This window comes from Procambarus clarkii, chromosome 1 (assembly GCF_040958095.1).
Source record: "Procambarus clarkii isolate CNS0578487 chromosome 1, FALCON_Pclarkii_2.0, whole genome shotgun sequence".
In the NCBI taxonomy this organism is placed as follows: domain Eukaryota; kingdom Metazoa; phylum Arthropoda; class Malacostraca; order Decapoda; family Cambaridae; genus Procambarus; species Procambarus clarkii.
Genome location: NC_091150.1, coordinates 44,861,030 through 44,973,736, shown reverse-complemented (window position 1 = coordinate 44,973,736; position 112,707 = coordinate 44,861,030). Strand labels below are relative to the sequence as shown.

At 44.3% G+C, this 112,707-nt stretch overlaps 2 protein-coding genes across 4 annotated transcripts; one reads left to right on the top strand and one right to left on the bottom strand.

The window, feature by feature from the left end:
- The first annotated feature begins 15,949 nt into the window (after positions 1 to 15,949).
- LOC123754447 (heavyweight) lies at positions 15,950 to 94,571 on the top strand. 3 transcript variants are annotated; one of them, XM_069303238.1, is made up of 10 exons: positions 15,950 to 16,059; positions 30,718 to 30,945; positions 40,205 to 40,315; positions 53,622 to 53,813; positions 54,587 to 55,921; positions 56,614 to 56,661; positions 60,269 to 60,377; positions 78,442 to 78,544; positions 90,610 to 90,729; positions 91,415 to 94,571. In XM_069303238.1, exons 2-10 carry the CDS (start codon positions 30,913 to 30,915, stop codon positions 91,602 to 91,604), a joined length of 2,241 nt encoding a protein of 746 aa, XP_069159339.1. In that variant the 5' UTR covers positions 15,950 to 16,059; positions 30,718 to 30,912; the 3' UTR covers positions 91,605 to 94,571. The 3 variants fall into 3 exon arrangements, with proteins under 3 accessions (XP_069159339.1, XP_069159280.1, XP_069159397.1); XM_069303179.1 differs by having other exon boundaries at positions 53,601 to 53,813; XM_069303296.1 differs by lacking the exon at positions 56,614 to 56,661 and having other exon boundaries at positions 53,601 to 53,813.
- LOC138363164 (piggyBac transposable element-derived protein 4-like) lies at positions 28,432 to 29,211 on the bottom strand. The gene has a single exon (XM_069322157.1). The coding sequence runs from the start codon at positions 29,209 to 29,211 to the stop codon at positions 28,432 to 28,434; it is 780 nt and encodes a 259-aa protein (XP_069178258.1).
- Positions 94,572 to 112,707: the final 18,136 nt, after the last annotated feature.

Below are 112,707 nucleotides of genomic sequence, written 5' to 3'. Positions count from 1 at the left end.
CATTTGGTCACGTCTACATCGGCAGGCACTGCAACTTCCCAGAGATACTTATAGCCGAGACTAAGCCAAGTATGGTGGTAACATCTTGGAGTCTGTTGATTTTATAGGATGTTCCATAGATGTGTGGATCATTTTACATGATAGTGTGATGATAGATGGAATTAATAGTATACTTTCACTTTGCCTCAGATTTACAAGGTATCGTTTCAGTTCTTCGTGCATTATTGTTCTCAGACTACCACGACTCTTGATCACATCTGGATTAACATAACCTCTCCGTTTATCTCAGGGATAATCATTGATAGGACCTCAGACCATTACCCCTCATTTCTCCTAACTAACATTAACAAACCACCTATAGATACAAGGAAGATAAGCTTTAGGCTGCACAATGAAACTTCTATAGGCAATTATATAACTGCTGCTGCTAATATCAACTGGGAGTCTGAATTAGGTAACATAGGGACATCAACCTAGCAGTGCAATCTTTTCTTCAAAAAACTCTCAGCCTTTAAAATACCCACTGTCCTATGCTAACGAAACAAGTCTAAAAGGCTAAACAATCCATGGCTAACAAAGGGGATACTTAAATCTATTAATAAAAAACATGACCTTGAGAAGAAGTATAGGTTAGGAATCGTCTCCAAAGAATTTTCAAAGAATTACTCATCAGTGCTATCTAAAATAATTAGGAGAAGCAAAATTAAATACTACGAAAATAAATTTACCCAAATAAAGGGTAACATGAACAAAACATGGAGCACTATTTCACAAATATTGAGATCAAAAAATATTTTAAATAAAAAAACAATACTCCAGTCCAATAATGATGGTTTGCTTTCAGCCTCTGATACTGCTATTGAATTCAATAGGTTCTTCTCATCCATTGGGTCATCTCTTGCTAATGATATTGCATCCTCCCGTACTAATGTTCAGGACTACCTTACAGGTAACTATCCACAGTCTCTGTACCTAACGCCTGCTAATTCCACTGATGTTAAAGATAATCATTTCCTTTAAAACTAAATTTAGTGCTCTTGCGGAGATACCAACTCTAATTTAAAAAAAAAACTCCAGATTTGTAGCTCCTGCCATTGCATTGCTCTACAACAAGTCACTTGAACTCCAAACCTTTCCAGATATTTCTGAAAAAAAAGCGAGAGTAACCCCAGTCCATAAATGTGGTGATTTCACTAGAGGAGCCACACATCTATGCTTCATCCAATAAAATCAGCAGACTTCTAGATGTTACTACTGACTCTTAGGCTTAGACTCGGTTACAAGTATCTCTGGGAATTCTCATTATCTGCCGATGTAGATCTGACCAAATGTAAACTGTGTCAACAAAATTATTCGCACACCCTCCATCACTATGTGATGGAGTGCGAAAAGATACGTGAATTCAGAGACAATTCTATAACCAATGTAGCAACGATGTGTGAATATTTCATTCAAAATGATCTGCTACCAGAAATTTTAGCCAAATATCCCCAGTTTGCTAACTGTAGGTAGTAACTAAGTGATTGTAACCTATCCACCGCTGCCCACTGGATGGGGGGCGGTGTGCAGGACAAACATATCAATTGTGACACTAGCTCTCCACATATGTCAGTTGCTTAATTTAGAAACTGTACTTGTGGTCGATCTCGAACCCATTGTTGATGTGACGACTTATACTGAATTTTGTAACTAGTTCATCAAGATTGTAACTTGCTTAGCTAAATGAATTGTGGGGTTCAGTCCCTGAGCCCATTATGTGCCTCTGTAACCCTTTCCACTACCGCCCACAAGCTGGGTATGCTGTGCATAATAAATGAACTAAACTAACTCCGTGGTGCGGTGTAGGGAACCACCAGTGTATATGGTTTGAGAGAGAGAATGCTCTGTGGAGAGAGCATCAATATGGCTTAAGGCGTTGATGCTTTGCCTCAAGACGAAGCTTGGGCTGATCTCTAATTTGCTTTTTGGGTGGAAAGAAAGGGATTAAAACTGGAAAGGGTGTAACCTCCCACGGTGCAGGAAAGTGCCGTTGTTGTCTCTCTTGGTACAAATTGTAAATCTGATACATTCTGAGTTCAGTTCCAGTTTTAGTTAGAGAGAGAGAGAGAGAGAGAGAGAGAGAGAGAGAGAGAGAGAGAGAGAGAGAGAGAGAGAGAAGGGTTGGAGGGTGTAGGTGCTGATGTGGGTGCTTAGTCTGGGTTAGTATTCATAAAGCACTTGCATGATTGCAAGGAGCATACGCCAGGCTGCGAGCAGCCGCGTCCAACAGCCTGGTTGATCAGTCCAGCAACCAGGAGGCCTGGTCGACGACCGGGCCGCGGGGACGCTAAGCCCTGGAAGCACCTCAAGGTAACCTCAAGGTATGACTTACGAAACGCTTTTTACCTCAATCATGGCGATTTACTCTGCTTTACTAAACAGTTTACGAATTCCAAGGAGGTACGATGTCCTCCACAGTCCAAAAATCCTTGAAGACAACCTCGTTGCGCATCGAGAAAAAAGAAGCAGTGAACTCGTAAATCCTTGATGAATCATGATCCAAGGTACACAAGGAACTTTCGCTTATCTCTTAACCAATATTAACAAAAGAATTTGTTTTATGTAAAGACTTTTTCAACCGCCGTTCTCCGTAATTTGTCTCTCATTTTTCCCGCCTCACATCCAGCATGGAGATAAGTCCCCGTGATGGAGCTCGGCTGGCTCCGTGACGTCCCGCGGGGCCCGCCACGCTTGCCTGGTGCCTGCCTATTACCAACTCCGGGATTGATTGATTGATAGAGATTAAATCACCCAAGAGGTGGCAAGGGCATGAATAGCCCGCAAGACTCCGGGAAGTAAAATCTAGCGCCTTATTTTATTTATTTATTTATTTATTTTATTTTATTTATATATATACAAGAAGGTACATTGGGTTTGTGAGAATACATTGGATAGTACAGTATATACATTCTTGTAAAGCCACTAGTACGCACAGCGTTTCGGGCAGGTCCTTAATCTAGCAGATAATTTTAAGTAGGTAATTTCAATCAGAATTGATAAATGATAAAGATACATTACAAGAGAAAAATGAGATGAGAGAGATAAGTAGGTATATTAAAGCATATTGTTATATTAAAGCTCTGATTGATTACATTGACAGCTTGATTAGTAATTTAAACAAGATTAATAGACACCATACAGCAGATTGACAGGACATATAAGACAGCAATGATCACAATGGTAAAGATGTTCAGATTGGGTACATAAAGATTGGGAGACTGGGTAGCAAAAGATACAGATAAACAAGATTTATAAACACCATACAACAGATTAGCAGCACATATAAGAAAACAGCAATGATCACAATGGTAAAGATGTACAAATTGGGAACATAAAGATTGGGAGATTGGGTAGCAATTGATACAGTGCAATTTTAAGGCAAAAAGTGAAAACTATGAAGATGAAATTAGGTACTTTTTAGTATTGATTTTGAATGATGTAAAAGTTGGACAGCTTTTCAATTCAGTAGGGAGTGAGTTCCATAAACTGGGTCCCTTTATTTGCATAATGTGTTTACACAGATTAAGTTTAACTCTGGGGATATCAAAGAGATATTTATTTCTGGTGTGGTGATAATGGGTCCTATTACATCTGTCCAAGAAGAGTTTCAGACAAGGATTTGCATTTAAGAACAGGGTTTTGTAAATGTAGTTGACACAAGAGAATTTGTGGAGTGAGATTATGTTTAGCATGTTTAGGGAATTAAACAAGGGGGCTGAGTGTTGTCTGAAAGCAGAATTTGATATTATTCTGATAGCAGATTTTTGCTGGGTGATGATGCTCTTTGCTCAGCCTTATGCTCGGCCTCCTAGCCGTTTATACCTGGTCCGCTAATTACGTCTCTCAGAATTAAAGTTTTCAACATTTGTTTTCATTAAATTATGGATGAAAGTGACTTCGACAATCTCTTCATCAATGCATTGAAGTTGCTGAACAGCCGTACAAGTTAGTTAGGTTATTTATTAGGTCATTTATTTATATTTATATTTATATTTTATATTTATATTTATATTTTATATTTATATTTTATATTTATATTTATATTTTATATTTATATTTATATTTATTTATATTTATTTTTTTATAGGTTAGTTAGGTCATTTATTATGCACCTCATACCCATCATGTGGGTGGTAGTGGAAAGGGTTACAGAGGCACATAATGGGCTCAGGGACTGAACCCCACAATTCATTTAGCTAAGCAAGTTACAATCTTGATGAGCTAGTTACAAAATTCAGTATAAGTCGTCACATCAACAATGGGTTCGAGATCGACCTCAAGTACAGGTTCTAAATTAAGCAACTGACATATGTGGAGAGCTAGTGACAAAATTTATGTTTGTCCTGCACACCGCCCCCCATCCAGTGGGCAGCGGTGGATAGGTTACAATCACTTAGTAACTACCTACAGTTTGCAAACTGGGGATATTTGGCTAAAATTTCTGGTAGCAGATCATTTTAAATGAAATATTTACACATTGCTGGAACATTGGTTATAGAATTGTCTCTAAATTCACGTATCTTTTCGCACTCCATCACATAGTGACGGAGGGTGTGCGAATAATTTTGTTGACACAGTTTACATTTGGTCAGGTCTACATCAGCAGATAATGAGAATTCCCAGAGATACTTGTAACCGAGTCTAAGCCGAGCAGTAGTAACATCTAGAAGTCTGCTGATTTTATTGGATAATCCATAGATATGTGGCTCCTCTTGCATGATAGTATGATGATAGATGGAATTACGGGTGTCAATTTCACTTTGCCTCAGATCTCCACTTTCTCATCTACATTAATGACCTTCCAAATGCCTCCCAACACCTGAAACCAATTCTTTTTGCTGACGACACAATCTTCATTTACTCCAGTCCTGACCCCCTTGCTCTAAATGTCACAGTGAATACTGAACTAAATAAAGTCCATCTCTGGCTAACTGCCAACAAACTCACCATCAATATTGACAAAACTTTCTATATTTTGTTTGGCAATAAATCCTCAAATCAAATAAATCTCAGAAAAAAATACCCAAATTTGTAACAAAGTAGATGGCAAATTCCTTGGCGTTCTCATTGACAACAAGCTGAATTTTCCAGGGACACATTCTAAATATAGCAAAAAAAGTTTTTAAAACTGTTGACATTCTTTCTAAGATCAGATATTATGTACCTCGCCCTGCCCTGGTGACGCTCTATTACTCCCTCATCTATCCTTATCTCAACTATGATATTTGTGCTTGGGGTTCTACTACCCAAAATCATTTACGTCCTCTAATTACTCAACACAAAGCTGCTATTAGGACAATATCCAACTCTTGCCCCAGACATCACTCGGTACCTCTACTCCTACTTAATAATTATCACTCTTCCTTCTACTTGGTCTTGAAGGAGGCCGGCCTCGGGTGAAAAGGGGCTGTGACGATCCTTGTCTGGAACCCGTAGGTGCGGGACCTGGACGTCCACCTCCCTAGGGTCGTGCGGCCCAGACTCTTGGGGTGGTTCTTCTCCGGCCCCGACCACGGCGGTATCCGGGGTTGGAGGTCCCTGTGCCCTTCTTCACCACCTTCGAGGTCATCCCCGGAACTCACAGTTCCTGCGACGGCGCTGGAACCAATCATATTGGTGTATGCCTTTCCATTGGAGACTTTCAGCGCCTTGGAGAGGAGGGACCTGCTGCCTGGGTAACAGCTTCTCCCCCGAATCAACCTACCCTGGCTTTGCGCACTGGTGAGGCCACTCCAGACCGACAACCAGAGCGCAACTCCATAGTCTCCTAAGACTGATGGATGCCTACTAAGTCACTGCACATCCTCTCATGTGTAATATATATATATATTATTTATATATATATATATATATATATATATATATATATATATATATATATATATATATATATATATATATATATATATATATATATATATATAACTGAAAACTCACACCCACAGTTGCATATTGTCCTGGGGACCATTCAGGCTTGTTCGCATATATATATATATATATATATATATATATATATATATATATATATGAGTGTGTCAGACCAGACTCCTTCTGAAGATGTATTAATATACGAAAGTACTTAAGGAAATTCCTGTTTCAATTTTCCTCCGTGGTCTGACACTGTCACATTTTTAATCACGTGTATATTTTCGTGATATATATATATATATATATATATATATATATATATATATATATATATATATATATATATATATATATATATATATTTATATGTGTGAGAAAGCTGCATGAACGCGCAAGCCATATATCACTAAGAACTCTTTGACCCGGCCAGGATTCGAACCCATGCCGTCCAGGATCACCCCTAAACGTACACAGTACCGTGACCACCGCACCAATGATCGCCATTGGTGCGGTGGTCACCACCGCACCAATATATATATATATATATATATATATATATATATATATATATATATATATATATATATATATATAAAACGCTGAACTGTAATGTCAATCCTGACCTTAAAAGCTTCCTTGAAGGTTGTAACAGAACCCATGAGCACCACACCAGAAACAAATACCTATTTGATATTCCAAGAGTACGATTTAATCAATCTAGAAATGCTCTACAAATCAAGGGACCCAGAATGTGGAATGACTTTCCCAATCATGTCAAAGGCTGTACCTCTCAAAACCAGTTTAAGATAAAAACTAAATACTACCTAATTAACTCTATGTAACATACCTTACCCCTTAATGTCAACCCATGTCTACGATTTTAAACAATGCTGTTTGTTGACCAAATTGTATTTTTTTTCTGCCATGTTCCCCCCCCCCCTTTTTCAATATTTTTCTTATTTTTTCTCAACACAATTTATACTTTAATCTCAGTTAGTATTAAGTTTTAGTCTTAGTGTTTTTCCTGCCCGAAACGCTTTGCGTAATAGTGGCTTTAGGCATTGTATGTACTACCTCTATCTATAAATCCATCAACTTTTGAATCTTACCCTGTATGTATGTAAATTAAATTAAAATTTAATTTAACAAACTGTAACAAAGAGACTTGGGATACCTAGCCCGCACTAGGTGACAAGGGGGGTTAATTATGTTGACTCAATGAGAGGGATACTAAGGTGAGACAAACCACATTGGGAGAGGAAAGTGTTGAGGTTATCCTCATTAGCAATTGTAAACATTTTACCTTCTGAGGTCTTTCTCGCTTTAATCACGCCATCTCTAACGAAGCACTGATGAATCGCAGCCGGGTTTTGATTACGGATTTGACGCAGGAGGTGGAGTAGTTGCTGTCTTTCTAGTCAAGCACTCGTTGATGTAGATTCCCTTTCGTTGGGATGCAGCTGTCAGGATGAGTATGGGGTGCATAATACACTACATGTCAGGATGAGTATGGGGTGCATAATACACTACATGTCAGGATGAGTATGGGGTGCACAATAAACTACATCACAAGATGAGTATGGGGTGCACAATAAACTGCATCACAAGATGAGTATGGGGTGCACAATACACTACATCACAAGATGAGTATGGGGTGCACAATAAACTACATCACAAGATGAGTATGGGGTGCACAATAAACTACATCACAAGATGAGTATGGGGTGCACAATACACTACATCACAAGATGAGTATGGGGTGCACAATAAACTGCATCACAAGATGAGTATGGGGTGCACAATACACTACATCACAAGATGAGTATGGGGTGCACAATAAACTACATCACAAGATGAGTATGGGGTGCACAATACACTACATGTCAGGATGAGTATGGGTGGGGGGGTGAACAATACACCACGTCTCGTAGGATGAGTATGGGGTGAACAATAAACTTCCTCTCACAGGGTGAGTATGTGCTGAACAAATAAACTTCCGCTCACAGGGTGAGTATGGGGTGAACAATAAACCATGTCTCGCAGAATGAGTAAGGAGTACTCGATCAACTACCGCTCACAGGATAAGTACAAATACTCAAGAAGTTGGAAAAATGAACCATATACATGGATGAACAGTGCCTATAGTTTCAGAAATGGACAACAAAGGTGTGCATTTATAGTTCACCGTAGATCACAATGTTTCGTGTTATGATCACACTTAAGTGCCTTAAGTGTCACCCTAATAAGTTCTTTTCAAAGTATTCCCCAGAAAAGTAATTTCTATTCAATTAAAATTGTATTGAAAACAGCTAATAATTCCGTTGTCAGGGACAAGGAGCCTACATTTAAGCTTACCGAGGTCTCTCTAGGTCATCACAACTGACCTTTCCCGTGGTGGAACCCACGACCTCTCCCGGGTTGTGGGTTCCAAGTGGTTCTTTGCCCAATCACTTAGGCTGGACGGCAGAGCGTCTCTTCATACAGGTCGGCGTTCAATCCCCCACCTCCCAAGTGGCTGGGCACTATTGCTTTCCCCCCGTCCCATCCCAAATCCTTATCATGATCCATTCCCAGTGCTATATAGTCCTAGTTGCTTGGCACTTTCTCCTGACAATACCGTTCCCTTCCCTTCCTGGGTACCTAGTGAACTAGGTGAACATGCATATCAAGTGAAAAGGAAACGTGGCTAACCGTCTCTATCTCCATGGGATTGAACCCATGTCCCTCGATCGTGAGCCGAGGATGTAGACCACTGTGCTACAGGACTCACATGAACCTAGTAGGTTAGGGTGAGTTTGGTTAGGTTGAGATAGGCTAGGGTGGGTTAGATTCGGTTAGGCTTGGTTGTGTTAGGCTAGGTTAGGTTAAACTTGGTTGCGTTAGTCTAGGTTAGGTTACATTGGAATGGGTTAGGTTATCTATGGCTAGGCTAGGTTAAGCTAGACTAGGTTGAGTTAGGATAGGTTAGATTAGATCAAGTTAGGTTAGGTTTGTGTATAGAGATGACGTGAAAGGAGCATAATAGTTTTATCAGGAAATACCCCCTCGTTACCTTGATGGTTGGGGGTGGGGGGGGGGGGAGCATACAATGAAAAAAATTACCAGGAAATATATATATATAGCAAACTTGACCAGTTACCGTACACAATATATAGTTTCCTCCTACTGCACAAGACCACAGATATATAGAGTTTGTTGCAGCAAAAAAATCAGGAGAGACCTTTTTGGTCCAATATAAATGCAAATTGTGGATGTTAGGGGAATGGGAGAAGAGGATTGGAATGAAAGTGCGTCTTTGTATGCATCATTCATTGTGTGGGTGGGCCAAACTCCAGTTTACAGACAAATAAAACAAATCAACAGATACATATATACTGTATATCTCTCATCTCATTTTATTCTTGCAATGTATTTATTATCATTTTATTAATTCTGCTAGAATTTACCTACTTAAAATTATCTGTTAGATTAAGGACCTGCCCGAAACGCTGCGCGTACTAGTGGCTTTACAAGATTGTAAATACTATGCTATGTATTCTCACAAACCCAATGTACCTTCTTGTATATAAATAATAAAAAAATAAATATAATAAATAAGTATATATATATATATATATATATATATATATATATATATATATATATATATATATATATATATAAATATATATATGTCGTACCTAGTAGCTAGAACGCACTTTTCAGCCTACTATGCAGGGCCCGATTTGCCTAATAAGCCAAGTTTTCCTGAATTAATATATTTTCTCAAATTTTTTTCTTATGAAATGATAAAGCTACCCATTTCATTATGTATGAGGTCAATTTTTTTTTATTGGAGTTAAAATTAACGTAGATATATGACCGAACCTAACCAACCCTACCTAACCTAACCTAACCTATCTTTATAGGTTAGGTTAGGTTAGGTAGCCGAAAAAGCTAGGTTAGGTTAGGTTAGGTAGGTTAGGTAGTCGAAAAAACATTAATTCATGAAAATTTGGCTTATTATGCAAATCGGGCCTTGCATAGTAGGATGAGAAGTGCGTTCTGGCTACTAGGTACGACATATATATATATATATATATATATATATATATGTCGTACCTAGTAGCCAGAACTCACTTTTTGGCCTACTATGCAAGGCCCGATTTGCCTAATAAGCCAAGTTTTCCTGAATTAATATATTTTTTCTAATTTTTTTCTTATGAAATGATAAAGCTACCAATTTCATTATGTATGAGGTAAATTTTTTTTTATTGGAGTTAAAATTAACGTAGATATATGACCGAACCTAACCAACCCTACCTAACCTAACCTAACCTATCTTTATAGGTTAGGTTTGGTTAGGTAGCCAAAAAAGTTAGGTTAGGTTAGGTTAGGTAGGTTAGGTAGTCGAAAAATAATTAATTCATGAAAACTTGGCTTATTAGGCAAATCGGGCCTTGCATAGTAGGCTGAGAAGTGAGTTCTGGCTACTAGGTACGACATATATATATATATATATATATATATATATATATATATATATATATATATATATATATATATATATATTTATATATATATATATATATATATATTTATATATATATATATATATATATATATATATATATATATGTCGTACCTAGTAGCCAGAACTCACTTCTCAGCCTACTATGCAAGGCCCGATTTGCCTAATAAGCCAAGTTTTCATGAATTAATTGTTTTTCGACTACCTAACCTACCTAACCTAACCTAACCTAACATTTTCGGCTACCTAACCTAACCTAACCTATAAAGATAGGTTAGGTTAGGTTAGGTAGGGTTGGTTAGGTTCTGTCATATATCTACGTTAATTTTAACTCCAATAAAAAAAAATTGACCTCAAACATAATGAAATGGGTAGCTTTATCATTTCATAAGAAAAAAATTAGAGAAAATATATTAATTCAGGAAAACTTGGCTTATTAGGCAAATCGGGCTTTGCATAGTAGGCTCTGAAGTGCGTTCTGGCTACTAGGTACGACATATGTCTATATATATATATATATATATATATATATATATATATATATATATATATATGTATATATATATATATATATATATATATATATATATATATATATATATATGTATATATATATATATATATATATATATATATATATATATATATATATATATATATATATATATGTCGTACCTAGTAGCCAGAACTCACTTCTCAGCCTACTATTCAAGGCCCGATTTGCCTAATAAGCCAAGTTTTCCTGAATTAATATATTTACTATAATTTTTTTCTTATGAAATGATAAAGCAACCCTTTTCTCTATGTATGAGGTCAATTTTTTTTATTGGAGTTAAAATTAACGTAGATATATGACCGAACCTAACCAACCCTACCTAACCTAACCTAACCTATATTTATAGGTAAGGTTAGGTTAGGTTGCCAAAAAAAGCTAGGTTAGGTTAGGTTAGGTAGGTTAGGTAGACGAAAAAACATTAATTCATGAAAACTTGGCTTATTAGGCAAATCGGGCCTTGAATAGTAGGCTGAGAAGCGCGTTCTGGCTATTAGGTACGACATATATATATATATATATATATATATATATATATATATATATATATATATATATGTCGTACCTAGTAGCCAGAACGCACTTCTCAGCCTACTATGTAAGGCCCGATTTGCCTAATAAGCCAAGTTTTCATGAATTAATTGTTTTTCGACTACCTAACCTACCTAACCTAACCTAACCTAACTTTTTCGGCTACCTAACCTAACCTAACCTATAAAGATAGGTTAAGTTAGGTTAGGTAGGGTTGGTTAGGTTCGGTCATATATCTACGTTAATTTTATCTCCAATAACAAAAAATTGACCTCATACATAATGAAATGGGTAGCTTTATCATTTCATAAGAAAAAAATTCGAGAAAATATATTAATTCAGGAAAACTTGGCTTATTAAGCAAATCGGGCCTTGCATAGTAGGCTGAGAAGTGCGTTCTGGCTACTAGGTACGACATATATATATATATATATATATATATATATATATATATATATATATATATATATGTCGTACCTAATAGCCAGAACGCACTTCTCAGCCTACTATTCAAGGCCCGATTTGCCTAATAAGCCAAGTTTTCATGAATTAATGTTTTTTCGTCTACCTAACCTACCTAACCTAACCTAACGTAGCATTTTTTGGCTACCTAACCTAACCTTACCTATAAATATTGGTTAGGTTAGGTTAGGTAGGGTTGGTTAGGTTCGGTCATATATCTGCGTTAATTTTAACTCCAATAAAAAAAATTGACCTCATACATAATGAAATGGGTAGCTTTATCATTTCATAAGAAAAAAATTATAGTAAATATATTAATTCAGGAAAACTTGGCTTATTAGGCAAATCGGGCCTTGAATAGTAGGCTGAGAAGTGAGTTCTGGCTACTAGGTACGACATATATATATATATATATATATATATATATATATATATATATATATATATATATATATATATATATATATATATATATATATATGTGTGTGTGTGTGTGTGTGTGTACTCACCTATTTGTGCTTGCAGGATCGAGCATTGACTCTTGGATCCCGCCTTTCCAGCTATCGGTTGTTTACAGCAATGACTCCTGTCCCATTTCCCTATCATACCTAGCTTTAAAAGTATGAATAGTATTTGCTTCCACAACCTGTTCCCCAAGTGCATTCCATTTTTCCACTACTCTCACGCTAAAAGAAAACTTCCTAACATCTCTGTGACTCATCTGAGTTTCCAGTTTCCACCCATGTCCCCTCGTTCTGTTATTATTACGTGTGAACATTTCTTCTATTTCCACTTTGTCAATTCCCCTGAGTATTTTATATGTCCCTATCATATCTCCTCTCTCCCTTCTTTTCTCTAGTGTCGTAAGGTTCAGTTCCTGCAGACGCTCTTCATATCCCATCCCTCGTAACTCTGGGACAAGCCTCGTCGCAAACCTCTGAACCTTCTCCAGTTTCTTTATGTGTTTCTTTAGGTGGGGGCTCCATGATGGCGCGGCATACTCTAAGACGGGTCTCACGTAGGCAGTGTAAAGCGCCCTAAAAGCCTCCTCATTTAGGTTTCTGAATGAAGTTCTAATTTTCGCCAGTGTAGAGTATACGCTGCTATCGTTATCCTATTTATATGTGCCTCAGGAGTTAGATTAGGTGTCACATCCACTCCCAGGTCTCTTTCTCGAATCGTTACAGGTAGGCTGTTCCCCTTCATTGTGTACTGTCCCTTTGGTCTCCTATCACCTGATCCCATTTCCATAGCTTTACATTTACTGGTGTTAAACTCCAGTAGCCATTTCCCTGACCATCTCTGCAACCTGTTTAAGTCCTCTTGGAGGATCCTACAATCCTCGCCTGTCACAACTCTTCTCCTTAATTTTGCGTCATCCGCGAACATTGACATGTACGATTCCACTCCTGTAAACATATCATTTGCGTAAATTAGAAAGAGGATTGGTCCCAGCACCGATCCTTGAGGTACTCCACTTGTTACTGTTCGCCAGTCCGACTTCTCGCCCCTTACCATTACCCTCTGGCTCCTTCCTGTTAGGTAGTTCTTCACCCATACTAGGGACTTTCCGCTTACTCCTGCCTGCCTCTCAAGTTTGTATAGCAGTCTCAGTGTGTGTGTGTGTGTGTACTCACCTAGTTGTGTCTGCAGGATCGAGCATTGACTCTTGGATCCCGCCTTTCGAGCATCGGTTGTTTACAGCAATGACTCCTGTCCCATTTCCCTATCATACCTGGTTTTAAAATTATGAATAGTATATGCTTCCACAACCTGTTCCTGAAGTGCATTCCATTTTCCCACTACTTTCACGCTAAAAGAAAACTTCCTAACATCTCTGTGACTCATCTGAGTTTCAAGCTTCCATCCATGTCCCCTCGTTCTGTTACTATTCCGTGTGAACATTTCGTCTATGTCTACTCTGTCAATCCCTGTGAGTATTTTATACGTTCCTATCATGTCTCCCCTCTCCCTTCTTCTTTCCAGTGTCATAAGGCACAGTTCCCTCAGGCGCTCCTCATACCCCATCCCTCGTAGCTCTGGGACGAGTCTCGTTGCACACCTCTGAACCTTTTCCAGTTTCATTATATGCTTCTTCAGATGGGGACTCCATGATGAGGCGGCATACTCTAAGACTGGCCTCACGTAGGCAGTGTAAAGCGCCCTAAATGCCTCCTTACTTAGGTTTCTGAATGATGTTCTAACTTTTGCCAGTGTAGAGTACGCTGCTGTTGTTATTCTATTTATATGTGCCTCAGGAGATAGATTTGGTGTTACGTCCACACCCAGGTCTCTTTCGCGCGTCGTCACAGGTAGGCTGTCCCCCTTCATTGTGTACTGTCCCTTTGGTCTCCTATCTCCTAGTCCCATTTCCATAACTTTACATTTGCTCGTGTTGAATTCCAGTAGCCATTTCTCTGACCATCTCTGCAACCTGTTCAGGTCCTCTTGGAGGATCCTGCAATCCTCATCTGTCACTCGTGGCTATACAAGAATGTAAGAACTCTTGTATATATAAATAAATAAATAAATAAAACCAAACTAATAATGACATCACTTCATTTGAAAATTCAGCTGAAAAAATCTTCAAGAACAATGGGTGGGACCTTAGACAACCCGCCGGCTTCCTGTCCCTGGCAAGGTCACCGCAGGGTTATAGTGGATCTCGGGTAAATTCAAGTAAATATAATTAATATGATAATACATCAGTGTATATATATTTTGTAAAATACAAAATGTGTATTTTGTATGTGTATGTTTATTTATTTATTTATATACAAGAAGGTACATTGGGTTTGTGAGACTACATAGCATAGTATTTACAATCTTATAAAGCCACTAGTACGCGCAGACGTGTTTCGGGCAGGTCCTTAATCTAACAGATAATTTTAAGTAGGTAAATTCAAGCAGAATTAATAAAATGATAACAAATACATTGCAAGAAAAAAATGAGATGAGAGAGATTAGTAAGTATATTAAAGCATATTGGTATATTAAAGCTCTGATTGATTACATTGACAGCTTGAATGGTAATTTAAACAAGATTAATACACACCATACAGCAGATTGACAGCACATATAAGAAGACAGCAATGATCACAATGGTAAAGATGTTCAGATTGGGTACATAAAGATTGGGAGATTGGGTAGCAATAGATACAGTGCAATTTTAAAGCAAAATGTAAAAAACTATGAAGATGAAATTAGGTACTTTTTAGTATTGTTTTTGAATGACGCAAAAGTTAGACAGCTTTTCAATTCAATAGGGAGTGAGTTCCGTAGACTAGGTCCCTTTATTTGCATAGAATGTTTACACAGATTAAGTTTGACTCTGGGGATATCCAAGAGATATTTATTTCTAGGTGTGGTGATAATGGGTCCTATTACATCTGTCCAGGGAGAGTTTCAGAGCAGGATTTGATTTAAGGACAGGGTTTTGTAAATGTAGTTGACATAAGAGAATTTGTGGAGTGAGATTATGTTTAGCATGTTTAGGGAGTTAAACAAGGGGGGCTGAGTGTTGTCTGAAAGCAGAATTTGTTATTATTGTGATAGCAGATTATATGTAAAATTTTCGAATGAAGAAATTAATTACATATAATGATTATTTACAGACTTGTTCGGACACATGTACTTTTTTGCCAGCATTTTTTGAAGATGTGATGCAAACATTAGTTAGACAAAATTAAATTTATGTTGCTATAAAAGTTAACTTCCGATTACGAAGTTTCTCGTCAAAAGTTATCCATTTTCTTTTCTCACTGCATTCGTATGCGTTTAACATAAATATGAAATTCATGAAACTAAACTGAAATTTTAGAATAAACTAATATCTACAATATAATTACCTACTAAACATACACAAAAACGTTTATATTAGTAAAGATATACACAGGTGTGCGAATAGGAGAAGGAAAGAGAATAAAATATGGAGGCGAAGACAAGAGAAAAGGAACGGGACACGTGGTATCAATGCGTAAACAAGCAGACGACGCACATGCGCGCTGGATTTGTCAGTGTGTAGTGAAGAGAAGATGACGCACACGGGATTTTCCTGACGGAGACCAAGGATCTGCAGGCCTCAGTGGAGCACCAGGCAAGTATTACACGTGCAGGGAGAAGCCAACTCCACCTGGACGCCAGTTAACATCACTGATAATTTCAGAGTAACTGCAGACGGGAGGTTTAGTGCAGGTGATAGTTCCTAGTCCTGCTCACATTAGCCTGCTGAACACGGTGGGACAACATTAGCCTGTATTGTCCTCTTGTTCCGAGTCCGTGTTCATATTCTCATCGTGCGTTGTTGAGTTACACATCATTTGACCTTACAGTGACTGTTGGAGAGGTGTACAAGCAGTTGGTGATCAATAACAAGTGTTGGCCAGACAGGACACGTCTGACGGCAGTATTACTTTGTTACTTGCGGTCTCGCTCATGTAATGAAGATAAGGAGAATGTTTATTTAGAGAAAAGTACATACAAAATGAGTTACAAGATTGAACTATGAGGTACCCGTGGTATTGTTATAGTTGAGTCTGTGATGTGCAAATAGCAGTGTGTGTGGAAAGAGGTTTAGTGGTAATGTCTTGATGACTCAAGTATTTTGATGACAATTGATGACTCTTAATATTTACCAGAAACTGTTGTAGAGTTTGTTTGCAACTGATCAATTCTTAAAATTCTCCACAGTGTTAAGAAAATATTACAAATGTTGAATTTGTTGTATTTTTTAGTTAGATGGCAAAGTTTGGCAGTGATGTTTGTAAAACGTCTTGAATTGCAACTTTACCAAGTTTTGAAATTGGTAAATGTGACATTATGCATGTATTAACCTGAATCAAGTGAGGTGAAGTCTAATTTAATGGAGTATATCCTTGTACCAATGTTAATATCTAAAACTTTATTTGCCTTATACACAGTATATAAGAAAAAAAATCTTTAATATTTGGAGTTAAATCATTAATGCAGGCGATGAGTCACAGTAACGTGGCTGAAGTATGTTGACCAGACCACACACTTGAAGGTGAAGGGACAAAGACGTTTCAGTCCATCCTGGACCATTCTCAAGTCAATTGTGATGAGGGAAGTCATTGTTGTTGTTACAGATTCAGCTACCCGGAATAAGTTTCAAGTAGCACGGGCTATGGTGAGCCCGTAGTGGACTTATCTGGTACAGGAGCGGTGCTTTGTTGATAAGGGAAAATGATGAAGGCTATAAATAGGCAAAAGAGAGGTGAGGAGCAAGGCAAAAGGTATGAAAGGTAAGGTGTAGTAGAGGGGATAGTAGTAGGAATAAGAACTGCAGAAGGCCCATGAGCCCATACGAGGCAGCTCCTATTTATAACTACCGAATGAGAAGGGGATAGTAATAGGAATAAGAGGAGGATAGCAAGGGAACGTAAGAGAAAACAATGAACAGAAAAAGAAAAGGAAAGAGAAAGAAAGATAAATGGAAAGGTAAGCTTATGTTAGGTCACGTTAGAAAGATTAGAGCATATGAATATATACTGTGAAAGGGAAGAGTCAACAGCAACAAAGCCAGGACTCAAGTTCATGTTGGGTACGTTATGTATTAGAACCGATTCAACAAGATGGCGTCTGTGTAGAGTAGAGGCAGGAAAGATTATTTTGGAGGAAGACCAATCAATAGGATGATTAGAATCCCTCACATGACAGAAGAGAGCATTGTTTGTGTCTGTAGACTTGTAACAAACTAGGCTGTTGTAAGAATTATCCAGAGTGGTTTATCGACAAAAGAGAATGGGAAGCTGAGCCGCATGGTGACCTGACCCCCAGGGGGATTCGCGGTGGAAATAACCGACGCGTTGTTCATAACTGCGTATAATGAACCATCCTATAGTATTCAGTAAATTAGAGAAAATTAGCCTTTATTCATTTTGCATTAAAATTGTATTGTATAATAGTACTGGATACAATATCAAGAGTATTCTAATTATTGAGTTTAAGTCACCATCAGTGACGTCACGAATCGGATCTAACTTTTAAGGCGGAGTGACCGGCGGTCATAGGTCAGCAGGGTTGACATGTCTAATATTTCTCAAAGTTTTATTAACCATTTTGGGGATCGGGAACAGCTCTGCCGTTAGACGTTTGTAATTTAATTCAGTAAAATAATTCAACCAGTCTGGATCAATTAAGTACAACAGAGTTTAATTGTTATAACTTAAACCTGGCTAGTAACTTGGTAAAACTTTGACTAGGCGGAAGGATACAAGGTTCTAGTCTGGGCTAGGCCAGACGAGGACAAATCAGTGTGAATACGGGAGCAGCTGGGAGAGGTCAACCATCTTACCTCTCCCCAAACCAGCACAACATCTTAGCTGGAAAACATAGAGGTATAGTTGCTATGGTTATGTATAGAAATAGTCTTCTCATTTGCCATTCAGGTCAAGTAGGGAGTGTTAAAGTGATAGGGAGTGAACACATTTAGATTTTGTTTTAGTTTTCTTTTAATAAATTAAATTTGTTATTAATTTGCATTTTATTGTTTCCATGTGTTTTATGTGTATACTTGTCCTGGTCACGTGGTCCACACGAGGCAGAGTTGCATTGGGCGCCGATTCTAACATCGAATCGGAATTATCATTACCGTGTAATTTATTCCACACTCAAGGTCATCGTTTATAGGGGGGATCAAGCCCCTAGGTTGATTAATTAGCGTGATCGATCCAGACCTCGATCATTGCTCTTGTATTACTGGTCTGGTGGTGGCAGCAGAGGTGACTCTAGGGTTTTGTTCAGAGCTTAGGTCACGTCATACTGGGTGTAGAATCCTAAGTCGGTCAATCGTCTTAGGACCACGTGGCGTGGAGTTGGCTTTGAGACTTAGCACTTCTTTTCTGTTCTTCAAGTCTTGTCATTAAGTGTACGGCCAGTTTCGCCAAATTATTGGAGAGGATAAGACGAACAGGAAATAGAGTAGACACCACAGCATTAGAAGCAGGAGCAGCAGTGTGAACTAAATTGCTACAAAGTGTGTTAGTTTGTTGAAAGGCGAGCTTTTGTCAAGAGGACGAAAGGTATTAGTAAAAGTTTTGAGTTCAGATATGAAGGGAAGGCATAGTACAGTGCTACTAGTGTTGGAAGTAGGTTTAGGATGAAAGGAATTTCGTTTAGCTTGAGAGTAGGCACAGTTGATAAAATGCAAAGGGTAACCAAGGTGAGAGAATGATTTGTAGATAAAGGCAATTTCAGAATCAAGAAACTGAGGGTTTAGTTTAATAATCTTTCAGGAAATGATCTTTCCTGCCTCTACTCTACACAGACGCCGTCTTGTTGAATCTGCTCTAATACACAACGTACCCAACATGAATATGAGTCCTGGCTTTGTTGCTGTTGACTCTTCCCTTTCACAGTATATACTCGAATGCTCTAATCTTTCTAACAAAAGTGACCTAACATAAGCTTACCCTTCCATTTATCTTTCTTTCTCTTTCCTTTTCCTTTTCCTTTTCTTTTTCTTTTTCTGTTCATTGTTTTCTCTTACATTTCCTTGCTATCCTCTTCTTATTCCTATTACTATCCCCCTTCTCATTCGGTGGTTATAAATAGGAGCTGTCTCGTATGGGCCAATGGGCCTTCTGCAGTTCTTATCCCTACTATTATCCCCTCTACTACACCCTACCTTTCAACACCTTTTGCCTTGCTCCTCACCTCTCTTGCCTATTTATTACCTTCATCACCTTCCCTCATCACAATCGACTTGAAAATGGTCCAAGACGGACTGAAACGTCGTCGTCCCTTCACCTTCTAGTGTGCGATCTGGTCAACTTAAATCATTATTCATCTCCATTAAGTTAGGTTATGCTAGGAAATGTTTTAAAGTGTTAGCAGTTGATTCACCATCACCAATTTTATCTGCATTACAACTGATAGCAAGATTTTCTGTATATAAATAGGAGTGATGAATGAAACATTTATCCTCAGGATTACTGCCTTAGTAGTTTTTGTATAATGAACCTTAACTCGTCATGTTTCATTTCAAAAGTACAGTATCTCTAATTTTACCCCATGTCTTAACCCTTAGACCGCGCAGTACATTCTTATATGATTTGACATAAAATAAATTGTTTTTAAAACTTGCACAAGCACTTTCCAATTTTTTTGGCATAATCAACTAGGCAAATGCTCCAACTTTGTCTAAATGATCTCAGCATAACTTGAAAAATAAGAGGATCAAAATTAATTTTAAAATTGAATATTGAAAACTTCAGATTTTCAATTCAGAATAAAAAATATGAACTATCACCAATTCTTCATTTAATGTTGCTATTCTCTCATAATAGCATATGACCTTCATTTTTATCAAATTAGAATATAGGTTTTCAGTATAGTTTAGTGTAAAAAAATCGTCAATATGGCATTTGAAATATACGGCAAATTTAGACCAAAAAAAGTTGTAACTCTAAATGTATAAAGTTTATGAAAAATCCATTCTGATGGGATTGCAGAACAGACTGCTGAGCACACAATGTCAAAATAGTGAGAATCGGTCAAAAACTGGAATTTTAGAAGCCACTCAATGTTGAAACTCTAGTTTCAGAGATAATTGAAGTTATCAACAATGAATAAAGGTAGTTTTAATTCGTTAATTTAATTATATGTTTTAATTAAAATTTTTTGGCATTTGTACTTGAATATGTGAAAGTTGTAGGTCAATATGTTTTGAAATGAAGTCAAGAAAAAATAACCCCCCAAAAACACAAAATATATGGATAATTATACAGTAATGATTTAGGGGATATATTAAGGGTATACTTTAAGTGAAAAAGCCCTAATATGGTCCCTAATCATCAAAACAACCTAAAGAGACAAAGAAAATAGAGTTAAAAATCAGAGAGAAAAAATCAGCCCCCAAAAATTAAAAGTCCCAAGTTTTGCGAGTTGTGGCTGATTTATTTGTTGACCAATTTCATTCTATCTTCACATAGTTGGAAAACATATGCATTCTCCAGGATGTAAAGGTTACAACAAGATCAGTTGTGACGGTAAAAATAGTTATTGCAGTCTTCTCTAGGCAGATGGAATGCCTGTCTCAAAATTAAAAATAAAAGTAAAAAAAAAAAAGTTAAACTGCAAGTTGTTTTCTCTGTGAGGTTAACTGTAGGAGAAAACATACAGAGCAAAAATTTAAAAATACTTTACTTTAATAGAAATCTTACTTTAAACAAATTACAAAATAAAAATGTTATTAAACTTGGCTTTATACAGAGTGTAAATTAAACAAGATAAACAGAAAATCAAATTTACGTTACTTTAATGTGCAGAATAAAATATGGTGCAGGAATACCTGAGAGCTAGGCTGACTAAATCCGTTACCACACCAAGATGTGTTAACGGGTCTATTCAGTTGAGCATGCATGAGTAATCTAACTGGTAGTGGGCTAGGCAGCCCTATATATACACGATGACGGCCGGGCAGAGGGCATTGGTGACTTCTTTAACTATTAACCGGCTCTTAAACTGCTTGTTTGGCCGATGGCGTGAGCTCCCAGTGACCCAGGTGCGAGGTGGGGTGACGGGCAATGGGGTAGGTAGACTGGTGGTATTGTCTTGACGTCTGGAAAGTAGTTGTTGTTGTTGCTGCAGTTCTTGATATATAGATGTGATATGGGTAGAATAAGTGTTAATGGAGCAGGCCGAATCTCTTCCTAGAGATTTTACCGTGACAGCTCTCCCCCGAAGCCTACTCCTATTGCCTATTCGACTGCAGCAGAGTGTAGAATAGTAGGAGTGAACGAGTCCAACTTGTGGACTCTGGAAAGTGCGTCGGCGACGACGTTGTCCGAGCCCTTGATGAAGTAGATGGTAAGGTTGAAGTTCTGCAGATACAGTGCCCGTCGTAGCAGACGTTGGTTGGAGAACTAGGCCTGTTGCAGAAATCGGAGAGGGTTGTGGTCCTGAATAGATGGTGAGAGACCGGTAACCTTGTTGATAAGGTTCATTGCGTTGGATGCTCAGTATGATTGCCAGCAACTCCTTCTCGATGGTGCTATAATTCCTTTGGTGAGGTTTCAGTTTGTTGCTGTAGTAGCTGACAGGAAGAACCTCTTCACCATGCTGTTGCATAAGGACACTTCCGATGCCGGTACTGCTGGCGTCGACATTGAGAACGAAGGGCTTTGTAACATCTGGCGAGGCGAGAATGGGATTGGTGCACAATAAAGACTTCTGTTGTTCGAAAGCAACCGCCTGTGAAGTTGTCCAATGATATCGTTGTTTAGGGCTAGTCAGGTTAATGAGAGGTGTCGCTACTGTACTGAAATTTTTCACGAATCTACGATAGTACGAAGCTAGACCTAGGAAGTGCATGAGCTGCTTCCTGGTGGTAGGTCATGGGTAATGCTGAATGGCTTGTTGATGAACTGTTAAAGGAGCAAGGCTGCCACTGCCTATCACATGACCAAGGTAGCGTACTTTATCTTTAGAGAATGTAGACTTGCCCAAGTTAATGGTGAGGCCGGCTTTCAGGAGCTCGTTGAACAATCGCTGTAGCTGGAGCAGATGGTCGTCTCAGCTGGTGGTTGCCACAACAATGTCATCCAAGTAGGCATAGGTGTTATCCAGGCCCTGGATGACTATGTTGATGGCTCTCTCCAAGGTGGCAGGGGCATTACACAATCCAAAGGGAAGCCGCTCATACCTAAACAGGCCAAAGGGAGTGGTGAAGGCAGATATTTCCTTAGCCTGCTCCGTCAGGCTGATCTGGTAGTATTCTTTCAACAAGTCAATCTGTGAAAGATAAGTTGCATTACCGATAGCGTCAAGGATATCGCCGATTCGTGGCAAAGGGTAGGAATCCTTGATGGTGACGGCAATTAATTTGCGAAAGTCAGTACAGAGGCACACCTTACCATGAGGTTTCGGCACCAAGATGCAGGGTGAGGCTCAAGGGGACTCGCAAGGTGCTGCCAGCCCATGATCAAGGAGGTACTGTACTTCAGCAAGCATTGCTTCCTTCTTCTGTTGACTGATGCGATAGAAGGGTTGGCGGATCGGCGTCGTACCAGGAAGCAACTTAATGTCGTGCTGAACCACAGTACACTCCTGGGGATCATCTTTGAACAACTCCAGGTGTTGGTTGAAGACTTTGACGAGAGGAGCACTGTGGGGGTCCTGAAAGTAGGGTGGAAGGTCTGTTAGGATTTCCGAATTGGAAGGCACTAACTTAAAGTCAGTGCATTCGGGAGGAGAAGCAGGGAAGGTCTCACTGTGAAGGTAGGGATCCTTGAAGGTGGAGAGGGATACTAACACAGTGGGAGGTGTACCTTTATACTGCTTCAGGAGGTTGATGTGGCACAACTGGGTCTTCCGCCGCCTATCTGGAATCTCTAGAACGTAGTTATAGTTGTTCCTGCATTCCTTAATGCGATAGGGACCTGAAAATTTGCTTTGGAACGGAGAACCTGGGATAGGAAAATATGCTAGGACGAAGTCTCCCACATTAAACTTTCTGATTTTAGTTGCTTATCAAAATGAATTTTCATACTAGCTTGAGATCTTATTAAATTGCTACTAGCAAATTTATGTACTCTTTCAAGAGTGTACCTCAAGTTTTGAAGAAACTGGGGCACATGAAGAGAATCACTGAAGGTGTTTGAAGGAAGTGAATCTTTAAAAGCTTTAAGGGGGGTACAGCACTTACGGCCATAGAGTATCTCATAAGGAGATACTCCAAGGGACTCATTTGGAAGACTTCTGAAAATACACATTATAAGGTCAAGTTGTTTATCCCAGTCTTTCTCCGTCTCAGCGCAAAATTTCTTTAAGAGTGACTTTATAGTTGATGACTACGCTCAAGAGAACTCTGTGAAGCAGGGTGATAGGGGCTGGACAGTACCTGTGTTATGTGGAATTCCTCCAGTGTCTTCTTGAAGAGATCACTGGTGAAGTTGGTGCCACAATCACTCTGTATCTCCTTCGAAAATCCATACTGGGTAAAGATCTTCAGAAGCTGTTTCACAACGGTAGCAGCCGTAATGTTCCTTACTGGGAACTGCTATGGGGAACCTGGTAGTTGGGCATAGGACAGTGATTATGTAAATGTTGCCAGAACTGGTCCTGGGTAATGGACCAACACAGTCTATTATTAACTTACTAAAGGGTTCGGAAGGCACTGAAATAGGTAATAAGAGGTGCCTATGAATAGACATGTTAGGCTTTCCTGCCATCTGACATGTATGACAATCTTGTACGAAGGTTTTGACATCTCTTACCATACCTGGCCAGTAGTAGTCCTGTCTAAGGGCATGGTAGGTCTTGTTAAAGCCGTAATGTGAGAGTGGTCCATGGGCCAGATGCAAGATGTCGGGCCGTACGCTAGAGGGAACTACCAGTTGATTAACAGTGGCCCAATCGTCGTCTTCCTTCAATTTGCTGGGTCTATATTTACGATAGAGTAGTTGGTTCTCTACAAAGAACCCTGGGATACTGTCCGATTGTGTCTCAGCCTGAAAGAATAAGGATGCTAACTAGGGATCCTCTCTCTGCAACTTATGGAACTCCAGTACGGTGAGATTCGGTGGGAGAGTCTGAGAATCTTGAGAGACAGCTAAAGTAGATGAAGCAGCTGGTTGCGGGAGTGCTGCTTGAGCACACGTCACCAAAACAGGAGGAGAGGCTTCATCAGGATCATCTATAGATGGGACCTCTTCCTTAACAAACTGCAAAACAGGATTTTCCACTGTTGAGTCACATACCTGGGGTTTGTCGATGATAATTAGATTCGTAGGTTGTTGTCCTTCGGCCAAGTCCTTGCCCAGGAGAAGTTGAACTCCTGACATGGAAAAAGACTTTTCCTGGATGGCGACTTGGACTTCACCTTATATAAAGGGACAATCCAGGCGGACTCGGGCAAGGGGATATGGTGTAGTAGCAGTTAGGTCCGTGATGAGAACAGTTTCTCCTGTGTAGGTGACATTGGGTACAGCTGACTTCAGAAGAATGGATTGTAGAGCAGCCATGTCTCTCAAGATCTTGAATTTGAACCTTTCCTCCGAATCCCCACAACTGGCAGAGACAGTTCTAGGATACAGGTGTCTATTGAAGAGAGAAAGATCATTGGAGTTAACATGAATATTCATAACAAGCTTACTGGGTTTAGGAGTTGATGATTTGGGTTTAGGAGTCTCACTGATGCCCTTGTTTTTAGGACACTTTTCTATGGCATGTCCATAGGTTCTGCAATATTTGCAACATGGCAAGTTTATATTGCTGGTACTTGCTTTAGTAGGACTAGACCAGGTTGACTTACTAGAAGGTGCATCAGATGGTACTTGGTGAATATAAGACTGTATGAGTCAGCCAATTGAGCACATCTGGTAAGATCTTTTTCTTCTTTGTCGGCTAGGTAGAGACGTATTGGATTAGGTACACGCCTAAAGAATTCTTCCACCAGGATGAGGTTGACGAGATCTGTAAAGGTGGAGACTTTTGCCGCTTCCAGCCACTTCATAAAATATCTCTTTGTTATTTGTAAACTCTAGATAAGTGGTAGCACTTGCTTTAACCCTCAAACCACTAGGGGTCCAAATGGCTTTAACACCCACAGGTGCAACAAAAAAAAAAAAACAATTTTTTTTTCTTTTTAATCTCTTTATTTGTGTTTCCTGAGCACGGGAAAAATAATAAAAAAAATTAATTGTACAGTACTTACCAACGCTGTAAATGAGCCGAGAAGATGAGTGATGACGTCATGCCTCATCTTCGCTGGACCGCTGTGCGCCCGGGGTGAGTCAGGTGCGACAGAGGAAGAGCCCGAGTTGCAGCGAATTTATTTTCGCATTATTATTTACAGTATCTATGACGTATTTTACACCCATTTTTTCACTGGTGTGGTTCAATATGTTCTCACATGAATATTTATAAACATAAAACTGTTGTCAATGTATATTGTATCCACATATTAGTGTCACAAGTATTTGCATAAAAATGTCATATTTCTCAATAAAATATACAATTTCTTATGATTTATTTTCACTATATACATCCACTTATTCTGTATTTACATGTTTTGGCACCAGTCTTGGACATTTAGAAGTCATCAAGACTGTGATACTCGTTGAAACATTGGACATGGCACAGAGGGACCTGACACGCTATGCACCAAGTCATCACCATTTTTCTTTTCTGTTCCCTCTTGGTTGTTGACCAGCATACAATACACGCACGCTGGCCCACTGCACGCTTTCCAGTTGGTGGTAAAAACCTGAGATTGTGTGTCATAAAGGCATCCCTGTAAGCGAGCCTGGGAGTTGGAGCATGGTGCAATACCAGGTTCAGAATGGGCCTCTATATGCCAGGAATTACTTTGCCAAACTTCTGTAGTAATTGTGTTACTACAGTAAAATTTAATGCACATAAATTACATTTACCACCTGTTTTGACAAGATACATATTGTAACTATTCAGCATTGTTACGTCAACAAGGTGGAAAAACATTTTCTTGGTCCACTTCACTGTTTTCCGTACACACACTACTGCCCCCACCATCATATCACATTTATCCACCAAATGCATGTTGATGTTATAGTCCAAGACACAATCTGGCTTATAGATTATTTCTCTTGTGGTTCTGTTCACCTTGCCACTGTCCAGCATTGTTCCAGCGTGAATGGTGGTCAACATGTTCACTTCATGCCTGTCTTTCCACCAGCACTGAAAGTATTCCACCTGTTTTTCTGAGCTCACAATCACCAACCTGCATAGCACCTGGAAACACTGGCATTTCCCTTCGTTTTGCCTTCACTGTGCCACACACTCCAGTTCTATTATCAAGCAAGAACCTAGTTAGCAAAGGACTGGTATAATAGTTATGTGTATAATATGTGGTCCTTGTTCAGACATGGTGCAAGTAGTGCCTTCACAACACTACCCGAGAAGCCATGTTGGTCATTAGCAGGAATGTCTACATTTGTACCTGTATACATTATCATGTGTATCACCATTCCTGTTTCACAGGAATGGTCTGTAGGGGTCTGTAGGGTCTGTAGGGGCCTCGTAGCCTGGTGGATAGCGCGCAGGACTCGTAATTCTGTGGCGCGGGTTCGATTCCCGCACGAAGCAGAAACAAATGGGCAAAGTTTCTTTCACCCTAAGTGCCCCTGTTACCTAGCAGTAAATAGGTACCTGGGAGTTAGTCAGCTGTCACGGGCTGCTTCCTGGGGTGTGTGTGTGTGTGGTGTGGGGAAAAAAAAAAAAAGTAGTTAGTAAACAGTTGATTGACAGTTGAGAGGCGGGCCGAAAGAGCAAAGCTCAACCCCCGCAAAAACACAACTAGTAAACACAGTCACAGAGTACAAAGAATTTCAATCCAAATTGGTGGTGTTTAGAGGGAATATAATGCTTGAAGGCAAGACGTCCTTTGAAAAGCACAAGGAATTCGTCAATCACCAGCTTCTGAGCTGGCATGTAGAAATCCCTGTTGAGCGGGTTCGGTTGTTGGAACTTGATGCGCTCGCCATGGTGTCTGCCGGGTAACTGAGGCCTGTACACAAAGGGGACCCACGCTGGATTTTTTCCCCAGGCGGGGTTTGTTTATGGTCGGTTGAGGCTCACCGATGACTACCCCTATCCCACGCGGGACGTTTAAATTATAGCGCTAGACACAAAAGCATATATAAATGCTGTGTGCGGTTTCGGTTTTGTCACTGATATCATTTATATATGATGTGCGCGGTTTAAGGGTTAAGGTAATCCCTGAACCTGAATCTATCTCCTCTCCACCGTCGTCTGTAGGTCTCGGTGGAGAGGAGGTAGGCATCGAGCACCGCTTGCTTCAATACCTTGTAGTCTGTTTCAGATGCTATAGTACTGAGAGTCACTGCAGCTCTACCTGTTAAATGAGACCTGAGAAGCACAGACCATTGATCCTGAGGTCAGCTAAGTTGGGTAGCCAGAGCCTCAAATGAAGTAAAAAAGACATCTACTTCTGGCTCAACAAAAGATGGCATTAACTTAATTGCATGCGAAAGGTTAAAATGTACCAGAAGTACATTTTACAAAAGCGTAGATGCATCAGCACTCCACGGACCAGGTGCTGATGCATCTACGCTTTTGTGGTCTGCATGTGGTGTTCCTGCAGACTATGCATGCACGTTTACCCTTCTCCCGTGATGCTGTGCCTGGCATATACTCCAGCATGTGTACCCCGAAGTTCTCATTACCCCGCAGTCTGTCTTGGGCTGAGTGTGGCATTGTTGCTTGCACCCCTCAGGGTACTACGGAGCCCTCCTTGCTATACTTTACCAGCAGCTGTGACACCACACTGGCACTGAAGGTACGTATAGACGGTTTCCTGCCGGACTTCACCAGGTACGTATTGTAGCAGTTGAGCACTGCAACATCCATGAGGTGGAAGAACTACTTTTTCGTCCACTTCACTGACCTGCATACGCACTCCACACCACCAAGCATCATGTCACACTTATCGACGAGGCGCATGTTCACGTTATAGTCTATGACACAGTCCGGCTTGTATATGGGGTTGTGTGTCTGAAAATGGACCTTGCCAGTGTCCAACATGGCACCGGTGTGAATCGGTCAGCATATTCACTTCGCATCTGTCCTTCCACCGCACTGACAACATCTTGTCACACTTGCGCAGCTGGCACTCACCCACACCTATACCTATACCTATACCGAACACGGGCATTTCCTTCCTGATGAGCTTCACAGTGCCACATACGCCAGTGTTGTGGGCGAGGAGGTATCTGGTCAACAGGGGGCTGGTGTAATAGTTGTTGGTGAACAGTATATGGCCCTTGTTCAGCAACGGCTCCATCAGGGTTTTTACGACACTGCCGGAGAACCCGTGTTCATCTTGAGCTGGTATGTCGACGTCTGTACCGGAATACAAGATCATGTCCAGGACGATACCAGTCTCACAATCGCACAGCACAAAAAACTTGAGGCCAAAACGGTGCCGCTTGGAAGGGATGTACTGTTTGAATGCCAGTCTGCCCTTGAACAATACAAGCGACTCGTCGATAACGACATTCTGTCCAGGTACAAAATAATCCCTGAACTTCCCTCTCAGGTCGCTGAAAACCTTGCGTACCTTCCACAGTCTGTCTTGCCTGTCTTCGTTTGCATTGTTTTCGAAATGCAGGCACCTCAGAATCAACAGAAACCTATCCCGCAACATATAACGGTTGAAGATGGGCGATGGAACAAGGCTGTCTTTGTTCCAATTGTCCTGGACGACAGCTTTCTCGGAGTGTTTCATCATCATACATATAGCGAGAAACACGTACATCTTGTCAATTGTCGTATCCTTCCATCGCGTGAGGCAGGTAATATGCCGCCGTCTATGAGGGTGTGGGCGTATGTGTTTGTCACCTTCACAAGATGGTCCATGAAGACATTGTCGAAATATGCCTGGAAATATTCCATGTCCGCCATATCATCACCGGTATACGGGAATAAAGCTGTAACACCAACATCGGTATCAACAAACGTTGGTATTTGGGGCACAAATGTGGCGCAATCCTCCCACACAAGTACACCAGGGGGTTTGGTGTTGGCGCCAACACCACAGCCAACACCACCATGGGCACCAAATCCACTGCTACGTCGTCTGCTGCTGCTCCTGGAGCTGCATGAGAGTATGCTTGACGCTGAGGCAGATTTCCGAACTGTAGGCCTACCATGAACGCCCGATGTTGAGGGCCCACTGTCGTCATGCTGGGAGACACGCCGCCGCCTGCCTGCATGTGTTGCTGAGGCAGCAAAACCCCGCCTGGTACCACCCCCACTGCTAGTACTGGGGTCGTCCACACTACTTGTATCAGAGCCAATGTTGCTGAACCCCGAGAAAGATTCGTCACATGTACTGTCACTGAATAATGAACTAGCATCTGGGGACATAAATGATGGTGGTGATGATAACGGTGTTGACCCAGGGCGGCGAGACAGGCCGGGCGAGGAGCGTGTACCGTACACGCTCGCCACATCATCCACTTCTGTTTCCCCCTCACTCGTATCGGACCTCTGTGTCAGATCTTTCTCTGGATCATAGTCCAGGTCATCATCCATAGCACCGTCGTCGTACCATATATCGCGAATTTCCTCCTCAGAGAGTCTTTTTCCATGACCGTGGGTCGCCGTGGAACGGGAGCTCATTGACGATGCGTCGGACATGGTTGCTGCTTGGGAACTGGGGCTCCCCACGGCCGCTGGGCATACTGGGATTTTTTTTCAAGATGGCGGACAATCTCTGGGGCCCCCGGTTACCCATTCCATACCCACGTCACCTCGCGCCACTTTTAAATTGGACATGAAAAATAAAAACACCGGGAGGCGCGTTGCGCACCCGAAGCCTGGGCCTGCAGGCGCGTTGCGCAGTTAAAGGGTTAATACTGTATATGGACCGATGCTTATAGAATGCATTTGACAGAAAAAAAAACCTTCCAAATACTTATCCGATCCGCTAAGAAATCCCCCATTCCCATTTACACCTTCACACTCCAATTTCCAACAAGTGCCAAGAACACCATCAAGAAATAGAATGATGGAGATCAGTCTGCATACATTTTGTCATCATGTGGGCAGTCAAAATGCTGTAGATTAATGTCACAGTAGAAGAATATTTCTCATAAAATGCTTGTCTTTAGAGATAAAAAAAATTTAGTTACACTGAAAGGTTTAAATGTAATTCATTCATTAAAGGCATTTTTCTTTTATATGATAGTTTACCTTACATAAGTTAAACTAAGACTTCTCTTTATTTTTGCAGGCACAAGTGTAGTGCTCCTCAAGGCCTGTGACCTGTAAAGGCAAAGCTGTGCTCTCTCCATGTGCCAAGAGTTTGTATGAGATCATGCCTGCTGGTCCTTAAAAGGTTCATGTCAAGGTTTGAGACAAAGTTTGCTGACCTGAAGCTGCCTGGTTGTGTCCAGGGTTTGTGGTCAACAGTAGCGATGTTCCCATTATGACCAGACAAATTGTGGCAGCAAGTTCTTTGGTAAGTGATAATTTGATTTGTATCTTACAGGGCTAGACTTAACCCCTAAGCTGCTCTGGGCTATTTGGCCTTCAACACCCACAGGCGCATAAAAAAACACATAACATAAACACATAACATTTCTTATAAACCTGTTAACTTGTGTTCCCTGACCACGAGAAAAAACAAATTAATTGTACTTACCAATGACGTAAATGAGCCGACAATATGAGCGATGACATCACACCCAGCACGATTGCTCATGCAATGTGCATCCCGGAGGTGCCGTGCTTGGTCTTCAAGCAGCCAGAGTTGCCACGAATTTATTTTAGAGGCATTATTTACAGTGGGTGTATTTTACCACAATTGTTTTCACTAATTGTGTTGCATATAATGTTACTTGATGTTACATTATAATACAACTTGCATCCATTCAATATACACCTGTACATTAGTGTCACAATTATGTGCACACTAATGTTTTATATTACACCATATATAATATGTATTCAGATTTTTCATTAATACACACACACACACACACACACACACTGAAGAAAATGGGGACATTGAAACAGTTGATAAACTCGATTTAAAGAGAGGCAACTATGGGGAACTTCGAAATTTTTTTAATGAGTGTAATTGGACAGAATTGTTGCTAGGCAGGGAAGTAAATGAAATGTATGCCAAATTTTTAAAACTATACGAGGAAGGCACACAAACATTCATACCAAAACAGAGATGCAGGATCAGAAAACAGGATTGGTTCGACAGAAATTGTGAGAGGGCAAGAGACCAAAAGACACAAAAATGGAATCAGTATAGGAAGAGGCCAAACCCCCAAACATACCAGCGATACAAAGATGTGAGAAACAATTATACAGCAGTAAGGAGAGAGGCAGAAAGAAATTTTGAAAAAGGGATAGCAGATAAATGTAAAACAGAACCGGGCCTATTCTACAAATTCATAAACAACAAATTGCAGGTAAAGGATAATATCCAGAGGTTGAAAATGGGAAACAGATTCACGGAAAATGAAAAGGAAATGTGTGAAACATTAAATGAAAAGTTCCAAAGTGTGTTTGTACAAAATGAAATCTACAGAGAACCAGACACAATAAGAATTCCAGAGAACAACATAGAGCGGATAGAGGTGTCTAGAGATGAAGTGGAAAATATGCTAAAGGAGCTCGGGAGGAACAAAGCAGCTGGCCCAGATGGCGTTTCACCATGGGTTCTGAGAGAATGTGCATCTGAGCTCAGCATTCCACTTCACCTGATCTTTCAGGCATCACTGTGTACAGGAATCGTAGCAGACATGTGGAAACAGGCTAACATAGTTCCAATCTACAAAAGTGGCAGCAGGGAAGACCCCCTCAATTATAGACCTGTATCATTGACAAGTGTAATAGTGAAAGTATTGGAAAAGCTAATAAAAACTAAATGGGTAGAACACCTGGAGAGAAATGATATAATATCAGACAGACAGTATGGTTTTCGATCTGGAAGATCTTGTGTATCGAATTTACTCAGTTTGTATGATCGGGCCACAGAGATATTACAGGAAAGAGATGGTTGGGTTGACTGCATCTATCTGGACCTAAAAAAGGCTTTCGACAGAGTTCCACATAAGAGGTTGTTCTGGAAACTGGAAAATATTGGAGGGGTGACAGGTAAGCTTCTATCATGGATGAAAAATTTTCTGACTGATAGAAAAATGAGGGCAGTAATCAGAGGCAATGTATCGGAATGGAGAAATGTCACAAGTGGAGTACCACAGGGTTCAGTTCTTGCACCAGTGATGTTTATTGTGTACATAAATGATCTACCAGTTGGTATACAGAATTATATGAACATGTTTGCTGATGATGCTAAGATAATAGGAAGGATAAGAAATTTAGATGACTGTCATGCCCTTCAAGAAGACCTGGACAAAATAAGTATATGGAGCACCACTTGGCAAATGGAATTTAATGTTAATAAATGTCATGTTATGGAATGTGGAATAGGAGAACATAGACCCCACACAACCTATATATTATGTGAGAAATCTTTAAAGAATTCTGATAAAGAAAGAGATCTAGGAGTGGTTCTAGATAGAAAACTATCACCTGAGGACCACATAAAGAATATTGTGCAAGGAGCCTATGCTATGCTTTCTAACTTCAGAATTGCATTTAAATACATGGATGGCGATATACTAAAGAAATTGTTCATGACTTTTGTTAGGCCAAAGCTAGAATATACAGCTGTTGTGTGGTGCCCATATCTTAAGAAGCACATCAACAAACTGGAAAAGGTGCAAAGACATGCTACTAAGTGGCTCCCAGAACTGAAGGGCAAGAGCTACGAGGAGAGGTTAGAAGCATTAAATATGCCAAAACTAGAAGACAGAAGAAAAAGAGGTGATATGATCACTACGTACAAAATAGTAACAGGAATTGATAAAATCGACAGGGAAGACTTCCTGAGACCTGGAATTTCAAGAACAAGAGGTCATAGATTTAAACTAGCTAAACACAGATGCCGAAGAAATATAAGAAAATTCACCTTCGCAAATAGAGTGGTAGACGGTTGGAACAAGTTAAGTGAGAAGGTGGTGGAGGCCAAGACCGTCAGTAGTTTCAAAGCGTTATATGACAAAGAGTGCTGGGAAGACGGGACACCACGAGCTTAGCTCTCATCCTGTAACTACACTTAGGTAATTACACTTAGGTAATTACACACTTGTGTTGTGTGTACACAAGTGTTGTGTACACTTTTTTGTACACTTTTACATTGGGGGGTTGTGGACACACTCTGGAGTCAGGAGGCACACTGCAGCAAGCTCCTGGAAATATTGTATTACCTAAGTATTGAGAGCAGGTTGAGGGCTACAGTGGTGTCTCAGGTTACATAAAGGTTCAGGGAAGTGTGAAAGCAAATAAAATACAGTAAACAAGTAAAGGTGAGGGAAAATAGCTGAGTTGGAAAAGTTTGTTTTGGTTCTGGAACAAAAACAAAGATGGCCGCTGCCGCTGCGACCACGTACCTCATTGAAAGGTTCTGAAAATGAACCTCATTGAAGCGAAACGTCTAAATGGGGACAGAAATGAAGGAGAGGAATTCTTTTTTCTACAAAGTGTCAGGGACTGGAAAGCTTGTGAAATGGTACATAAAGACAAAGCAACAAAATCATTAAAAGAAGGGGATGTAAAGAACAAAGGTAAGGGGAACATATTCTTGAAAATAGTATATACCAATATAGATGGAATGAGATCGAAAATATCGGAGTTGAAGGATATAATTCAGCTCAGTCTCAGATATTGTCCCATTAACAGAGACTAAACTTGAAGAAAATATTTTAAATGAGGTCGTGTTCCCAAGGGTATACTCAGTTTGGAGACGTGACAGGAAAACTAGGAAGGGGGGGAGGAGTGGCTGTGTTAGTGAAAGAACACCTGAAGGTAAGATAATTAATGTTTGAAAACCCTCGAGATATTGACATAATGGCATTGCAGCTCTGTAATCAAGATAATAAGCTGATAATTTTAAATGCCTACAGCCCGCCAGCAAGCAACACATAGACAAATGAAGAACTGGATGACAAACGAGAAGGTCTCATAATGGTCATGAGAGAGATTATGGTAAGAGCTGACAAAGATAAATCCCGATTGTTGGTACTGGGGGACTTTAACTTTAAGGCAATAGACTGGGAGGCCTACGAGGCAAGAACAGAGGACATTTGGACAGGCAGATTTGTAAACCTCATCTTGGAGACATTCATGTATCAACACGTCAAGCAGGCCACAAGAATGAAGGAAGGGGATGTTCCGTCAGTACTGGATCTAGTATTCACCAGGAAAGAAGAGGAGGTATTTGACATCCAGTATCTTCCTCCCTTGGGAAAGAGTGATCTCGTCCTCTTGGACATTAATTAAATACGCTATGCGATATAATCTAGCAGAGAATGGGGACAGTGAAACAGTTGTTAAACTCGATTTCAAGAGAAGACACTATGGGGAACTTAGAAAGTTTTTCTTGGGAATAATTGGACAGACTTGTTGCTAGGCAAGGAAGTAAATGAGGTAGTAAAGTAAACTAAGTAACAAGAAGTAAAGAAGGCAAGAAGTTAATAGGCAATTTTATAGCTGCTGCTGCTAATATCAACTGGGAGTCCGAATTAGGTAACACAGGGAACATCAACCTAGCAGTGCAATCTTTTCTTCAAAAAACTCTCAGCCCTTATAACACTCACTGTCCTATGCTAATGAAACAAGTCACAACTAAAAGGCTCAACAATCCTTGGCTTACAAAGGGGATACTTAAATCCATTAATAAAAAACATGACCTTGAGAAGAAGTATAGGTTAGGAATCGTCTCCAAAGAATTTTCAAAGAATTACTCATCATTACTATCTAAAATAATTAGGAGAGCCAAAATTAAATACTACGAAGATAAATTTACCCACACAAAGGGCAACATTAAGAAAACATGGTGCACAATTTCACAAATATTGGGATCAAAGAAGATTTTAAATAACACACCAATACTCCTGTCAAATAATGATGGTCTGCTTTCAGCCTCTGACACTACTTTTGAGTTCAATAGGTTCTCCTCTTCCATTGGGTCATCCCTTGCAAATGATATTTCATCTTCCAGTACTAATATTCAGGACTATCTTACAGGTAACTATCCACAGTCTCTGTACCTAATGCCTACTAATGCCACTGATGTTACTGACATAATCCTTTCCCTTAAAACCAAGTCTAGTGCCCTTGAGGAGATACCAACTTATTTACAAAAAAGCCTCCAGATTATTAGCTCCTGCCATTGCATTGCTCTTCAACAAGTCACTTGAACTCCAAATCTTTCCAGATATTCTAAAAAAAAGCGAGAGTAACCCCTGTCCACAAATGTGGTGATCCCACTGATGTTAAGAACTTCAGACCTATATCAATTCTGCCAAACTTGTCTAAAATATTTGAAAAACTTATCTACAAGCAGCTTTACTCTTATCTAGCCAAACACAATATACTTAGCTCTTGTCAATATGGCTTCAGACCCCAAAAAAGCACTAACGATGCACTTATTTGTATGATTAACTTGCTACATGCAGCTCTTGATAAAAATGAGTTCCCTATTGGGTTATTTGTGGACCTGCGTAAAGCTTTTGACACTGTCAACCACCAAAACCTTCTTCTTAAATTACAACATTATGGAGTCAGAGGTCACTCCCTGTAGTACCTTAAGTCTTACCTTACTGACAGGCTCCAATATGTTTGTGAATAATTCAATTTCTCACACCCTACCCATCAACATTGGTGTTCCCCAGGGCAGCATACTTGGCCCTCTCCTCTTTCTCATCTACATTAATGACCTCCCAAATGCCTCTGAACATCTCAAACCAATTCTATTTGCTGACGACGGGACCTTCATTTACTCCAGTCCTGACCCCCTTGCTCTAAATGTCACAGTGAATACTGAGCTAAATAAAGTCCATCACAGGCTCTCTGCCAACAAACTCGCCCTCAATATTGACAACTTTCTATATTTTGTTTGGCAGTAAATCCTCAAATCAAATAAATCTCAGGATTAACAATACCCAAATTTGTAACAAAGTAGATGGCAAATGCCTTGGTTCTCATTGACCCAAAGCTGAATTTCCAGGGACACATTCTAAATATATATAAAAAAAGTTTCAAAAACTATTGGCATTCTTTCTAAGATCAGATATTATGTACCTTGCCCTGCCCTGGTGACACACTATTACTCCCTCATCTATCCATATCTCAATTATGGTATTTGTGCTTGGGGTTCTACTACCCAAAATCATTTATGTCCTCTAATTACCCAACACAAAGCTGCTATTAGGACAATCTCTAACTCTGGCCCCAGACATCACTTGGTACTCCTTACTCAAATCACTGAATATGTTAGATATTAAGTCACTGCACATCCTCTCATGTGTATTCTATATATATAAAATGCTGAACTGTAATGTAAATCCTGACCTTAAAAGCTTCCTAGAAGGTTGTAACAGATCCCATGAGCACCACACCAGAAACAAATACCTATTTGATATTCCAAGAGTATGACTTAGTCAAACTAGAAGTGCTTTACAAATCAAGGGACCTCGAATGTGGAATGACCTTCCCAATTATGTTAAAGACTGTACTTCTCCCAACCAGTTTAAGATAAAAACTAAGTACCACCTAATTAACTCAATGTAACCTACCTCACCCCTAAATGTCAACCCATGTCTACGATTTTTAACAATACTGTTTGTTGACCAAATTGTATTTTTGTTTTTTTCTGCCATGTTTCCCCCCCCCTTTTTTTCATTTTTTCTGATTTTTTCACAACACAATTTATACTTTAATCTAAGTTTGTACAGTGGCACCTCGACTTACGATTGCCCCTACTTACGATAATTTCGAGTTACGATGTAAATTTCATCGAAAAATGCGACTCGACGTCCGATGGTGTCGTCGACTTCCGATATTTGTTGGTACACATTCGGGTCGATCGAGCGCGTGGTTCCCGGTCACGCGGCCTACCTGCCTCAGTTTACTACAGCTGCCCGCTTAGTGACGATCGCGCCTATAAGAAATTCCGCTTTTGTGGTGGTTTTTTGCATTTTGAACATTAAAGTAATTATTATATATCATGCCATGAGTCCCAGAAAAGTCAGTGGTAAGGCTCAACATATGAAAACCCATGTAAGGATGACCATAGAGCAGAAACAAGAGTACAGAATGTCTCTTCCTCAATTAAGAAAATGTTTGCAGCATGGGAAGAATTGCAAACCTTTGCTGAAACGACTCACCCAAATCAAGCTGCAGTAGGTCGTTGCCTTAACCTATTCAATGACACTGATGCATCATTACAGACAAATGTTAAAACGAAGGGAAAAACAAATGTCTCTTGACAAATTTGTAGTGAGACAAACAAGCACTGAACCACAACCAGGTCCTAGTGGTATTCGGGCAAAACGTTGGTGAGAAAGTACCCCAGAGAAAACATCACTGCCTGATGTTATAATGGAAGGGGACTCCCCTTCCAAACAGTAACACCTCCTCCTCCTCACCATCTTCCATATGCATCATGGGTCCTTCATAAAGGTAAGATAAGCATATGTACTGTATTGTAATTAGAAAAAAGCATTGTATTCAGTATAAAATGTATTTGTATGTTAATATTTTGGAGGGTGGGGAACGGATTAATTCAATTCCCTATATTTCTTATGGGAAAAATCGCTTCGACTTACGATCCGTCTGGGAACGGATTAGCATCGTAAGTTGAGGCCCCATTTTATTAAATTTTAGTCTTAGTGTTTTTCCTGCCTGAAATGCTTTGCGTAATAGTGACTTTAGGCATTGTATGTACTAGCTCTATCTATGAATCCATCAACTTTTGTATTTCACCTTGTATGTATGTACTTTATCTGAATAAATATTTGTATTTGTATTTTTGTATTTGTAGATGTATGCCAAATTTTGCACAATATATGATGAAGGCACACAAACATTCATACCAAAACAGACATGCAGACCTAGGAAACTGGGTTGGTTCAACAGAAATTGCGAGAGGGCCAGAGATCAAAAGACACAAGCATGGAATCATTATAGAAAGAGGCCAAACCCCCAAACATACCAGCGATACAAAGATGCAAGAAACAACTACATGTCAGTAAGAAAAGAGGCAGAGAGGAACTTTGAGAACGATATAGCAGACAAATGTAAATCGGATCCAGGCCTTTTCTATAAATTCATTAAAAGTAAGCTGCAGGTAAAGGATAATATTCAGAGGTTAAAAATGGGGGACAGATACACGGAAAATGAAAAGGAAATGTGTGAAACATTAAACGAAAAGTTTCAAAGTGTGTTTGTACAAAATGAGATCTACAGAGAACCTGACACAATAAGAATTCCACAGAACAACATAAAACGTATAGAGGTGTCTAGAGATGAAGTGGAAAATATGCTAAAGGAGCTAAGTAAGAATAAAGCATTTGGCCCAGATGGAGTTTCACCATGGGTTCTGAGAGAATGTGCATCTGAGCTCAGCATTCCACTTCAGCTGATCCTTTAGGTATCCCTGTGTACAGGAGTCGTAGCAGACGTGTGGAAACAGGCTAACATAGTTCCAATCTACAAAAGTGGCAGCAGGGAAGACCCCCCCTCAATTATAGACCTGTATCATTGACTAGTGTAATAGTGAAAGTATTGGAAAAACTAATCAAAACTAAATGGGTAGAACACCTGGAGAGAAATTATATAATATCAGACAGACAGTATGGTTTTCGATCTGGAAGATCCTGTGTATCGAATCTACTCAGTTTCTATGATCGAGCCACAGAGATTTTACAGGAAAGAGATGGTTGGGTTGACTGCATCTATCTGGACCTAAAAAAGGCTTTCGACAGAGTTCCACACAAGAGGTTGTTCTGGAAACTGGAACATATTGGAGGGGTGACAGGTACGCTTCTAATATGGATGAAAAATTTTCTGACAGATAGAAAAATGAGGGCAGTAATCAGAGGCAATGTATCAGATTGGAGGAATGTCACAAGTGGAGTACCACAGGGTTCAGTTCTTGCACCAGTGATGTTTATTGTCTACATAAATGATCTACCAGTTGGTATACAGAATTATATGAACATGTTTGCTGATGATGCTAAGATAATAGGAGGGATAAGAAACTTAGATGATTGTCATGCCCTTCAACAAGACTTGGACAAAATAAGCATATGGAGCACCACTTGGCAAATGGAATTTAATGTTAATAAATGCCATGTTATGGAGTGTGGAATAGGAGAACATAGACCCCACACAACCTATAAATTATGTGAGAAATCTTTAAAGAATTCTGATAAAGAAAGAGATCTAAGTGTGGTTCTAGATAGAAAATTATCACCTGAGGACCACATAAAGAATGTTGTGCGAGGAGCCTATGCCATGCTTTCTAACTTCAGAATTGCTTTTAAATACATGGATGGCGAAATACTAAAGAAATTGTTCACGACCTTCGTTAGGCCAAAGCTAGAATATGCAGCGGTTGTGTGGTGCCCATATCTTAAAAAGCACAGTTTTTGAATGGAACCTGAAAAATACAAATACCCGGAGGTACGTTGCGCAAACCAAACGAGGGCCTGCAGGTGCGTTGCGCAGTTTATGGGTTAACTTTGAATGACTTTATCATAAATGTGTTGGGAAATATTCATGGCCATGTATTTCTTGTAAACTTCTTATATTTGTACTTGGAACTCTATAGTGCAATAAACATTGAACGTTTCCAGGTTTTTGCTGTGTTGCCATACCGTCCAGTTCCCAGCCTTAGTCTTGGAGCCCAGTATGCCATGGCGCAGAGGAGTCGTCGCCAGATATATGAAACTGCCTTTGACAGCAAGGTAAGTTGTAGTTAGTACTGTTTGTTGAGTACAGATGTTGTGTTTTGAACTGTACAAATGTCATTGCTGATGATGCAAAGAATTTTGTTCTAATATAGCTTTCATATTTGGATACAATACCTTATTGGTATTACAAAGTATTAACTTTGTAAAGCTAACAAAGTCACAGCTCAATAGGTTGCGGGGCTCTCTTTCCGCTGGACACTGGGCAGAGGCAAGGCTTCTTTTAATGATGTCATTGACTTCGTCGTGTCTAGTGTGCCAACTACCAGATTTTCCACAGTGCAGACCATGCAATCCATATTCGTCGGCATCTGCCTCGCCTCAAATACACCTATGAACAGTGTGGATAGGGGCAGCAAGGCGGAGAGCGACTGCAATACGGAGCTCCTGCAGATCAAGACGTGTGCCTGTCGCAGACATAGGGACTGCCAAAAGAAAGTCTCCTGCATGGGGAGCCTGCACAGCTGTGAGGCGTGCACAATCACTGGGGGTTGTTGCTGTCTCCAGCAAAGCTGTGGCTTCTTTGTCTACAATGGGGCTGTCCCAGCTGGATTGTTTCTTGGCTTTCGGTATGGTTGGTCTGAATGCTGGGTCTGTCATGGCACCCCATTTTATGTCACATTCCTTGTAGTGAGGGTCCTGTATCCCCGCTACATCACTCAGCGTGTCAGGTAGAATTTCCTTAACCAGGTCATCTGATGTTGAGGAGGATGACAGGAAGGCTGGGACAGCAATTTGGGTGGCGGTGCGGACACCCAAGCCACCGAGCCTGACAGGAAGAGTGGCTTGTTTCCACTGGCATTCGTTGAGGGAGAGGTTAACAACTTTTTCTAGCATGGTGTGACAGGTTGTGATATCACAGCTATACTGAACCAAGATGGTATGGCTTTCCTGCACATAATGAAAAAAAAAATGCTGCTATTGGCCCTGCAGTGTGTAAGTCACAGGTGGAAACAAATAAAAATCATCAAATAAATAATTTAAAAATTTACTGAAATATTAATGAACATAAATACCCCTGAAAATACTTGGCTATCATGTATTGCAAAACTGAACAAGTTAGTATGATCTTAAATGTAAAAATAAGCTACAGTATAAGCAATGAAGAAAAGCATAAAAATATACTGGTGTACTGAAGACAGCTACCATACCACCATGGCATCAATCACATGACGTTGGCTGAAGGCGGACGACGGGTGAGACACGAAGGTGATCCTAGGGAGAGACTGGCTCTCCAGGGAGGCAGCGCCCTTTATATAGTCTTGCAGTGATTACTCGTCCAGTGTCAACGCGAGGTGGACATCTGGTCAACTAGCAAACTGCTCGTTGTGGCTGGCGGTGCCTTTGTGTTGAGCTGCACCACTGTCAGTTGAAGGTGGCTAACTGCTTGTTTGTGGGGGCAAACTACTGGTTAGCAGAGGCACCCAGCTTGCCTCTGAGTCGTACCAGGCCGTGCCAGGCCCTAAGGGGTATGGAGAGGTGGCAGGACTGATGACTTATCTGGGCTGGTGTAGATGTATACTTCCAGTGCAGAGGCATTGAAGGTGAAGGGAAAAGGCAGTTCCACTGCTATGCAGGGGATTCACGTGACAATGGTCTTCAGTAAGAGGTCATACTCTTCAAGCATTCGGCTGTCGTAAGATGGGGGTGCACCTCGGAAAGTAGGTTAGCCTCGGAAGGGATAGGCATTTAGTGAGGAGATATAAAGCAGTGTGGGCATCGATGTCACCTATTCTGTCTTCCATCCTCCTGAGGTCTGTGATTTTCTTATCAAGGATCTCCTCACTGGCGTTAGATCCAAGGGGGGGGGGGGGCTCCAAGAAGGGTGCTGTGCTCGGCCCTAATGACATGGGCTCAAGGCAAGGCAGACCTAATTCTAGCTACAATGTCTGGGATGGAGGAGACTACTTCACACTTGGAAGGGTTCAGGAAGAGACCCAGGCTTACTTCTTGCTCCCTTATTTTCCAGATATCTTCCAAGAGGTGGTCTATGATGCCAGCTATTGTGCCATCATCCAAAAACCAGATGTTGAACTCGCTGGACAAGCTTTCAGTGATTTCCTCTAAGACTAAGCAGAAAAGAAGGGGAGCAAGAGGATCACCTTGCTGAACACCTTCACGTGATTTGATTTTGTGTTCACTAAAGAGCAGTTTTGACTCACCACTGTAGCAGACAGTATTTTTATGTATTTTGTCAGCAGAATGTCAACAAACATGGCCGCCATCACTGGAGAGGACAGTACCCCCATCAAAGGAATATTTTGCAGGTTTCTCTCAACAAGATGCAATGAAAGGTGGTTTTCTTGGCAGGTTAATGATTATTGAATACATGCTAAAGAATTATGAAAAAAAAGGTAATTAAATTGGAACAAGAAAATGAAGGTCTCAAGATTGAGTTTTGTAATTTAAAAGGAAGTATTTTCCAGCAAGGTAAGAAAATTAACAGCTTGACTGATAAGGTAAGGATGCAGGAGACACACATCAAGGAACTGGTAAAGGATAATGAGGCATGGAAAGTGAAGAGTAGGGAATTTGAAGAAATAAACAAGAAAATAGACTCGTATGGTGAACAACTCGAAGGGAGCCTGAGGGCTAACATGGAGTTAGGCAAGGAGATGCAACGAGAAACATCATTGGCAACTCAAATAGAGGAGGCTAATAAAGAACTAGAAAAGTATAAAGAAGAAATAAAAGATATATGTGCAAGTTTGTTACACACCCACAAGAAGCAGTCCATAGCAGCTGTCTAACTCCCAGGTACCTATTTATTGCTAGGTGAATTGGGACTGGTCATCATCAGGGTGAAAGAAACTTTTCCCATTTGTTTCCGCCTCCATCGGGGATCGAACCCGGAACCCCAGGACTATGAATGCGAAGCGCTGTCCTCTTGGCTGTCAGGCTCCTTTGTATACCATTGTTGTATACATAATTTTTTTTCCAGTAATGCCATATATTTGTAGTTTCTAGGCAAGTCTTTTATGATCTGTATAAGAAAACTTAGAGAAGTCCATGTACACCACATTGACTGGAAATCCTTGATCTTTGCAATTAATGTAAGCAGATTTGCTAGGCAGGATTTGTTTTTAACAATACCATGTCGTGATATTTTACAAGATGGTCCAATTTGAGACTGCAGACGATTTCATACTTCATGAAAGTCTCGAAGCTTTCAATAGTGCAAAGTTTGGCAGATTGGTTTGTAGTTTTCTGCTACACTTCTGCTTTTTTTTTTTTTTTTTAAGAGGAGTAATGTTTGCACATTGACAGTTTGATGCACTTTTTGTAATTTCTTATAACAGGAATGCTGTCAAACGCTGCAGTAGTAATGTTCACTGTACATAGTTGCTTAACACTGAAGATTGTTATAAAATGCACTACCGTACTGTATTGTGCTAAAAATTATGGAAAGTTATTTATATTAAATTACAATACAACCTGGATTCTGCATACCCCCGATTCGGCAAATCTCTGGCTGGGTTGCACATTTTTCAGGCTGGATTTACTCACCCGTTTCGACGAACTCTGATTTGCCGAAGCTGGGGATGTGCAGATTTGCACATCCCCAGAATTTTCTTAAAGAGGGCTGCCTCTCACTGGAGGTCCCAAGAGTCCATATTGTATCCAACGTATCATATCGTACCCAACATATCGGCGAATGGCATTTGTCATTTGGCGCAGTGTATTGGTTAAGCAGCTGAAACCAACACAAAAGCTGGTGCCAACATCAAGAACTTTGTGTGTGGAGTATACAGTTAGAACAAGCGTTAAATTTAAGTACACAGTGTTAGTGTTAAAATTATAGTTGCAGTAATATTAGTGTACAATAGTTTTCATAAACTGTTGTAATACTCAACTTACAGCAGAACCACATAATCAGTATAGTGTTAACTGCATAATACAGTACTGTATGTATTTACTGTACTGTATTCATAACTCCATGAAAATTCAAGATGGACATACTCTAACAATTAGGTAAATAAAACAATAACACGATATTTTCTGGGGGGGGGGGGGAACTCTTACGGCTCCTTGGAATTATCCAGGCTATTATTGCTATATTAGACTTTGGCATGTCATGTGAATGGAGTTCTTAGGCCTACCAGGGACCATGAGCCAAAACCTGGGCCCCCCTCAGAGAAGCATGAGGAGCAATGGCTTATAGAAACGTAATAGAAGTAATTATAGAAGTAATTACCTAAGTGTAGTTACAGGATGAGAGCTACACTCGTGGTGTCCCGTCTTCCCAGCATTCTTTGTCATATAACGCTTTGAAACTACTGATGGATTTGGCCTCCACCACCTTCTCACCTAACTTATTCTAACCGTCTAGCACTCTGTTTACAAAAGTGAATTTTCTTATATTTCTCTGGCAGCTATGTTTCGTTAGTTTAAATCTATGACCTCTTGTACTTGAAGTTCCAGGATCTCAGGAATTCTTCCCAATCAATTTTATCGATTCCTGTTACTATTTTGTACGTAATGATCATATCACCTCTTTTTCTTCTATCTTCTAGTTTTTGCATATTTAATGCCTCTAACCTCTCCTCGTAGCTCTAGTCCTTCAGTTCTGGGAGCCACTTGGTAGCATGTTTTTGCACCTTTTCCAGTTTGTTGATGTGCTTTTTAAGGTATGGGCACCACACAACCACTGCATATTCCAGCTTGGGTATAACAAAAGTTGTGAACAATTTCTTTAGTACTTCTCCATCCATGTATTTAAAAGCAATTCTGAAGTTAGAAAGTGTAGCTTAGGTTCCCCGCACAATAGTTCTTAACCCTTAAACTGCGCAACGCGCCTGCAGGCTCGCGTCTGGTTTGTGCAACGCGCCTCCAGGTACAGGTATTTTGATTTTTCACGTTTCATTCAAAACTGGCGCGCGGTGACGCGGGTATGGTATGGGTGGGTGGGGGCCCCAGTGATCGTCCGTCCATCTTAAAAAAAAATCCCAGCATGCCCTGCGGCCGTGGGGAGCCTCAGTTTCACGGCAGCAACCATGTCTGACGCATCCTCTACGAGCTCCCGCTCCACGGTGACCCGCGGTCATGGAAAACGACTCTCTGAGGAGGAAATACGCGATATTTTGTATGATGACGGTGCTCTGGATGATGACCTGGACTATGATCCAGATAAAGACCTAACTCAGAGATCTGATACGAGTGAGGAAGAGACAGAATTGGAAGATGTGGCGAGTGTGTGGGGTACTCGTGCCTCGCCCGGCCTGCCTCGCCGCCCTGGGTCAACACCGTTATCATCACCACCATCATGTATGTCCCCAGACGCTAGTAGTTTATTCAGTGATAGTACATGTGACGAATCTTTCTCGGGCTTCAGTGACATTGGCTCCGATACGAGTAGTGTGGACGACCCGAGTACGAGCAGTGGTGGTGTTACCAGGCGGGGATTTGCTACCTCAGCAACACGCCGCGGCAGGCGGCAGCGTGCCTCACAGCATGTGGACAACGACAGTGGCCCCTCAACATCATTTATTCGTGGTAGGTCTACAGTACGTAAATCTGCCTCAGCGCCTAGCATACCCTCACGCAGCTCCAGCAGAAGCAGCGGACGACGTAGCCGTAGTTTTGGTGCTCGTGGTGGTGTTGGCCGTGGTGTTGGCGCCAACACCAAACCCCCTGGTGTACTTGTGTGGGAGGATTGCACCACATATGTCCCTCAAATACCAACATTTGATGATAGCGATTTTGGTGTTACACCATTATTCCCATATACTGGTGATGATATGGCAGACATGGAATATTTTCAGGCATATTTTGACAATGTATTCATGAAGCATCTTGTGACTGAGACAAACAGGTTCGCTCACAGCCTCATAGACGAAGGCATTTTACCTGCCTCACGGCTCACAAAAGGAAGGACACGACAATCGACGAAATGTACGTGTTTCTGGCACTCTGTATGATGATGAAGCACTCTGAGAAAGCTGTCATCCAGGATTATTGGAGCAAAGACAGCCTTGTTCCATCGCCTGTGTTCAACCGGTACATGTCGCGTGATAGGTATCTCTTGATTCTCAGGTGCCTGCATTTCGAGAATAATGCAAATGAGGACAGACACGACAGACTGTGGAAAGTACGGAAGATGTTCAGTGACATGAGGGAAGTTCAGGGATTATTTTGTACCTGGACAGAATGTGGATATTGACGAGTCGCTTGTACTGTTCAAGGGGCGACTGGCATTCAAGCAGTACATTCCATCAAAGCGGCACCGATTTGGACTGAAGTTTTTTGTGCTATGCGACTGTGAGACTGGTATTGCCTTGGACATGATATTATATTCTGGTACAGACGTCGACATACCGGCTCAAGATGAGCACGGGTTCTTTGGCAGTGTTGTAAAAACCCTGATGGAACCGTTGCTGAACAAGGGGCATGTACTGTACACCGACAACTATTACACCAGCCCCTTATTGACCAGATACCTCCTTGCCCACAACACCGGCGTATGTGGCACTGTGAAGAGCCACAGGAAGGAAATGCCAGTGTTCGGTATAGCTATAGCCGTGGGTGAGTGCCAGCTGCGCAAGTGTGACAATACGCTGTCAATGCGGTGGAAGGACAGACGCGAGGTGAATATGCTGACTACGATTCACACCGGTGCCATGTTGGACAGTGGGAAAGTCCACTTTCAGACACGCAACACCGTGTATAAGCCAGACTGTGTCATAGACTATAACGTGAACATGCGCCTCGTCGATAAGTGTGACATGATGCCTGGTGGAGTGGAGTGCGTGTGCAAATCTGTGAAGTGGACTAAAAAGTTCTTCTTCCACCTCATGGATGTTGCAGTGCTCAACTGCTTCAATATGTACTTAGTAAAATCTGGCAGGAGACCGTCTATATGTACATTCAGTGCTGGTGTTGTGTCACAGCTGCTAGTAAAAAGGAGGGTTCTGTTGTACCGCGTGGAGTGCAAGCAACAATGCCACATGCAGCTCCAGACAGATTGAGGGGTAATGAGAACTTCGGAGTACATATGCTCGAGTATATGCCAGGCACAGCAACACGGGAGAAGGGTAAACGTGCGTGTATAGTATGCAGGAACACTACCCGCAGAGAACAGAAACGAAGATGTATCAGCACCTGGTGCGTGGAGTGCAAGGTGCCACTCTGCCCCGTTGGCTGTTTCGCAGCATATCACACACTCGCGGAGTACTGAGTGTGTTTATGGTGTGTGTATATAGTGTGTGATACTGTACAGTGTGTATATAAAGTGTAAATATAAATTTATTTGGCATGATACATTGGAAATTGTGCAGGATAAGTGAACTTGTTTGCGATGCACGTAACACAGTGTCTACGGACAGTACGGATGTTGTACTGCGATATTATAGTGTACGTGTTCATTATACATTGGATTGGCACATAAAAACAATGAAAATCTATTTGGAAATGTGCGCAATAAATGAACGAAAATATATTCGCGGCAACTCGCGCGCCCCGCCCCGAGCGCCCCACCGCCTCCGAGAGCTTACGCCACGGGCGCACGGGGAATGATGATGTCACGCCCCAACTTCCGGACCCCATAGCAGCCAAAGTAAGTACAATTTCGAATTTTTTTTACATACCCATACTCAGGGAAGGGTTTTTGACACTTTAAAAAGAAAAAAGAATTTTTTCCAGAGAATTTATTTCCTGCGCACTGCGGGGGTGTCACATTTGGAGGCAACACAGTTAGGGGGTTAATGTGGTCCTCATGTGACAGTTCTCTATCTAGAACCACCCCTAGATCCCTTTCTTTGTCAGAATTCTTTAAAGATTTCTCACATAATTTATAGGTCGTGTGGGGTATATGTTCTCCAATTCCACATTCCATAACATGGCATTTATTCACATTAAATTCCATTTGCCAAGTGTTGCTCCATATACTTATTTTGTCCAGGTCCTCTTGAAGGGCATGACAATCATCTAGGTTTCTTATCTTCCCTATTATCTTAGCATCATCAACAAACATGTCCATATAATTCTGTATTTCAACTGGTAGATCATTTATGTAGACAATAAACATCACTGGTGTAAGAACTGAACCCTGTGGTACTCCACTCATGACATTCCTCCAATCCGATGCATTGCCTCTGATTACGGCCCTCATTTTTCCATCAGTCAGAAAATTTTTAATCCATGTTAGAAGCTTACCTGTCACCCCTCCAATATTTTCAAGTTTCCAGAACAACCTCTTATGTGGAACTCTGTCGAAAGCCTTTTTTTAGGTCCAGATAGATGCAGTCAACCCAACCATCTCTTTCCTGTAAAATCTCTATGGCTCGATCATAGAAACTGAGTAAATTCGATACACAGGATCTTCCAGATCGAAAACCATACTGTCTGTGTGATATTATGTCGTTTTTCTCCATGTGTTCTACCCATTTAGTTTTAATTATTTTTTCCAATATTTTGACTATTACACTTGTCAGTGATACAGGTCTATAATTAAGGGGGTCTTCCCTGCTGCCACTTTTGTAGATCGGAACTATGTTAGCCTTTTTCCACACATCAGCTACAACTTCTATAAACAGGGATGCCTGAAAAATCAGTTGAAGTGGAATGCTGAGCTCAGGTGCACTTTCTCTCAGAACCCATAATGAAACTCCATTTGGACCAACTGCTTTGTTCTTACTTAGCTCCTTGAGCATTTTTTCCACTTGGTGGAAAGTGGAAAGGAGTGGGTGCACTTGGGCGTGGTTGAAACGATGATGTGCTCATCGTTTCGTCTCTCAGACGGATTTCCCGTCTGTCCCCAGTCACGAAACGGAACTGTGCGGACCTGAGATTCATTCTGGTCTTGTCCCGTCTGAACCCCTGGGTTCTTTGCTCCTCCTTTTGGATGCCTACTCTGTCCCAGGTCCAGCTTCTGTTAGCACTGGGCTGGGATGGTGCCCCTGGACCTCCAGGACGCGTATTGGCATGTCCTGATTCATCTGGTGTTCAGGGATTGGCTTGCTTTTTGTTGTGGGGTGTATTGGTTACCGCTTTCGTTGTCTCCCGTTTGGGTTGAATCTGGCACTTCGCATTTTCACACGCCTTACCCGGGTCTTGGTGGCCTGTCTGCATCTCTTAGGTGTTCGGGTGCTGGCCTACCTTGACGACTGGCTGGTATGGGCTCCCAATCAGTCTGTGTCTGCTTGCCAGGGATTTGGTTCTTTCCCAGCTCGCCATGTTTGGGTTCTTCGTGAACTGGAGGAAGTCCCATCTGGTCTCCCTCCCAGGTTTGGACTTGGCTGGGTCTTGTGTGGGACTCTCGGACCGCTTCCTTGTCTCTCTCTCCAGAGTCTCCGTGTGGTCCCGCCCTTGCCTGTTTCTGGGGGGGCTCCCGGGTCACCCGGCGGTTGCTTGAGGGTTTGTGCCGGAGCCTGAACTTTGCCATGACGTTCTATCCGCCGGGTCGGGTTTGGCTTCGTCGGCTGTTCTGGTTCCTTCAAGGACATCCCTTCTGCCTCTCTCGCGATCGCCGGGTTTGGCCTCGGGGGACCTGGCATTGGTTGCTGCGTCGCTGACTTCCTCTTCGGGTTTTTCGAGGTTCATTGCCTTGGCGCCTTCCCAAGCCCTCGCTTGATGCGTTTACAGACGTGTCATCTCTTGGCTGGGGCTTTGTGACCAGTGCTCAGCAAGCCAGCCAGGGGAGATGGGGTCTGTCCTTCTGTCGGGTTCACAGCATGGTGTGGGAGTTCGCGGAGGTGTGGTATTCGCTTAGTATGGTTCAGGTCACCCGCAGATCGATGATCCGGCTCCATTCGAACTGCTCCCCAGTGGTTCATTGCCTGAACCGAGGGGGCTTTAATGCGGTCCTTGGCTGTTTGGGGCTGGTCGAGGTGTCCAGCATCCTGGCGGACAGTCTGTCTCGGTTCACTCCCCTGTCCACAAAATGGACAGTCGACGTCGACTCGTTCAGTTGTCTCTGCCAGACGTATGGGCTCCTGGAGGTGGCCCTCTTTCATCTTAGCATGGTTGAGGCATCTCCCGTTAAACGTGGCGCCCTTCCACGATTGCGAGGCCATCGGGATCGACGCTTTCAGGCAGGACTGGTCGAGGTGGGGGTTCATGTATCTCTTCCCCCGGTTCAGATGTTGCTCCAGGTCCTAGCTCGCTTGCAGATGTTCCAGGGAAGACTTGTCCTTTTGGCTCCTTGGTGGCCGGCCTAGCCTTGGTTCAGGCGCTGCTTGCTCAGTGTCCGAACCTGGGAGTTTTCCCGCGACTCTGCCTCATTCAGCATATCAGTCCGGTGTGGTACGTGGCTGGTTCGATCTTCTTGAGTCTTTGCATCTGGTTTTTCTGACTTGAGCCCAACATCACTTGTATGGTGACCAGGTGGCTTCATTGATGGTGTCCCACCTGCGTGCTTCGTCTCAGCGGCAGTATGAAGTTTCCTGGTGGTCCTTCCATTTCTTTTGTCCCTTCGAAGGTGCACTTTGGTTTCTGATAGGGTTATCTTGTCTTTCTTTCGTGGTTGTTTCAGGACCGTCATCATATGTTGAATACTGTCGCCTCATATCGTGCTGCGCTGGCAGAGCCGCTGCAGCTTGCTTTCAGTATTGATGTTATTTCTCTGCCATTTCGCAAGCTGTCTCGTGCATTGTTTCACCTGTGAGCCGTCCTGATCATTGGATCGGGTGCTCTCTTATCCTCTCTTTGTTGTGGCCCCTTCGGTTCAGGATTGTTTCTCCAAGGCTATTTTCTTGTTGGCCTTAGCGTCTTGGAGGTAGGTCAGGGAACTTCGTGCTCTCCTCCGGCGCAGGGGTTTCTGCTCTTTTGGTCCTGGTGATAGGTTTGTTCAGTTGCAGCAATCTCCTCCTTTTCTGGCGAAGAATGAGATGGCTGCTTTCTGGAGGGGTCTTTGGGTTGTTGGTTAAGCGGGGGATGCATCATGTGTTGTGTCCGGTTGCGGCTCTCCGCCGTTATTTGCGCGCAACGACCTCTGTGATCGGGGACTCGCTTTGGGTTGATCCGGCTTCCGTTCTTCCCTGTTCCAGGGTTCAGGTCTCCCTGGTTGTCCACAGGGTTATTCGGTCCAGCCAGCCTGCAGTGTATCCGCATGCCCACTATGTTCGTAAGTTTGTTGCGCTTGCTGCCGTTTTCGGTAGCATGGTGTCAGTGTTGGGCTGACATTTGGGAGCAGGGTTTATGGTGGTTGAACAGGGTCCTAGCTGCGTGTTACCTGGTTGATGTTCCTGGGCCTTGTCGGGCCTGTGTGGCCTTGGATTGGCAGATGCAGTCTTTTGTCTCCGCTTCGCATTGGGGAGTGAGCTACTTCCGCTTCCCGGGTTAGGTCCCTTGTTTTCGTCTTTGGGTGGGTAGCTCCGGGAAGCCGATGGGGCTCCCCCCACAAAACCACCGTTGAATGTAATGAAACGCCATTTTCTGGGTTAGAACCAGAGGCTCCCTGGCAACCCTCCCTCCCTCCGATTGTCAGTTTTTTTTGCGTGTTTTTGACATCCAGCCTCAAAACTGGGGTTTGGGTAGCCGGTACGAGGGGTCTGGGGCTCCCCCTTACCCCTCCCGGGGACAGGGTAGCTGCGCAGACGGCGGCGCGGCGACGTGGTGACGTCATGCTCGTTTGCTCGTTTTTGTTTGGGGAGTTCTGTCCACTAGTTCGGCTTTCAGTAGCAATTTCTTAACCAGAATAGGGGTTTGTTTTGGGGTGCTTACCTTTCTGGGTGCCTGACCCGGTCAATTGCAGACATAGAACGCTTCCAATCACATGGGGGTTTCCATGGGCCATTGCTCCTCGTGCCTCTCTGAGGGGGCCAGGTTCTGGCTCGTGGTCCATGGTAGGCCTAAGAACTCATTTCACATGACTGATGCCAAAGTCTAATATAACAATATCAGCCTGGATAGCTCCAGGGAACCTTTGGGTCTCACCCAGAAAATGGCGTTTCATAACATTCAACGCTGGTTTTTTAGTAGTAATAATATAGGTGCAGTATATAATATGATAATACAGTTTTATTGTATTTAAGAAAAAAGGACACTGACGCAAAGGCCTCCTGAAGGTCATCTGTTGCAACGAATCCACCCCCACAACGAACTGGGGTTGGTCCCATATAATGTGCCGAATCGAGGTTGTACTGTATTGTGGTACAGTATCACACTGATGTGTTCTAAATACAGTACTGTAGTTTAATGTATAATATTCCTTAATATTTGTATGCACCTTGCATTCATTAAGAGGCATTGCAATACAGTTGATAGAGAATAGTTCAAGGGTGTTAGTTGCTTTGGCATGCCATGAAATGCTGTATATAATCAGAGCTTCACAGGTGATCATTTAAAATATTGGCTTTAAGGGGCTAGGTGGGAGTTTAATACAATAAATGAAAACTCGTTTGATTTCAATCAAACTTTTTTGACGAGTTGTATATGAAAAGAGTTTCTTTTAGGTCCAAGTCTCAGCATTGTAGCATAAATTGGAAGGGAGAAAAAAATATTGAATTATGTGTCAAAAATTTTCCAAAATGGTCAAAAACGATTATCAAACACAAGTGTCAACTGAAATCATGTTTATGACTCTCGGCTATCACAATAGCATATATTAAAATCAAATTATAATTAGTGTTATTAAAAAAATTTGTTAAAAATCCTTATTTGTTTATCAAACGATTTGCATGAAACTTATAGACCTGACTGCATGTAAGCCTATCTGTAAGAGTGCCAATTTTGGAGGAAATTGGTTGATGTCAACCTCAACCACAGATGGCAGCACCTTAGACTTAATATTTTAATTATTTATTTTTCAAGTAACATAAATGATTTGGAACTCATTTTTATTCAATTTACATGAAACTTACACCTTATATGTAAAGTTTGTCTTTAAAATCTGGAGCCGTTTTGTTTCCATAAGTTCATTTATTGATTTTATAATAGCAAATAAACACGATATATTTGCATAATTTTGGGGGGAACTTTGACTATTGTTATTAGGAAAACTAAAGATGTTTTAGAAAATCCCTGGCTACAGATCCTTTATTATATGCTAATGTGTCAGAAAAGTGTTATAGAATGATTATATCTGAAAGGTGTGGTTGTTTCAAGTTGTGTTGAAATGTGTAATATTCGTTGAAGAAAAAAATTATATCTCTCTCTATTTAGGTTGCAGTACTGAAACTTGAACAATTGCAGGCCTTTTCATATACAACTAGTCAAAAAATATTGGTTGACATGAACAACTTTTCATTTTCCAAACTAACATGGCCCCTTAAGTAATGTATGTTTTCTAAGGTTCTAACCAGCTGAAAATCCAGATACAGTACGAACATAACTAACGCTGCTTCAGCCTTCGCCGTGCTTCCGGCAGGTGGAGAAGAAAAGCGAGGATGGAGGGGACCTGATAGATCGCATCGCCAACCACCCTATCCTTCAGCTCTTAAATCTACGTCGACGTTCTCGACAAGGTGGACAAAGCAATGGTGGGCATGGCTGTCACAGGACCAGAACTTTTCCAGGCAATACTGTTGTTGCTTCTACCTCTTCTGATCCTAAGTTTCAGGTAAAAGTCTTGTTGTCTTTTGATTTAGCAATAGAAAACTGAATAGTTTATGGATGAACAACAGTAGAATTTACTAATGATTTGATTTAGTTATTCAGTAATGATGATATCAAATCAGCTGCCTAATTGTATTAGCAACTGCCTAAGGTGAGATTAAATTACCTTAGGCAGTTGCTAATACAATTTTGTTAAATACATTTAGAAATTGTATATTGGTTGGATTTAAGAAAAAGTGTTAAAAATTTAATCATTATAGTAGACAGTATGGCATTTAAATTTGTTAGGTTATGCTGTTACAGTATTTTGATTATAACTTTGCTCAATTCTTTTTATGGGTGATTACACATTCCCAAGTTCTTCATAATGTTAGTTATTGTTAGTTTTTCTCTTAGTGATCTGTTAGGTGTTACTGAAACTTTCCACAGCAGAAAGATATAACTTTTTTTGTTCTGTATACTTTTCTTAATCAGACTTTTTCTTTTTACAAACTTAATAGCTTATATCTACTGAGGCAGTCACTCATTTTAAAATTTATGCTTAACAATTAACCAGTTATGACTGCTTAACTTTACATTTATAATAGAATAGTAAATTATACATGCAGTATAACATTACAGTATGTTTTTTAGTCTTTTATTTGAATAAACTAGCTAAAATATAGTATTCATATTTTTTAACCATGGTCTACAATTCTCCCATTAACTTTTGAATGTTGCTTGTACAGTATCTAGGTTTTGGTAAGGTTTTCCACTTATTCTTTATATATCTTGCAGGTTGGTGTGTATACTCCCAGAGGTGGTCGTCGTGATCGAGGACGTGGCTTAGCACCTCGTCCTGCTCGCAGTGTATCCACTCACTATATAACCGAGCATCGTGTCCGCCCCATAGGATTGTCAAAGAGTGATGATGAAATTCTTAATCGTGGGTCTGATTCCTTGGACGAAGATGACTACATTGAGGATTACATTGAAGGTCAGAATGCTAAGGAGCTCTCTGCAGACTTGAAAACTCTTCATATGCAGAGTGATGACTATTTCAAAGAATCACAAAAGGAGAAAAAGAGTTCAAAAAAGAAGAATAAGAAGTTAAAAGAAAGAGCAGAGCTTAGTAAATCTCAGGCCATCCCTGCTAGACTTCCTTTACGACCATTAGAACTGCGAAGTCCTCCTGGCACTGCCCCATTGCCCATTAAATTCTGCAAAAGAACTCCCATTGCAGATAAAAGTCCCTCCAGTTGGTTTAGTCCCCCAAGACAAAAGGATCTAAACCTTCCAATAAAGAAAAGTTTAAGTAAAGAACTATTGGGATTGAGTAGAAATACACCGCCTTGTGAGAGTCACACCAGTCTCAATGCCTCCATGGAGGTACTTCTTGATAGTTCTTCCCAGAGGGATATCAAATCATGTTTTATGCCTCCTGGAGTAAATGTAAAGTACTCCAGCATTGAGAGTGTTGTAACAGGAAGCACCATGTCGAGTCTTGAGAGTCTACGTAGCTCCATGAGTGATGGTAGCAAGAGCACAGCGAGCAATGAGTCGGCAATGAGTAGTTATAAGAGTTCGTCCTTAGGAAGTGATTCATCCCTCCTATCCCGTCCTGCCCTTAACCTCAGTGCTCCCCACAGGTCACTTATCCAGTCCGCAAAGTTTCAGATCCTCTCTCCTATTTCGGATAAGTCCCAGGAACCATCATCTGAATATGGCTGCCTTTCTCAGAAAACCTCTCCGCAAGATTTGGCAGAATTACATTCAGCCATGTCACGCCAGAAGACTCCTTTGCAACCCAGGAATATTCAAGAAGACTTCCGTAACTTTCACCACATTCTTCCTGGTCCTCCAAGAGAAGGAGATGTCCAAGGGTCAGACAGTGGTATTAGTATCGAATATGGTCTTCATATGAGCAGAAAACATGAAGCTCCCTACAGTGACTTACCCTTTGACATGCCCAAACTCCGTCGACGATTGGCTGCAGCAAAGATTGGAAAAACTAGTTTATCAAGCAGCAATTCTTCAATCTCTTCCAGTGGTGCCACAAGTGAAGGAAACCCACGACTAAGTCTTCCTCCAAACTTCCAACCCACAGTCAACCCTGCTGTATCCAGATTACAAGTAAGTGTGCCATGGAAGTTGTTGGTGCAGTGAAATCCCTGTCTAGAAAAGGCAAGATAAGAAGAGATGCAACCAGAGGTCTGCATGTAAAAATGGTTGTACTATGTATGATTGCAAAATAATTGTTTAGCATGACATGAACATAAAAAAGCAAGAGTTAGCATACTAGAAATTGAGATGGTAATTTGAAAATCATGTGTGGTGTGACAGAGTAGTTATTAAAATTTCAAAGGAGAGATGTAGAATGCAATAGTCGGTAAACTGCAAGATTGAGAAGATCTTAAACCTAAACCAGAGAGGTTTAGGCATATTGAGTTAATTGATGATGGTAGACTGGTAAAGAGAGTGTATTCTAGTGAATTTGGAGAGTATGAGGAAAAGAGGAATACTAGGAAGAATGTAGGCAGACATTGTGAGTGAGTGATGGATAAAGGAAATATGTAGTGAGTGTAAACAACTCTTAGTAAGTGGTAAAGAGAAGACTGGATAGGAGTGGTTTGTATGGAGTGAATATATTTATATATAATTAACAATCAATGAAGAACACTATATACCTGATATTATGTAGTGATGGATTACTGTTATGAATGACTTCTGGAGTGTGGTCATGATGTAATTAATGGATGAGTGATATTTGTAATGTTTTGTTATTTTTATATAAAATCTTTGTATTACTCAACATTTTCCTGCAGGTTGATGCCTCTTCACCCATTGAAAGTGGGAAACTGGGTAATAATAATGTACGTATGTATATTATTCCTTCACTTTCAAGGTCATGTGAAGGTAGTGTAATTTGTTTGGGGTAGTGCATGGCATTTCTTATTCCTTATATTCCCCCAAATATTGATAACTTCTTGTAACTTCTAAATACTCAGTAGGGTAATTAAATTTTCTTTCATTTATCAGGCTGATTTTGGCTAAAGAAGCTACAATTTATTCATATTTCAGAATATTCCTACTTACAAGATCGGTGCAGTAAGTAATATTAATTGGCTAAAAACCATATCTTGATCCCTGCACCGAGCATTACGAGATATCTCGGTTGATGGGTGGTGTGCCAACTAAGGAAACTTGTTTTTTGGGTATAGGGAACAATTCAAAACTCCCTCAGGTACGGGGCTCGCATCCTGTTCCTCAGGACTCCAGTAAACAGACATCCCCTTGACAAAAATATTACATCTCTCCAGGCTGTGAGAGTCTCGGTACTGTCAGACCTACCTGGGCTGGCACGTACAGCAGGAGCTCTCAGCACAGCTGTGCAGGTTGGGGCCATAGCACCACTTAACACTTTCGCGTACTCGGCATGTGTGCCTCAGTCTACCTCAATGTACACCGGGCGTTTCGCATCAGTGTGCGACCAGACTAAAATATGTATACAGTGGTACCTCGGAATGCGATTGTCCCTGTATGCGAGGTTTTCGGAAGGCGAGGTGTATTTACTCCAAAAATTTGTCTCGGAAGGCGATGGTTACTTCGGGAGGCGAGCTTGGACGCGAGTTTGTTGATACGCGTACAGCCGACCTAGCGCGTGGTGGTTCGGCGATCGTCGCCCCTCCGCCCCGCCGCCCCTCAGTTTACCATTGTCTCGCGCTCAGTGACTACCCCCACATCAATTCTTCTCGCGGATTTTCAGTGTTTTGTTGGATTTTTGGTGATTTGTCTATACAATTTGTTATTATATATCTCACCATGGGTCCCAAGAAAGCCAGTGGTAAGGATAAAGGCCAGAAAGCTCATGTGAGGATGACAATAGAGGAGAAACAAGAGATCATTCGGAAGCATGAGAACGGTACACGTGTTGTTGAACTTTGTAGGCAGTACAACAAAGCCACATCAACAATATGCACTATACTTAAGAAGAAAAATAAGATTATGGGTGCTAAAGTGGCAAAAGGAGTAAGAACATTAACGGCACAAAGACCACAAATACTTGAAGTGGAAAAGTTGTTATTAATTTGGATACACGACAAGGAGTTGAGGGGTGATAGTGTTTCGTAGGCCATTATTTGTGAGAAAGCCAGGGTGTTGCACGAAGACCTTCTAAAGAATACCCCTGCAACGAGTGATGCAGATAAGAAAGAGTTTAAGGCAAGCAGGGGCTGGTTTGAAAAATTTAGAAAGAGAAGTGGTATCCATAGTGTTACAAGGCATGGGGTTATGTGATGTGATTATGGAAGGGGACTCCCCTTCCAAACAGTAACTCCTCTCCTCCTCCCCCCTCCTCACCATCTTCCATACGCCTACAGCACTCGACAGCAAGGTAAGTAATAACTGGAACACAGTTTTGTAGGTTTATTTAGATGAATTAGGTAAATTAGGTATAAAAATTTAGTTTTACTCTTTTCAGTTTTCTCACCTCAATTTTTGTGTTGTCATTCATTTTGGTATCAATGTGTTTGCATTAGAATTCCCTACAGGGGTATATGCATATAAAGTCCAAAAACCCGGCATGCCACCCGCACAAAACCCCAAAATTGGCCGAGTGTTACCCATGAGCACACAAGAGCATTAAAATGTGTACACACTTTTAAGTTTTCTCACCTCAATTCTTGTGCTACATCGTTCATTTCTATATCAACACACAATATGTTCACAATAGAATTCCCTACAGAGGTATATGCATATAATGTCCAAAAGATTGCCCCCTCCCCCTGCAGCAAAGCCGAAAGTCGGCTAAGCATTACTCCGTGAGCGAGCACCCATTGGCAAACCCACAACACTGGCCCACAAATGTGTTTTCTCACGTCAATTTTTGTTACAGCGTTCATTTTCGTTCACAATAGAATTCACTAAAGGAATACTGTACTGTATATGCATAAAAGGTAAAAATGCCTGGCATGCCACCTGTAGCAAACCTGAAATTCGGCCGAGCGTAGCCTGTCAATTTTCGTGTTACATCGTTCATTTTAGGATTAAGTGGCCGTCCTTGTCACACATCCGCAGAATTAATTGTGGACATTGCAGACATCCAGGGGGGGGGGGACGAAAGTGTTAATTATAAAGAATAAATATAAGTACATGTATAATAACTGCAATTATTTTAGGACGATAGTTTCATAGATGATCCTGATGGTAATACAAACTCTTTACAAGGTTCAGATATCAGTGAACACAATGCTATTTATGATGTTCACAGTGGGAGGCAGACATTTACAGTATACAGCCGAGAGTTCATGCATCTATGCATCATGAAATGTGACCTAGTGTTCCTTTTGAAAATAAGCTTTTGGAAAATTATTCATATTCATAATTTAGTGACAAATCTGATAATAATTGCAGTGTTGTGGCTAGACTTAGCAATGTGTGCAGTATACTGAAGGCATTTTGCTGCATCAGGTGATGTCATCTGCTCGTAGTATCTGTGAGAAAATCAACTGGAGTCCTTGAGGTGAATCGAAACCCGCGACCAGAGCTCCACTGGATTTTCTCATTGATATATATTGTGTCAACTTTAGTGTGATTTCTCTGTGCATTTGGTTCTACAGATATTATTCTTGGATTTCATTATCATACCCAGTAGAATTACTTAATGGTTCATTATGGTGTATAAAATTGAAGATAGATATGACATGTGTATAGTGTAGTAATAACTAAATCTGAATGTGTTATTGCTCAAAGAATATAATATTGTGTGCATATTAATGATGCAAATCAATCTGTGTGTACCTAAGATCTGTTTGTTCTGTGACACAAATAATATTATTGATAACCCAATGCATAATTGCACTTGAAAAACAAGCCAATGTCAATAAAAATATGAAGAAAATGAAATAGGATCATTGTGTGTACTTGAAACTTGGTGGAAGATGTGTGTAATTACCTAAGTGTAGTTACAGGTTGAGAGCTACGCTCGTGGTGTCCCGTCTTCCCAACACTGTCATATAACGCTTTGAAACTACTGACGGTCTTGGCCTCCACCACCTTCTCACCTAACTTGTTCGAACCGTCTACCACTTTGTTTGCGAAAGTGAATTTTCTTATATTTCTTCGGCATCTGTGTTTAGCTAGTTTAAATCTATGACCTCTTGTTCTTGAAGTTCAAGGTCTCAGGAAATCTTCCCTATCGATTTTATCAATTCCTGTTACTATTTTGTACGTAGTGATCATAATCACCTCTTTTTCTTCTGTCTTCTAGTTTTGGCATATTTATCTGGTTTTAAAGTTTCCCGTGATCAGTGAATGCATTTTAACAATATTAAAAGCAAAAATAAATTTGTTTAATAATTTTTTTATGAACACCATGGGTTAAAGTCCTGTCTTTGAATTAAGCAGACTTCTACATCAGTAAATTGCCACCATGTGGAACTTGGAGGTAGTAGTGATAGCTTCAAAAATACACTTCAACAGATTTTGGAGGTTCGCAGTGGCACTTCCTCATCCAACTCGAGCGACTGGGACACTCGGTCGTCTGCAGAGAGCAGTGATGATCAGGGCACACCAAAATTCAGAAATAAAGGTAAGATGGAAGATTTGTAAAACATCAAGTACTGGGTAGACATTTTAATTTTACTATTTATCCCATCTCTCCTTTTTTTTCTGGGCTAAACCCTTCTCAATTACTCCGCGAACCAGCAGCCAGGGTCAACCCAGGATACTGTTCCCATGTCAGCCTGTAGTCAACTTCACCCAGCCATGACAAGGAACTTTTCTTTTATCTTGGCATATGAGTGTATGTTTTGTGCCTACATTCAGGGTGCTGTTCTTAGTCATAGCAATGTTAAAGAGCTTTGTATGCTGCTAGCTTTATTTTGGTCAGTTGAGCAGGGTTTTCAGCCTTCCTGTCTCGCTGCCCTCCGCTACTGCCATTCTTGAACATTTCACTTCAGATGATTGGACTTATAGAGGCCCTTTCTGTGGGGGAGCCACAGAAAGGGCGACAACATGAACACGAAAGGGCGAACGGGAGACAACATGGTTTCAGAACAGGGCGCTCTTGCCTGTCGCAGTTGCTGGACCACTATGATATGGCATTAGATGCTATGGAAGACAAACAAAACGCTTATGTAATTTACACAGATTTCGCAAAAGCTTTTGATAAATGTGACCATGGTGTTATATCTCATAAAATGTGTTCAGAAGGAATTACCGGAAAAATAGGCAGATGGATCTACAATTTCCTGACTAACAGAACCCAATGTATAATAGTCAACAAAATAAAATCCTGCCCATCAACCGTGAAGAGCTCAGTCCCCCAGGGCACTGTGCTTGCTCCAGTACTTTTTCTCATCCTCATATTGGACATAGACAAGAACACAACCTATAGCACTGTATCATCCTTTGCAGATGTCACTAGGATCTTCATGAGAGTAGGCAACATAGAGGACACGGCAAACCTCCAATCAGATGTAGATCAGGTCTTTCTATGGGCTACAGAAAATAATATGGTGTTTAACGAAGATAAGTTCCAGCTCATGCGCTACGGAAAAAATGAAAATATAAAAACGGAAACCATGTACAAAACTCAGGCAAATCATAACATAGAACAAAAAGGGAATGTAAAGGATCTGGGTGTACTCGTGTCGGAAGACCTTACCTTTAAAGAACACAATAAAGTAGCTGTCACAACTGCAAGGAAAATGACAGGTTGGATAACAAGAACTTTTCACACTAGAGATGCTATACCGATGATGATACTTTTCAAAACGCTTGTGCTCTCTAGAGTGGAGTACTGCTGCACAATGACAGTCCCTTTCAAAGCTGGAGAAATTGCTGACCTGGAGAGTGTGCAGAGATCCTTTACTGCTAGAATCCACTCAGTAAAACATCTAAATTACTGGGACCGACTAAAGAGCCTAAATCTGTACTCCCTTGAGCGCAGGCGGGAAAGATACATAATAATTTACACGTGGAAAATAATTGAGGGAAATTGTGGAAAATAATATGGGGCCCCGTTTGACCCCGACTATGTTTTTGTACCCTTGGAGCGGGGCTTGGTGTTTCAAGGAGTGGGGTTCTCTTTCTCTTTGTCCTTGTACGAATTGGATTTGGTGTCTACCCCTCCCCAGGTTCGGTTCCGTGATTCCGTGGGTTCTTCGATTCCGTCTTTCTGAAGGTTTTCGTCTTCCCGCGTCCCGCCCCATATGATGTGGGAAACACTTGCAGCTTACCTCCTGAGCGACCCAGATTATGCCTTTGTAATGGATCCTCATTCCTTCGTGTATGGATGATCTTGTCCTTTTTAGTTCGTTATGAAGTTCCTGAGTCATCCTGGTTAACAGACTGCCTTCTTTTCTTGTTGGAGGCATGGCATATGTTTTGTCGGTATTGCACACCTGAGTGGAGGGAGGCTCAGATGGTGTTGCAAGTTTTCGTGGGGGGCGACTTCGAGCATCTCAATGCATGCTTGTTCGCCCCTGCCCTTCCGCGGGATGTTGGTGTGGTGCAGCTCCATGTGCAAATTCCCTCCCTTTTGGCTGCATTGGTCGTGGAGGACTTGCATACACGTGGTACACGTCAAGGTTCTTTCTGTCATGGTCGGCTAGTGGTGCCAGATTCGGCCCCTTCGCGTTTCATCCCATTGACAGGGTGATAGGGAGAAGGGTCGCTCTGTTTGCTCGTGCCTGGTCCCACGATTTCTGGGTTTTTCGGGTCGTTTCGTGCAGCCTGCAGTGGTGTTGGGTGGCTCCTCCTCCTTTGGGGATATCGGGGCTGGTGGGGCAAGCCTTTTCTCCTGCGCTCTGTCGGGTCATCTTGGAGTGGGTTCACTTGGGCGTAGTTGAAACGACCTTGTTCCTCCGGTGGGTTTCCTGCCTGTTTCTGGTCCCAAAATGGGACTGCGCGGACCTCCGGCTCATTCTAGACTTGTCCCGTTTGAACCCGTCGATTTATTGCCCCTCTTTTCGGATGACTACTCTGTCTTCTGTTGGAACCGGATGCTTGGATGGTGTCCCTGGACCTCAAGGACATGTATTGGCACGTCTCAATTCATCCAAAGTTCAGGGACTGGCTCAGTTTTGTTGTGGGGCGTCAGGGTTACAGTTTTTGTTGTTTGTCATTCGGTTTGAATCTGGCGCCTTGTGTTTTCGCACACCTTACTCGAGTTGTGGTGGCCGGCCCAGCCTTGGTTTCAGGCACTGCTTGCTCGGTGTCTGAACTCGAGGATCTTCCCGCGGCTCCGCCTTTTTCAGCAGATTGGTTGAGCTCGTTACAATGCTGGGTCGTTCTTCTCCTCGAGTCTTCACGTATGGAGTTTCTGATTTGAGTCCATCACCACATGTATGGGAAGCAGGTGGCTTCATTGTTGGTCTCCCACCTATGTGCTTCGTCTCTGCAGCAGTATGAAGTTTCCTGGCAGTCCTTCCGGTTTTTCCTATCACTGCGTAGGTGTACTTCAGTTTCTGATATGGTTGTTTTGTCCTTCCTTTAGTGGTTGTTTTAGGACCGTCATCTTATGCCGAATACTGTTGCCTTGTATCGTGCGGCGCTGGTATAGCCGCTCCAGCTTGCGTTCGTTATTGATGTTAAGTCTGTTCCATTCCGCAAGTTGTCTCGTGCATTGTTTCACCTCTGTCCTGGTCATGCGCTGCCTAAGCCATCCTGGTCTTTGGACCGGGTGCTCTTTTTTCTCTTCTCCTCGGTTTGTTGTGGCTCCATCGGTTAAGGATTGTTTTTTTTAAGCCTGTTTTCCTGTTGGCATTGACCTCTTGGGGGTCAGGTCAGACAGCTTCATGCTCTCCTCCGGCACAGGGGTTTCTGCCCTTTTGGTCCTGGTAGTAGGTTTGTTCGGTTGCAGCCATCTCCTTCTTTTCTGGTGAAGAATGAGTGCTACTTTCCAGAGAGGTCCTTGAGTTGTTGATGCTTGGTTGGTCAAGCTGGGGGTGCCTCATGTGTTTTGTCTGGTTGCGGCTCTCCTCCATTATTTACGTGCCACGGCGGCTGGGGATGCGCTTTGGGTTGACCCAGTTTACCTTCTTCCCTGTTCCCAGGCTCGGGTCTCCCAGGTCATCCGCAGGGTTATTAAGTCTAGCCAGCCTGAGATCTATCCTCATGTCCACAATATTTTTAAGTTTGTTGCCTTGGCTGCTGTCTTGGGCAACATGTCTTGAGTTGACATTTGGGCACAGAGTTTTTGGAGATCGACCAGGGTCCTGTCCGCTCGCTACTTGGTTAATGTTCCTTTACCTAGTAGGGCCTGCTTTGCATTGGGTCAGTTGTTGCAGCCAGTTATCTTGACTTCGCGTTGAGGAGTGAGGACTGACTGCCACCCGGGTTAGTTCCTGTTTTTCCTTGTCTTTGGGTAGTTTGCTCTGGGAAGCTGATAGGGCTTCCCCCAGAAAACCAGTGTTGAATGTAATGAAATGCCATTTTCTGGGCAAGTCCCGGATACTCCCCCGGCATCCCTCCCTCCCTCCGGTCGGCTTCGATTCCAGGTTCCTTTGGGTTCTTTGGTTTCGTTCCAGAGGTTTCTTCCTCTTGAGCCCCCTTTGTGGGTTCTGGGGACTTTGTTTCCTCGTGTGTGATCCGGTTCTGCCTTCTGGGGTTCCGGGGTCTTCCTGGCTTGCAGGATGATCTTTTTGGGTCTTGGCACATGTTGTAGTCGTGCCGGGGCCTTGGGTTTTGTTGTCGAGGTGGGCCTTTTGATTCAGTTTTGTGCTTTCTTTGTGCCTTCTTCGCCTGGCTGGCGTGGTGCTCTCTGCCCACTGGTCGGCTGCTTGTATTTTTCTTTTCTTTATTTAATTTTCTTTTCTTTTCATGTGTATGTGTGTGTGTGTACACACATATACATGTACATGTAATTACCTAAGTGTAGTTACAGGATGAGAGCTACGCTCGTGGTGTCCTGTCTTCCCAGCACTCTTTGTCATATAACGCTTTGAAACTACTGACGGTCTTGGCCTCCACCACCTTCTCACCTAACTTGTTCCAACCGTTTACCACTCTGTTTGCGAAAGTGAATTTTCTTATATTTCTTCGGCATCTGTGTTTAGCTAGTTTAAATCTGTGACCTCTTGTTCTTAAAGTTCCAGGTCTCAGAAAATCTTCCCTATCGATTTTATCAATTCCTGTTACTATTTTGTATGTAGTGATCAATACACCTGCCAATACACGTGGCAATACACCCACCTGCCTGCTCGCCCACCTGCCTGCTCGCCCGTCCGCCTGCCTGCATGCCCACCGGCCAACCCACCTCACCTGCTCGCCCACCCATTTGCCTGCTTACCCCCCCACCCACCTGTTCACCCACCTGAATGCCCACCCACCTACCTGTACACCCACCTGTTCACCCACCTACCTGCACACCCACCTGCCTGCTCACCCACCCACCCACCTGTTCACCCACCCACCCACCTGTTCACCCACCCACCCACCCACCTGTTCACCCACCCACCCACCCACCTGTTCACCCACCCACCTGCCTGCTCGCCCACCCACCTGTTCATCCACCTGCCTGATAGCCCACCAACCCACCTGTTCACCCACCTGCCTGCTCGCCTATCCACCCTACTGGCCTGCTCGAACCTGTTCGCCCACCAAGTCCATCTGCCTGCCATCCACCCACCCAAAACACACCTGCCTGAACCCACTTATCCCTGCCTGCCCACCTACCCACCCACCCACCCTGCCTGCCCACCCACCCTGCCTGCCCACCCACTTTCCCTGCCCACCTACTGGCTAGGCAGCTAACCACCCACCCAGCCCCACACACTAATTAGTGTATGTCAATTCAAATCATGTGTGGTATAAAAATTGTTGGAAATCGTCCCTTTTGGACTTTTGGAGGTGAAAAAGTACAGTATTGTTATAAAACCCTCTCGTTTATTATCTAGATCCTCCTTTGTCCATGTAATTACCTAAGTGTAATTACCTAGGTGTAGTTACAGGATGAGAGCTACCCTCGTGGTGTCCCGTCTTCACAGCACTCTTTGTCATATAATGCTTTGAAACTACTGGCGGTTTTGGCCTCCACCACCTTCTCACCTAACTTGTTCCAACCATCTACCACTCTGTTTACAAAAGTGAATTTTCTTATATTTCTCCGGCAGCTTTGTTTCGTTAGTTTAAATTTATGACCTCTTGTTCTTGAAGTTCCGGGTCTCGGGAATTCTTCCCTTTTAATTATATCGATTCCAGTTACTATTTTGTACGTAGTGATCATATCGCCTCTTTTTCTTCTATCTTCTAGTTTTTGCATATTTAATGCCTCTAACCTCTCCTCCTAGCTCTAGTCCTTCAGTTCTGGGAGCCACTTAGTGGCGTGTCGTTGCACCTTTTCCAGTTTGTTGATGTGCTTCTTAAGATATGGGCACCATACAACCGCTGCATATTCCAGCTTTGGTCTAACAAAAGTCGTGAACAATTTCTTTAGTATTTCTCCATCCATGTATTTAAAAGCAATTCTGAAGTTAGAAAGTGTAGCATAGGCTCCTCGCACAATGTTCTTAATGTGGTCCTCAGATGACAGTTTTGTATCTAGAACCACCCCTAGATCCCTTTCTTTGTCAGAATTTTTTAAAGATTTCTCACATAATTTATAGGTCATGTGGGGTCTATGTTCTCCAATTCCACATTCCATAACATGGCATTTATTCACATTAAATTCCATTTGCCAAGTGTTGCTCCATATACTTATTTTGTCCAGGTCTTCTTGAAGGGCTTGACAATCATCTAGGTTTCTTAACTTCCCTATTATCTTAGCATCATCAGCAAACATGTCCATATAATTCTGTATTTCAACTGGTAGATCATTTATGTAGACAATGAGCACTACTGGTGCAAGAATTGAACCCTGTGGTACTCCACTCGTGACATTCCTCCAATCCGATACATTGCCTCTGATTACGGCCCTCATTTTTATGTACGGTTAGGAAATTTTTCATCCATGTTAGAAGCTTACCTGTCACCCCTCCAATATGTTCCAGTTTCCAGAACCACCTCTTATGTGGAACTCTGTCAAAAGCCTTTTTTAGGTTCAGATAGATGCAGTCAACCCAACCTTCTCTTTCCTGTAAAATCTCTCTGGTTTGATCATAGAAACTGAGTAAGTTCGTTACACAGGATCTTCCAAATCGAAAACCATACTGTCTGTCTGATATTATATAGTTTTTCTCCAGGTGTTCTACCCATTTAGTTTTAATTATTTTTTCCAATATTTTGACTATTACACTTGTCAATCATACAGGTCTATAAATAAGGGGGTCTTCCATGCTGCCACTTTTGTAGATTGGAGCTATGTTGGCCTTTTTCCACACATCAGTTACAACTCTTGTAAACAGGGATGCCTGAAAAATCAGTTGAAGTGAAATGCTGAGCTCAGGTGCACATGCTCTCAGAACCCATGGTGAAACTCCATCTGGACCAACTGCTTTGTTCTTACTTAGCTCCTTGAGCATTTTTTTCCATTTCGTCTCTAGACACCTCTATGTGCTCTATGTTGTTCTTTGGAATTCTTATTGTGTCTGGTTCCCCTGAAGATTTCATTTTGTGCAAACACACTTCGGAACTTTTTGTTTAATGTTTCACACATTTCCTTTTCATTTTCCATGAATCTATTTCCCATTTTCAACCTCTGAATATTATCCTTTACCTGCAATTTGTTGTCTATGAATTTATAGAATAGACCTTGTTGTGTTTTACATTTGTCTGCAATCCCTTTTGCAAAATTTCTTTCTGCCTCTCTCCTCATAGCCGTGTAGTTGTTTCTCAGCATCTTTGTATCGCTGGTAGTGTTTGGGGGTTTGGTCTCTTCCTATATTGATTCCATTTTTGTGTCTTTTGGTCTCTGGCCCTCTCTCAATTTCTGTTGAACTAATCCTGTTTCTTAGTTCTGCATCTCTGCTTTGGTATAAATTTTTTTGTGCCTTTATCATATATTTCACAAAACTTGACATACATCTCATTTACTTCCTTGCCTAGCAACAAGTCTGTCCAATTATACTTAGTAAAATTTTTTCTAAGGTCACCATAATGTCATCTCCCGAAGTCAGGTTTTTCAACTGCTTCAACCTCCTTATTTTCTTCCAGATTATAATGCATTGCATACTTTATTCCCAAAACGACATGGTCACTTTCACCCAAGGGAGGAAGGTACTAAATGTCAAATATCTCTTCCTCCTTCCTGGTAAATATCAAATCTATCATGGAGGGAACGTCCCCTTCTCTCATCCTCGTAGCTTGGTTAACATGTTGATACAAGAATGTATCTAGGATGAGGTCTACAAATCTACAGGTCCAAAAATCCTCTGTTCTAGCTTCATATGCTTCCCAGTCTATGGATTTAAAGTTGAAGTCGCCGACTATCGACAGTCGTGATCTATTGTTATCCGCTCTTGCTATAATCTCTCTAATTATTGTTATAAGACCATCTTGTTTACTATCTAGCTCCTCCTTTGTCCATGTGTTGCTTGGCGGTGGACTATATGCATTTATGATCATTAGTTTATCATCCTCATGGCAGATCTCTAGTGCTATTAGGTCAACTTCTCGTGGATTGGTAATCAGTATTTAGTTCACCTTTAGGTGTTCTTTCACCAGCACAGCAACGCCACCGCCTTTCCTGATTTTTCTGTCCTGTCTCCAAATTGAGTAGCCCCTTGGGAATATGACCTCATTTAAAATAGCATCTTCAAGTTTTGTCTCCGTGAGTGCAACAATGTCTGGTGTCTGCAGCTGTATTATATCACTTAACTCCAGTATCTTTGATCTTACTCCATCTATGTTGGTGTATGCATTCTTGAGGAACTTGTTCCCCCTCTTCTTATTTTTCACTCCCCCTTTCTTTAATGATTTTGTTGGTTTGCCTTTTTGTACCATTTTACTGGTCTGCCTACCCCTATCACTTTGAAGAAAAAAGAATTGATTTTTTCTTAATTCCTGCTCTCATTTAGACGTTTTGCCTCGACGAGGTTCAGTTTCAGCTTCTCTCTGTCTTCTTTTGAAAGATCTTGTTTTAACCATACTTTCTTTTCCTCATCACTTTGTAATTTTCTAGCTTTCCTTCCATCTGTTGGTACTGTTCAGGGTGATCTTCAAAAGTCGATCTTTCCCTTTTACGTACTTTCCAATCCTCCTGTAGTTGCAGACATTCTTGATGGTAGTAAGACCTTCCACGAGGCCAACAATTTTATCTACTACTTTCTCCTCTTCTACAGCTCTTTCTGATCTAGATGTTATCTCTTTTTCTTTGCAACCAAAAATTATCAGGGACTTACTTCAATCAACTGTGTTTTGCACCAATTTAGGATTTGATGCCAGTTCCTTTCTGACTTCCAGCCTAATGTTTGTTTTAACCTGGTTGCTACAGTGTTTGGCTTACTTTACTGGTTCTTCTATTTTTCCTTCTCCTTGGCAACTTTTGCATAGATGAGTTGCATATCTTCCTCGTACTGTTCTATTCCCTTTGTAACTTTCTCCAGCTGTACTGACAAAAGCTGTTTTTCCTGTTTAATTTCCTTACTTAACCTATTGTAGTCATTTATGTTTAAATTTGCTTTAACTTCTTCCAAAGCTATTTTTAAGAGTTTATTTTCCTCTTCCATGGCTTTGCAATTTGTTTCCAATTGATTCTTGTCCTTGCATAAGTCTTTCACTAACCCCATAAGACTTAAAACTTTGCTACACAAGTATCCATTACTTTCTTTCAATTTGCTGATTATTTCTACATGATAGTTCACTATAATATCTAATTTTGCCAATTTGTTGTGTAGATTACTTATATCAATGCTTTCTTCATTAAAACCCCCCAAATCTAGCTCTGTTTTGTTTTCCTTCTTGCCAGCGGCCATCTTGAATGTTCTTGTCTGCACTGGAAATACTAATGCAACTTTTTTCTCATCCAATTTTCTAACTTTCCTTCGCACCTTCGTGTTATCTCACGTATTTTTCCAAAGCACAACACCTTTATGTTCCTTGGGACACCACTCACTATCATCAACCTGTACTACAATACTTAGGAATTGTGAAATATTCAGGAACTCCTCTGATGCAGGTGTTGACACTAGGGTGTGCCACGGCTGTCTTGACTGAGGTCACGCTTTGGGTTGTTCCAGTTTCCCTACTTCCCTATTCCAGGGTGCGGTTCTCTTGGGTCGTCCGCGGGGTGGTTAGGTCCAGCCAGCCTGCTGTGTATCCCCGTGCCCACGACGTTCATAGGTTGGCTATGCATTCCTTAGTTGATGTACCTGGACCTTGTCGGGCTTGTGTGGCCTTGGGTTGGCAGTTGCAGTCTTTTGTCTCCACTTTGCGTGGGGAGTGAGCAACTTCCGCTTCCCGGGTTAGGTCCCTCTTGTTTTTGTCTTTGGGTAGGTAGCTCCGGGGAGCCGATGGGGCTCCCCCCAGAAAACCAGGTTTGAATGTAATGAAACGCCATTTTCTGGGTGAGACCCGGAGGCTCCCCAGCAACCCTCTCCCCCTCTGGTCGGCGTTTTTTTTGCGTGTTTTGATATCCAGCTTCAGAACTAGGGTCTTGGGTTGCCGGCGTAAAGGGTCTGGGGCTCTCCCTTTCCCCATCCTGGGGAGGGGGGAGCTGCGCAGACAGCAGCGCGACGACATGATGACGTTATGCTTGTTAGCTCTTTTTATTTTGGGAGTTCTGTCCACTAGTTCGGCTCTCAGTGGCAATTTCTTAACCAAAATAGGGTTTTTTGGAACGCTTACCTTTCTGGGTGCCTAACCTAGTCGATGGCAGACATATAATGCTTCTAACCACACGGGGGTTTCAATAGGCCATTGCTTCTCGTGCCTCTGTGAGGGGGCCAGATTCTAACTCGTGGTCCCTGGTAAGTCCACAGAACTCCACACTCATGATTGATGACAAAGTCTGACGTTGGCATATCAGCTTGGATAGCTCCGGGGTCTCACCCAGAAAATGGCATTTAATTACATTCAACGCTGGTTTTTTCTCAAACATGTCTTTGAACTTTACATGTTTGAGAAAAAGTGTTTGAGAACTTCGTTAGTGCTTTCTTAGAATTTGTTGTGCCCCACTGTTGTGTTATTATAGTAACAGAGTGCACGTGCGCGCGCTCTGTCTGTCAGACAGACAGACAGTCTGTCTGTCTGTCTGTCTTTTTTTTTGTTTTTTTCCTCCTCCTCCTCCCTAACCCAATAGCAAGTATTTTCCTCTGATAGTGATTACATATAGTTTACACTGTCTACTCTCCTCAAGTCTGTCACAATACCATTTGGAAGGTTCCTTGTCATGGAGCACTGACAGTCGACTAGAAGAGTGTCCCGGGTGGACCCTGGCTGGTCGCTCAAGGAGCAATTAATGCATTCCTCTAAAATCAATCTTTTTCTTATTGCATGATGCCCTGTTTTGTGATACTATTTAGTTTCCAGATGATATATGAAAAATATTTTTACTTCAAAGTTTCACTTCAAAGTTTTGAGACATGTAATAATTGTTATCTTATGGCAGGGACTGTTTATATCAACTGTCTAGATATTTTCAAATTAGAAAATGCTTTTTAATTTGTTTGGCCTTTAGCTGAAACATTCAAGAGAGATACTTTATGCTTATATACACCTTCACAACTAGAATATAAAGATATGTCGGTAACTTTCACTGACTGTCATTTGTTTGCTCTTTTTTGTTTAGTGGTACTCTAACTTATTTAGTTTTACTGATTACTTGTAAAATATAGCAGCAGTGATACTTGAGATAATATAACATTAAGAGTGATTTTTTTTATTCTGTGGATATAGCTAATGGTTGTTTTACAAACTAAATTTCATGTCCCATTTTCTGACCATATTATACACAGTTTGTGGGCTATTTCTGGGGGGAGCCCTGTCGGCTCCCGGAGCTATCCAGGCTGAATGGATATGTATAACTTTCTGGCATCAATCAATGCATGGAGTTCTTGCCTACCGGGGACCACGAGCCAGAACCTGGCCCCCTCTAGAGAGGCACGAGAAACAATGGCCTAGAGAGACGCCCCCCTTTATTATTGGGAGCATTCTATGTTTGCCATCGACCGGGATAGGCACCCAGAAAGGTAGGCGCCCCCAAACAAACCCCTATTCTGGTAAAACTATTGCAACCAAAGACCGAACAAGTAGACAGAACTCCCCAGACGAAAACTAGTAAACGAACATGTCATCACCACGTTGCTACGCCACTGTCTGCGCAACCCCCCCCCTCCCAGAGAGGGAAGGGGCAGCCTCAGACCTAACTGCCGGCGACCCACCCTACAGTTCTTGGCTGATGGGAGTCTGGTGCGGTCGTGCCTCTGGCTCCAGTGTTTTGTTACAGTTCTGTGCCTTGTGGTGTGAGCTGTCCCTTCCAGTGGTGTGTGCGCCAGGAGTGATACTCTACAGTACTCGGGCTGCATGCGCCTAGGGTTTCCTTCCCTAGGTGCCCTGTAAGTACTGCCCTTGGGGCTTGGGGCCACCTTCCACAAGTCACCTCGGGATCTACCTCCGCTGTGCTGTTTACTGCTCGGTATTTGGCCGCCCTTGGGGTCAGCTGGGTTTTTTCTTTTCCTTGTTTGTCTCTGGGAAGGGGGTAGTTTTTGTCACTGGCAGGGGCGCAGGGTACTGCACAGCTAGTTTTCACCAATAACAGCGGCTGGCTCTGTTCGCCTGGGTACATTGTCCTCTTGCGGGATTTTTCTTTTGTTTTTGTTTTCCACCTGGTGGGGGTCTGCCCTTGTGTCCCCCTTCTCTGTTCTTGGGGTTATTGTATCCATCTACCTTGTTTTGGTGGTCCACCCCGCCTTGGCCCCCAGTGAGTGTACATGTCCCGGGGGTTCAGCTATACAGTTGAAGTTTTGTTGGTAGATTGGGCGCCGGTTCACAGTACCCTGCCTGGGCTTCCCTTAGTGTGTATCCAAGGCTAAGGGCCCTGGAAAACCCCACGGGGGCTATGTGGTCCGATGGATGTGACTCCTGGGTCCCTCCTCGTTTCTTGCGAGTTTGAAGGTTGCTCTGTCCCCTTGTCTCTGGGGGACACTCACAGGTTTTGCCTCCGCCATGCTTCCTGTTGGGTCGGTGATTGTTTTGACCCGGAGTCGTGCGAGTGTGTTGTCTGTATGTACTCCAGTTCACCCAGGCTACTGGGCCTGGTACGCCGGTGGGGGCAGCTGAGGAGTTGCATGCTAGATTTAGGTTGCTGTAATGCGCTAGGTTGGTTGCTGCCCCGTTTGTTATAGGGACCCGAATTTAGGGGTGGAAGTCGCTTCGGCTCTGGTTCCGTCCACCCCTCTTAGTCCTTCCCCTTCTGTCGTTCATTCGTTTCACCCCCCCTTGCCTCTGGCTCCGTAACGTCTGAGGGTTTCGGAGTCGGGGCAGGGTTTAGTTGGTTTGTAGACTCGGGCAGTCTCAGGGGTGTCCCTTTCTGGGGCTGTGGCGGAGGCATTCGAGCCTGATCCTTCTGCTGGAGCTTCTGGGTTTTGCCAATGGACCCCCCTCGTTCCTGCTTTTTTGGCTGCTGCTGCCTTTTCTTTTGAGGTGGGGGAGTTCAGGAGGACGGCTCGGCCCCGGGTCCTCAGGTTGATGTTCCCGGGGTTGGGGAGAGGTTGGCTTGGGGGCCTTGGGCCCCGTTGGACCCCGCCTGGGTTTTTCTACCCTCTGAGCGGGGCTTAGTGTTACAAGAAAAGGGGTTCTCTTTCGCTCCCTCCTCGTACGAATTGGGCATGGTGTCTACCCCTTCCGGTGTTCGGTTCCGTGATCCCACGGGTTCTTCGGTTCTGTCTTTCCGGCGGTTTCCAGCTTCCCATGTTTTGTCTTCGGAGGTGCGGGAATCCCTGGTGACTTACCTCCTGTGCAACCCGGATTATGCTTTTGTGATGGGTCCGCGTTCCTTTGTGTACAGATCTTCTTGTTCGTACTGGGTTTATTATGAAGTTCCAGAGTCGTCCTGGTTGGCAGACTGTCCTCTCTTTTCATTGGAGGCTTGGCACATATTCTGTCGGTCCCGCACACTTGAGTGGCGAGAGACTTCTACGGCGTTCCAGGTTTTCCTGGGGGGCGACTTCGAGCATCTTAATGCATGTTTGTTCGCTCCTGCCCTTCCGCAGGATGTTGGTGTCATGCAGCTTCCCGTGCAGGTTCCTTCCCTTTTCGGCTGCCTTGGTTGGGGAGGATTTGTGGACTCGTGGCCTGCTTGCTTCGGCCCTGCTTTTTTTCCCTTCCTTGAGATATCCTCGGACTGGCTTGAGTTGGATGTGGGGGCGCTTGGGGCCCTCTGCGGTGCGGGCGTCGTCTGCTTTGTTGAAGCTCTTTGCACCCATCCTGCGTGATGCGGTTTCGCGGTTCTATGCTTCTCGCCTCACGTGTTGTCAGGCAGTGCTGGCTACTTCCTTGGAATCCACTTGGGCCCTGGCTCTTCGTTTGTCTTCCCCCTTTTGTCCGTTGCTGTTTGCCGAGTCTGCTGTGGTGCAGTACCTGCAGGCGGCCTCGGTCAGTTGTTGGCCTATGTCTTGAGTTGTTGCTCCGGGGGGCTCGCGGGGTGCTCTCCTGGAAGGGTCGTGCCAGGGCTCGAGGTTCTTTTTGTCGGGGTAGGCCTTTAGGTGCCAGATTCGGGGTTGGCGCAGCCTTCGGTTCCGGCTTTTGCTGGTCAGCGCGGGGATTGCCCTGTTCGCCGCTTGGGTTCTCGCAAGGCGTGTCGGCCCTTTTGCGGTTAATCCCATTGACGTGGCAATGGGGGGGGGGGCGACTCGCCCGGTTTCCTTCCCGCAGTCTGGTCCCATGATTCACGGGCTATTCAGGTCGTTTCATGCGGCCTGTGGTGGCGTTGGGTGGCTCCTCCTCCCTCGGGGGATTTGGGGCTAGCGAGGCAGGCCTCTTCCCCTGTGCTGTCGGGTCATCTCAGAGTGGGTTCGCTTGGGCATGGTTGAAACGACAGCGTCCCTCAGGTGGGTTTCCCGCCTGTTTCCAGTCCCGGGGACCTCCGGTTTATTCTGGACTTGTCCCGTCTGAACCCGTGGGTTTCTTGCCCCTCCTTCAGGATGACTACTCTATCCCAGGTCCGTCTTCTGTTGGAGCCGGGCACTTGTATGGTGTCCCTGGACCTTAAGGACACGTATTGGCACGTCCCGGTTCATCCGGGGTTCAGGAACTGGCTCGGTTTTGTTGTGGGGCGTTAAGGTTACTGGTTTTGTTGTCTTCCCTTCGATAAGACAATGCATTGAATGCATTGAATCTGGCGCCTCACATTTTTACGCGCCTATCTCGGGTCGTGGTAGCCCGCCTGCGTCTGTTAGGTATTCAGGTTCTGGCGTACCTCGACGACTGGCTGATTTGGGCTCCCAACTGGTCCGTGTGTTTGCTCGCCAGGGATTTGGTTATTTCCCAGCTCGCCGGGTTCAGGTTCTTCGGTGAACTGGAGGAAGTCTCATCTGGTTCCCTTTCAGGTTTGGTCTTGGCTGGGTCTGCCTTGGGACGCTCGCATCACTTCCTTGTCTCTTGCCTCCAGCGGCTCTGTTTCACCTGCGGTCCCGCCTTCGCCTGTTTCTGAGGGGTTCCCGGGTCATGCGGCGGTTGCTCGAGAGTTTGTGTGGGAGCCTGAACTTTGCAATGGTGGTCTACCCGCCGAGTCAGGTGTGGCTTCGTCAGCTGTTCTGGTTCCTTCGGGGACGGCCCTTCCGCCTCTCTCGCGATCATTGGGTTCGACCTCCGGGGGCTTTGCGCCGATTGCTGTGTTGTCGGCTTCCTCTTCAGGTTTTTCAGTGTTCAGTGCCTTGGCGCCTACCCGAGCCCTCACTTGATGTGTACAAGGACGCGTCGTCTCTCGGCTGGGGTTTTGTGACCAGTGCTCACCAGGCTGGCCAGGGGCGGTGGAGTCTATCCTTCCGTCGGGCTCACAGCACGGTCTGGGAGTTCGCAGCGGTGTGGATGTTGCTCCGGAGGGTTCGAGTCGCTCGCGGATCGACGATCTGGCTCCATTCAGACTGCTCCCCGGTGGTTCATTGTCTGAACCGTGGGGGTTTGATGCGGTCCTTGGCTCTTTGGGGCTGGTTGCTTCAGATAACTCGTCTGCTGAGTTCTCTGGGTTTGGCTCTAATGGTTGTTCATGTCAGGGGGGGGGTGTCCAACATCCTGGCGGACGGCTAGTTCCGTTTTCTTCCCCTTTCCACGGAATGAACGGTCGATGCCGACTCCTTCAGTTGGCTGTGCCAAACGTTCGGGACTCCGGACGTGGATCTCTTTGCATTGGCGTGGTCGAAGCGTCTCCCGGTATACGTGGCACCCTTCCCCCGACTGCAAGGTCGTCGGGGTCGATGCCTTCAGGCAGGGCTGGGCAAGGTGGAGTTACCTCTACCTCTTTTCCCTGGTTCAGCTGTTGCTCCAGGTCCTGGCTCGCTTGGAGACTTACCAGGGTCGGGTTGTTGTTCTGTCTCCATGGTGGCCGGCCCAGCCTTCGTTTCAGGCGCTGCTTGCTCGGTGTCCGAACCCAAGGGTCTTCCTGCGGCTCCGCCTCTTTCACCAGATCGGTCTAGCCCGATACGAGGCTGGTTCAGTTTTCTCCTCGAGTCTTCACGCCTGGTGTTTTTGACTCGTGTTTATCATCACTTGTATGGTGCGCAGGTGGCTTCGTTGTTGGTCTCCCACCTGCGTGCTTTGTCTCGGTGGCAGTATAGTATGAAGTTTCCTGGCGGTCCTTCCGGTTTTTCCTATCACTGCATAGGTATTCTTCGGTTTCTGATAGAGTTGTTCTGTCCTTTCTCTCTTGGTTGTTTCAGGACCGTCATCTTATGCCTAATACTGTCGCCTCGTATCGTGCGATGTTGGTGGAGCCGCTTCAGCTTGCTCTCGGTTTTGATGTTACTTCTGCGCTGTTTTGCAAGCTGTCTCGTGCGTTATTTCACATCCGGCCTGCTCATGCGCTGCTTCAGCCGTCTTTGTCCTCGAACCGCAGTGCTCTCGTTTCTCTCTTCTCCTCGGTTTGTTGTGGCCCCTTCCGTTCGGGATTGTTTTTCTAAGGCGCTTTTCCTTTTGGCATTGGCCTCTGGGGGTCGGGTTGGGAAGCTTCATGCTCTCCTCTGGCGCAGGGGGTTTCTGCTCCTTCGGTCCCAGTGGTCGTTTTGTTCACTTACAGCCGTCTCCCTCTTTTCTGGCGAAGAATGAGATGGCTGCCTTCCGGAGGGGGCAGATGCTTGGCGGAGCGGTTGTTGATGCTTGGTTGGGTAGGCCGGGGGTGCATCATGTGTTGTGTATGGTTGTGGCTCTCCGCCGTTATTTGCGCACCACGACTTTGGTTGCCAGGGATGCACTCTGGGTGGACCTGGTTTCCCTTCTTCCCTGTTCCTGGGCTCGGGTCTCTCAGGTTGTCCGTAGGGTTATTAAATCTAGCCAGCCTGCGGTCTATCCCTGGGCCCACGACATTCGTAAGTTTGCTGCCTTGGCTGCCGTCTTTGGCAACATGTCGTGGGTTGACATTCGGGCCCAGGGTTTTTGGAGGTTTAACAGGGTCATGGCTGCTCGCTACCTGTTGAATGTTCCTGGGCCTAGGTGAGCCTGCATTGCATTGGGTTGGCAGTTGCAGCCAGTTGTCTCGACTTTGATTTGAAGAGTGAGGACGGACCGCCCTCCCGGGTAAGTCCCTATTTTTCCTTATTTTTGGGTAGTTAGCTCCGGGGAGCTGACGGGGCTCCCCCCAGAAAACCAGCATTGAATGTAATGAAACGCCATTTTCTGGGCGAGTTCCGGAGGTTTCCCAGTTTCCCTCCCTCTCTCCGGTCGACGGTGTTTTTCACATTTTTTACATCCAGCCTGAGAACTGTAAGGTGGGTCGCCGGTTAGGTCTGGGGCTGCCTCTTCCCCCTCCCGGGGCTGCCCCTTCCCCCTCCCGGGGCTGCCCCTTCCCCCTCCCGGGGAGGGGGGGTTGTGCAAATAGCGGCGCTGCAACGTGATGACGTCATGCTCATTTGCTAGTTTTTGTTTGGGCAGTTCTGTCCACTTGTTCGGTCTTCGATTGTAATAGTTTTACCAGAATAGGGGTTTGTTTTGAGATGTCTACCTTTCTGGGTGCCTATCCCAGTCGATGGCAGACATAGAATGCTCCCAATAATAAAGAGGGGTCTCTATAGGCCATTGCTCCTTGTGTCCCTCTAGATGGGGCTAGGTTCTGGCTGATGGTCTCCGGTAGGCAAGAACTCCATGCATTGACTGATGCCAGAATGTTATAATTGTCCATTCAGCCTGGATAGCTCCGGGGAGCCTCCGGGACTCTCCCAGAAAAATGGCGTTTCATTACATTCAACACTGGTTTTTTGTAGTTGTCCAAAACTGAAGAAAGGGGATTGAACTAAGAAACCGCTGTAAATTAGTTTCTTAAATGAAAAAAACAAGATGTATTAAGAGTATAAAGGGTTCATGTATTGACTCAAACAATGTAAAAAACTAAAAATTCTGGGTTTAGTATGAATTATATTTTACATTCAATTCAGATAACTTTACAGCTCTGTTTCCTTTTTTTTTTGGCACTTATTTTAATTTTGTTATATCTGCATGAATACCAATGTCAGGATAATGGAAGAGAAAGCAGATTGTCATTATGTCAAGGTGAAACCTCTATCAGTCAGTTGATGGCATGACCAACTCAGAACATACTGCTCAGGGCGAGTCAATGATTTTTGCAGATGGTAATCGAGTTAAAAGTGGTCTGGCATTGGATCTGGGATGTGCTGCAATGGCCATAAAAGGGGAGAAAGTTGATGTCAATCTGCCTCTGATGAAGCAAGGGTAAGTAAAGTTTCTCAATGAATTTGTTAGTATAAAGCCAAGCTATTTGATACAGTAATTGTGTTAACAGAATATAATTTTTAGCATAATACAGTATATTTAAAATTGTAATACCTGTAAAGCAGCTGGAAATTAAATATAGATATACAGGGTAGTGTGTAATTACCTAAGTGTAGTTACAGGATGAGAGCTATGCTCAGTGCTGTCCCATGTTTCCAGTCCTCTTTGTCGTATAACACTGAAACTACCTCCACCACCTCCACTTAGCATGGCCTCCACCTCCTTTTGGCCTCCACCACCTTCTCACTTAGCTTGTTCCAACCTTTTACCACTCTGCTTGCAAAAGAAAATTTTCTAATGTTTTCTGGTGGGGAAGGGGGGGGGGGAACCCCTATGGCTTCCTGGAACTATCCAGGCTGATATTGCTATATTAGACTTTGACATCAGTCAGTGTGAATGGAGTTCTTAGGCCTACTAGGAACCATGAGCCAGAACCTGGCCCCCCTCAGAGAGGCACGAGAAGCAATGGCTTATAGAAACCCCAATGTGGTTGGAAGCATTCTATGTGTCTGCCATCGACTGGGTCAGGCACCCAGAAAGGTAAGCATCCCAAAACAAATCCCTATTCTGGTTAAGAAATTGCTACTGAAAGCCGAGCTAGTGGACAGAACTCCCCCCCAAAAACGAGCATGACGTCAGCACGTCGCCATCTGTGCAGCTCCCCCCCTCCATGGGAGGGAAAAGGGGGAATCCCAGACCCCTCGTGCCAGCTACCCAAAACCCCAGTTCTGAGGCTGATGTACTAGGCTGAAGTCGTGTACTCTGGCTCCCGATTGTCTCCAGCTCTGTGCCTAGTGGTGTGGGGGCTGGTCCTTTGGGGGTGTGCAAGCCAGGAGTAATTTTTCAGTACTTGGGCTGCATGTGCCTAGGGCTTAACTTCCCTAGGTGCCCAGTAAGTACTGCCCTTCGGACTTTGGGGCCATCTTCCACAAGTTCCTTGGGTTCTGCCTCTTCTTGGTCATTTGCTGCTCGACTTTCGGCTGCCTTTTGTGTGCTGGAATGCTTCTGGCATCCTTGTTTGCCTTAGGGTAAAAGGTAGTTTGCCCTGGTAGGGGCACAGGGTACTGCGCCGCTAGTTGTCACCTCTCACAGTGGCCGGCTCTGTTCCTCCTGGGTACATTGTCCTCTTGCGAGGTTTAATTTTGTTTTTGTCCTGCCTGGTGTGGGGGGGGGGGGGGTCTGCTTTTGCTTCGTTGCCCCTTGTATCTAATTTGATTGTCTGTGATTCTGGTGGTATCCCCTGTTAGGCCCCCGTGAGTGGATGCATCCCAGGGATTCAGTTTCTAGAAAGTTTGTTGGTAGACTTGGGCGCTGGTTAGCAGTACCCTGCCTGGGCTTCCCTGGGTGTGAGTTCTGTCTCAGGACCCTGGGAATATCCCATGGGGCGCGTAGGTCCGATGGATGTGACCCCTGAGTCCCACTTCGCTTTGTGCGAGTTTGAGGGTTGCTCTGTTCCTTTGTCTCAGAGTGACTCTCGTTGTTTTTGCCTCCGTCTCACTGCCAGCTGGGTCGGTGACACCTTCGACCCAGAGTCCTGCGAGTTTTGTTGTTTTTTTGTGACTTGGTTTACCCAATCCACTGCCTTTTCAGGTACAGGCAGTGCAAACATTGCATGTTAGGTTTAGGTTGTTGCAACGTGCTTAGGTTGATTGCTCACCCGGAAGCCCCGAGCCTGCCCCGTTTTGGTTATAGGGACCTGGACTTGGGGGTGTTGGTCGCTGCAGCCTTGGTTCAGTCCGTACCCCTTCGTCCTTTTCCTGCTGTGGTTCGATCAGGCTAGAGAGGGGCTGACTTGGGGACCTTGGGCCCCTGTTGGACCCCACCTTGATTTTTCTACCCTCTGAGTGGGGCTTACTGTAGCAAGGAGTGAGGTTTTCTCCCCCCCCCCCCCCGCCCTCTTTGTACAAGTTGGATTTGGTGTCTGCCCTTCCCCAGGTTCTGTTCCGTGTTCCTTCGGGTGCTTCGGTCCTGTCTTTCCAGAGGTTTTCGGTTTCCCGCATCCCGCCTCATGTGGTGCGAGATGCCTTTGCGGCTTACTTCTTGCGTGACCCGGATTACGCCTCTATCATGGATCAATCTTCTTTCGGGTTTGGGTCTTCGTTTTCCCTACTGGATTAGTTATGAGGTTCCGGAGTTGTCCTGGCTGGCGGACTGTCCTGTATTTTCCTTGGAGGCTTGGCATACTTTCTGTCCTTCCTGTATGCTTGAGTGGCATGAGGCATTGACGGTGGTCCAGGTTTTCTGGGGGGAGGGGGCGAGTTTGAGCACCTCAGTGCATGCTTGTTCGCCGCGGCCATTCCTTGGGATGTTGGCGTCGTGCAGCTTCACGTGCAGGTTCCATCCCTTCGGCTGCACTGGTTGCCGAGGATTTGCACGCTCATGGCCTGCTGGCTTCGGTCTTGTGGTTCTTTTCCCTCCTGTAGCTATCTGCGGATAGGCTTGAGGAGGATGTGGAGGTGCTTGGGGCCATTCCTGGGTCTAGTACCTTGGGCCTGGCGGCACGTGCGTCGTCTGCCCTGTTGAAGCTGTTTGTGGTGATCCTGCGGGATGCGGTGTCTCTGTTTTATACTTAGCGGCTTGCATGTTGGCAGGCAGTGCTTGCTTCATCTGCTCGGGCCCTGGCACTTAGGTTCTCTTCGGCCTTACGTTCCTAGCTGTTTGTAGATTCTGCAGTTGAGCAGTATCCGCAGGCAGCTTCTTCAAGTTGTTGTCCCACGTTGGACTTGTTGGTTCTCTGGGAGTCCCGAGGGGGGGGGGGGCGGAACGCTTCATCCCGGAGGGGTCGGGCCAGGGCTCGGGGATCCGCTTGTCGTAGTAGGGCCTTTTGCAGTTCGTCTTGTTGATGGGGCAATGGGGAGGGAGGCTCGCTCTGTTCAATCACACCTGGTCTCATGATTTGTGGGCTTTTCGGGTTGTTTCCGATGACCTGCAGTGGCGTTGGGTGGCCCCTTCCCCTTCGGGGAGTTCGGGTGGGGCCTCTTCTCCTGCACTCTGTCAAGTCACCTCGGAGTGGGTGTGCTTGGGCGTGGTCAAAACAACGATGTCTCTTGGATGGGTTCCCGTCTGTTCCTAGTCCCAAAACAGGACTGTGCGAACCTGAGGTTCATTCTGGAATTGTCCCGTCTGAATACTGGGTTCTTTGCCCCTTCTTTCAGATGACTACTCTATCTCAGGTCCAGCTTCTGTTGGTGCCAGGTGCTTGGATGGTGTCCCTGGACCTCCGGCACATGTATTGGCATGTCTCGATTCATCTGGGGTTCAGGGATTAGCTCGGTTTTGTTGTGGGGCGTATCGGCTATTGCTTTCGTTGTCTTCTGTTCGGGTTGAACTGGCACCTCGCTTTTTCACACGCCTTACCCGGGTCGTGGTGGCCCGTCTACTTCTCTTAGGTGTTCCCAGCCAGTCCGCGTGTCTGCTCGCCAAGGATTTGGTTCTTTCCCAGCTTGCCGGGTTTGGGTTTTTGGTGAACTGGCAACAGTCCCATCTGGTTTCTTCCCAGGTTCAAACTTGGCTGGGTTTTGTGTGGGACTCTCGGACCGCTTCCTTGTCTCTCCCTCCAGAATCTCTACTTCGGGTGTGGTCCCACCTTTGCTCGTTTATGGTGGCTCCTGGGTCACCTAGTGGTTGCTTGATGGTTTGTGTGGGAGCCAGAACTTTGCCATATTGGTCTATTCGCTGGGCCAGTGTTTGGCTTCGCTGGCTATTCTGCTTCCTTCGGGGAATTCCCTTCTGTCTCTCTCATGATCGCTGGGTTCGGCCTCTGGGGGGCTTTGTGTCAGTTGCAACGTGGCCGGCTTCCTCTTTGTTTTTTTTTGGTTCAGTGCCTTGGCGCCTACCCGAGCCCTCGCTCGATGTGTTTACGGACTCGTCGTCTCTGGGCTGCAGCTTTATGACCAGTGCTCAGCAGGCCTGCCAGGGGCGATGGGATCTGTCCTTCCATTGGGCTCACAGCACGGTGCGGGAGTTCGCGGTGGTGTGATGTTTTCTCCAGAGGGTTCAGGTCACCCACAGATCAACGATCCTGCTCCATTCGAACTGCTCCCCTGGTTGTTCATTGCCTGAACCGAGGGGGGGTTCAATGCGGTCCTTGGCTCTTTGGGGCGGGTCGCTTTGGGTGACTTGTCTGCTGAGTTTTTGGGGTTTGACTGTCCTGGCCGTTCATGTTCAGGGGGTGTCCAGCGTAACCCCCCCAAACAGCAGGCCGAACTGCCTGTCTCGTTTCATTGCCCTGTCCACGGAATGGACAGTCAATGCTGACTCATTCAGTTGGCTCTGCTGGACGTATGGCTCCTGCAAGTGGACCTTTTCGCGTTGGCGTTGGCGAGGCTTCTCCTGTTATATGTGGCGCTCTTCCCCAATTGCGAGGCCGGTGGGATAAACATCTTCAGGCAGGACTGGCCAAGGTGGGGGTTCCTCCCATTCCCCCAGTTCCATTATTGCTGGAGGTCCTAGCTCGCTTGGAGACTTACCAGGGTAGATGTGCTCTCTTGGCTCCTTGGTGGCCTGGCCCAGCTTTGGTTCCAGGCGCGCTCTGCTCGGTGTCTGAACCCGGGGGGTTTTCCCATGGCTCCGCCTCTTTCAGCAGATCAGTCCAGTCTGGTACATGGCTGGTTCGATTTTCTCCTCGAATCTTCGCGTCTAGTTTTTCTGACTCAAGTCGATCACCACTTGTATGGTGAGCAGGTGGCTTCGTTGATGGTGTCCCTCCTGTGTGCTTCGTCCTGGTGGTCCTTCCATTTCTTTTTGTCCCTTCGTAGGTGCACTTTAGTTTCGAATAGGGTTGTCTTGTCCTTTCTTTCGTGGTTGTTTCAGGACCATCATGTTATGCTGAATACTGTCGCCTCGTATTGTGCGCCGCTGGCAGAGCCGCTGCAGCTTGTTTTCGGTATTAATGTTCTTTCTGCTCCGTTTCGCGAGCTGTCTCGTGCGTTGTTTCATCTCCTGCCTGCTCATGCACTGTTTGAGCCATCCTGTGTCCTTGGATTGGGTGCTCTCTTATCGCTCTTCTCCTCAGTTTGTTGTGGCCCCTACGGTTCTGGATTGTTTCTCCGAGACTCTTTTTCTTCTTGACATTGGCCTCTGGGGGCCGGGTCAGGGAGTTTCCTGATTTCCTCCGGCACAGGGGTCCTCTGCTCTTTTGGTCCTGGTGATAGGTCTGTTTGGTTGCAGCTGTCTTCTTCTTTTCTGGCAAAGAAAAGAAGCTCTGTTTTCCAGAGGGGTCCTTGGGTTGTTGATGCTTGGTTGGTTAGGCCAGGGGTGCATCATGTGTTGTGTTCGGTTGCAGCTCTTCGCCGTTATTTGCACGCCATGGCCTCTGTGACCAGGGATGCACTTCAGATTGATCCGGTTTCCCTTCTTCCTTGGTCCAGAGTTCGGGTCTCCCAGGTCGTCCACTGGGTTATTCGGTTCAGCCAGCCTGCAGTCTATCCCCATGCCTATGACGTTCGTAAGTTTGCTGTGCTTGCTGTCATCTTTAATAACATGTCTTGGGCTGACATTCGGGTGCGGGGGTTAACAGTGGTCGAACAGGGTCCTGGCTGCGTGTTACCTGGTTAATGTTCCTGGGCCTAGTTGGGCCTGTGTCACTTTGGGTCGGCGGTTGCAGCCAGTTGTCTCGACTTCTCGTTGAGGAGCGAGCAACGATGGCCTCTCGGGTGAGTCCCTCTTGGTTTTCGTCTTTTGGTAAATAGCTCCGGGGAGCCATAGGGGCTCCCCCCAGAAAACCAGCGTTGAATGTAATGAAACGTCATTTTCTGGGTGAGACCCGGAGACTCCCTGGCAACCCTCCCTCTCTTCTCTCCCTCCAGTCGGCGGTTTTTTGTGTGTTTTATATCTAGCCTCAGAACTGGGGTTTCGGGTAGCCGGCACGAGGGGTCTGGGGCTCCCCCTTCCCACTCGCAGGGAAGGAGGAGCTGCGCAGACGGCAACGTGGCAATGGCATGCTCGTTTGCTCGTTTTTGTTTAGGGAGTTCTGTTTACTAGTTCGGCTTTCAGTAGCAATGTCTTAATCAGAATAGGGGCTTTCCTTTGGGATTCTTAAAATTTCTGGGTGCCTGACCTAGACGATGGCAGACATAGAATGCTACCAACCACAAGGGGGTTTCTATAGACCATTGCTCCTTGTGCCTCTCTGAGGGGGGTCCAGGTTCTGGCTCCTGGTTCCCCAGTAGGTCTAAAAACCCCATTCATACTGTTTAATATAGCAATATCAGCCTGAATAACCTCTGGGGAGCGGGTCTCACCCTGAAAATGGCGTTTCATTACATTCAACACTGGTTTTTTTGCCACCTTTATTTCCTTAGCTTGAATCTGTGTCCTCTTGTTTGTGATGTTGCTGGTTTAAGAATTATCCTTGTCAATTTGGTCGATTCCTGTTAGAATTTTGTATGTGGTGATCATATCACCTCTTTTTCTTCTGTCTTCTAGATTTGGCATGTTTAATGTCTGTAGTCTTTCCTAGTAACTATTGTTTTTCACTTCCGGAAACCATTTTTGTAACAGGCTGCTGCACCTTTTCCAGTTAGTTTCTTTACGTGCTTCTTGAGATTTGGGCACCATACAACTGCTTCATATTCCAGTTTTGTTCTCACAAAAGTCATGAACAGTTTCTTTAATATTTCACCATTCCATGTAATTAAAAGCAAATCTGAAGTTGGAAAGCGATGCATATGCTCCTCTCACAATGTTCTTTGTGTTCCTCTGATGACAGCTTAATATCCAAAACCACCCCTAGGTCTGATTCTTTATTAGAGTTCTGTATTTCCATTCCACATAATTTGTAAGTTGTGTGTGGTCTATTTTCTCCGAATCCACAGTACCATAACACGACATTTATTCACATTGTATTCCATTTGCCACTTTACGCTCCAAGCACTTATTGTATCTAGATCAATTTGAAGGGCATTACAATCATCTGCACCGCCTATCTTCCCTAGTATCTTGGCATCATCCGCAAACATGATCAAATAATTCTGTATTTCTTCTGGTAGATCGTTTATGTAGATGATGAACATTACAGGTGCAAAAACTGAACCTTGTGGTACTCCACTAATAACACTCCCCCAGTCAGATACATTGTCTCTGATTACTGCCCTCATCTGTCTATCAGTTAGAAAGTTCTTCATCCATGTCAAAAGTCTTCCTGTCACTCCTCCAGCATGTTCCAGTTTTCTAGAACAGCCTCTTGTGTGGGTCCAGATAGACACAGTCAACCCAACCACCTCTTTCCTATATCATCTCTGTATAGGCTTTTCTGGGGAGGAGCCCCTTCGGCTTCCCGGAGCTTATCCAGGCTGATATGCTAATGTCAGATTTTGGCATCAGTCATGTGTATGGAGTTCTGTGGGCCTACCAGGGACTACGAGCCAGAACCTGGTCCCCTCAGAGAGGCATGTGAGCAATGGCCTATAGAAACCCCACGTGTGGTTGGAAGCATTTTATGTCTGCCATTGACAAGGTCAGGCACCCAGAAAGGTAAGCGTCCCAGAACAAACCCCTATTCTGGTGAAAATTGCTACCAAAAGCCGAACAAGTGGATAGAACTCCCCAAAAAGAAACTAGTAAACGAGCATGCTGTCGCCACGCCGCTGTCTGCGCAGCTCTCCCCTCCCCGGGAGGGGGAAGGGGCAAGGGGGAGCCCCAGACCCCCGCACCGGCTATCCACCCATCAGTTCTAAGGCTGATGCTAGAGGCGGAGGTCGTGTGCTCTGGCTCCAGCGGTTGTTTCAGCATTGTACCTAGAGTGTGGTGACTGTCTTCTAGGTGAGAGCGTGCAGAGATCCTTTACTGCTAGAATCCACTCAGTAAAATATCTAAATTACTGGGACCGACTAAAGAGCCTAAATCTGTACTCCCTTGAGCGCAGGCGGGAGAGATACATAATAATTTACACGTGGAAAATAATTGAGGGGCTGGTCCCAATCCTGCACACAGAAATAACATCACATGAGACCAGAAGACATGGCAGGATTTGCAGAATACCCCAGTTGAAAAGCAGAGGTGCAACAGGTACTTTGAGAGTGAACTCTATCAATATCAGAGGCCTGAGACTGTTCAACACGCTTCCACTACACATAAGGGGCATAACTGGCAGATCCCTCACAGTGTTCAAGAGAGAACTGGATAAGCACCTCCAAAGGATACCTGATCAACCAGGCTGTGACTCATACGTCAGGCTGCGAGCAGCCGCGTCTAACAGCCTGGTTGATCAGTCCAGCAACCAGGAGGCCTGGTCGACGACCAGGCCGCGGGGACGCTAAGCCCCGGAAGCACCTCAAGATAACCTCAAGGTAAGGTAGGTGGTGCATGACCCGGGAGTGACTCTCCAGTACTCAGGCTACATGCGCCTAGGGTTTCCTTCCCTAGGTGCCCTTTAAATACTGCCCTTGGGGCCACCTTCCACAAGTTCCTTGGATTCTGCCTCTGCTAGGCAGTTTACTGCTTGGTTTTTGGCCGCCCTTTGTGTGCTAGGGTGTTCTGTCTCCCTTGTTCGCCTTTGGGTAGGGGGCAGTTTGCACTGGTAGGGGCGCAGGGTACTGCACAGCTTGCTTTCACCAATCATAGCGGCTGGCTCTGTTCTGCCTGGGTACGTTGTCCTCTTGCGGGGTTTTCTTTTTCATTTTGTTTGTCTGCCTGGTGGGGGTCTGCCTTGGTTCTTGTCCCCCTGTGTACTGAGTCCCTTCCTTCTCCCGGTGGTTCCCTCTGCTAGGTTCCCATGAGTGTATACGCATCGGGGTTCAGTTCTTAGAAAATTGTTTGGTAGACCAGTTAGCAGAAAGGATGCCTTTCGGCAGGACTTGTCGAGGTGGGGGGTTACCTGTTCCTCTTCTCCCGGTCCAGCTGTTGCTTCGGGTTCTGGCTCGGTTGGTGCCCATTCCCACGAGAGTAGTCTTTATGGTCCCATGGTGGGTGGCCCAGCTTTATTTTCGGACGCTGCTTGATAGGTGTCCGAACCCGGGGCGTTTTCCCGCAGGCTCCGTCTCTTTCGGCAGGTCGGACCGGTCCTGTACGTGACTGGTTCGGCGTTCTCCTCGGCTATTTGCATCTGGTATTTTGACCCGGGTGTCACCATCTCTGTGGTGATAGGTTGCTTTGTTGATGGTGTCCCACCTGCGAGCTTCGTCTCGGCGACAATATGATGTTCCTGGTGTTTCTATGCATGTTTTCTTGCTCTTTGTAGGTTGTCTTCTCTTTCACATCGGGTTGTCATGTCCTTTCTTGGGTTTTCAGGACTACAGTTTTTTTGTGTCTTACTGTCGCCTCATTTTGTGCAGCGCTGGCGGAGCAGCCGCAGCGCTTGGCGTGCAGCCGGCAGCGCCGGCTCCGCCAGCCGGAGCTGGTGGAGCTACTCCGGCTTGCGTTCGGGGTGGATGTCACATCTGCCCCTGTTTCGTACGCTTTCTTGTGTTTTGTTTCACCTCCGGCCTGCTCATGCGTCGCCTGAGCCATCGTGGTCCTTGATCAGGGTGCCTTCTTATCTTCTCAGTTTGTGGTAGCCCCTTCGGTTCAGGTTTCTGCTCATTGGTACTGGTGGTAGGTTTGTACGTTTGCAGCCTTTATCCTGTCCTTCTGGCGACGGTCGAGATGGCTGCTTTCCGGAGGGGTTCTTGGGTTATTGATGCTTGATTGGTTTGGCCGGGGGTGCGTCCTGTGTTGTCCGGTTGTGTGTTTTTTTTTTGCCGTTACCTGCGTACCGTGTCTGGGGATGCGCTTTGGGTTGATCCGGTTCCTCTCATTCCCTATTTCAGGGCTCGGGTCTCCCAGGTCGTCCACAGAGTTTTTAAGTCTTCCAGCCTGCGGTCTGTCTTTGCACCCGTGCTGTTCGGACATTTGCAGCTTTTGCTGCTGTGTTGGTGATGTCTAGGGCTCATTTTGGGTGCAGGGATTTGAGGGTCGCACAGTTTTTTGGCCGCCCATTCTTTATGCGCATCTGCTCCAGTGCATTCTTGTTGCCTTGGGTCACAGGTTGCAGCCTGTTGTCTCGGTTTCGTGTTGCGGAGTTTGTGGCGGCCGCCTCCCGGTCAGCCCTTTCTTTTCCTTCTCTTTGGGTATGAAGCTCCAGGGAGCCATAGGGGCTCCCCACAGGAAACCAGCATTGAATGTAATGAAACGCCATTTTCTAGGTGATCCCTGGAGGCTCCCTGGCAACCCTCCCTCCCACCTGTCAGCAGTTTTTTTCACGTTGGTTGAAGCTTAGCTTCCGAACTGATGCTAGGCAGCCGGTGCGGTAGGTCCGGGGCTCTCCCCTCCCCCTCTTTGGGCGGGGAGGGCTTGGCGGACAATCGGCACGGCAGTAAAGTGTGATGTTTGCTTGTTTCCTTGGGATTGTAGGGAGTTTCTACCTCTGTTCAGTTTTTTGTTTTAGTTTTTTACCATGTGGGGTTTGTTTTGTTATGCCTACCTTTCTGGGTGCTAACCCTTGTCGATGGCAGATAAGGAAAACCCCAACGACAAGGGGGTTTTCCAGGACCATTGCTCCCTGAAACCTCTCTGAAGGGGCCAGGTTCTGGCACTGGTCCCTGGTAGGTCTGATCTCCTTAGCTAATGTCCCGATCTAATATAACATACATTAGCCTGATAAGCTCCAGGGAGCCTCCGGGGCTCACCCAGAAAATGCCGTTTCATTACATTCAACGCTGGTTTTTTGGCGAAGAATGAGTCACTTGGCTTCCTAAGGGGTCGTTTGGTGGTGGATGCTAGGTTGGTTTGGCTGGGGGGGTGCATCATGTGCTCTGTCCAGTGATGGCTTTGCACCACTACCTTCGTGCCACAACTTCTGCTTCAGTGGACTCGTTGTGGGTTGATTCAGGTTTCCTGGTCCTCTGTTCCAGTTCTCGTGTTTCTCAGGTCATCCACAGTGGTAAGTTTAGTCAGCCTGCGGTCTACCCTTGTGCCTATGACATTCAGAAACTTGCCTGCTCTTTTGGCTGCGTTTGCTAATATAAATTGTCATCCATACTTCCGTGGAAATAAACGCTCCATTCACCTGAGCTATATGGGTCTCGATCCATGAACCCCACGCGTGTAGGTTATTTTGCCAATATTCAGGTGCACGGGTTTTGGCGGTCAAACAGGGTCCTGGTAGGCAAGTATCTGGTCGGTGTTCCTCCTTCTCGTTACCCTTTTGTGGCCTTGGGTCATATGTTTTCTTCTTCGTTGTGATACGTGCTGTGCTCCCTCCTCCATGGTAAGTCCTCTTCTTTTTTTTTCTCCGTGGGTAGGTAGCTTCAGGGAGTCACATGGGGGGCTTAACCCAGAAAACCAGTGTTGAATGTAATATATGCCAATTTCTGGGTGAGCCCCTGTGGTTCCCTTATCTAGAGGGTATAAGGGAGCCACTGGGTATAAAACCACTCCCGACTCCATCAGGAAATCGGGGTAGATTTTTCCTTCATAGAACAGAGGGTTGAGCATCTGTCTGACTTAGTCTGCCTCACTCTTCCCCTCAAACAAGGAGGGTAGGAAGGAGGTAAGCAAATGAGCTAGTGCTAGTTTCACGAGTTTGCCATAGTTTGTTTATATTTTAGGGGAGTTCTTTTAGCAATTTTGAGCTCTTAATAATTTTTACAACCAGCAGTGGTTTGTTTTTTTGACTTTGTGGGTACTTCCCCAGTGATGGCCGGCATGATTAAAATTCATTGATAATTTTATCAGTGCCACTGCTCTCTGCACCTCATTAGAAGGGTCCAGGTTCAGGCTCGTAGTTTCGGTAGGCCTAAAAGAACTTTGCGACTGATGGCACCTAGTAATATGCACTATATCAGTATTGCAGCATCGGGGAGCCATCGGGACTCACCCAGAAAATGGCATTTCATTACATTCAATGCTGGTTTTTAAAATATTTAGTCAAATTTAAGTAGGAATGGAGTAACATAAAGATGGATAATTAGAAATGCAACTGTGTTGCAACTTTGTGGCATTTTATATTGTAGAAAATTTCATGCATTTAAGATGTAGACACAACACACATTAACATTAGGATTTGTTATTGAACCCTTATCTTACAGCTGGTATCATGGTGCACTGAGCAGAACAGAAGCAGAGGCTACACTAAGATCTTGTTCTGAAGGCAGCTACCTGGTGCGCTCTCTTGATATCTCACGCCATGAGTACTCTCTTGGTTTAAAGTAAGTTATGCATCATTTTGCAGATGGTAGTTGTAGGAGAATTTGAGTACTGTCAATGCTCACTTATCTGAACTATATGGGAAAGTCCCCTCATTGACATACGGATAAGCAGAATTCTTACAGGGAAAGTCCAAAAATGACCATTTTTGCAATTTTTTGTTCAACAGGCAACATAATTTGGATTTCCACACAAATTAAGTAAAAAATATAATTTAAAAGGGAAACTTCAGCTTATCTTCTTGTATTTTGACTTCTTGTTTTAAATGTGTAGTTCTTGAAAATTTACATAACCTAATTTCTGGTTATCCATATTTTCTGTCCAGATATGGCGAAGTTTTGCCAGAAAATTATCCAGACTTTACTTCTTACCAGTCTGCATTATCTGGTCAAAACTCCGGTAATCTGGATTTCTGTCCAGATATGGTGAATTTTGGCAGAAAATTATCTGGATGCGATTTTGGCTGGATAATCCAAATACTCAGTTCAGCGGGCTTTGGATAATCGAGCTCATACAGTACTGGCATTTTGGGAAGATTCTTAAAGGACTTGTAGTGACAAGCCACTTTCAATGTGTTTACATGGGCTCAAGACACATGGAAAAAACAATTATTTTTATTTTTATGGTATAGTGTCTAAATTTATTTGGTGTCTGAAAAGACATATTTAATCTTTCTGTACCCTACAGGTCTGCTCGTGGATATATGCACCTTCGAATACAGTTTGACTGTAAGACTGGCCAGTATATGTTAGGAAGAGGCACCAAGCAATTCTCCTCAGTTCCCCACATGATCCAGCATTACAGCATCTTCCGACTGCCGATCAAGGGTGCTGAACACATGGTCCTACTGCATCCTGTCATTCATGAGACCCTCTAGTGAAGCTGGTGTAAAAAAATTAATTTATTGTCAGGTTCATATAAGGTCATGTAGATTTATTTTGGAATCTGCATCATAATCAGTGAGCAGCCTTGGAATACTTGCCTGTTATTATCAGTGTCTTGTTTATGGATGAGATGGTAATGGGTTTTGAGCTTACAACCAAGTCTGACGCTACTGATTATGTTGTGGCTTCACAATGAAACCCAGTTGCCAATCTTTTGCCAAACCTTGTGCATCTTCCATAATTCTTAATATCTTTCTAGTGCATATTTAAGTGAAGTACTCATTGACAATTTCCACCTTTTCTCAATTTCAGAATCCTCTTAGTCAAATCTTTACTCTTTGTAGAAAGTTCCATAGAAAATCCTTAAGTAGATACTGCAAGTTATCATTGTATGGGACTGTAGCAGGAGGCTTTGCAGCTGCTACCCCGCCTTGCTTGGTTCTGCTCTAGATTGGGCTATTGTTTGGTTTTATTTGTAGTGCCAAAATTTTTGTAGAACCAAAATTGGTTTCATCTATCTAATAGATGAGGACATTCCAATGCCAGTATATATGGTTTAATCTAGTACAAATTGTGAGGTTATTATATGTACAGAGGAGTACTTCTGGTATAAACCCAATGGTGTGCACTCATCAATTCAAGGGCATGGGCAAATGTAGCTGGTGTATTATATGAATATTTAGAGGTCAAATAAATTAAGAGTTTTGTACCTCAGAGTTTTGCAGAATAGGATATGTATTTTGCTTGTAAACATTCCATGTATTTTAAGCCATAACAAATGTTGCTGCCTGCTGCATTTTTCTTCATGATTTTTGCAGACTTTGAAATATTACCTGTATTAACTATTTTGTATTTAGAGGGAATCGTGTAAAGGTTCCTCATTATATGGTTTTATAATATGTGATATTTGTTAAAAAAAATTCTCAGGTTCCCAACAGTATAATGGACTGCTAAGTCTTGTGTGCCAATGGAGGTAAAAATTCAACTACTCTACCAATGTGAGAAATACAAAATGCCATATAAATATTGTGTCAAAGGTGCACTTAATTTTAAATTTAGAGATAATCAGCATAGTAAGAAATTCAGTGATGTAAGCCTAGCCTTTAGGTTATACTCTGTACCTCATTTACACTGTGTATGCCATATTGAATTATGTAAGTTATATTAAAGTAGGAATTGAACTAAAATTTGTGGTTAGAGAATGAGATAATGACCATCTTGTAATGTTTCGGGTTAAGTACAAAGTGTTATTTATTCTGCCTGAAGTGAATATTTTCCAAGTTAGTGTGAAATCCTTGACAGCGGTGATGATTTAATACATGGGTGATTGAGATTTAGATGTTTTACTGAAGTTGGTACTGTATTTTTGTAAAGATTCAGTGGCATGCCAGTTAAAGTAACTGAATAGCCAACTTGTAATGATACATGAGAGAAAATGGACTCATGATATATTATGGTTTCTCTAGAATGCCCACAGAAGAGGGATACACACAGTACTGTAGGTAATGTTTTATAAGCCTCATTTATATCAGGTATGTTTCAAGTAATTATGGCTATTTTTTGTACTCGGTCTGTTTGATGGGGAATCCTGGTACCTTGGTACAGTAGACACGGTGTATTTCATAGAGTATGGTTACTGGTGATGTATGTGACTTAAACTTCACAACTTAAAAGGGAAAAACACACATTTCTAAAATCTTAAACTCACTTCTTTCCCTCATTTTGTTTTGTTTATAGTACTGTATAATGCTACTTTCTGTGGAGAGCCTCTTCGGCTCCCCGGAGATATACCGGGCTGATGTGTATATGTTAGACTGTGGCAACAGTCAATCGAAGGAGTTCTATGCCTACCAGGGGATCAGAGCCAGGACCTGGCCCCCTCAAAAGTGGCACGAGGAGCAATGGCCTAAAGACACCCCATGTAATTGGAATCAGTCTTTGTTTGCCATCTACCAGGTCAGGCACCCAGAAGGGTAGGAATTCCAAAACAAACTACTGCTGGTCAAAAATTGTCAACCAAAAGCCAAACTAGCAAGCAGAACTCCCCAGTTAAAAACAAACAAGCATGATGTCACCCCAACCGCTAGCGCATCCGTCTGTGCAACCTTCTCCCTCCCCGGGAGGGGAACGAGGGGGAGGGAGTCCTAGACCTCCATGCCGGCCACTCTCCTCAGTTCAGAAGGCTGTTTTGTTGGTAACGGTCGTCAGCACTCTTTGCGCAGTGCTGCTTAGCGGTGTTGTTGCTGTGTTGGTGGTATGCGAGCCAGGAGTAACACTCGAGTACTGGAGCTGCATGCATCTAGAGCCACCTTCCCTAGGTGCTCTGTAAGTAGTACCCCTGCGGCGGTCTAGGATTATCTTCCCTGAGCCGTTCGGGAACTACCTCTGCGAGGTTCTGTTGCTGCTCGGTGATTGCCTGCCCTTGGGATTCAGCTGTGGTGGTTCTTACTCCTGTTTGCCCTTGAGTAGTTGGTACTTTCCTTGCTGGCTGGGGCACTGTGTACTGGGGCTGGGTACTGTGCTGCTGTCTGATATACACATAGCAACCGGTTCTGTTCACCTGGAGATGGGGTGCTTTTGCGGGGTTTTCTTTTGTTTTCGTTTTGTCTTGCCTCGTGGGGATTGGCATTGTGTGGTGGTAGGACCACTTATATGATTTTGGTGGCCTTCCACTAGGTCCCCGTGCTTGCATATGTCGCAGGGGTACAGCTTTTAGTTTGCTTGGTATCTCTGAGATAACCGGTTAGCAGTACCACACCTGGACTTCCCTTAGCAGTCAGGGAACCCCCCATTGGGATTCAGTGGTCCGATGGAGGAGATTTCTGAGTCCCACCTCGCTTTGTGCAGGTTTGAAGATTGCTCTGTTCCCTTGTATCAGGATGACACTCACCGTCTTTGCCTCTGCCATGCTGCCTGTTGGGTCAGTGACACCTTTGTCCCAGGGTCCTGCGAGTGGTGTTCCTTGCTTGTACACCTTTTCACCCAGTCCACTGATATTGATATTCGGGTGCAGGCAGCTTCAGCGTTGCATGCACGGTGTAGGTTGCTGCAATGTGCAAGGTTGATTGCCTTTCCAGATGCCCCGCAGCTGTCCCACTTTGTTGCTTGGTGGTAAGACTTGGGCGGCTTCGAGGATTGCCCCTTCCGGATCAGTGGCGGAGGCATTCGAGCCTGTTCCTTCTGCTAGTTCTCCAGGCTCCGGGTCCTGACCTGGAGAACCCCAGGGTTGGGGAGGATTTTGACTTGAGGGGGGGGCTTGGGCCCCGTTTGACCCCGTTTGGGTGTTGGTACCCTTGGCACGGGCCTTTTATAATCCGGGTCTTGCAGGAGGTAAGCTGCAAAGGCCTCCAGCACTCCCAAAAACAAAAAGCACCTATTGTGTTTTCGAAGATTGACTTGTTTGGGCTACCAGCTATCTGTACAGTGGCAAGCCAGGGTTCTGGTTCTTTCTGAACCTGCTAGGCTGGTGGAAGTCTTAGTTGGTTATTTTCTGGGTTCGAACCTGGTTGGGTTGACTTTGGGGTTCTTGGTCAGTTCTCTAACTTGCCTCCTGTGGCTCTGCTCTGCCTGCAGTGGTGTCACCATATGAAGTTGGTCCAGCCTAGGTGGCTTGGGGTTGGTTGAGGAGTTGTGTGGGAGCTTTGCTTGCATGGTGTTTTCCTCCCAGAGTGCGGTTTGGCACCAGGCATTGCACCGAGTCATCTGGTTCTGCCTGTTTCACTGCTGCCAGGAATCATTGGGTTTTGGCTTTGTTTGCCCTTTGTTAACTCTTGCTTTACTGGCTTCCTTTTTGGGCTTATCGAGGTTTGGTTCCGGTGGTGCCTTCCTCCCTCACCTCCCTGTGTTCATGTATGCCTGAGCTCTGGGCTGGAGTTTTGTGACCAGTACTCGCAGTGCCTCCCTGGGTTGTTAGTGGGGTTAACTTTTTTGGGCATGCAAGTTTATGCATGCAAATTTACTTTTGTTTTTACATGCCCTTTGGAGGGTTGTTACATGTTACATGCCCTTTGGACGGTTCATCTTCCTCTGGGCTCTGTTCTGACTCCATTTTGACTGCTCCCCAGTGGATCATTTGCTGAATCATGGGAGGTCACATTGGTTTTCTCGTTGGAGAAGAACACTTTGTGTAACTCAGCTTCTGGCTTCTCAGGGTTTGGTTTTCCATGTGGTTCCCATGTTGGGTGTGTCTAACATTCTTGTGGATGTTTTATCTCATTTCTGTCCTATTCCTATATATAGATAGAATGTCCCTCAGCAATTCCATCTTCTGTTGGCTCTGTGAGATGTTGGGGTAGCCCTGCAGAGGATCTTTTCACATTGGCATAGAATCGGCAGCTTCCCTATTATGTGGCTGTGTTCCCCAATCTTGAGGCTCTCACTGTGGATGCCTTTCGGCGGGACTGGTTGAGGTGGGGTTCCCCTTATATCACTCCCCACCCCTCGTAGTTGACTCCCCCCCCCCTTGTAGTTGACTCCCCCCCCACCCCTCGTAGTTGACCCCCCCCTTCATGGTTGACTTCCCTTCCCCCCCTTCATATTTGACTTCCCCCCCCTTATGGTTGATGCCCCCCCCTTCATGGTTGATGGCCCCCCCCCTTCATGGTTGATGGCCTCCCCTTCATGGTTGATGGCCCCCCCCCCCTTCATGGTTGATGCCCCCCGCCCCCTTCATGGTTGATGCCCCCCGCCCCCTTCATGGTTGATGGGCCCCCCCACCTCATGGCTGAGGAGTTGACTTGGGGAGGGCTTGGGCCCCATTTGACCCCATTTGGGTGTTGGTACCCTTGGCATGGGGCTTGTGGTTACAGGGGGGGTAGGTTTTTCTTGTTCCCCCTCCCTGTACAAGTTTGTTATGAGTGCGACTTCGCCGGGTTTGGTTCCGGGTTTCCTTGGGTTCCTGGGTTCCCTCCTTCCAGAGGTTTTCGGCTTCACGCATTCCACAGAGGGAGGTGCTGGAGGCCTTTGTGGCTTACATCTTGCGAGACCCGGATTACGCCTCAATTATGGACCCTTCTTTTAACTTTGGCTCCTCTTTTTCTTTACTGGGTGTGTTACGAGGTGCCAGAGTCTTCCTGGTTGGCAGACTACCCTTTCTGTTCGTTAAGGGTTTGGCATTCGTTCTGTCGGACTTGGACGCCTGAACGTTCATTTTGAGAACCTCAGTGCTTGCTTGTTCGCCCCTGTGCTTCCTTGTGATATCGGCCAGGGGCAGGTTCCCTCCCGTTTGGCGTCCCTGGTGGATGCCAAATGATTGCGCGCTCTTGGGCATTTGGCTTTGATCTTGCATTTCTTTTCCCTGCTGGAGCTGTCTTTGGACTGGTTCGAGGAGGATGTAGAGGAGATGGATTCCGGGCTGGTGTCTAGTGTGCTTGCCTCGGCAGCTCGGGCATCGGCTGCATTGTTGAGGTTGTATGCTCCGATTCGGAAGGAGGCGGTGTCTCTGTTCTTTGCTTCTCGCCTTGCGTGCTGACAAGTGATGCCTGTCCACTCTTTGGAATCTGCTTGGGTCCTGGCTCTTAGATTTACGTCCCCTTTTTGTCTATTGCTGTTTGCAGAGTCTGCGGTGGTGCATTTTCTGCAGGCGGCTTCGTCTAGTTGCCGGCCTATGCCAGACTTGTTTGTTCTCTGGGGGAGCGTAGTGGTCCTACCCGGAAGGGTCGTGCCAGGGCTCAGAGTTCCTTCAGTCGTCATAAGCCAATAGTGCCAGATTCAGGGCCGGCTCCTGCTGCGGAGCCGCCAGCATCTGGTCGACGCAGTGTTTGCTCGGAGCATCGGCCGGGCTCTCGTAAGGTTCGTTAGCCCTTTCGCAGTTCACCCCGTTGACCGGGCAATAGGGGGAAAAGCTCCCGCTGTTTGCTCTCACCTGGTCCCACGGTTAGTGGAGTTGGGTAGTTCCTCCTCCTTTGGGAGTATCTGGGCTGGCAGGGCGGGCCTCATCCACTGCGCACTGTCGGTTAATCTTGAAGTGGGTTCGCTTGAGTGTGGTCGAATTGACGGCATCCCTCAGGTGGGTTTCCTGCCTTTTTTCAGTTCCAAATTAGGACTGTGCAGTTCTGCTTTTCATTCTGGGCTTATCGCATCTAAACCCCTGGGTCGTTTGCCCCTCCTTTCGGATGACCACTCGGCTTGGGTCCGGCTACTTTTGGCGGCAGGTGCTTGGATGATGTCTCTTGACCCCAGGATGTGTATTGGCATGTTGTAATTTATCTGGGGTTCAGGGACTGGCTCAGTATTGTTGTAGGCCGCCACAGGCTTACCGTTTTCGTTGCCTTCCATTCAGCTTGAATCTGGCACCTTTCGTGTTCTCATGACACGGGTCTTACTCGGGTCTTGGTGACCCATATGCGTCAGTTAGGGGTTCAGATTCTGGCTTACCTCGACGACTAGTTGGTCTGGACTTTAAGTCAGTCCGTGTGTCTGCTCGCCAGAGATTTGGTTCTTTTCCAGCTTGTCGGGTTCCGGTTCTTGGTGAACTGGAGGAAGTCCCATTTGGTTCCCTCTCGGGTTCGGACTTGGCTGGATCTTGTGTGGGACTCTCGGACCACTTCCTTGTTTCTACTCCCTGAGGTATTGTTGAGGCTCCAGTCCTGCCTAAAACTGTTTTTGGAAGGCACCTGGGTCACACGTTGGTTGTTAGAGAGGCTGTGCGGGGGGGTCTGAACTTTGCCGTGTTGGTCTACCCGTCGGATTGGTTCTGGCTTTGGCGGCTGTTCTAGTTTCTTCGGAGACATCCCTTCCGCCGCTCTCACGATCGCTGGTTTGGATCCCGGAAGCCTCGTGTCGGCTGCTGCTTTGCCAGCCTCCTCTCTGGGTTTTCGGGGTTCTGTGCCGTGGTGCTTCCCCGAGCCCTTGCTCAATGTGTTCATGGATGCCTCGTCTCTCGGCTGGGGTTTTGTGGCTAGTGCTCACCAGGTCGGCCAGGGTCAGTGGGATCTGTCCTGCCATCGGATTCACAGCTTTTTGGAGTTTGCGGCGGTGTGGCATTCAGTTCAGAGGGTTCGTGTCACTCATGGAGCAACGATCCAGCTCTATTCGGACTGCTCCCCTGCGGTTCATTGTCTGTACCGCGGGGGTTCGATGCATCCTTGGCCTTTGGGGCTGGACGCTTTGGGTGACTCGTCTGCTGAGTTCTCAAGGTGTGGCTCTCCTGGCAGTTCACGTTCAAGGGGTGTCAAATGTCCTGGCCTGTCTCGGTTCATTCCCCTCTCCACGGAATGGATAGTCAATGCCGACTCATTCAATTGGCTCTGCCGGATGTATAGGCGCCTGGAAGTGGATCTCTTTGCATCGGCATGGATGAGGCATCTTCCAGTGTATGTGGGGCCCTTCCCAGACTGTGAGGCCATTGGGGTTTGATGCCTTTCGGCAAGACTTTTCGAGGTGGGGTTACCTGTACCTCTTCCCACCGGTTCGGTTGTTGCTCTGGGTCCTTGCTTGCTTGGAGACTTACTAGGGAACAGTAGTCCTGTTGGCCACTTGGTGGCCGGCCCAGCCCCTGGTTTCAGGAGCTTCTTGCTCGATGTTCGAACCCAAGGGTCTTCCTGCAGCTCCGCCTCAAACCAGTACGTGGCTGGTTTGATCTTCTCCACTTTTTGTGTCTGGTCTTTTTTTTATATAGGTTTATCACGACTTGTATGGTGATCAGGTGACTTTGTTGATGGTGTCCCACCTGCGAATTTCGTCTCGTCGGCAGTATGAAATTTTCTGGCGGTGCTTTCGGCACTTTTTCTCTTCGAAGATTGTCTCTGATTTCTGTTTTTTTTTTTTCTTTTCTCTCTTGGTTGTTTCAGGACCGTCATCTTATGCCAAATACTGTCGCCTCATATCGTGCGGCCATGGCGGAGCTGCTGCAACTTGCATTTCGGGTGGATGTCACTTCTGCTCCATTCCACAAGCTTTCTCGGGCGTTGTTTCACCTCCGGTCTGCTCATGCGCCGCCTGAGCCGTTCTGGTCGTTGGACCAGGTGCTCTTTTTTTTCTCCCTTCTCCTTGGTTTGTGGTGGCCCCCTTGGTTCAGGACTTTTTCTAAGGCTCCTTTCCTGTTGGCATTGGCCTCTGGGGGTCGGGACATGAAGCTTCATGCTCTACTCCAGTACAGGGGTTTCTGCTCTTTCGGTCCTGATGGTCGTTTTGTTCGTTTCCAGCCGTCTCCTTTTCAGGCGAAGAATGAGTGTTGCTTTCCGAAGGGGTCATTGGATTGTTGATGCTTGGTTGATTTGACCAGGGGGGGGGCATCATGTTTTGTGTCTGGTTACGGCTCTTTGCCGTTATTTGTGTGTTACGGCCGAAGTGGCAGGGGACGCACTTTGGGTGGACCCATGTTTCTCTTCTTCCCTGTTCCGGGATGTGGGTCTCCCAGGTCATCTGCAGGATTATTCAGTCCAGCTAGCCTGCAGTCCATCCCCCATGCCCACGACATTCGTAAGTTCGTGGCTTTGTCTGCTGTTTTAGGTAATATGTCCTGGGCTGATATTTGGGCACTGGGCTTTTGAAGGTCAAACTGCGTCCAGGACACACAGTACCTCGTTAATGTTCTTGGCCCTTCTCAGGCGTGTGTAGCCTTGGGTCGCAGGTTGCAGCCAGTTGCCTCTACTTCGAGTTAAGGAGCAAATGACGGCTGCCTCCACGGTAAGTCCCTTTTCTTTATCTTTGGTTAGGTAGCTAGAGCCAAAGAGGCTCTCCACAGAAAACCAGCGTTGAATGTAATGAAACGCCATTTTCTGGGTGAGACCCGGAGGCTTCCCGGCATCCCTCCCTCCCTCCGGTCGGCCTTTTTTTTTTTTGCGTTTTTGATATTCAGCCTCTGAACTGAGGAGAGTAGCTGGTGTGGAGGTCTGGGGCCCACCCGTCCCCCTCCTGGGGAGGGGAGGTTGCGCAGACAGATGTGCGGCGGTTGTGATGACATCATGCTTGTTTGCTTATTTTTGCTTGGGGAGTTCTGCTTGCTAGTTTGGCTTTCGGTTCACAATTTTTGACCAGCAGTAGTTTTGGAATTACCACTTTTCTGGGTGTCTGACCTGGTAGATGGCAGACAAAGACTGCTTCCAATTACATGGGGGGTGTCTTTAGGCCGTTGCTCCTCGTTCCTCTCTTGATGTTCTGAACCAGGCCAGGTTCTGGCTCTGGTCCCCAGTGGGCCTAGAACTCCTTCGATTGACTGTTGTCATGGTCTAATATATACACATCAGAATGGTATAGCTCCAGGGAGCCTCTGGGTCTCACCCAGAAAATGGTGTTTCATTACATTCAATGCTGGTTTTTTGTCTGCCTCTAGTCACCGATGTTTCAGTCTGCCTCTAGTCACCGATGTTTCAGTCTGCCTCTAGTCACTGATGTTTCAGTCTGCCTCTAGTCACTGATGTTTCAGTCTGCCTCTAGTCACTGATGTTTCAGTCTGCCTCTAGTCACTGATGTTTCAGTCTGCCTCTAGTCACCGATGTTTCAGTCTGCCTCTAGTCACCGATGTTTCAGTCTGCCTCTAGTCACCGATGTTTCAGTCTGCCTCTAGTCACCGATGTTTCAGTCTGCCTCTAGTCACCGATGTTTCAGTCTGCCTCTAGTCACCGATGTTTCAGTCTGCCTCTAGTCACCGATGTTTCAGTCTGCCTCTAGTCACCGATGTTTCAGTCTGCCTCTAGTCACCAAAGTCTCGGTCTGCCTCTAGGCTTCTGTCTCAAGTCATCAGTGACTTACTGAAAACTAGAAATTCTTTTGGAAATTCCTGTCTGTGAATTTCCTACTACTGTAATTAAATCAGCCATTGTTCTGTTGTGTCGAATAGTTTTCAAGCTGCTCTTCTTATCTCCTGTCACTTATTTCAGAAATTGGAGCAGGTGTCTGAATTGCTGCTGCTGCTGCTGTGCTAAATGATTAAGTTTTTTAATTGTTGGAAATGATGCTAAAGAATTTCAAAAGATCTGTTGTATTCATCAATGTCAAACATAATTTAAAATCAATTGACTTAAGCAAAGATGTAGATTCACCACGCTTTTTGCAACCATAGTTGACATCTTGCCTAATTTTCATAAATGTTTTCACAACACCTACAAGGTTTTCCACCAGAATTAAGCAGCTATTAACATTAGAAGATTATAATGCTGACATTGAATGAAGACTCTTTTGTCCTCAAGAAGGTAGTTTCTGTACTGATCCAGACTTTATATGCTCATGGAATGCTTTAAATATTATACGTCACTTTAATTCCCATTGTCAGAGAAAGGAAGTCTATATATATACTGTGCATCCTTCAAGTTTGTATCAAGATCCCCTCTAGGTTGAAGTACTGACCTTACCAAGCATGCAATCGCCCAACAGCTGCCTAACTCACAGGGACCCATTTACTACTTGATGTGGCAGGAGCCTAGAGTATGTAACTTATGGCAGTCCACCAGTGCCGCAGCATTCTCACACACTAGCACTCCTCTCGAGTCTTACTCACCCTCTCTCGGTGCCACTGTCCACCCAGGGGGGAGCACCATAGTCGCCCATGGGGTTAGAATTCCTTGAATCCAGCCTTACCCCCGTGGCAAGTAAGGTAAGCCGACTGCTCCCATTTCTTCATCTGCAGTGCCTATAGACACAAAGAATTAGACTTTCTCAGCCAGTTTGCCCACCACAAAAGTAACATGATTTCAAGGTCGTCAATCTGACCTGTACTCACCTTAGACCAGATAAATTCTTCTTGTCGCAGTGGTATATTTGTTCCAGTCTGCCACTTGTTCAATATTGTTTGGCGTTCAGTAAACTTCAGACAAACATACAGAGAAATGAAGGAGAGGAAGTAAATATCATACTAAAATTATTTACAGTTTACTAAAATTAAAGCTACACAGTAACAGTCTGAAAATATCTCACTTATTTTACAGATGGCAATACACTGTTGCCATCTGTAAAAGGGCTTTAGAGATGATTTAAACTTTAACTGTAAAGTTTAAGGGCACCTGACAGCTGAGTGGTCAGCGCTTCGGGTTCGTGGTACTGAGGTTCCAAGTTCGATCCCCGGTGGAGGCGGAGACAAATGAGCAAAATGTTTCTTTCACCCTGATGCCCCTGTTACCTAGCAGTAAATAGGTACCTGGGAGCTAGACAGCTGTTACGGGCTGCTTCTGGGGATGGGGGTGTAGCAAAAAGGAGGCCTGGTCGAGGACCGGGCCGCGGGGACGCTAAGCCCCGAAATTATCTCGAGATAACCTCAAGATAACACTCCCATATATGTCATTAACGATATGCCAACACTCCAACAGTCTGTAGATTATCATATGCGAGGCTATCTTTTTCGCTAACCGTTTTCTAGTACATTAGGCCACTTGAAACTTCCTTAAGTAATATAAGTATACCTTGACTCTTCATACATAATGAGTAGATAAACTAGAATCACTTTCTGGAATGAATAACTTAAAATTTCACTGTCCAAAATCACAATAAAAGGGCCTTTTTCCTCATATTAATTCTTGCCTCATACTCTTAATATTTAATACACATTTCCTAACAACGGGGAATGGGAGGGCAAATTTATCTACCTTAATAATCTCTCATGGATGCTGTAGTCTCTGCAGAACATGGTGGGAAGTTGACACTCCATCCAGGACTATGCTTCTGAGGTAGGTCTCCTCTCCGTTGGTTCCTCCCTCAGTAGTGCCTCGGTTGGTCTCCTCAGACAGGTAGGCTGCTACCTACCAATGGGTTTCTCTCTTGGTCAGCTAGGAGGTAGTGGATGTTGCCTACCCTCCCTGATGTCCTCACATAAGGATACTGGTCCTCTTCTCATCTACTATAGAGGCATATAGTACAATTGCTCACTCCCCAGGAATTGTTGTCACTGCTACACTGAACCAGGACTCCGCCACCAGAGTTTCTCTGTGCAGCTCCTCACTTCAGAATGGCCCACGGGTTGCACCTCGAACCTCCAGCTCTGCCTCTCAAGACAAACTCTAGCTTCACTATCATTGAACCTCTTTAACTGACAAGCTCCTCTACACTTCCTCGGAAGTTGACTGAAAGCTCCTACTCTCTATCTCTTGAGAACTTCTCAAGAATTCATCCCTCTGGAAGCTCAACTCTCTCCAAAGCTAGGTAACGTCGAGCGACAAACCTGCTGGCCCTCGGTCCTGGTGGCTAGGGCCACCGGATCTCCCATGCCCACCCAGGGGCGCTTGACATCACACCATATCACACCATATCACACCCGGGGTGTTTCCGAATGGTCAGTCTGGCCAAGCCCTTGCCACTGACCAATCACGTCCCTCTTGCAAACCCGGCATCAAAATCCTCTGGAGGAGAACCTCCTCCCTCCCTCCCAAGTTGAACTGCCATTTTAAGGCGGAGCTGCTCTCTCGCCTCTTCCCCATTCGAACTTAAAACACAAATGTCCTCACTTTGTGGCATCTTGCCTCCCTTCAAGAGTTATAAAATAACTAGGCTTCTTTTAGATATATATAAGGGGGGGGGGAGTATGACTCTTATCATTCGGGAGAAGAGAGTACTAGCTGGACTCTGCAACAGTGAAGAGAGACATTTAGGTGAAAGAAACATTCTTTGTGAATCAAACCCGAGATCACTAATTAATTATGAATTGAGAATGAAGCCAATTGTATTGTGAGACTCAATAAAGGACATTGAAGTCATTGAGGTTTTCATGATATCAAAACATTTGACGATTGTGTGTTTAGAGCAGGTAGTAATTACCTGCTCTAAACACACAGTCATTAAATGTTTTGACATCATGAAAAACCTCAATGACTTCAAAGTCCTTTTCAGGGTCTCGCAATACAATTGGCTTCATTCTCAACTTATAATTAGGTGCCAACAATCACGAGATTCAGATCTTAGGACCTTGGATGTGAACTCCTTAGTATCATCTGGACATGGTAGAGCATCCATCATAACCATGTCCTTGAATATTGACCACTTAAAGCTTGTATTTATCAAAAACTTCTTTCAGTGTATGAACTGGCCAATTTCTGTCCTATTCTCTGCATGTACTATGTGATGGGTCCAGTACTCCATTGGTTAGCACAGTCAGTTCACATCTGAAAGATACTGGATTGATTTCTGTGGGATGCAGACATTTGGGCATGTTCTGTTCACCTAATGGTTCTGTTCACCTAGCAATAAATAAGGATCCAAGAGTTGGACAACTGTTGTAGGGTTGCATCCTTGGAACGGTCAGTAGTCCTAGGCAAAACATGATAAGTCTAACAGGCTAAGTCTCCAACGTTTTTATCAACATATCAAAGATTAATGGAAAGTTGATCATGTTTACTGAAGTCATGAGTTATATCCACAGACATAAAGTACTTCTACACCATTCACGTCCTTAGCTATTTTCTCTTGCGCAAATTTGGTAAATACTGGTTTGGAAACGAGGGTGTTGATTTGTGGAATAAGTTACAAAGTTGGATATAAATAGAGGCTGCTTTTTATGTGCCAATAGATTTTTTGCAGTTTCCTTTCGTCTTGTGTTCTTGTATCTAACAGCAGTAATTCTTTGGATTTTCTCGTGATGTCTTCATTTCAACAAGAGGTAAATAAATTGCAGATCTTATTTCATCATGACCTAGGAATGGTAGTCTCAATTGAACTGGTGTATTTGAAATACTGTAATTAGAATTTGCAATACCGTATAGTGAGTCTGAGGCTCTTTGCCACCCAGTTTTAGAAGCAGTTTACTTTCAGCTTAAGTGCAAAGTTGATTTGTTTACACTGAAGGAATTTCTTCATAATTACATGTTGGTTTTATGTTTCTTTAAATGTGAATACTGTACTTCTTTAAGCCTTTCTTGGATTCCAGTGCACAGTGCTTCAGCTGGAAGCTGATTGTCTGGAATGTTTTGCCATTCTTTATTTCCAAACTTTTTATGGGAATCGGAGCCATTTCCATGAAATGATATTGTCCTGTGTGAAAACATTGTCTGACCTCTAATTACTCAAGCATTTTCACTTTACTTTGCTAGTCATAACTATCAAAACTAAGAACAAAGATGGCTGACAATTGTAATGATACATCAGGGAAGGGTACCTTGAGGTTACCTTGAGGTGCTTCCGGGGCTTAGCGTCCTCGCGGCCCGGTTGTCGACCAGGCCTCCTTGTTGCTGGACTGATCAACCAGGCTGCAAGGGTAAGCAACCAGCAACCAGGGTAAGAGACAAGGGTAAGAGCAACCAGCAACAAGGGTAAGCAACCAGAGTAAGAGAAACTAGCTTACCATAAATTAAAGGGCTAATTTATTAGAAAAACTGATAATTGCTGGGAAGGCAAGTGGGTGGCTTAGGACAGTAACATTGTGTTTAATACCACCCACATTGCATGTTCCTAGGCTTTTGGCTTGCTTTGGCTTTGTGCTGGAACTTCTTTTGTATGCCAGGGCTTACTTTGGATCTGGTACATCTGGCCATTTGTGTAACAGTCTGGGCAGCTAATATCTATTGCTACCATGCGGTTTGTTTACATCATTTTGAGATGGATCCTCCACCCAATTCAGAGCCAGACTTTGCTACTTTCAGCTTTCCAGGAAGTAGTTTAGTATATTTAAATACTGATGATCATTCTTCTTCTTCTTGCTTCTGGCATTTTGCCTGTTTGATAAAGTTGTTGTTGCAGCTCTGAGTGTGTGCTTTTTGATGACTTAACTTTTGTGTTGGTCAGACTCTGCCATCGTGTGTAGCAGTCTGTGTCCTGTGTTTAGGTTTGTGCCTTGCAATACTGGCTGTTTCAGTCATCTGCCTGCCATTTGCAAATATGTAGCATATCCTTCACTTTTCTTTGAGGAGGAGTTTGAGCGGCCTGATGATGGATTGCATTCACCAAACCCGGGTGAGTTGGATACCTGCTTAGCTCGCAGATGCGTTTTAGAGCTTAGATTGCCTTATCCTTCTCCTATCCCTCTCTATACAAGTGTCTGCTGTCTCGATTTTTCTCAGGTTGGACTGGATGGGACTTGCTTCAGTTTTTGTAATTTTGACTCTGCCTCTGAACTCGATTTTGAACTTAATGGAGTTTAATTAATTTTCTGTTTCCTGGTTGTGGTATTAGGTCCAAGTTTTGTCCTGGCTAACAGAGAATATAGTTTTCCTTGGACATGGAGTACCTCTTCTAAGAAACTTGAGCCCTTGAGTTGAATTTTTTTGAGGTTATCTTGAGATGATTTCGGGGCTTAGCGTCCCCGCGGCCCAGTCCTCGACCAGGCCTCCTTTTTGTTACACATCCCCAGGAAGCAGCCCGTAGCAGCTTTCTAACTACCAGGTACCTATTTACTGCTAGGTGAACAGGTGCATCAGGGTAAAAGAAAATCTACCCTTTGTTTCCGCCTCCACCGGGGATCGAACCCGGGACCTCAGAACTACGAATCCGAAGCGCTGTCCTCTCAGCTGTCGGGCACGCTGTCAATTTATAAGGGGGCAAGCTTGGTTTTTTTAGGTCTTTGGAGTGCGGGGGTTCTTCCTGTGTTGCTATTAATAGTGTTGTTGCTTAATCCTGCTCTTACTCGTGATGATGGGACAAGGCAGCTCTATATCCAGATGCCCAAGTTGGCTTCTGCTTTATTGCAGTGGATCACAAGCCTTGAACCTGTTTAGTGGAAGTTCTTCTGAAGATGACATAACATAACCTACAAGGCAGGAACAACAAGGTACATAAAAGTCTGTCACCATGTCTCGAAGAAGCTGAACGGATAGCTTGGAAACAGCATCTGTGGGTTCAACTGTGGGCAGCAAGGGTTTATCTTACCTTGTGTTGATTCTGGGATCAACATCCCTATCTCTGACCATGCCTTATAGTTGGTGGTCTTGTCAGCAGGGTAAGGACAAGGACTCCATAGATGGAAAACTGAAATTGGCATGCAATTGCTTTAAGGAGCTCTAAACAAAACATGAAATCATCCTCGAAGCAATTGCATGCCAATCTCGGCTTTTTTTCTGAGGGTTCCACCAGCACATGACAGGTAAAACCTGCACCTTATCAGTTGCTTGTGGTATTCTTTATATTAGCAGCATTGAACTCGTTCTTTCTTATAACCACGTTGTAATATGGAGAGTTGAATAAACCTTCACATTAAAGGCAAACAAAACCTTATAGTTTGGCTAAAAAACATAAGCACATCAACCAGCTTCAAGACTTGAGGCATGGCTGAAACATATGCCAGTTAAGTACTTCAGTATATGTATATTGTACAAATGATTATTAACAAAAGTAAGATTATTTTACATCTGAAGGTAAATTAAAAATACAATTACTAAGTTAACATAAAAAGTAAACAGGGTATCTCATGAATTATAAGTACTGTGAATTACCCACTGTCTACTGTATTATGAACCATTTGACTTGGAGGTTAGTTTCGTATTATTTAAGTCATTTCCAAACTGTGCCAAAGCTCTGAGCCCAGGGAAAAGTAGTAATATGAACATGTCATTCCATACCTAGCATGAATTAGAGGAAAGATATTTGTAATCTATTGAAGTACACATCATAATAAAAAGAAAAAGTATACTCGTGAAATGCAATGCACTATTTTTTTATACTATACTCTTTTGATGCACAGCAGTGATGTGATTAATGCACATTATTCAGTGGAATAATTTTAGTGAATATTGTACAGTATTGGGCTTCAACAATATTTACATTTATTATTGTTGATTTTTATAAATTGCTAATTATGTCTATATATTCATTGTATATATATTTATTAACATTTCTCAGGATTGATACAACTGTACACAATTTTTTTTATTTAGAAATCCTCCGTTAGCCATGTAAAGCTGGGTATTTAATTGATCTAATACACCATATTTGGAAACTAAGGCCATTTATAAGACTGCTGCAGGTGGATCACATAGCTAGGTTGAACAAGGCTGATCAAGGTTTCTGTTTGCTACCAATACTGAACATTTTTTGCTTTGGAACATCATGAAATCAATCCTAAAACCAATTAATATTAAAGAGATGTCTTTAATACTTTGGATTCAGGCTTGGTGGCTTTTGATAATTACTTATTGACTGACACTTTAGGGACTTTTAGAATGTCTTGAGAATGATACACATGGGATCATACCATTCAGGTAGTTAAGTTTCTAGAGGTAATGAACTGCCAGAGTGTAGAAAAGATAGGTAAGTAGGTTTTTAAAGCTTTTGCTTTGCATAAATAAGGAGAGTTTCATATTTATTTATTGGCATAGTGATGTTTTGTTAATTTTTGAAGGAGCCTTCAGAAATATGTAATGTTAGGAGCCTTTGGTGACTTCCTAAAGCTATCTTGCCTAAGTTCACTCCTCCCTACTGAGTTGCATCAGCTATGGGTGTCCTACATGGCCTACCAGGGACCAGAGCCATAACTTGGCTTCCCCTCACAGAGGCACAGGGAGCAAAAGATTTTTATAATCGCCATCACCAAGAAAATATCCGGGAAGTAAGCCAAACCATATGGACAGCTGCAAATGTTCACAGAAAACAACACCCGAAACAGCCGAACAACTTTGATTTGATAGGTTGGTTGTCCGCCTCTTGGCCCAGTGCAGCCATCGAGATGTGGTTGGGTTCAGGCTCGATTGTGTTCCCCGTCGCTCTTCGATTCGGTCTCCAGTTATTTCCTATTCACCATGTGGTCTCAGCAGACCTGCAATTCATTTACAGCCTCTTGGATTTATGCACATTCATTCACTTCCACATGAACACTCACTTTGGTTTGCCTATGTTTACAAGCAGATTCCTGGGGTGGTGTCCCTGGATCTTATGGATGCATCCTGGCATGGTACTTCTTCCTCTTTAGTTGTTTGTGGATGGGTTGGGTTCTTTTATAAGGGTTTATGTATTTTTGTATTTTAGATGATTGACTTGTTTGGGCTCCCAGCTCTCTGTGCAGTGGCAAGCCTTCTGGTTCTTTCTGAACCTGCTAGGTTCGAGTTCCTGCTAGGCTGGTGGAAGTCTTAGTTGGTTATTTTCTGGATTCAGACCTGGTTGGTTTGACTTTGGGGTTCCTGGTCAGTTCTCTTCCTTGCCTCCTGTGGCTCTGCTCTGCCTGCAGTGGTGTCGCCATATGAAGTTGATCCAGCCTAGGTGGCTTGGTTGGTCGAGAAGTTGTGTGGGAGCTTTGCTTGCATGGTGTTTCCCCCCAGAGTGCGGTTTGGCACCAGGCATTGCACCGAGTCATCTGTTCTGTTTCACTGCTGCCAGGATCATTGGGTTTTGGCTTTGTTTGCACTTTGTTAACTCTTGCTTTACTGGCTTCCTTTTTGGACTTATCGAGGTTTGGTTCCGGTGGTACCTTCCTCCCTCACCTCCCTGTGTTCATGTATGCCTGAGCTCTGGGCTGGAGTTTTGTGACCAGCACTCGCAGTGCCTCCCTGGGTTGTTAGTGGGGTTAATTTCTTTGGGCATGCAAATTTATGAAAGTGTTACATATCTTTTGGAGGGTTCATCTTCCTCTGGGCTCTGTTCTGACTCCATTCTGACTGCTCCCCAGTGGATCATTTGCTGAATCATGGGAGGTCACATCGGTTTTCCCGTTGGAGAGGAACACTTTGTGTAACTCAGCTTCTGGCTTCTCAGGGTATAGTTTTCCATGTGGTTCCCATGTTGGGTGTGTCTAACATTCTTGTGGATGTTTTATCTCATTTCTGTTCCATTCCTATAGATAAAATATCCCTCAACGATTCATCTTTCTGTTGGCTCTTTTGAGATGTTGGGTATCCCTGCAGAGGATCTCTTCACATTGGCATGGAATCAGCAGCTTCCCTATTATGCGGCTGTGTTCCCCAATCTTGAGGCTCTCACAGTGGATGCCTTTCGGCAGGATTAGTTGAGGTGGGGGTTCCCCTTATCTCTTCCTCCCACCCACCTCATGGTTATGTTGTTCTGGATGTGGTCCAGGTTGGAGATGTATTTAGGCAGGGTGATCTTCTGGCTCCATTGTGGCTGTCTCGGCCTTAGTTTCTGGCTCTTCTGGCCTGGTGTCTGAACTCCAGGTGTTTTTCCTTGGATTTGGCACTTTCAGCAGATCAGCCTGCTAATGTACCTTGCTTGTTTAACCTTCTCTGCTGATCTATGTATCTGAAGTTTGACTCAAGTTTACCACCATTTGCACAGTCCGCAGGTGGCTGGGTGGTTGATAAAGTATCCCACCTGTCTTTCATTGTGGCAGCAATATGACATTCCCTGGTGCTTTTCTTGCTTCTTAGTCTCTCTTCATCATGTTTCTTCTGTGTCTATTCAAGCAGTCTTTTTTCTGTAGGCTGTTGGAGTCTCAACAGCTTCCCGGGACTTACCGGGCTGATGTGTATGTTTAGACTGTGGCATCAGTCGACTGGAGTTCTTGCCTACCAGGGACCATGAGCCAGAACATGGCCCCCCTCAGAAAGGCACTAGGAGCAATGGCCTATGAAAACCCCGATGTATTTGGAAGCATTCCATGTCTGCCATCGACTGGGGTCTGGCACCCAGAAAGGTAGGTGTAAAAAAACAAGACCTACACGGTAAAAATTGCAACTAAAACCCCAACAGATAGGCAAAACTCCCAAACTAAAACAAGCAAACAAGAAAACGTCACCAACGCTGTTGCACCGATTGTTCACACAACCTTTCTTTCCTGGCCAGCGCGGGGGTCCGTGCCTCCCTATCCGGGTGGAGGTGGGGGGGGGGGGACGGTGCCTGAACCCCCACGCGGCACTACAGCCGTCAGTTCCTTGGCTGATGTAGAATGTGGCGGTCATTGACTCTGGCCTCTGACTCTTACAGTTCTGTGCCTCGAGGTGTATTTCTGTTGTGTGTGATGCGCAGGCAGGAGTAATTCATTAGTACTGGGGCTACATGTGCTTAGAGCCACCTTTCCTAAGCACCCTGTAAGTACTGCCCCTGCGCCTTGGGGTTATCTTCCACAGGGCGTTTGGGAACTGTTTCCGTAGGGGTCTTTTGCTGCTCGAGAATTGCCCACTCTTGGGGCCAGCTAGGGATATCATTGCAGACAAGCTGCAAGGTATTGTGCAGCTTGTCTCCTATTATTTACAGTGGCCAGTTCTGTTCTTCCTGGGGACATTGTGCTTTTGCAGGTTTTTTTTTTATTTTCCTTTGTTTTGCCTGGTGGGGGTCTGCTCCTTGGTTTATCCACCTTCTCTTATATTGGTGGTTCTCTGCTAAACCCCCTGCAACGTGCTTTTACATATTGCAGGGGGTTTTAGCAGTTCTCTTAGTAGTTTGGGCCTAACTGGTTAGCAATACCATGCCTGGGCTTCCCTTAGCAGTCAGCCTAAGGGCCCTGGAAAATCCCACTGGGGTTCTTTGGACCTGTGGATGCATCCTCCGAGTTCCAACTTGCCGAGTGCAAGTTTGATGGTTGCTCTGACCCCCTTGTCCCAGGGTGACACTCGCCAATTTTGCCTCCGTTATGCTGTTATGCTGCTTGTTGAGTCAGTGACGCATTTGACCCGGTGTCTTGTGAGTTTTGCTCCTTGTTTGTGCTCCAGATTACCCAGTCCTCTGATATTGATATTCGGGTACAGGCGGCTTCGGCGTTGCATGCTCGTTATCAGTTGCTACAAACGCGCTACGTTGGTTGCTCACCCGGATGCCCCAAGACTGCCATGCTTGGGTTATAGAGACCTGGACTTGGAGGCGTAAGTCACTTCGACATTGGTTGCATCCGCGCTCCCGAGTCTTTCCCCAGTGGGTGTTGTTTATCCTGACCCCCTTCCCACTTCCGGCTCCCAAACGTCTGAGGGTTTCGGAGTCGGGGCGAGGTTTAGATGGTAGTGAGAATTGGGTGGCTTCGGGGACTGCCCCTTCCGGGTTGGCAAATGGAGGCATTTGAGCCTGCTCCTCCTGCCAAGGCTTCTGCATCTTTCCAGCGGACCCCCTTCTTCTCAGCTTTTCCCCTGGACTCTGCCTTTTCTTTAGGGGCAGAGGGTGTGGAGGATGGTTCTGCCCCGGGTCCTGGCATGGAGGATCCGGGGCCAAACTTCCAGGTTCCCCGTGGTTCTTCGGTACCTTCCTTCCTTCCTTCCTTCTGGAGGTTTTTGGCTTCTCGAATCCCTCCTAAGGAGGTTTGGAAGGCCATCGCGTCTTGCCTCCTGCGAGACCCGGAGTATGCCTCGGTGATGGATCCTCCATCTTTTG

Coding starts and splice junctions, on each gene's coding strand:
- LOC138363164 (XM_069322157.1), bottom strand. CDS start 29,211: ATGATGAAACACTCCGAGAAAGCTGTCGTCCAGGACAATTGGAACAAA.
- LOC123754447 (XM_069303179.1), top strand. CDS start 30,913: ATGACCAGACAAATTGTGGCAGCAAGTTCTTTG. Junction 55,922..56,613: donor CTGCTGTATCCAGATTACAA/GTAAGTGTGCCA, acceptor ATTTTCCTGCAG/GTTGATGCCTCTTCACCCAT. Junction 56,662..60,268: donor GGAAACTGGGTAATAATAAT/GTACGTATGTAT, acceptor ACACTTCAACAG/ATTTTGGAGGTTCGCAGTGG.